Source organism: Anarhichas minor, unplaced genomic scaffold, assembly GCF_050575085.1.
Source record: "Anarhichas minor isolate MPS153535 unplaced genomic scaffold, ASM5057508v1 ptg000040l, whole genome shotgun sequence".
Classification (NCBI taxonomy): domain Eukaryota; kingdom Metazoa; phylum Chordata; class Actinopteri; order Perciformes; family Anarhichadidae; genus Anarhichas; species Anarhichas minor.
Genome location: NW_027466486.1, coordinates 14,533,738 through 14,677,916, shown reverse-complemented (window position 1 = coordinate 14,677,916; position 144,179 = coordinate 14,533,738). Strand labels below are relative to the sequence as shown.

Sequence of the window (144,179 nt, the reverse complement as noted above, 5' to 3'; positions counted from 1 at the left end):
AAACTTTTTCAACAACCTTGAAGGACGCGACAATACGACCTCACTCCATTGTCTTCAGTGTTTAGTGGAATTGCAATAAAATTGTTGTAGTGTGTGTGTGTACGTATGTGTAGGTGTGTATGTGTGTGTGTGTATGTGTGTGTGTATGTGTGTGTGTACGTGTGTGTGTAAGTGTGTGTGTGCATGTGTGTGTGTGTGCGTATGTGTGTGCGTATGTGTGTATGTGCATGTGTGTGTGTGTGCGTATGTGTGTGTACGTGTGTGTGTGTGTGCGTATGTGTGTGTGTGTGTGTACGTGTGTGTGTCTGTGTGTACGTATGTGTGTGTGTACGTGTGTGTGTGCATGTGTGTGTGTGCGTATGTGTGTGCGTATGTGTATGTGTGTATGAATGTGTATGTGTGTATGTGTGTGTACGTGTGTGTGTATGTGTGCGTGTGTGTGTACGTGTGTGTGTCTGTGTGTATGTGTGTATGTGTGTGTACGTGTGTGTGTGCATGTGTGTGTGTGCGTATGTGTGTGCGTATGTGTGTATGTGCATGTGTGTGTGTGCGTATGTGTGTGTACGTGTGTGTGTGTGTGTGCGTATGTGTGTGTGTGTGTGCGCGTATGTGTGTATGTGTGTGCGTGTGTATGTGTGTGTGTGTGTGCGCGTATGTGTGTGTATGTGTGTGCGTGTGTATGTGTGTGCGTGTACGCGTATGTGTGTGTGTGTATGTGTGTGTGTGTGCGCGTATGTGTGTATGTGTGTGCGTGTGTATGTGCGCGTATGTGTGGGTATGTGTGTGCGTGTGTATGTGTGTGCGTGTACGCGTATGTGTGTGTGTGTGTGTATGTGTGTGTGTGTATGTGTGTGTGTGTTCTCTGATTTAAAGATACAACAGTAATATTGTAATAAAACACATCATCTCTAAATCAGAGTCCTACCTGAGCTCCACACCAACAGCAGCAGCATCAACAGGTGATCCATGGCGTCCAGGTAGACCGTCTCTCTGCCCATCTGTCTCTCGCCCATCTGTCTCTCTCCCGTCTGTCTCTCTCCCGTCTGTGTGTCTGTGTGCTGTCCTCGGTGTATATCTTCGTACAGGAAGAGGTGGAGCTTTACTGATGGCTTATCTGTCTTTAGTTTTACAGAGAAGAGTCTCTGTCACATGATCAGCTTCTTCTGTCCACCATGTTTCCAGTGTGACCAGTGGATCAGACACTTCTTCACTCTGGTGTCTTGGTTCTCACTTTGGTCTGACACAAATCTGTTTAGTTATTGTCCTGTATAGCATGTGGGCTCATGGAAATAGTATAGAACCATATAACCATAGATCTATAGAGCTAGAGAAATAGAAATATAGGAAAGAGTTAGATTGTCTTTATAGTTGTTTTAAATCTTCTGTGTTTTTTTGACTCTTATTATAGTAGTTTTATATTTTCTTGTTGTCGTTTTACATGTTTGTGGTTTTCTTTAACTTTCATGGTTGTTTGAGTCTCTTTGTAGTTGCATTATGTCTCTTTGTAGTCATTTTGTTATAATAAGTCCTTTATAAAGGTGCAAGATGTTTTCAGCTGTCTGTCAACAGATCAATATCTCTGTGAGCACATCCAGCACCTTCCTGTGTGTTGCTATGGTGATCCATACATCATGTGTCGTCAGTTTGTTTCTCCTTCACTGAATAGTTTCTAGTGATTTATTAGTTGTGATGATTTAGTGAACTCCTGATTCAAACTGACTCTGTTGTTGCTCTTTATCAAGTTTCTCCTGTGAGAACAGAGATGGAAGAAGCACTCACATCTTTTACTTCAGTAAAAATACTAATACGACAGTGTAGAAGTACTCTGTTACAGTAACAGCACTAATACGACAGTGTAGAAGTACTCTGTTACAGTAACAGCACTAATTGTGGACAGTGGACCATTTCAGAATAATATTATTATATTGTATTATAATGATTGAAGCATTAAAGAGGACCTATGATCTTTTCTGCTTCCTCCCTGTCCTTTAGTGTGTTCTATATACCTTTGTAGATTAAAAGGTTGTAAAGTTTCAAAGCCTGAAGTCCACGACCAAAGGGAGTTACTCTCCCCTCGGAAACACTTCTCCTGAGCTCCTCAGTTCTTTTCTTTACTTTTAAAGTAGTGATGTCACCAAGTCACACATTTGTATGATAGCTGCCTACCGGCTAGTTTAACACGCCGTCAAACAAAAAGGTGGTGAGAGCGGAGCTGTGGCTCAGTCACAAGAGTTTGGTTTGAGGTGGTCATGTCCAGACGCTGTGTTAAATGATTTAATATCAGATAATCATATTGATTTATTGGTTGTGTAATGAAGAATATGTCAGCCTAAATGAATCAACTCCTCCAAGTCATATTAATACTCACATTCCTCAGGAGGTGGAGTAGCAGCCATCTTTGACTCAAGCCTATTATTAAAACCTAAACCTAAACTAAATTATAACTCATTTGAAAGCCTGGTTCTTAGTCCTTCACACCCAACCTGGAAAACAATACAGCCAGTTATATTTGTTATAGTGTACCGGGCCTCAGATCAGAGTTCTTATCAAGTCTAGTCCTTAAAACAGATAAAGTCACTATTGTAGGTGACTTTAATATTCATGTGGATGTCGATAATGATAGCCTTAGTACTGCTTTACCTCTTTATTAGATTCGATTGGCTCCTGTCAGAGTGTACAGAAACCCACTCACTGTTTAAACCTTCAACCTTGTTCTGGCTTATGGCATGAAAATATAACATTTAATAGTCTTTCCACAGAACCCTCTTTTAATTGGACCATTATCTAATAACTTTTGAATTTCTACTAATGGAGTGTACGCCATTAGGCAAAAGTTTATACACTAGATGTCTATGTGATAGTGCTGTAGCTCAATTCAAAAAAGCGATTCCATCTGTATTTATTTCAATATCATGTCTCAGTATAACAGAGGACAAAGTAGCTGTAATTAACCTGCAAATTTGTGATTTTGGGCTTTATAAAATAAATGTAATTACAAATGTAATTGAATGAACCGGTTGGTAAAGTCTGCGGTGATGAACGTCTCACGGCTTCAACAGCAGAGCTAAACTCTCTAAACCAGAAGTCTTCAAAAGGGGGTCCGCGACCCCTAGGGGGTCCACGGAGGTACTGCAGGGGGTCCGCGAAATTTTTGGTTGATTAGACAATTAAAAAAAAATATATATATATATGTAGATTATTTCTCTGTTGTAACAATGCTTCTTGGTAATAAATGTTATACCGTTGGAAAGCCTGTTTAGTTACCTTTCAAACGGTGCCCCATTTGCAAGGAACATGCATTTCTGGGATGAGCAGCACAGCTGAGTATGTGGGTTGCGCCCATGAAAGATTTGCATAATTATCATGCAATTGACAGACAATGTTGATATTGGCATTGGTATCAGTTGACAAAGTATGTTTATAAATGGCAGTAACACGGCCACCCTACTCACTGTACCTCGCACATGTTTAAAATAACAACATGAATATATAAACCTCTGTATTATTTGAATAGCTTAGTATTGAATGCACAATAAAAAGGTATTCACGGTACTAGGCCCATTTAATATAAAACACAATTTTATACAATATATATAGTCGGGGGTCCCTGCTCCATCTCCCTATCAGTTTGGGGGTCAATGGCCTGAAAAACGTTGAAGACCCCTGAACTAAACGTTCTCCATTGATTCTCTATGGTAGTTCTCATCACTACGGGTGTAATATATATTTTGGCCACAAGCAGGATTTTCCCGGTGCTGTTTCTCACTAAACGAGACCCCGTTTTTACGTCTTTCGTTTCCTCTCTTCAAAAACATAAAAATACATTCAAAAATTGTGAAAATGCAACAAAAATAAAATAAATATTACTCCCCGTCGGGGAATCGAACCCCGGTCTTGTTGTACATATTTGTGTTGTGTATTTGTGACCTTGCACTATGGACTCTGTGTTCAATGTTTACTGTCCCCTGTTATATATATTAAATATATTTTTTTCACTAATATCTACATGTCTCATTAATAAGTGAATCCTTATAGTGAACAGTAAATACATATTTAATTAAAGTAATTAAGTGATTGCAATTTAAATGTTCATAATTAGGAAAACTGCAATATAATAGGTTAATAGCCATAAATAAGTCAAGTACTTGATAATCTATCTGCCACTACAATCTAGTAATAATCAGTAAACAGCAAAGTTGGATACACATTTCTTGATTTATAAATAGCTCTTTATCATTGATGAGTGGCTTTGCCACAACTGAGACTCGAACCTGCGTCCAGGAGCTGAAAACAGCGCTATGAAAGTGGATTTTGAGCACCTTGGACAGCGTTAATAATGCTGCAACTTCATTGGCTGTCAGCGAATGCCACCGACTGGCCTCCGCCATGGTGAGGGTTATTTTGATCTTTGAACTATTTATAGACTAGTTTATTTGTTTCTCCTTTTGTCACGTGTCTTATTAATTTGGGAAGGTGGTCCCCTGAATGGTTTTAACAATGAAGTGGGCCTACAAGTTAACAGACCTATGTCATCAGAGCAGGCTGTTTCCTTTTTATGCAGGTTACCTAGATTCTAGGCACTCGCCACACCTTTTACAGAAACATAATGCAGGTTCTAACTCGGAGTCTTCACCTTGTGGGAAAACGACGTGAGACATCAGGCAACCACCAATGTCCCGACCGAGGAAAAGACGACAGAAGTCGTGTGTTTTGAAAAATAAAGACTCGACATAACTTTGATCATCATTGTGGATTTTTCATTGGTCTTTACTTGCAGCCTGCTAATCCTGCTCATGAGTCCTCAGAAGTGTGTTATAGTATCATACACTCTTCTACAGGGCTGTCACAAAGGCATACATAGCATGTTGTTGATGTGTATAAGACATGACTAGAGTTTATAAGCTGTTATAATACGTTAGAGCACTTTGTTTCTTTATAACTGGCTCAAGTGATAGTAGTCATAATGTGCAGTGTAACCCAGGACTCACATTGTTATATTCATAATCCGCATGAACCTATAATGCTGCACTTATAATACATTATGTCCTCCACTTATAACACTTAGTAAACCTTGTTAGAAGTTGTTACGCATGATTATATACGAGTTATACAAAGCTTTACATGATGTCATATAAACATGACCTTCATAAGTGTTACTGATTTCTTCGCAACCACAAACGAACAATGCGCTCTAGTTTCAGCTTTTAATATATAAATGATAGAAACATTGAATATCGGGTCGGGTTAGGGTGTCTCATGGACGGTACTGCATTGTCCTAATGTTATGCTGTTCATATAAACATGAACACAAAGTCTTTGTGACGGCGAGATGTGATAATTTAGTAGAAATGATGTAGTGTACATGTAATAATAACAATAATAATAACAGTGCACATGATCCAGTTCCAACTAACAGTTCTCTCTTAAGCATCGGCAAAATATATTTATAATTAGTGTTCAGGTAAACTATGATGTACTATATGTAACATGCTAATACTGAACACATGGCGCTACAAAAATTGAAAAAGGTATTGGGGAAAAAAGTAATTTGTAAAAAAGTATCCTTAATAATTAAAAAACACACTGCAATGATTGCAAAATGTAGTTTATTCTTACTCTATAATTCCACATACACCGTCCTGCTGCCATACATATCAATTGACATCAGTATTTAAATAAGACAACAATAAGACCTGTTTAAATAGGAACCAATGGTGCTGGAGCTGAAAGCCACAGACAGCTTAGGGAAGTCAGAAAGGCCTGAGAGACACACTGGCACATTGTTGGTTTTGGTCTTACACAATCATGCTCGCAATATCCTGTAAGTAGATGTTCATGCTAAACATACAGGAACACACATCTTCTGGTTAAGAAAAGCAGAAAGTAACACCCTCGTGAGAAGTGAAGCATCTTTCCTGAAGCGGAGTGGAATCACACTTCAGTAGTTAGTCAGTGTCCCAGTGTTATCCACGCTCCTCTTTACTCTCCACGTGTGAACGCTGCTCTTCTGTATTCTTCATCCAGCCGATGTGACGTCTTCTTTTAACTTGAGGATTCTTTCCATCAGCAGTCATCGGCCTTTGAGTGTCTGCGACTGGAAATAAAGAGTCTCACTGCCGGCTGCCAAGAACACACGTTTACGTACACTTAAAGAATAAACTGATGCTTTCAATAATGTAATTTGATAGTTTTAAGAAGTTGTCTTCTTCGCCGACTTTGAGTTGAATACATGTCCCACTGAGCTTTACATTAGTTTATGAATACATTTCCCAGCATGCATATTTGGGTTGACTCTCCAGAAACCTTTCTTCTAGTCTCATGTGACATTAAGATGTCTTTTAATGAAAAAATGAAACGTAGATAACACATGTTCTCCTCACTGCGTATGCAGCTGACTGAGACTTCACTGGCGTGGTCGGATCCATACCGTCGACTTGGAAGGTTTTCACGTTGCTCACCTTCTAGGCCACATCAGTGCAGAGCTGACAGAAGTCAAGTCATCCATGCTTTCCTTTCACTCATATTTAGGTGTAGGCTCCACTAAGCTGATTACTCATGAAATGTGTCGTATGTATCGTGACAGTATCATAAATGACAAGTGGAGACGATCACAACATTCAAATTCTGTGGTACCGACACACACGCAAAGTCTAACTATGGAAGCAAACTGCAGCAGTGAGTCTCAGCAGCACAGGGGTAGTATCCACAGGCTCATGATTAGTAATGACAGTTCTGTCTGACTCTGGATGGATCAGTCTCTTCTGTATTCATCAGCATACAGAGCGTTTTGCTCTGAACAGCAGGTACAGTATCACCAGCAACAGGCCACACAGATCCAATGCGTTTTAAACAGCAGCAGGATCAGTGGGGGAAGAAACTAACTAACTGACTAACTAACAGAATAAAGGAAGTGACATATGACACATGCTACATGACATATTGCTCACTTTCTGTTTACTCAATGAAAGTTTTTTTTTTACCCCCTTTGCTACACTGTGATATGGAGCGAAGCGTGCTGCCAGCAGTTTGAGTTACTGGTAAAAATATCCCACTTCCTGCTCGCACTGAGTAAAACATGCAGTCTGAAGAAACTCACCAGTTTCCACCTCAGGATCTTGATCCACTCGTCTGCCTCCACACCCGTCTTTGCACAGAGAAAGAATGTCCTCTCAGGAAACACCAGGCTGTGGACACAAGGAGAGCAGAGGTGTGCATCACTCTATAGGATCTAGTTTCTACACATCAAAGTCTTGGGTTCCCGCACTACTGGAATCTATGGGTAGAGTTCTCCTCCAATCACAAACAGGCATTTGCCCACTGAAACTTTGCTTATGACGATCTAGTGACTGGTGGATCCATTGTATATTTAAAAGAAACCCTTTTTGTTGGGAGTAAAGGGGACAGGCGTAGTATGCCAAGTGATAAAAAATCTCTGACCTGACTTCACAAAAACATTGTATGCAACATACACAACAAACACATACACAACAAACACTGCTGCCTGTTGCCAGACGAGCAGCGCCCGTCCTCAGGCCATCCGTCAAATAAAGAGTAACCGCCCATTGGATTGATATGTACTGTAGTACTGCAGCATTGGACATCCAGTTAAAGGGGGACAGTGGGTGTAACCTCTGTAAAGCCACAGCTGTCTTTCACTTCATGTGCACTTCTCCTTCCTTCCTCTTGTTTTCTTCTGCTATTTCACTACTCACACTTCCTTTTACAAACAACACAAAGGGTCCAGTTTAGAAAGCACAACTCTGCTGTGGCCTCAGACTGCAGTGCTGTGATTTAAGACATATTTTATTTGCTTTTTCTATATAATGTTGGTGTCATCTGATACATATTGCATATATTTAGGGCCCGAACACCGGCAAAGTCGGGCAAAGGACATATTGTTCTTCTAATGTTCATTATTATTATTGTTAGGGCCAGAGCACCGATGAAGTCGGAGCGTAGGACATGGTGTACTTCTAATGTTCATTATTATTATTATTATTATTATTAATAATAATCCCGGCTCCGCTAGTCCCTGCCGGTGTGTCCTTGGGCAAGACACTCAACCCCAAATCGCCCCCGAAGGCTGTGCCATCAGTGTGTGAATGGATGAATGATGACTTGTAGTGTTAAAACTTTGAGTGGCCAGAAGACTAAAGACTATACAAGTACAGTCCATGTACCATTTAACAGAACAAAATGTCATAAATTGTCGCTGTGGATGTATCAACGCTCACAAGCTAGCCAGTAGGTCACTTCTTAGCATACATTGTGTAAATAGGCAACATAGTAATCTGATGTCAGACAGAACTGCCAACTCGTTAATAATGTTGTACTGAGAAGACATGCCATACATGTCAAATATATTTGTTAACCAAGGAGGTCATATCCATAGTGAAGGATTCAGAGATGTCGGTTAAAAGTACGACTCCTACATGTGTGGTTGGGTTTTAATTTCCACATTCCTTTACGGTGCATCCCCTCAGGGCTGATCACTGACTGACATCACTTACCAGAAACAGTTGACTCTGTCCTGAGAGTAGTCAAACTGGACTGCAGAGCAGGCTCTCAGATCCAGGGTTCGGATGGGCTCTTCACCCTGCAACAGAGACACTCTGCAGCTTACACGTCCACACTACGAGCGGCTTCATACAATTGCTCCATCCGCATACTGTCATCACATATCCAAAGTGAAGCTGTGAAATAGCACATCTAACACACCGTGTACTTGAGCCGAAGAGAGCCTCACCATTTTGTCTTTGAAGTATTTGAGTTCGTATCTGTTCAGCGTGAACCACCTCTGTTTCCAGTTCTGCAAAAAGAGGAAGTATCGCCTCAGTAACTGGTCTGTGTTCAGACTCTGAGTCCTGCTCCACTACATCTCCAGATGTCTGATAACAGCTGATTTGTGTGCAGACATATCTTACCTTCACAATCGCTCCTTGTTTCACCAGATAGCCTTCCTTTGTGCCCAGCTGAAAAGACAAGCTTTGTGTTAGTAGAAAAATGATTCTACTATATCCTACTATACTATAACGATAATTCTGTTTTATTGCAACTTGGATCTGGGGGGGAAAAAAATCACCTAATTTTATTTTTGAACTTTTAACCACATGTCACGGCTCTTCATCGGTGAACAGAGTTGTTTGGCTCATTAGTCATGGGGTTGGTTCAGTCAGTTCAGTTCAGTTAGCCCAACTATGGGTCTCCTATCACATGATGACAGGTGGTTGTATATGGTTGGAGCTGGTAACGCCTGTCTCTGATCAAAGATGGTCTCTGGTGGGGTCTGTAGATCTTGAGATCTTAAGGTGTTGAATGGTTTGTGAGAGAGGCCCACTGGAGTGGTTCTGAAGGTCACCATTGAGTTACATGTGACAGAGTTTGTGAGTTCAGATTGAGTGGGGTTCCTGTACACTGAGTGTCTTTATGAACCCGTCAGCCTTCAAATGAACACAGGTGCCTAAACACAGCTCCTGTAGTTTGATGACAAAAGGTCATGTGATGACAACTGAACCAACGACACCATTTGCTGACACCATAACTGTCGGTCAAAACAATAAATGTAATATCCATGTTGTAATAATCCAGAATTACCTTTCAAATCAGATTTAAAGAGAGCTGAATGGACCCCCCCCCTTAAGGTTACTTTGGTCACATGACATCACAGAGGGACATCTGACACACTTTGGGATCAGCTGCTCACAGATGTGAGCGTGCAGAAAGGGGCATACCGATGGTGCGTTCGGTACCAGATCATTTTCTGTGCGGCCCGTCTGTATGGCTGTGTGAACTCGCACCGACTCGTAGATGGACGGCTCCTCCACGCGCCACGGGTACGGACACTTCAGCACAATCAGGGTTCCTGGTTCAGAGGCAGAGGGCGGGTCACAGGCCTGACTACCTCACAATAACACACAGAAGCAATACAACGTCCAACAACTCAACAGATGAGCCTGGGGCTATTCTCTTGTTGTTGGATTGGAAAAATGTGGAGTGGATCATTTTTAACAATGGAAAACACTGGAAAATCAACAGCTTTAAATGAACGTAGGGTAACAGCGGAGGGTTAGGCATAAAACCTTGGTGTGCTGGTAGTCCTTGGACCGCTATAACTACTTTGGTCTAGTCAATCTCTCTCCTCCAGCTCATTCTGTATGCTGCCACTCGGCTTTAATAATGTTATGGTAATCCTTGGTGAGATCTTTGGGACTCCCTGTCTGAGTATATCAGGCTAGCCGCCTTGGTAGCATCTTGTACGTCACTATAATTCTTTTAGCTTTTCTACTCATAAACACTTTGGAGCTCTACTTTTGTATTTGATCCCGTCACCCATTTGTGCACAAACCTGAGCTGGAACGAGGGATTTCTAGTATAGCTTCACCTTCGCTATGAAAGCCATTCACCAGAACGATAGCCAATAGATCAAATGTGGCGTTTCACTGTATGAGCTGGTCATATGCAGTAAGCTTTGTTAGTTAGAAGAGCTGAAGGTCTGCATACCTGTGTCACTGCCCAGCAGAGGCTGGTTGGCAAAGTGGTTGACGAAGTCGTGAAGGGTTGTAAACTCGTTGAAGCCGAACAGGTAACCATTGTCTTTGCGTGTCACATGAAAATGCTTCACAGAATCCTTCGCCCTACGTGTGGACAAACAAACATTTAACAATGCACTGTTAAAGTCATTCATGTGCACAAATACAGTCTTGTCAGTATTATATAAGTATTTGTTAGATTGTTTCCCATCTTGGTAATGGCCTCCGGTTGAAGACATGCTTGGTTTTAACAGCACGTACATGAAGTGGCTGCGAGAGTGGCGTGTTCATCAAGCATACTTCCTGTGTAGCCTGTGCGTTAAAAAGTATACCCACTAGCGTGAAGATCACGGCCAATCCATCCCTGACTGACATCAGATGATCTATTTTAACAGCTTCAGATTATGCTCGATTAGTTTCTCTCAAAAAACTGACAAGGTTTATTTATTGTCATTGTACAACATGTTTCGCAAAGGAAATGCAGTCTGTTGCCCGGTTCTGCTACATAAGAAAAATACAAGCAAAAAAGAAGTGTGGTGGTCTGATATCTGGTACTTGTGTTTCATTTAGAATGTACGTTTTAGACGGACTGACCTGACGGACAGGGCGAAGCAGCCTGGTCCCTCGTTACTGTTCCTCAGGAGATAACTTCCATCAGTCCCATTGGACAAGAGAAGGGCCTCTGTGGCATGACGGGACAGGTCATAGTGGTACCACCTTCAACAAAATCGACAAGATTAACCTGGAACTCTACTGGGATGAACTGACAGTCAGACAGTCGATCTTGATCTATTCTATTTCCATGGGAATAAAAGAGATCGTCTAAACTGCCACAATCTTTAAAGGCAGGATCGGTAATCTTCAAAAACTCTTCTGATATTTTTGTTGAAATTACATCCAGACAGCAATCAATGAATCAAATTGATTCAATCTGTTATCTGTGACTGTCGCAGGACTGTAATAAGCCCGACCAATCACTTCATTCGAGTGAGGGAGGCCTGAAGGGACGTGCTGTCAGGGTTGCCGACTCTGCGACTTTCTTGCTCGAACTAGCAACTCTTGGAGCTATTGGTAAATGGACTGTACTTCTCTAAAAAGGCAGAGTCAAGCAGTAGCTCTGGGCCTTCTCTCTTCTTTCTGCTCTGTGTGGAATACACACTGGTCCACATCAGACACTCTGACACTGAGATGAGAAACAGCAACGTCCACATTCACTGCATTAAGGTGCGCTGCGAGCATTTGTATCCTGAATAGAGCACAGATCTGTGGGCGACTGTGGCGTCGTCCTTCATTTAGAGGATCGGGGGTTCGATGTCCGGGCAAGACTATTACTATTACTATTGCCGATACCATTGCTGCTTTTGTTATCATTATTATTCTACTATATCCACTGATGCTGTTATTATTAGTTGATATAATTTTTCCATCATTATTATGCTCACTACTCTCATTATATGAATCATTTCTGTCATATGCATCGAATGTGTTGTTACTCTGTTGTTATTCATTCTGTACACACATCTGTCACACTTCTATCCATCCTGATAGAGGGATCCCTCCTCTGTTGCTCTCTTTAAAGTTTCTTCCTTTTTTTCTCTCCCCATTAAAGTGTGTTTTGGGGGAGTTTTTTCTGTACCGATGTGAGGGTCAAAGGTCAGAGGATGCTGTTTGTGTACAGATTGTAAAGCCCTCTGAGGACAATTTGTGATTTTGGGTTATACAAAAGAAATTGAATTAAATTATAAACTATTCCACTAAAGAGGCATGGTTTGCAGATAAATACGAGACAAGAGTTGATGAAAAATATTCCTTTTGATTAAACAGTTGGTTTTCAAATGAAATGGAGACGACTGTTGCTGGTAAACAAGCCACAGACTGTAAGACAGCTGCAGAGGAAACTAGTAAAGGGATGTGAAAGTGCAGTATTTGCATAGAGAGCTGCTGAGGGATTATAAAAAATGAAAGTAGTAGAATGCATTGTTTAACTATTGTATTGGATAGCATTGGATTGTACAGGTGTACATGGTATGTCAGAGAGTTTAAGGTTAAAGTTTAATTTTGTACTTCACAAGTCATGTTTTAGAACCAGCTTTAGGTTTATTGCTGCCCTGCTCTGAGCTCCATGTAACATCCTACTTCCATTGTCTCTAGTTCATTACATGAGAGTCCATACAAACTGTAACCAGTCAAACGGTTTGAATAATGCCTACTATGCAAAACTACTCTACGAAGAAGCCAAGTCGTGCTATGAACAGTTGAGAAGTGGCAGGAATTTATGACACTGTCGACTGTCTGGGTCAAATGAATTCCCAGATATTACATTTTGTGATTACTCTCAACATATTTTCTGTTTGTGAGTAGGTCAGAATACTTTGAATGACGTCATTGTGATACGGATTCTGGTTCAGTCAAGTGGGGCTCATGACTGGCATCGTTTTCTATCAGAGAAGATGTTAGTCATATTTTTTTGTTTAGATTACAAATCATATTTTCTAAATTTGCTAATAGATTTGCGTGATCTAAATACATTCCTTTGACTTATGAATGGATGTTAAATGTTGTATTCTGAAAAACTATTTTTTTCTTTGGGAACTATTGTTATTAATCTAATGAGAGATCAGCTGTGATAAGAGGAAGGGGTGGGACTTCGTGCAGAACGCGGTATCGGCGCAGTCTATTGTTATTATTATGCGTTTGTTAAGTTTGTTGAAAGTGAAAATAAATCGACCAACTCACGGCAATGGAATCAGCGTCTGTAGAGTCCATCATCTGGACTGTTTAACCCGTAAGGTGGCACAGTGTATAAGAACAACAAATAACAGCGTCCCACGCGCTCTACATCTGCAGTAAGTCCCACGCGCTCTTACCCCAAAGTCTCCAACTCGTCTCCAGACGCATCGCTGTAGTAACTCATGTCAGGAGGTCGGGGTCGGTGCGCACGAGGAGCAGCAGCAGTCACACAGAAGTGAGAGCTGTGAGCTCGAGGCAGACACGCCTAAAGAGGAAATGAAGACTACTGCAATGCATCCAGAGTCACGAGCGGCCTCAGAGGGTTACCTCAGCATTCCAGTCATTTATCCAAAGCAACTCACAACCAGTGCATTCAACTACACAAGCCCAACGTTAAAAAAAAATGGTAGAACGTATAGCCCTCCATCAGCTCCATCAGACGCTGAACTGCTTCAAGTGCTGCATTTAGAGTCAGTCTGAACAAATGAGCTTCCAGTCAGCCTGCTGTCAGTCATTGTGAAGTATCCAATATGTCACATGTGGATGTGTGAAACCAGCCCGGTCACTCTCTACTCATCAGACACCAGTGTTCACCTCCACAGTGTGATGCTGATGACGCACCATGCTGTGAAGACCAACTGATGTAGTGTTCGGAGTATTTGAGTACATTTTCTGTTTCACAGCTGAGAACACCACAATAGAATGAATTTCATTTGGGTATTAAAAAACAAAGTCAGCCTGCCATTCATTGTCTATAGAGCAGCTCCAGACTTTACACTTGATTACATCACAACTTTCTGGCTTTGAGAGAGAGAGTAGCTCATGTTCACAAATGTTGATGGAATGTTTCCAGGCCAGGGAAATAACATATTGGAGTTCTTTGTTTAGGTGGTGTTCCCCTTGCAGGTTTGCATTGCATCAAAGTGGAAAGGATAGTTCTGGTGTTTTGAAGTGGGGTTGAGGTACACATCCATAGTCAGAGTGTATTACTCACCATCCTTTAGGTGGCTGGAACAGGCTTTGCTGCTGCCCGTGTCCAGAGCAGTACATTGGGGGGGGGGGGGGGGGGGTACAGCTGCCTACTATACATAATACATAAACTAGATGGACCGGGTCTGGATGGATCCCATACAACCCCACTTCTAAACACCGGGGCCCATTTCCTAACCCTGAGCAGGGATGGGTGTCACAAACAGCTGGAAATGAAAGGCAGAGCCTCCGTTGTAATCCAGTTGAAGTAAAGATATGAATGCATGTGAGCTATATATGGACTGTGCACATTTATATTTAACACAGTTAAGTTGTATTCAGTGCTGTCCTTTCATTCATCATTTACCGGACTATGAGAAAGCAGAGACACCTGACTGCATTAGGCTGAATCCCACAATAGATTTGAGATATATCTGCTTTAATCTGAAGAGGATGAAATACAGGGGGAGTTCCCTCTCTTTATTGAACTGAAGTTTCCCTCGTCTCAGAGTTACTAACTACTCCCAAGGTTTCACTTTAGCTGCCTTCTGGAACAGGGCCCTGAGCGATCCCTTTATCACCTGGTTCACATAGAGGCAGCAGGGCCACTTCACTCTGATCTCGTTGCCGTGATGGAATTCTGACTTGCTGGACTGGTTTGATCAGGATTTCTATCACAGATGGAAAAACCAGCATTCCTCTGCTGGGCTCAGCAACAACATGAACAAATGATCATCAGCAGTCTGTTGCTTTTCTTGAATTAGTTGACGGTTAATCATTTGAAGATTGGTTATTTTTGATAAAGTATTTATTTCAAAATGAGTCATTACAGCAAAGTCCACAACAAACCTGTCACATCTAACATGGCGGTCTTTCGTTTAGGATCTACAGAATCATATTCATAATCACATGTTTGCCAGCTTAATAGTGTCCAGGATGTGTTGTGAATAGTAACATTAGTGCACCTTCAGGTGAAGCTCTATCTGCTAAAGGTAGAGCACATAAAGTGCTTTACAACCAGTCGTACACATCTGTGGTGCGATCCGTCACAGTGAACCTGAAGTCTGACTTCAATCAGTTCAGATCGATCAGTAACGTAGCCTCATGCAAACCTGATCTCACTGTGACGGACCCGACCATTCATTTTCATACTACACACAAACTGCCCGTAACAATCACGAATAGGAAAAATAATACCTCCAAAAATGAAAAGTTGAACAATTTGCATTTAAAATGTTTCTGTATTAATGTCAAGTAAACATGATTTGTCGTTGTACAGGTAAAACATGCCCTTTAATTATTACTCACTGGATATTTGAGTGAATTTGTTGCAACTTTGAAAAATGCAAACAACCGGTATAGATGAGAATAAACCAGTCATGGGTTCAAATATAAATAATATTAAGACAGTGAGTTGACAATGTTACAAATTGGGGGGGTTCTGGGAACAAAATCCCACTTTTGATTTGATGGGAGTTTACCTGAGAAACAGCACCAGTGTTTGCTCCATGCTCTAGTATTAGTCATGTTCTTCATGTAAAGAGAGAACTTTAGGAAAAAGCCTTTGTTGAATGTTGATTACAGCAAATCAATTAAACACAATCTCTTTGGCTACATCCGATTGGATGCATTTGGATTGTCCAGCGCTCTCTTTAGCCACATGCTACCCGCCAAAGAGCTCACGTGAACAAAGAGTAACAGGAAATAGTCTCATATCCAGATCTCTTTCTCAGGAGTTGGTGGAGACCAAACCACAGCTATGTATGCGACTAAGTATTGGGACACAAACACCACTCCAATGGGGTGCTAACGTTGTGTACGTTCTCTTACATTCGGATTTATGCTCATCTGAAAGTAAGCCAATAAAACTGACATTTGACAAATGTCATGGAACATGCATGTCGAGAGGTCTGCAACTTCTGTGTCATTATACAGCGGAGGATGATGAGGAGTATGAAACAGTAAAAAATTAAAAATCTTTGATCATATCTGTGATCTATGGACTATGATCTGACTTGGTCTCTTTCCTCATCAGTCTGCTGGCTCACAGTGATAACAGTAGTACAAAGTGAAGGCCAGCTCGTTCCTTTACGATCACTGTTAATCATGAGATTAATAAACTCATGATTTGTTGACGTGCAAATGACGTGCAAATTCAAGAAATCGTCTCCACTTTTTCCACACGGTGGTCATGTTTCACAGACAAATGCTCGCTATTGTGATTCAATCACTGAGTAGAACATCCATCTTTCTTCATAATTAGGTTCTTGAAACTTCTTTGGGTGTTGACATGTCGCAAAACGAGCATCTCTCAGCAGAACGGATAGGTAGCTGTGGAACGTCCATACAATCTATTCTGCCCCAGCATGTCAATATCAACTTTTAGGTCTTTCTTGTTACATTGTCTGCCTGTGTGTGTGTGTGTGTGTGTGTGTGTGTGTGTGTGTGTGTGTAAAGGGATGTCAGGACACCACTGAGGCTGTGCTGGGCTCCAGGCCCGGGTTGTCGGCACACAGTCACAGCCTGTTGTCTCTGGACCGGCTCAGGTTTCGAGCCGGTCCAGAGACCGAATTCACTTTGTCCATCCGAGCTGGTTCCAGAACAGCAGACGGGTGCAAGGTGTTGTACAGAGCTCGAAACAACAGCCTGCAGAGGAGAAGACGCAGGGCAGATGTGAGTCAGTCCTCCAGGACTGTGTCTTCACACGGATCAGTACATGATGAACTCAACACCCAACAGAGAAGCAACTTCAGTCCTTTCACTCGACTAACAACTGGACCACTTGTTAGGCTCGGCTCCCTGCGAGGAATCAAAGAACTTAACTGACAATAAATGCCGTGAATGACATCTGAATATTGGTAAGAATCATTCATTAATCTAACACAGTACACACTCCACTTTAAAGGCACTAGCAGCTGTACTAAGGTGCATTTAAATCTGAACTAGGATTAAAATGAATGAGTGAAAGAGTCAACATGACTTAAAGGACTTTCCAAACTGAGACCAGGAAAATGGATTTGAGTGAAGAGTTGCTGAAGAGGAAGTGACTTCATCCATTGACAACATGGAGGCTGCTTTGCATAATACAGTCTGAATGTATCGCTGCTTTTTTCACATTTGTTATTTCATTCATTTGATTTCCATGGCTTATGGTAGTATCAATATACGTCACGCATATAGTACCGTTATATGTCTCACTGACACTTACAAACAACACACACCTCAACATCATTTAGTTGAGCAAAGATCCGCAATACAGACACATACTGTATCTCACCATATTAGGTCATTTTAGTTCCACACGTACGTACACGCACATACACACAATCGCAAAAAAGGTTATAAAAGGGACGATGGACACCAGAGCTGTAGCTCTTTCTTTGCAAATACTCAAGTGTACAAGTCTCGTCTCGATCTCATCTCTTATCTTCTCTCAGATTTGCATCAACATCTATTTCTGGCCGTACAGCAGCCCAGTGCTCCTACAGATGCCTGTGTTTCCCGTGCTAGCAGCTAGCAGCTAGCAGCTAGCTCTGACTGTATGGCTTCAATAATAGAACAAGAGAGCAGCTGTATGAAGTCAGCTTTTGTAAAGGAAAGCCTTTATGACTTCAAAGTAGGCTGCACTGAAGTTGGACCCAGCTTGTGCACATTTCCAGTAGTGTGTGTGTGTGTGTGTGTGTGTGTGTGTGTACGTGTACCTGGGTAACAGAGCCGTCACAGTAGTGAGAGCACATACGATGTAGAAAAGAGGCTGGGACATCTCGAGGGTTTCCACCCCCACAGGGTTGGTGGGGGGGCTGCAGGTCACACAGAACAAACTGAAGAGCAGCACGAAGCCGAAGTAGGACCCACCACTGAGCACCAACACCAGCACATGAATCCACGTCTGCAAAACAACACAGATGTTTTGGTTAAGCCACAACACAACTGGACTCTGATCACAAACAACCACTCCTACTGTACAGCAGTGTGTCTGACCAGAGTGTGACTCTCGATGACTTGGTGCAGCAGGACGATGAGGAGGGCCGAGGCGTTGATGGGAGAGCCGAAGGACAGCTCACTAACGCTGGATCCCCTGAAAGCCTGAGACAAACATCACAACTGTATGAGCAGTGTTCACAGCTACGTGATAGGACAATCGGTTATTACTGAAGGATTTGACACGGTGTACTTACAAAGTAAGGCACAAAGAAGCAGATGAGGCTTTGGTAAAACGCATCCAGGACTGTGATCCAGAACATGTAGGGAGCATAGACCTGCAGAGACAAAGGACTCACTTAGTCCTTCTAAACACAGGTCCATGTTTCATTTCCTGTCCACACATGAAGAAAAAAGAAAAAGGTCCCGAGCTGGATATGTTGAGGATCTTATAGGAAGTCTTTATCTAGTCCAGTCAGTAGACTATGGCATGTTGGACTCGATTTTGTGCCAACATGCTGTCCTAGGCCCTTTTGACATGCTAGCCTTTTGCCTGATGAAGACCTGGTGCTCAGTATTTTAGACTGTTATAGTACAATCTATTGCAACAAACTACTGCAACCTTTAGCAATGCAACAGTCCTGCAAGAAAGCCTACATCCTCTCTACATCCAACGGATCAGTCACGAGGTCCAATAGTGTGAGCAGCACACATTCAGTATCTTAAAGGCATCCTCATGAAGTGCAGTCAGGTGAACTCCTGTATGGAGGAAGTGTAATGAGACTGGTCTTTGATTTACAGAGACTAACAACTCATTGTCATCTGCCTTAGATATGATATGATGACTGTTTTGATGATTGATAATCCTAATTATGACACATACGGTAATGAAGTGTTCTTTATTAAACTAGGTTGTTTCTGAGAAGCCGATAACCTGGTGGGATCCTGATGATATCATTAGTATTGATAGGATCCTGGGTCTCAGAGTAGAGCTTTGGCTCCCTGTGGTCCCATTTCAAAAGCTTCTCCATTCCTTATAAATAGGAAATGTTTGACATGATGATGAAAAAAAAGGAATAAACAATAGAGCGAAACGCTGAACAACAGCCGCTGTGATTGCAGGTTTGCGTGTGCATGAAGTCACCTCAGAGGTCTGCACCTCCCGGTAGAGCTCGGGCAGCTCCATCAGAGTGTGTGCAGGCGTGTCCTGGTCCAGGACGCCGTAGATGAGCGGAGGAACGGATGTGAAGATCAGGTTGAAGAGGATGAGCACCCAGGCGTTGGTCATGACGCTCCCAGAGAAGCCACAGAAGAACTGATACCAGAACAGCAGATTCACATACATCTGCAGACAGACAGACAGCAGAGAGGATCGTCTCAACATCTCCATCGGTGGCTTTTTTATCTGCATTGTATTCTGTAGTGCTTGTAGCCGGTAGCTAAATCAGTCACAAAGCTTTGCTTGAAGTGAATCTATTTTGTGTATGAATATATTGTTATTGGGTTATTATTGTTACTTGGCCTTGTCTTCTCCGTATTAAGTATTTTTGAGGATTAGATGAGAGTTGTTTTGGGGAATCTTTAGGGGTGTTTTCCTAATGAGAGAGTCAAAGCCCCCGGAGTACCAGACACTTAAATGAAGCCATTTCAGAAACATTGATACACACAGAACTCTCACCACATTCTTGTAGATGAAATAGAGGATCATGTTTGCCAGACGAGAGTAGCACCAGTGGCCGTGGACAAGCAGCAGCTTCCTGAGGTGTTTAAACCTGGAGACGGCAAAGTCACTGGACATCACAGCCTGGGGAAGGAAAAGCAAGATTGAGTAAGAACAGTGAGAGAGCTTGGAGTTCAATCAAATAGAGTTGAGTAGAACAGCTAAAGAAAGCTGCATGTCTACAGGCCGCTGTGGGTCTGGTAGTGTTCTGTCAGGATGGATGGAGGGGTCATTACCTGCATGCCCTCCTGACCACATATCCCCACGCCCACATCAGCCACCTGAATCATGCTCACATCGTTGGCCCCATCACCTGAATGAACAGAAACAAGTCCACGTTTAAGTACATGTAAGCGTTTCGTAAGGTTTTATCTGCATTGCCCACCCCCCCACAGCCACTATTATATTATAACAGTTATTAGCAGGTCGAACAATAACCGCTCCCTCTCTGCTATCCAACTCAGGCGTAGACTTGACGTTTAGTTTCAGGAAATGAAATGAGAAAACTTGTTAGCGGGAAAAAGTAATTATTACAGACAATGAGAGGGAACTCATCAGGCCAAGTCCTTACCCACAGCCAGGGTCATAACACCAAGCTGGTCCCGGATCAGCCGGACCACCTTGCTCTTCTGCAGCGGAGTGGACCTGCAACAGATGACTGCCTTGCATCTCCGGCTCAGCTCCAGGAAGTCGCTCCTCGGCTCCTCCTGCAGTGCCCAGTCCAGGGTCCGTCCGTCCAGAACCAGGACGAAGTCTCCCACACTGCCTGAGGAGCACTCTCCAGGATCCCCCGCTGCAGTCACTTCCGTCAAACCGTCTACACCACGCTGCACTTCCAGTTTGAGCTCCTCGAGTAAAGCCGCACATGCATCCTGATGTGTGGAAGAACTCCAGCATTACTGTTGCGTACGTTTGGCATCGTATAATATACATCCAGATATTGAGGAACTGGTCCAATCTTCCCAAGATAAAGCAGACTTCCCAAAGTGATCCAAAAGATACGCATGCTATATCTTAGAAATATCTTGATAACAGCACAATTTATAAGATTCATTGTTCTGTGAATATGAAAAACGTGACAGAAGACATGACTGAAGGGATATTGGAAACTTGGGGAGTTGCTGGTGACGCAATTTGGAGAACAGCCAGATGGTCAAAACACCTGAAATTCCCTAAATGATTGACTGTCATCAGGCAGCTTGTTTTTGTATTTGTACAACACACAGGGACAAATATTACAGTAGATAACATGTAAAAAAAGACTAAACACTGGTGCCATAGGTTTGAGAATCCTTTTTGTGCAGAGCAATTACCTTAACATTACCATTCAAAATTCAAAGGAAATGTAATGTTGGCAGTAGTCACACAATGCAGTGAAATGAACATTACATTTGGCCGGTAGTAGTGTAGTAGTAGTAGTAGTACTGACCTTGCTTCCACAGCTGGCTGTCAGCAGTTGGTCGTTGGGACAAAGGAGCTTGCAGGCGTAGGCGATGTTGATGGCCGTCTCTTTCTTGTCTCCAGTGAGGATCCACACTTTGATCCCAGCCCTCTGAAGAGCGTCGATGGTGTCTGGGACCTCCTCCTGCAGTCTGTCCACGATCCCTGTGGTGCCTGTACACACACACACACACACACAGACACACACAGATATAGAGACACAACATACTTTAAGTACTGCTGCTCCAAGCTCTGATGTGCACACGGTCATGTCTGCGCTGAGCGCCTCTCCTACCCAGCAGGGTGAGGTTGGTCTCCAGTCTCTGAGCCGCCTCCAGCAGCAGCTCCTCTCTGTGCTCGATGCTGCTCTCTGCCAGCAGCTGTCCCTTCAACCACACCTCATACTCCTCCTCTTCCAGGACCTGCTCCAGACACAGAACACGCAGAAAAACCAGACTGGAAATGATCTTTTGACTGTATGTTGTCATCATACCAGCAACATGTATGATGACAACATACAGTTTTCAATTGTTTCAAAAATAAAAGCCCCTCTAGCGTATCTCTGGAGATACGTCCGAGCCACAACACTGTCCACAGCCGTGTGGTTTCCCCGTCCTGAAGCGGTACCTTTTTAGCGATGCAGAGCGTGCGGAGGCCTTCTCTGGCATAGCCGTCTAAATGATTTTGAGTTTGTTCTCTGATGCGACTGTAGATCTCCTGAGCCTGCTCTGAACCTGAACAAAACAGAATGACAGTGACACAGACAGACAGTGCTGTTAATATTATTATTATGTTTCAAACACAGCATTCTTCAGTCACATTCCTTCTGTTAATTACCTTTCGGCGTCTCAAGCAGGTCCATGATGACAGAGTCGGCTCCCTTGGTATAAACCACCACCTGTCCTGTGAGCGGGTGGCGGACCACCACCGACATCTTCTTCCTGTTGGAGTCAAAGGGAAGGATGTGGAGTAGCTGGACAGCCAATGATCCGATTCCTGGAAGATCCACCAGCAGGCTCTCTGCAGAACGTCCCCTCAGGGTGCAGCGGTACGCATGGGCTGCATGGACCAGAGCCGCCTCGTCTGGACTCTCCGCCTCATATAGCAGTTCATCATCAGTGGCTCTCTCACAATCCACGTCTCTGGTCAGGTCCTCGACTTCCTGCCTGGCCCCCTCAGGGTTTGCCCTTGCACCCTCCATATTATCGTCTGTCTCTCTGTTCTCCATCTGTTCAGCATCCCCTCCACTCTCCACTCTGGAGGATGAGTGGACTTCACGCCTCAGGTTGGAGGTTTCCTGGTTGCTTTCTTGGCCTGGTTCTGACCCGTCTGTGGTGCTGTTAGTGGGTGTGGAGAAGGTGAAGGAGTCGGTCTTACCCCGGGTAAACAGCCTGCTGGTGAAGCGGCGGGGGCTTCCTTTGACCTGGGGAGGGGACAGGCTGGAGAGCGCTGAGAGAGGAGAGAAGCTGAGGCGCTGGAACATCAGCTTGATTTCCTCCAGGGACTTGAGAGGCGTTCGTGTCTCAGGCACCTGCAGTGAAGAGAAATACGAAGAGAACATGGGATCAGCTTTGGCAAGGGAACTCCTGAGCTGAACTGCTCAGTAAGTTTTGAGTTCAAATGTTTTTCGAATACACCTAGACTGTACTGAACCATCACAGAAGGGGGTCATAGTTTACACACAGCCGCACACACAGTATACACTATATGTAGTTTGGCGTACGTATTGTGGAATATGCTGTCAGCAACATTTTGTGATCTTCTCACCACGTGTCGAGGCTGGCTGGGCGAGGACACCACCACGCTATTACAGAAGGCCAGAGCGAGGAAGAAGTCCGTGATGTAGGTGAGCTCCAGGCTGGACGGAGTCCCAGAGGAGCCGTCACTCAGAGCCAGCATGGGAGAGCAGAACCAGTTCAACTTCCTCACCAGCTCGGGGTCTGGTACCACCTCCTTGGTCTGAACAGACAGAGAAGCAGCAGGCGCTTATCCATCACGAAGGACAGCAGAGCTCACGAGTGTGTTAATGCACTTAGATTAGGGTTATGGGAGAAATGGTCTGCTGCATTCATCTTATATCGACAGGTTACCAGAGTGCATGTAAACAAACTGTTCAAAAATCTCTCCGCAGCTAATCTCGCATCATGCTGCAGCGATTATATGTTTGATGCCCGGTTCTGGCTGCATGCTGAAGGACTTCTCATGGTTGCGGTGAGTCGCATTATCTCGAACGCTTGTATTGCCTGCTTTAAACTGCCATTGAGTGCCTGCTGACTCACTACTTTTAACCACCCGCAGCCGGTAGGGGTCGCGAGTGAGAACACAGCCGAGTGCGTCTCCATCTGCTACTCTGCGGCCACAGTGGGAGGATAACAGTTTGCGATGCGTTTGGTTAACAGCTAACAGTTCTTTCAGGCCATTGGTGTCTTGACAGGGCGTTAACAGGACATAACTCTCTGAGATCTGCACACTGCTGAGCGCAGATCTCAGATTTGTTAAAGTTACATTACATGTTTACGAGGCTTGAATTTACAAGTCAAGGTGGAAGATTGTATTATTTGTAAAGAAAGTTTATAAGACAGTTTATATGTTGACTGTATCCAATGTTGTGTTGGTCTATTATATACAGAATAACGTATTGCTTGTGTCTAGTTAATATACAGAAAATAGGGAACTCGTCGAATACTGAATTGTAATCGCAATATTGGTCTAAAACAAATCTAAATCTAATTATTTTCTTATTCTACTCCAGTGATGGTGTGTGAGTGAGTGTGTGTCTGTGAGAGTGTGTGTGAGAGTCTGACCACGCGACTGCAGAAGGCGCTGGTCCTGTGCTGGATGTGATTGGACGGTTGGTCCTCCTCCTCCTCCTCACCAGTGAGTGTGTGCAGAGACACAGAGCTGTGTTTGCAGCTGAGAGAGCGACGGCTCAGAGATCTACCACTGCAGCCCGACTTCAGAGTCACAGAGCGACCGGCCTCCTCCATCTTCTCCGCCTCGTACACCTCCAGCCTCCGAGCTGACACACAGCAACACAAACGGAGACCATTTACATCACAGGGCCAAACCATGGAGAGATATATATATATATATATATATATATATATATACACGCACACACAACTACAAAGTTCAGAGATACGAGCAGTCAGACCATCAGACATGTTCATTATCCACATTATCTGAGCCAGTTTACTTAGTCAGTAAACTCTTATGGATTTGTGCGTAGTAACTACTATATTAATAATAATTTCCTTTGTTCTCTCTTTCAAATAAGTTTGACAAACCTCGGGGGTTATTAACCACATAGTCTAATCATCTGACTGCTCGTGTTTTTAGACCTTGAATACTTTTCATAGAGTTTAAAAATAGCACAACACACATAACATCCAACAAAAAACACCGAAAAATAACCCAGTAATATTGAACAACAATAAAACAAAAAAAATAAACAAAAGTCACAGATTTAAAACTAAATAGATATCAAACAGTGAGCTAGGATCACACCAACTTCTAATTTGTTTGTATTAAAACAACTGCTCTGATGAAAATAAGTCCAACGGAGGTAAATGAAGGTCATGTTATCAGTTCTCACCATTTTCCTCGTGAGGGTATTCAACCCCATAGATACTGCAGCGGCGGAACACCATCTTGTTCTCGGTCAGAGTTCCGGTCTTATCAGAGAAGAGGTACTGGATCTGACCCAGGTCCTCGGTGATGTTGAGGGCCCGACACTGAATCCTGCAGTCCAGCTGCTTGTTGTACAAGGCCAAGTCATTGTGGATGAAGTAGATCTGGCCCAGTTTCACGATCTCAATGGACACGTACAGAGAAATGGGGATCAGCACCTGATGGACAGAAATGGATTATTATATGCATGATGCATTTATGGATACGACGAGTACAAACTCGACCAACCTTGATTGAAAATGTTCAATGTAAGCACGCGAGTTTTAGCCTTTCCTATTGAATAAGACACACCGTGAATTCCGCAAAGCAGTCATTTAAGAAAATACAATAGTTTTACAAATGTTTTCCCTTTCTCAAAGAAGTGTGCCTTTCAGGGATCAAATTATTTCCATTACTGTTCAAATTGTGTGGAAGTATTGAAGGTTGTGTGGTGTCATTACAAAAGTGTCACAACCGACCCCGCTTTCCCCTACATGCATTTCAAAAGTTCCTGTTTCCTCCCGTGCACACTACAACGCAAACCCCAGTGTTTACAAACTAACACGACGTCGGTAACATTTTCAAAACTTCTCCTTTTTTGTGGTTCTAAAAACTCTGGAGTAGTGTGGACGCTAGGCGTAAACGTAGCAAAGGATATGCGTTTTGAAAGGGAAACGTAGTCATGTGGATGTAGGCTAAGAAACACGACTACGTCGCCAACTGCAGGAGCAACAGGAAGCTCTCACAGTGGCAAACGGCGGTGTGTTCACCAAAAACATTGACACAGAGACGGAAGTGGAGGAATATGACACACAATACTGCTGCACTTGTATGTAAGCATTGGTTTGACCTCATTAGCTCCAGAACGGTTGTCGGCAGATTTACAAAACGCGTGGCAGGTCAGTATGAAGCTTCACGTGGCTTCAATACGGCCTGAGGTGCACGTGTGACCGTTCCCTGAAGGAGACGAGGAGGGCCCTGTTCTACAAGGGTGCAAAAAGCATGCATCGCACCCTCATGTCTAGATGTGCACCTTCTATTTTAGTGTATGTGTGTGTGCAGCAGCGCAAAGATCAATCAGCAGGTGTGGTGATTGTTAAATACTCTCTCAGCCAGTCACATTGCCGGTCTCACAGTTGGAAAAAGAGGCTATCATGTAGCCTGGTGACCGGATGTTTTCTTCATAAACGAGCAGAATATGGACTCATAAGCAGTCTGATGTGTGGAGATGTCTGCATGTGTATGCTAGCAGCCTGGTGGCCCTTGTTTTCATGCTGCTATGGGGATCCAAGCAACATGTGTGCATCAAGTTGAAGTTCTTTTGCCACTCAGTCCTGATATGAGAGAGGAGGATGTTAGAATGTCTGATTGCTTCTCAAAGTGGTGGCATGTTAAATATTGGTAGTAATCCTGCTGGACAGTCGAGGTGTTGACCCCTAACCTCTGTGAAGTCACAAAGGACCGCTGTAAGAGTTACTTCATTTTTTTTGCTTCTCTTCATCAGTTTTGGCTTCTGTCCATTTCTGCTCATGAAGTTGTTGTAAGCCCATAGTTGCCATCACTTCTTTTTTAGTTAGGTTACTCTTATGAGATGTCAAATATGAAACCTTCAGATGTTTAATAAATGCATGACCCTCAATCCTACGTCTATATAATCCATTGAAGCAATCCAAAGATGTTCAAATGTCTTTGGTTAGCCCGCAAAAGAAAAAGTGTTGGATCTATAATTGCAGCTAATAAGAGACTTGAACAAGACTGCAACAATGCAATTGTTAACCTTGGACTGAAATGGTTAACCGTGTACCTGCAGCACAATGATCATGGTCCAGAAGACATAGAATCCAGCCAGGGCAGGAGACGTGTCCGTATCAACCTGAAAGATCGGGTCTTTGAGGTTCTTCAGCCAGAGGCCGTGACCTGAAACACACCAAGACACCAGAGCAGCTCAAGATTAAAGCTGGAAATGGTTCACACAGGACGTGTGGAAATCTGGCAAGAAAACGCTCCGATAATAGACTACAAACAAGTGGTTATAGTGTGAACCCGGCATCAGCCACTGGAGCGTTTACTGGCCCTCCGTCAGTGTCTTTTCGGTGACTGGTTTTCATGGCAATACTGGCTCTCAAGTGGTCTACATGTGCTTTCACACGCTCAGCCATACCCTGCAGTAATACTGCTGCTACTCTTGCTGCTAGTACTCACCTATGGCAGCAGTCAGACACATGATGATGAGCAGGAGCACACACCACAGGACGTCTGTGTTCAGACGCTTCTCCAGCTGGCTGCGCTTATACCTCGGCCCACTGTTGTTCATCATGGCTTTAGTCTCATGACCTAAGTCACACAGGAAGAGAAAAACAGTATACGTCCATGTTCACTTATGTAGACCGTTAGACAGGAAGTATATCGGCAAACAAATCCCCACGTATGATGAAAGACAATGAAGACTAAAGTCCACACTAGACCAGCATGGAGATCAGTGGACAGTAAAAACAGGAAGTGGAAAACTCTCTGGCTTGACATCCACTCAAGAAGATGAGGAACTGAAACAGAGAAGACAAAGGGTGAGAGTGGACTGGAAAGTCCATCGAACAGATCAAACTACACAGAGGGAAGAGAATAACAAGCTCAGAGCTGCTGTTGAGGAGCTGATTAAAAAGTCAGGAAAAGATCAGATCAGCTGAGGCCGCTGGAAGTTAAGATGAATAAAAAAAGTCCTTCAATCAGAGGATCGACGGTTCGATCCCTGATCAGAGTGCACAAACAGTCCAGGTGGACATCTGTGGAGTAAAGTGAGTTCACATTCCCTCTGTGTTCTATCTTAAAGCTCGTTGAGAGGACACGTGCAGGCTTTCTGATATAGAAAACAAAGCACACGTTTCCAACATGTGATGTATTCCTCAAAGTGAAAAGTCACACAGTGACAGATGTTCTGCTCTTACCGGCGTAGACCACCATGCCCACCACAGTCTCAGTGTTGCGGATGGTGCAGCTCCTCAACAGGAGGTTGCCGTTATGGAGGCCGACTCGAACCCCACCGGGGTGCTCCCTGTGGAACAACGTGCACGCACACACACACACACACACACACACACACACACACACACACACACACACACACACACACACAACAGGCCGGAGCTCAGACTCAGCTTCATAACATAATCCAGTTCTAGCCGCTGACAGGTCTATCTAGGAGACAGAGGTGGCCCTGCTGCATTGCTTTGTGGGAGACAAAGACAAAAGCAGGTGCTATTGACATCGTTTTCCTTCCATCAGCTTGTGATCACATCTTAATTGTCTCACTGTCTTCATGTATAAATAAGTCTTAATCCATATATCGAGGTCCCGGCAGTGTGCACTGACTACATGTGTTGGATGTTAGAATGGAAAGAGACTCACATGTAACCTCTAAACCTGCCGAGGTCGTTGTTGGGCTTCTCACACTCGACACGACAGTGGAAGCTCTCAGCGGTGAACTCCTCTCCCTGGAAAACACCCACAGATATCAGACAGGGACGGCAGAGCAGAGATGTGGAAGTATAACAGATAATCATGCTGCCAGTCGACACCACACTTTATTCTACGGCTGTTTTCTGAGGAATATGACAACTAGCTTTTCATTAGTTCTTTAATATGGAATACATCTTTTTCTACTCAACTCTACTTTAAGAAAATAACGTATCTACTGCATGAAATCATTATTAATATATTATAGAACTCACTTCCTGAAATACAGACTAAATGAACATCTCCACCATAACAATACATCTGGTAAATACTTTAAAAAATCTAAATAAAACAGAATCAAAAATGAACAATCTCAATCATTAAGGACTTTGCAAGAAGGCCCACACATTCACTAAGAGACCAAATCTGCACAAGTTGTATGTATATCACTCAAATCCAAACTAAGTAGTACAGGAGGCCACCTGTGCTGGTTCTGGTCCTACAGAGGCTCGGGTGGAATCCTTCATAGCATTCTAAGAGCACACATTACACACATTACACACAATCTACAGAATTCCTCCAGAAGGAGCTGCATCAGAGATGAGCTCCTGAACACCTCAAAACCAGAAGAGGTCCCGTCCTAAGGGGGACAGCAGCAGCCTGTCCTCCTCGGACCCCTCAACCATGTTCTTGCCTGTCCTGCAGGTTTCGCTGTTGAGGCCTTTTAATCAGAACTTCAATAATGGATTTTTTCCAATAAAGTGAGAATATTATTTTTATTAAAGACAGTGAGATTTGGTCATGGTTTATTTCAACCAATCACTCTTTGTGGTATATCACGTGCATAGTGCTGTGGGTGTTTTCAGAGCTGATAAATTACATTTGTTGTAGAACATGAGATCTTTCCTTTCACCATTACTATTAATAGGCTGGTTAAATAGATTGCTCTTTGTTGTAAAATGACATTGGAAACGAGAATTGCATTTGAAGAAACACTTTCTAATTGTAATGAAGTAAAATGAACAATATATAAGAAATCCACATGTATTATTACCTGCAATGGGAGGTCTGACACCACCTGCCTCTGTTTCAGGTTGGTTTCTCCATCCAGGTTGGCGGTGTCAATGTAACAAACCCCCCGTGGGTCAGAGGAGTACAGCAGCAGCATGTCAGCTGGGATGATGTCATTACAGGACAGACGGACAAAGTCTCCGACTCGCACATCCTTCCAGCACTGGTCAACGTAGGCTTTCTGCCCGCTGTGGACAGACACCGACGAGAACATGACTCAGCGGAATATCGCACTCTATGGAAACAGCCCAATCATGGCTAGATTTAGAGAGAATATAAATATTTATTTTGTGCAGAATGACACAGTTATGCCATAAATCAATGGGGGAAAAAGGAAATACGCAAGTTGAATTTCTTTGATAATTTAAATGTCATGTGACTGTTGGTATTCAACTAGTGATCACACAGAGCAGCATACTTTTGTCCTAGGACTATGAAAGTGTGCATGAAGATGAGTGAGTATGAATGACCATTCCTATTATTTTACACTGTAGAACTTTTATTGGCTTTTGACCATGGAAGCCGTGTCAGCTGATAACACTATAATGTACTGTATATGTCAACTGATAACTCCTGGTGGTTTTTGCCATCAGGGAGTCCGAGTAAGAGAGAGCAAACACAGCCCTTTGTTGACAGGCATTATCGTCACATGCACTGATTACAATGCCTGGTTAATTATTACCCTCACAGTCAAACACCCTTTACAGGCAGGGCAGGAGAATTACTGGAACTCTACCATTATGCACAATGTGAGGTTATGAGGTGATCCAAGATAAGCGTTTTGATTGCAATCTAAATATAGTTTATTGATATAATGTTGTGCAAAAATGTTGTGTGTTTATTTCTGTATAGACTGTTATTGTGCTTAATTGCACTTACAATTGATGTTTGAATGCCTAAATTAATACATTTTCAAAAATGTCCAATAATTCATTTTGGCTTTCTCCTTGACATCATAACTATTTGTGACAGTGTTGAGGTCGAGAACACCTAAACCCAGACCAAGTCATGACCAAGGCTTGGAGGGGTTGAGGCCAAGTCAAAACCAAGGCAGGGTGAGACAGAGTCAAGACCAAGACCAGACCAGTGTGAGTCTCAAACTGCATGACGAAATGTGGAATATGCAAATCAGACACTTCTCAAATTAAGCTGAAAGATACACATTCCCAAAGTACCCACAGAATATATATATATATATATATATATATTTTTTTTTATTACACTTACACACACACACACACACACACACACACACACACACACACACACACACACACACACACACACACACACACACACACACACACACACACACACACACACACACACACACACACACACACACACACACACACACACACACACACGGCTTTTGACCATGGAAGCCGTGTCAGCTGATAACACTATAATGTACTGAATATGTCAACTGATAACTCCTGGTGGTTTTTGCCATCAGGGAGTCCGAGTAAGAGAGAGCAAACACAGCCCTTTGTTGACAGGCATTATCGTCACATGCACTGATTACAATGCCTGGTTAATTATTACCCTCACAGTCAAACACCCTTTACAGGCAGGGCAGGAGAATTACTGGAACTCTACCATTATGCACAATGTGAGGTTATGAGGTGATCCAAGATAAGCGTTTTGATTGCAATCTAAATATAGTTTATTGATATAATGTTGTGCAAAAATGTTGTGTGTTTATTTCTATATAGACTGTTATTGTGCTTAATTGCACTTACAATTGATGTTTGAATGCCTAAATTAATACATTTTCAAAAATGTCCAATAATTCATTTTGGCTTTCTCCTTGACATCATAACTATTTGTGACAGTGTTGAGGTCGAGAACACCTAAACCCAGACCAAGTCATGACCAAGACTTGGAGGGGTTGAGGCCAAGTCAAAACCAAGGCAGGGTGAGACAGAGTCAAGACCAAGACCAGACCAGTGTGAGTCTCAAACTGCATGACGAAATGTGGAATATGCAAATCAGACACTTCTCAAATTAAGCTGAAAGATACACATTCCCAAAGTACCCACAGAATATATATATATATATATATATATATATATATTTTTTTTTTTTTATTACACTTACACACACACACACACACACACACACACACACACACACACACACACACACACACACACACACACACACACACACACACACACACACACACACACACACACACACACACACACACACACACACACACACACACACACACACACACACACACACACACACACACACACAGGGTAAGTTTGAAAGGCCTGGACCGTTGTAACTAGAGCAAAGAGCAGTAACTAAGTCTGAAAAATAAAACTTCTAAAACTTTCCACAAAATGTGTCTGTTTGAGTTTAAAGAGGAAGCACAACCTTTCATTATTAAATGCTACTATAATACTTCGTCTAATTTTCTGTAACCAAGCAACCAATCTACTTCCTGTTTACACCGGCACCCGCATGCCCAGTGTACGTGAATAGTGACGTGATATTCGTTTTCAGGCTTCTTAAGTCTGGACGGAAATCATTTCGCAAACGATGCTGAAACGCCGTGTGGACGGAGATCGTTTTTGTTTTAAAACTTGTTTTAAATGAAAAGGTATTAGTGTGGATGGAGCCTAAACAGTGTATGCAGCAGAATACATTTGTTCAAAAGATAGCGACGATGATATGAAAACAGAGCGAATAACCTGTTGCCTATTTTGGTACCATTCTTTCTTTGTGCCAGTCTGGTTTGCTGCCCCTTTGGCACCTGGCACCCTACGCACAGAATGCGTTTTGCATGTGCATAGCAGCGCTCTGGCCAGAAGTGACCTACAATCCTTTATAAAGGTCCATTGACTGATTGGTTGTTGAACTTCTGCTATGGTGTCGAAGAGCAGCCATGAAGTCTTGATTTGACCACTTAAGGTTTAGCAACATAAATGACTGTTAAAGTATTTTAACAGTTACTTTTGTAATTGTAGGTTTCATACTAGTTTATGGCCGCTTTTTATAACCAACGTTTTGCTTTCAGAGATGTTTTGTAACTTGCGCTTGAAGGTTCATTCAAGGTCATTGACCTTGACCTTTTTAAAAGGGCAGAAATCTCCAATCTCATGCACTGGTAAATTATGAGATTTTGGGCTATTTTGCCTCCATTACACATCTTTTTCAGAGTAGTGGAAAGAAAACATCCAAAACACACATTTTGGTGATCATTCTACCACACGTTCTCTATTTGTGTCTGTAGATTTCTCACAAACTCACCATGTCTATTTGCATATTTGAACACAACATTTCAGACGACTTGTCTTTATCAACTGAGAAAGTTTCATGGGGATATCCTTCAAGTCATTTTTATTTACCCTATTCACATGTAGTGCCTTGCAAAATGTATGAAATTGTACAATCAATAACTTTAAAGGCCGTTTTCTCAAAATCATTTCTTTCTCGTACTATGAGCCAGAAATATCCACTTGAGTAGCACATGCACCAAACGTTTCAGTTTCATTCCTATCTATATACTGAAGGTTTTTACAGAGGGGTTTGTTCATATATCGATCATAGCCTGATTTATTCCATTATCCAAACCGCTTATCCTATTCAGGGTCGCTGGAGCCGATCCCAGCTGACATTGGGCGAAGGCATGGTACACCCTGGACAGGTCGCCAGTTTATCGCAGGGCACATGTATAGAGACAGAGAAACATTCACACCTCGGGGCAATTTCGAGTCTCCAAATAACCTAAGCTGCATATCTTTGGACTGTGGGAGGAAGCCGGAGAACCCGGAGGGAACCCACGCTGCCACAGGGAGAACGTACAAACTCAACACAGAAGCACCGCCAGGGATCGGGATCAAAGCCGGGCCCCTCTTGCTGTGAGGCGACAGTGCTACCCACTACACCACCGTGCAGCCCCCTAGCCTGATTTATATAAAATTGTATTCCTAAAAACATGGAGAAAGTTTTTTTTTTTTTTTAAATGGCTGTTCACAGTATTTTGTAAGTCATGGAGTGATACGAAGGGATCTCCAAATTCCCTCTGTAAAACCCTTTAACTCTTAAGAAAATAAGATGCACACAACTGAGTCACAACTATCCTTCTTGGATAACGCTAAGGGGAATATACAGTCCCAAGAAGAAGATAGCTTAGATGTTGGTTGTTGACACATCAAACTGACTGAAAGCAACATGTAACTTACCTGCTGTAAATGTGGCACAGAAGCCTATTGATAGAACGATCCGATTTAAACCTGCGGAAATCTTCCCAGATATCCTTGACAGCCGTCAGTGACAGCACCAGTATGATAGGAGCCAGAGCGATCTCTGGCTGGAAGGCCTCCACTACGGGAACAAAGTTCAGAGCAGCCAGGAAGATGAAGTAGATATTGGCAAAGCGATGGAGCTGCTCGAACAGATTCTTGGGCAGGAAGGAGAAGAGAGAATACTTTGTGGTACGGATCTTGTTGCTTTTATACAACTTCAGGAGTTGGCTCAGTTCCTCATTCTCTGTGGAGGAAGGTACTACCGTCCTCTTCTTCCAGACCCGCTCCAGGGAAGAGTGAAGACGGGACGGACGATCCAAGCTATACATGAGACCACCGCTCACGTGGATTATCCCCCCTGCTGGTCTATGTCTCCACTAAGAAGCCTTACCTTCCTGCAACCGTTCTCCAGGTGTAACTTTTCTTCTACATTCATGGAGATCATTCTCAATGTGGAATATTTTCCCCTGTCCCTCTGAAGTAAAGACACGGACGTGGCAGGCGAGGTGGGAATGGGGGAGGGGGATGAATGGATAGTTACTACCTCCTCTAAAAGCCACTCACGCTATAAACAAACTCAAGGTGCAAGCTTTACAGCTGTCTCAAGAGACGGATTGTGAAACCAGATAAAGGAGAGAAAAGGGGGTGCGGTCATTGGCTCCCTGCCAATCCTTTCAGATCTGAGCCGTGGACAGATGGATACATCCACGAGCAACATTGAACAGCATGGTTTGACGAATCTTCCTTATGATATAATATTACTGTACATTCTAACATAATGAAATGATGGCTCCTCCAACTGATACAACGACTGACGTAAACACACCAAACAGTTATGCCGAGGTTACACTCAACACTGGGGTTTGCAGCTTATATCCCGCCCCTGGTTAGAGTGGGAGGTCCAGATGTCTGTACGGCAGCTGTGCAGGTCATCTGTTTTCGTGTGGATCACCAGGTACTGAGGGCTCCTGAGGGTCTCCTTATTTAACAGCTTCGTTGAGTGGCCTGTGAGGCTGCAGCGTTTAGACGGCACTTTTTTTCCCAGGAGAACGCTCGTTTGTGTCCAGGACTTTGCCATCAAGAGTCATCCAGAAGGACCCCTTGTAGGGCTCGTTCTTCAGGCTGACTGGAGGCTAGCTGGGATGGGCAGAGCTGGCTGTTGGCAGCTGGCTGTGTGGATGTATCAGAAGGCACCAGGGTGTTGTTGGGCTGGGTGCAGGGTGTAGCAGAGACAATGCAGGAGAACATTTCTTATCATCTAAAAAGGCAGATAAGTAGACTCACCCACAGAACACTTGCACCACATTGTTGTTGATCTTCCTGTCGAACAAGTAGCGCCTGTAGTCTTCCAGGGCATCTTTGATGGCAATAACAGTGAGGACCACCACCAGAGGAATCATGGTAATTTCTTTCTGAAAGGCTTCAACAACCGGGACCCAGTTCAGTAACACCAGGAACAGGAAGTAGAGGTTGGCAGCCCTATAAAAGGAAGGCCAGAGCAGCAAGTTAGTATGTAGAAACTACAAAGAAACAACAGAAGCAGTGGAAGTACAACCATGTGCTACCACCATTTACATTGGTATATAACACATTGATCCCACAGATAGCGTGATGACACACTGATCTGGCTTTGTGACGCAGACCCTGTTCAACAAAGCCAGGCAGCGTGTTCAACCCACGAGTACAAATCTGACCTGTGGAACTGCTGGAACAGGTTCATGGGGATGAAAGTCAACAAGCTGTACTTGGTAGTGCAGATGGCATTGCCCTCGTAGCTTGTGGAGACCGCTTCGAACCCCTGTTGGGGGGGGCCATGGCGAGCGAACACAGTTCTCTGCTTCCCACTCGCCCTCCGTGGAGAGCTGTGGGTGTCCAGGGAGGTTTTGCCGGGCAGGCCATCAGGGGTAGAGTACCAGCCTCTCCCAGAGCCTCCTGCCAGCAGCCGCCGACAGCGATGTCGCACCCAGTGGAGCCGCTCCATCTGCAGAGACTCTAGCTGAGCTGTGAGAGTGGATGGGCCCCCTCCTCTGTGCTCCACACTGGACTTTCACAATGTCCTCATCCTGCAAAGAGAGAATACAATAATGTGTTTCTCTAGTTTGTTCTTACAGGCAAGTGAAAGGATCAGTCAGGTGTTCTTCTATATATTTAAAATTCACACCACTAAATCTTACACTGGACCCTTAAACGTGGTTTTGCAGAAGCGCAAGTCGATTTCTTATGAGCCGCTCTGAAAGTTTGATCATGTAAATTGAAAACGACCGACGCTTTGTTCTGCAGTTCTTAAATTATCTTGGATTTCTACAAGCCATCAGGATGATCCGCTGTCTGGGGATGGGACATGTGATGGTAGGACAGTGCTGAGGAAATGCAATCGAGTCTAATAGGAATCTATCTGAAACTTGGTTACTCTGGAACTGAACTGCAGCTGAACCCGAGTAAATAATATGCTGACAGTTAAACCATGCACCGTACAATGAGAGGCTGTGTCACTCCCCTTCCAATGGACCACCATCAGACCTTTTTGGGATAAAAAATATGTACGGTGGTCAAAGGCGAAGACAAATGATTATTTGATCCAGTTTGAGGTTGTGCATTGAATTACACATCTGGTGTTTGTCAAATTTTGCACTTCAACAATGTTGCATTTTGTTTTTAAAAAACTGTTGAAGTATAAGACAATAGAAAAGACTAAACACCGCTACGAGACAAGGAACACATCTTTTGAGCAAACGTACCCACTCAATATGATCAGAATCCTAACATGTTAATTCATGTCCAGCAATGATGTTAACAGAGAGGAATAAAGCTGAAATATGTGGTTTATTTTAAGATGCACATTTTTATAAAAGCTTTCCGTTATGTATTGTATTTTTTTAATCCAGCCCTTATTTTACTTGAAATGAGAGAAGATAATTTATATATTCTTACGAGTATGTATATGTATGCGTGTCTGTATTATAATTCATCCCGTTCAATTTGAAAACTGACAATACATATTGTTGAGGTATTATTAAATTGAACATTCTATATTTTAAATGACAGTCAGTTGTTAACTACATACAGACGTTAATACAACTGTTACATCAATATATATATGGAACTAAATCATAGAGCAAGTAAGACATTATTGTGATGTTCTGGACCTTTGCATGAGGACATTCTCTCTAAACGGACCTCAGTGAATTTTAATTGAATACCTGGGATAGACATTCCATAAATGAACCCTTCCTTCATGACTCATCCACAAATCATATCAAAGTTGTTGTGACATGTCCACAGCAGCCTCCATTGATGTTCGCCTTTATGCTCATTGTTCACCATTATCGACATGACTACACACACACATACAGGTCTCTTCCTGAAAGAGAGCTGTTTTAGGCTCATGGAAAAAGTTTGCCCTTCGGACGGCTGAAGCGGGTTCGTCGTCTCAACTCGAGGAGTAAACTTCACATGTGTGGCCATCTCAGTCCACGGCAGAAATAGTGAAAGACAGTACTTGCCCCCGCTGTTAGTTCCTGCCCCCGCTGTTAGTTCCCGTCTTCAAGTGGACCTTCAACCGTGTGTCATCGGTCGCATCCCTGTTTTTACACCGAGAGGCAGCCTGCGGCACAAAGCACCACGGGTAATACCAGCAACACTCATCAACAACATCCTCTAGAAGAACCTCAGCGACAGATACACACATACGTATACATATATACATGTATACATATACCGACTGTTATGCACAGCACAGTATTCCATCTACTGACGTTCTATGCGCGGTCGAAGAAGCCGCCGGAGAAGCAGAAGTGCATTTTTCCCAGGCATTATGAACGCAGCTCACTTCACCACGTGACTGACTGTCAGCTGATCGGCAGGGACGGATCAGCTGACAGTCGAGCGGACGGAAACATGGTGGCCTTCTTGAACAGGTTGCCTGTCAGCGAGTGTCTAAAAGTAAGTAGCAGGCGTTGCATTCACGAACCGTGTCACCGCTGTAGTTGTTTCCTCTCCGGACATGAAGAGAGAACACGTTGCTATGTTTCACGTCCTCTCACATGTCCGAGCACACAGTGGACGTGGCGTGTGTTACGCAGCAGGTTGGTCCCACTGCTGGTTGTGTATCGTCGGTATCCTCCAACTAAATGTGAGGGGTCATTAGATTATTTATTCTTTAGTAGTCTTTTTCAAATCTGGCTAATGCTACCAAAAATAATTGCATTTGTCAATGTCTGATTACAGTCAATCAATACGTTTTAAAAAGCAACCATACATTGCTTTCATTGTAATTATGCATTAAAACTAAATATAAATATCCATTAAACATGCTTGGTAATGCATCTGTTATCCTATTATGTCTTTAAATGCTGAGTTCGGCGAATTATTTTGTTTTAAAATCACTAAAATATTGGACAAAATATTGTATTTAATTTTGTTAATTCACACCAATGTGTCTGTCTTTATTTAGACAAAAGTTGATATAGTAATTGCACAAAATTGATCAAACTAAAACACCCAAGGACTAGCTTTGTCCTCTCTGCCAAACACCAAAGTGTGCCCCTCACCGTGTTGTCTGGTGTGCAGCTCTGCCACAGGGTGGTGGATGGACTGTGTGGGCGGGAGCCTCCTCACAGGGGGGATCACGGAGCCTCCTGGAGCCTGGAGGAATGGCTGGAGCTGCTCGACTCCCTGTCGGCCCTCTTCCGCCGGGCAGTGGGGAGCAACAGCTCTGATGAAGAGGTGAGAGAGCAACAGGGAAGATGATGGAGTCAAATGGATGGTGGTCCAGTTCTGTTGAATGTCGCAGCTATTCCAGCGGTTCAGCATGCGCAACACAACGGGGCCCCGGCCCACCTTCATGATTTGATCAATTACACCTGTGTTTATCCTGCAGCAGGCTCGTTTGAGGTGAGCCAGGCCTGATCAGAATCGATCGGCGCGCAATGGCGCAACTGGGTAGATTTGTGTCCGACTTGATCCCGACTTGCTCTGACGTTATGGACACGTGGTCAACGATGACCTCACGAGAGCGAGGCGGCTGCAGATTTTAGAGCCAGGAGCCGCAGTTGCTCTCCACCTACTGCATGATGGGAAACGCCTGGCTGTCGCCTGGTCCGGATTCTGATTGGCTCTTTGATTTGACAACAAACGCCACGTTTTGTAGAAAATCCAAATTTTCTGTTTAATTGTAATATTTAATGCTAGATTGTTGGCTTTTAGTCTCATGTTGTGGAGCAAAGGTTTAATCTAAAAACATATCTTGTGTGATTGATAATAATAAAGCTTATTTATACAACACATATCAAAACGAACAGGCGGACATAAAAGGATAGGATAATACAGATGCACGCATATTTCCACATAAATATCTATTTATAAATCTGAACGAGGTCTGTAAACTACAAGTAGCCTACAGATCGGATCTAACAGGAAGTAACTGTTTCTTTGACTTCCTGTGTTTTTTGTCACCGCCCCCTGCTGCTGTCGCCTGCTCTCGTCCACTCTCCAGGCTCAGCGCAGCTCATCTCAAACGAGCCTGACGACATGTAAAAATGGCTGCTGTGAGTAGGGCCTAAAGCGGGTGGTGTTCTGTGTGGCTGTGGACAGGTGCTGGCCGGGCTGGCAGATGTGGACAGCAGCCACGCCGAGTCTGTGCTGAGCGTGCTGAGAGCTCGACGGGAAGAGATCCGAGACGCTCTGCTGGACAGAACCAACTCCATCTCCTCGGCTACTCTGCAGGACTTTGACTGGCAACTTAAGGTGACTCAATGCTTCACTCATCATGTCTCATGTGTTCCTGCAAAAGTCCCCAGTTAAAGCTTGTGGTGAAAGCTTGTGGTGCTCTCGGGGAAACGATGCAGGAAGTCAGCACACCTGAGCTGATGGCATGCAACTAAGACTATTACGAAGCACTACATGAGGATGAGCTTACTGTTTCTTTCTTTAAATCTTTTTATATGTTCATGTTTGACAGGGACAGAGAGGCCTGACATAGACTTAACACACATTCCTTATACAATCACAAATACAAAACGAGCCCAAATAATGACTCAGCCACATATAGGCACAGAACAGTTATCTTTGGTACATATTTTGAATATCAATAATGCCTGCTCATCGACCTGAAGATAGCAATAGATGTGAGATCAGTGGGTTATTCACATGAATGTCAATTTATTATGACCACATTCAGTTTGAGACACTGGCCTTTTTTTCAAAAGTGAATAAGTTAGGTATTCAAATAGCCGAGTGCTGACATCACACCATATTATGACAGCAGCCTTGGGAAGTTCAGTAAACACACAGTCTGTATTAACGCCGCCTCTTCTCTCTCCTGTCCGGTCTCCAGTTGGCTCTGTCCAGCGATAAGATCTCCTCTCTCCACACTCCTCTGCTCAGTCTCAGCCTGGACGTGAGAGAGAACAGAGCCCTCCGGTCTGTCACCATGGAGATGAACAGAGAGGAGTTAAACACACTCATCAGTTCACTAGAGGCTGCTAATAAGGTACACACACACACACACACACACACACACACACACACACACTAAACACATCATTAGTTTTGGTTAGTTAACGGTGCTGAATATGAAATTCAGAGCATGCATGTGTGTCTCTCTGCACACTTCCATGTGTAGCTCAATGTGGTGAGGGGAAACCAAACATCCGTCTACGATAAACTATGGTCAATGTAGAACATGAATGAATGAACTACGCTGTTCTAATGCAACAGAAGAAACACGGCCACCTGCTGAATGTTCCACATCGATGGAGGATGAACACTAGGTGGTGTCAGTGTTGCGGCATACAGCCGCAGCTCAACATGATGAGAGAAGTGGAATGTGTGATCTTGTTAGCTTCATCATGACAGTCAGGGTGCACTAAAATAACTACAGTATACTTTATATGAAATCATTATTAAAAAAACTGTTCAGGAAATCACCTTTTTACTTGAGAAAATACATCTTTGAGGTGTTTTTAAGAAGTCTTCAGTAGGAACCGGTCAGAGTATTGACAGCACTGGTCTTCACCAACTCCCGGGGAAACTATAACAAATGATAGTACAGGCGCTAACAACACAGGTCAACTTTCGCAGCATTTAACCAAACTGTAAACCATCTGCAGAATATTTAGCTATATGCTGTTTTATGCACGTAGTAAATATCTGCACTTGGTCCGTCAAATGAATGCTGATGATTGATATGTGTTTGTGTCTTGCAGGTGGTGCTGCAGTTGAAATGATGGAAAGATTTTTGGACCATTCAAACCCGTGATTACAGGAGTGGATGGATGTCATGTCTTCTAAAAGGTGTAGAGGAGATTCACCGCCATGATTTAGTGTTGGAGACACAATGTTTTTTCAGATATAATGATGACTTCTGTCCTTTGCACTTCAGTCGTGTATATGAGCACTTGAACATTCTACGAGTAGTTTGGCAGCTTTCAGTGCGAACTTTTGTTTTTTATTAAAACTATACTTCCTTTGTTGGTTTTCTCACTTCCTTTTAAATACAAGGAACCTATCAAAATGGGTTATTACACCACTATAACTAACAAACCATCAGACTGTTCTGTATCGTAAAGGCTGCATGCGTTCAAGCACAAGCATGTCTTTGTTTGTGACAGGGGAAAACGTGGCAGCTCCCACTGTGCAGAAACGTACACACCTGGAAGGCACGACAAGATTTATGAAAAATCTGTCGGAAAGGGCAGATGCTTAAATGGTCAGACAAATTCAAGGGATGGCAAGAGACTCTGTTGTTTATGACCAAATTACAAATGTGCGCTCTGCCCAGGCACCAGCGCTTGCCTAAACCCAACAGTGTTTCCAGAAGGTGAGAATGGGTCTGACACGGACAATCTTCTGGTTCTACACGTGTGAATGTGCGACTCTGGACAATGTGAGAAAAGAGCTATAGTGACATGAAATGATGCCTAGCGCTGTCGTCGTCACAGCAAGAGGGACCAGGGTTTGATTCCCAGGCTGCCCATTTGTGTGGAGTTTGCATGTTTTTCCCTGTGTCAGTGTGGGTTCCCACCTGGTTCTCCAGGTTCCTCCCACAGTGATTCTAAATTGCCTGTAGGTGTGGACCTATGAGCTTGTTTATAGGTTAGTCAATTAATACAACTGTCCCTGCAGCAAGCAAATACATACAAGTGTAACTGTAAGTTGATTTCCCTACTGCAGTGAAATTAACTGACTGCAATGGAACAATTCAATTTATTTTGTATAGCCCAAAATCACAAATTTGCCTCAGAGGGCTTTACAATCTGTACACATACGACATCCTCTGTCCAGCACAGCAGGAGGCTGGACCAGGGTCCAGATATAACCACGATCCATGGAAACCTGTGAGGAGAGAAAGCACAAAGACTCTGGGGAAGAAGCAAAGTTATTAATGAGCATTAATGAGACATGAATTCATACAGAAGGAGAAATAGAAGAGAGGAGCTCAGTGTATCCTAGGAAGTCCTCCAGCAGTCTAGGCCTATAGCACTAACTATAAACCCGAACCAGTCCTAACTATAAACCCAACCCAGCCCTAACTATAAACCCGAACCAGTCCTAACTATAAACCCGAGCCAGCCCGAACTATAAACCCGAACCAGTCCTAACTATAAACCCGACCCAGCCCTAACTATAAACCCGAACCAGTCCTAACTATAAACCCGAGGCAGCCCTAACTATAAACCCGAGGCAGCCCTAACTATAAACCCGAACCAGTCCCAACTATAAACCCGAGCCAGCCATAACTATAAACCTGAGCCAGCCCTAACTATAAACCTGAACCAGTCCTAACTATAAACCCGAGCCAGCCCTAACTATAAACCCGAACCAGTCCTAACTATAAACCTGAGCCAGCCCTAACTATAAACCCGAACCAGTCCTAACTATAAACCCGAGCCAGCCCTAACTATAAACCCGAACCAGTCCTAACTATAAACCTGAGCCAGCCCTAACTATAAACCCGAACCAGTCCTAACTATAAACCCGAGGCAGCCCTAACTATAAACCCGAGCCAGCCCTAACTATAAACCTGAGCCAGCCCTAACTATAAACCTGAGCCAGCCCTAACTATAAACCCGAACCAGCCCTAACTATAAACCTGAGCCAGCCCTAACTATAAACCTGAGCCAGTCCTAACTATAAACCTGAGCCAGCCCTAACTATAAACCTGAGCCAGTCCTAACTATAAACCTGAGCCAGCCCTAACTATAAACCTGAGCCAGCCAGCTGAAACTGGAAGCTGGTTCCACAGAAGAAGCTTGATAACTGAAGGCTCTGACTCCCATCCTACTTTTTAAGACTCTAGGAACCACAAGTAACCTTGAATTTAGGGAGCGCAGCTCTAGTGGGGTAATATGGTACTATAAGCTCCTTAATATACGATGGTGTCTGACCAATCAGGGCTTTATAGATGAGAAGGATTTTAAATTCTATTCTAGATTTTACAGGGAGAGTGCAGAGAAGCTAGTACAGGAGTAATATGATCTCTTTTCTTAGTTTTTGTTAGTACACGTGCTGCAGCATTCTGAATCAGCTGGAGAGATTTAAGAGACTTATTAGAGCAGCCTGATAATAAGGAATTGCAGTAATCTAGTCTAGAGGTAACAAATGCATGAACAAATTTTTCTGCATCCTTTTGAGGCAGGATGTGTCTGATTTTTGAAATGTTATGTAGGTAAAAAAAAGGCAGTCCTTGAAGTTTGTTTTATCTGTGAGTTAAAGGACATAACATGATCAAAGATAACTCAGAGATTCTTTACAGTGCTGCTGGATGCCAGAGCAATGCCAATAAGTGAAACTATCTCATTAGATCATTGATTTCGGAGGTGTGGGCCTCATAGAATAACTTCTTGTCTGAGTTTAACATCAGGAAGTTGCAGGTCATCCAGGTTTTTATGTCCTTAAGGCTGCTTGAAGTTTAGCGAACTGGTTGGTTTCGTCTTGATCGATACATATAATTGTGTATCATCTGCATAACAACTGGAAAGTAGTGAAGTCCTCACTAACCTACAGCACAAGCTTTGGAATAGTCTGAAGAAAGGTATCGGGGAAATAAGGTGCATGTTACATTTTTTTCACATCAGATGAAATAAACGACATATGTGCCACACACAGTTCTTTTTGAGATTTTGTTCATTTTCTGCAATTTTTATCAGTTTGAAAAAAATCATTCAATCATCAAATTCACAATGCCCAGCTAACGAGACTCCTACAAGTGCTCGCTTCAACTATTATCTCAACAGTCGCCTTCAAGATCCGCCATCACATCTGAACTCGTGCAGCAGTCAACTGTGCACATGGATAAATATAGCCTCATTGGGTTAAACTGTTTGGAATGCTTCAAAATTGCTGGGCCGGGGGAATGGACTGAGAGTGTACCTTCTGTTTGGGTAAACTGATTCAGCACATATGGACATGCTAAAGTTTAAATCCAATGATAGACAAAAACACTTGCAGACAAATATATAGGCCAGCAAAAATACACTTAACATGTAGTTGGTAGAGATGTCAGCAGTTTTATTTAAATTGTATCTGTAAGTTGATACAGAGAATTTGTATTTAGTGTTTTCTCCCTCTCACACTCCATATGCTTATACTCTCACACACACACACACACACACACACACTCACACTCACACGGACAATGACAAAACCATTCCTGCACAGTGTCCCGTATTTGCCTGTAAACAAGCAGAAAGACGCACACAAGCAAACACACCCACCCCCTATTCCACGTGTGAGCACATATAGAGCATGAGAGAAACATTGAACAGGAATATTACACAATAAGAGTCCAGCACATGTCCTCCCTCTCCACAGCCTGAAGGCAAACCATTTGTTCAGGTCTTCCATTAGCTCGCCCGATCACAGAAAAACGTGTCCGTCTGCTCAGAGTCCTTTGTGGTGAAGAAAGACAAGTTTTCTTTCACTTCTGTCCGTCCAGTCGGCTTAGTCTAAAAACAGCAGCGCTGGCAGCATGGAGACCAGCCTCGCACAAGATTCTTTTTCAGCATTGAATTCAAAAGATTGTTTCGTAATGCTGGAATGTCTTAATCCTACAGTCTACACTTAGATAATGGTACCGTACTTTACCTCAGAAAAGATCTTAAAACTCCTGTTTTTGCTTCTCTTTCTTCTTAATCCCAAAAAAAGTAAATGATTTGTTTTGAATTCTACTCACTAGATAGAAGTTAAACCCTGTGGAATATTAAGATTCTTGGTAAAGGCACAATATTCAGCCATCAGGAAAGAGCACACTGCGTCCTGTAGAAGTCTATCTGCTTATCGGGGCTTTTTTTGTTTATTAAAGCCCTGATAAGACCAGCAATCCACCATTCTCCTCACCATCAAGTTGTGGTTGCAGCTGCAACAGTTTGTCCTCAACTGGGGAAATTTTGAGGAAGAAAAAAACATTTTACCTAACACCACTTCAATTTTGTATCTCATTATGTCTTCTTCTTCTCTATTTTTATAGTTAAGGCCGTATTTGATGTCAGTAATACTAGATGGAAAAGTGGGAACACAGCTAAAGACAGGTTTGAAGGATAGATTTCCAAAGACTAACTTTGGGAAATACCGCTTGATTTTTTTTCATCATCACTTATTGCCAATATTTCGGGTGCACTCACTTTTATATTTACCTCCAAATATGTAGTTCAGACCATCTGGATAACAGGTAATTGTTTACAACCTGTCTGACTGTCTGACTTCTCATGTTTCTTGACCCCTCTGAGTTTGTTGCTGCGATCTCCGCAGGTAAGTTTGTGAGCAAAATGTTTGCATTACTGACAGAAAAGATGGCCAAAGCTATGAAAATAAGGCCCAAGTTGTCCCTTAAGAAAACGCAGCTGTTGATCAATCCCACAGTGGACTAACTCACTCAGTGACCAGAAAAATAGAAACCCTGCTTGAGCCAAAAAAAGTGAAAAGTTACCATTTACATAATGTCTCTACGAAAGCCAACAACTCCAATTCCCTGTTTGCTTTGCAAGTGGGCAGATGAGAGAGAAAGTCAACACAATTGTGTTTCACTAGGACTGTAGAGTTTATGGGCTCTAAAAGGCAGCTTCTTCAAAGTAAAACAATGAAAGGACTAGAATAAAGAAATATGAATGTTTGGTCGACCAAGATTGTAAATGCGGGAGATAGCAGGTGACTCTGGCCAGAATAAGGGATTACACAAACACACAATGTGTCTCATTCTACCTGCACGGGGGTGTAACAGCAGACACCTACACAGGGTGCCTCTCCTGTCCATGGCACGCTGTTGAAAGTGTTTCGTGGTTAACAGCTCAGCATCCCAAGAAATTATGCCAATTTTGGACAAATTTCTGCACCGCAATCTAAATCTAATACCAACGTTCAGTACCAATACGAGCAGTATGGTTTAAGGTGTAGAAGTAGAAAACTGGATTCATCACGATGGACACTTTCAATAATGCTTCATGTCTGCGTTCATGTCAAAGAATGTCCAGGAACTGTTCAAGGAACATTCAGATGGAATGACCTGGCCACAGCTGGTCAAGTCGTGCAATAAATCCTGCTAAGACCTTTGGAATGAACACAAACGCAGCATCCATAGAACGCAGGTCCATCCATCAATCTTGGTAATGTAGAGTTGGCCAGGTCGGCTGTATCAGCAGCACACTACAGGGCCATGGATAAGACGGGTTGTGGTGGCTGTTATCAGTGCCAACATCGTACTCACAGTGGTTTCTAATTTTCTGGTCACTGAGTGCATAAGTCCCACCCAGACACTCTGTGCTTATAACCCTGCTTCAGCTTATACAATAAAAGCTTGTGCCCAACAGATGTATTAAAGCAAAAACCTGAATAAAAGAGTGGGCAAACATCAAGAATGTAATGTCTCCATTCAGATCATGATGGCTCGTTGAAAACTTCCAATATAATGTATGTGAATCATGTCCGATGGCCTTGACAGTCACACGATCTATAACCAGGTAAACACCTTTAGGAGATCCACCAACCATCACCAAAACACCAACCGAGGGAACAGACTTTGGAGGAACGCTGTTCACACTGTGTGTGTAGATGTTTCTTCTCATTTGTTACCCATGTGTAGATGTTAGCTCCTTAGGTGAAAGCAATGTCCACGTCATATATCATTAGGACATTCTGTCCGGCACGGGGGAAGTGTTTCTGTAAAGAATGCTTATACCATTGTGAAGTCAACAGCCATTATATATAACCTTTATTTAATCAGGTAATCTCATTATCTCTGTTGCAAGAGAGACCTGAGTACAGCAGAGAAAAAAGAAAGGTCCACATCTGCTTTCTCTTCTTTTACAGTTTTCAGCACATACGATCTGCCTCAGCAGGGGACACAGCACAGAGGTTTGCTTCACTTTGGTTTCCTGTGATTGTAACACTCGTCCCATCTTTCATGTGACACCATATTGGACATGATGGACAATTCTGCAAAAACCCTTGATTACGTTCAATGATAATGTTTTAGTTTACATTCAATGCCAATGTATTTTCTGTGTATGGCAACCATGTTAAGGTTAGGGCAAGATATTGGTTATGACAAAATTGTGAAGGCGTGGTTACCAACACTCACATACTGACGCTTTGTCTGTAGCCCTAGGGTTACTGTTGGGCAACTAAAACACTTTTGGGGAAAGATTATTTGAAAGAAAAAAAGACAAATCTTAATTGCAGGTCTGCAACAGAACACAAACTCCAGTCTCCTGCATGAAACTCAGCCTTGCTATAAAGCATGTCCCTGACCTATACGCCCTACCTTCATACTGTAGAGCAGACGCTCCTTCCTGCATTGGCACTGAGCAGGATTTGTGAGGTGATAAATTATCTATATCATTATCTATATAATTTCTATGCTTGTAACTACACTTACTACATGTACCTACAGTGCGATGCTAATTGGTCACACCTATACTCTTGCTGTCCTCACCACTAGTTTGTCTTGAACAATGTTTTTGAACCCGACTGTAGGACTGGAGCAAACAACTGATCCCTGGCCCTGACCACATACGCGTCGATAATAACCTGAAAGGTAATCCGCTGACAAATAAAAGCAACTTTGACCTCGTACTTGCTGTTTAAATTATCGAACGCATTGAGGTGGATGAACCTCTATGTAATTCAAACAATTACGGACAGTATAATTTGAGGTTTCGGACGAAAATGTTCAATGAAATTCAGTAATGCTACGTATTTCAAAAACCAGCAGCGAGTTTTATCAGGGCTTGAAATTTTGAATGTGATTTTGAGCCTATGGCGACATCATTGCTTATTCTTAACCTGATTTCCTTTAAAGAAAGTGACATTGCACATGCCCCCTAGATGGTGTGAGGATATAGTAGGTACAAATTTGACAACATTGTTTTTTGAGAAATCAGTGGAGTCCGAATTATCATCTGTCCTGAACTTACCTTAAATGCAATGATTGTTCGAAAGCATACAGTAGAATGATTATAATACAATACTGAGCCGGAGTGGATCAGTAGAGCCACGTGAAGCTTTTTTTTTTTTTTTTTTTACAGAAATAAAAAGAAACTTTTCAGAAAAAAACACGTCATTCATGAAAAGCAATCTGACATGTTTTGTAAGCTCAAGCATGACTGTGTGAGAAGGATTTCAACACAATGATACATATCCAACTCCTCAAAAATGTACCTCAGTCACAGCACTGGGTTTAAACCAAATAAGGACGAACTCATTACAATGTCATTTGTTACTACTACTTGTTTTGCTCTGGTTTTCCTTTTCTCTTTTTTTTTTTTTTTTTACCTAAGCTAACACAAAGTTGTGTTCCATTCACATGCAAAAAAGTGAGATAACAGAAGGTAAGAAAAAGAGATCGAGCAAATTGAAAGATCATTGCCCGTAATGTTGGAGTCACCAAAGTCTTTTCGGCATGTTTGACCTTAGAAATACCATACCTTTACTGTCTTAAATTCCATTATTCTTATCTATCTATTTTCTATAGATGAGTACAGGAAAAGTGAAAGGATTTTTAATAAATTATAACTCTGTTTTATATATATATATATATATATATATATGTATATATTTATATATTCAATTTTATTTACATTGTAAAGACATCCAGTACTACTCATTCCAAAACAGGATTTGTACAAATGGACTGAGCGCTCCTTAATTTCCATTGCTGTACAAGACCTAGGTAGCTTTTCTATCAAATCTTTAGCAGTGGCGCTGCCACACAGGCTCACTAACTGCCACCCTAATGGACATAGTAAAGCCAGTAGACCAGGTTGAAGAAGGTAAATGCGATTGGGAAGATGACACGAGACCACTTGTCTATGGCGTTGACATCCGTGAGGTCGGGGATCTTGACTTTGAGCTGCGAGGCCCTCCTCCGCAAGCGGCTCTTCTTGTTGCTCACTGGCCGGTCCATGGGCGGTCGCCCATATAGGTCTCGGCTTGTCATGGGCTTGCGGTACTGTATGCTGGCACTGTCATACGAGAACATGGTAGCCCGAGGGTCGTTGAGAACGCCCATCATGTCTGCTCCACTCATGTCGCTGGTTAGGTTGGTCAGGAGGATGTTCCCATGAGCATCAACCTGAGGAAGAAGGTTATCAGATTTCATTAAATTCATTTTGTAACCAAAACAATATATTGCAAAGTCAATTGGCAGCATCATATTTAGGAGAAATGCATGGGAATTTGAACATTGCGTTCCAGACTGCCCCATATAGGTAAATCCTTTTTTAGGCAATATTGTTTTTCAAACGATTTTAAAGGAAGCATATAGTGTTTTTTTTTAGTTTTAGGAGCTGGAAATAGGTGGAAGTAGAACAAAACTCCAGGTTAATAGCATCAGCATTTGAAACACTTGCATCCAACCATTTTTGAAACTTTCTGAAACCGACAGTCCAACTATCACGTCCACGTTATGCAGCGATGGGCCAGGCATACGGAGGTGTTACAGTGGGCCGGGTTTGTACCTCACTATTTGATTCTCGACACAACTACTTCTGTCAAATTTGGAGAGGTAAAACCTCCAGCAACACTTGTAGTATGCAGAAGAACATTATTGTTAGACCAACGCATTTGACTGCCATACATTTCTGCTCTTCTTTTCCATTGGGAGGCAGCCTTTTAATCCCACTTTTGGCTGGGAACCAAACACTTTTGCCTATTTACATGGTCAGACAACAGGCTCTATGATGTCATTAATCAAACAGTTAAGCCCCTTTCCCACCTGCACTTTGTTGCTCTCCATTCTATTCTTATGCTCGTTGTTGGACTTGGCAGCCTTTTCTGCCACCTTCTTCTGCAGGTGGGGACCTCGACCGAAGAAGATGTAGTTGACAAAGGCATACTCCAGCAAGGCCAGAAAGACAAACACAAAACATCCCATGAGGAAAATGTCAATGGCCTTGACGTAGGGGATCTTGGGAAGAGTCTCCCTAAGGTGGGTATTGATGGTGGTCATTGTCAGCACCGTGGTTATACCTGCAGACAAGCAGATGGGGAGGGAGGGGACGGTTAGAAGGAGGTCTTTCAGCAAGGCTGCATGCTGAGGGAACACCATAGCTGCAGAAGAAGAAGGCTTCCATAAGCTCGTATTACAAAACAACCATCATAAACATTCTGTGGCTGTTAAAAAGGATTTGGGATCATATCCAGTGACTCCGCGTTTATGACACATTTGTGCTTTCAAAACATTCCCAATCACCATGACATTCACCAGCATTCTCTTTTCTCTTTAAGTAGTCGTGTGGCTCGGGGGTATGCTGGTCAATTGGTTGTTCAGTCCACCACTTTAGTCTAGACTGAAATATGACACACAAATTGGCATAGAATTTTGTAGAGACATTCAAGGTCAATGTATCTTAATGACTTTGGTGATGCCCTGACTTTTCATCTAGTTCCACCACCAGGTTGAATTTCTTTTTGGCTCAGATTGAAATTAGGGATGCACCGATACATGTACAAACATTGGGTATCAGTTTTTTTAATTTTAAATATTTCTTTTAACTGTCAATACCCCAACAGCAAAGCACTATGCTCTGTTTCAATCAGGAAAACACAATATTGAATGTTAATATTGAATGTCAGCAACAGCATCATGTTGCATATTCCATTTGTTACAGTCAGAATGTGAGAACATCCGACGACAATAAAACGTTATTTAATGTTTTTCAAGTCATTGTTTAGAACTGTAATGGTATTATCAACTTCTCATATCAGTACTCGGTATCGGTAAAAGTGGTATTGGTGCATTCCTTTGAGATTACAACTATTGGACGGATTTTCATGAAAGAGAGTAGAGACACTCATTTCTACCTGAGGAGAATTGTACTACTTCGATAATCAACCAACTTTTCATAAAGCGGCATCATCAAAAAAATACGTTGGTTTATGGTCCAAATACCTGCAAAACTAGTCATCTTCCCATCAGCCGCCGACAAAACACAAACAAACGCAGGACTTTCATCCATGAGACCACTGTTTTTGCCTCGTGCGAAACTAAAAGTAGCCGTTGACTTTCTGTCATTTCAGTCCTGAGTCGTTAGTCACTTGGTAGATGGGGTCCCTAGAGCGTTTTAGTTTGAAGGTAAGGCCACTGACCAGATGTCGGTGTTTGACGAGTTGGTAGTGAGAATGTGTTGGAAACAACAAGAGGAAGCTGACACTTCTGTTTGAGGTCATCTTTGCTCAAAACAACCATGGATGACCAGTTTGACGAAGCTCAAGCTGAACATGTTGACAAGTGTTGGTATATTTATGAGACTTCGTCACCTCATCATTCAGACAGGAATGCAATTGAAATGCTTGGAATGAAATTTCAACTGCTCTCCCCGCAGATTAAAAAATGTCAAAAGAAAGTTACTTTACTGATGTACATACAGTATGTCCTCAACACTAACTCCACCGAACAAAGCCATCGACACTACCACACTGCATGGAGAGTAGGAATGGGTATCGTTATAATTTCATCATTACTAGTACAATACTGCTTAGCGGTTTGGTTCCTTATCGATACTCTTATTGGTTCCTGTTGATTATATTGTGAGAAAAAAAGACAATTAATTAAAAAAACAATCAACATTGCTTTATCATTCTTGTATGTCAGCAAATAGTCTTTCTTGAGCAGCAATACAAAAAGTTCCAAAATATTTAAAACACCCTCTCAGCTAAACAATTAGCTAAGTGATTAGCTTTCATTAATTAAGTTTAGGGTTATCGGTGTGTGTGTCAGGGTAAAGCACAAAGACAGGCAAAGAGACATCCACACCACTACGCAGCTTGGAGACGGGTCTAAAATAATTTAAAACTGAAGGATCTAAAGAGGGCTTCTTTGAAAGTGGATAAACAGTAGCATGTTTAGATTCAGAAGGGGAAATACCAGTTGACAGAGAGCAGTTAATAATGGCAAAAATGTCTCGACCAACCATCTGAAATACAGCTTTTAAAACCAAGTGGCAAAGAAGTCTGAAGGGCAAGTGGATGATTTTAAAAGTGCAACAGTGCGTTCCAAGGTTGACAGAGAGATTTGGCTAAAATGGGTTAGTGGTGAAGGTGGGCAGGAGTCAACATCAAGTTCAGTATTAAACTGCTCAGGAAACTCCTCACATCTCTCTGGGGTTGAATCAACCGACTGTCTAGGCCTGGGAAGAGATTATTCCATTCCAGTTTCGTTCTGCCTTGTCTCTTTAAGTTCCTCACATCTTCATTGTACCATGGCAGAAAATAAGGTTTCAACTTCTTACACCTGAGTGGATCTATGGAATCTAAAATGTTTGTGCAGGAACTGTTAAAAGCACAGAGAAGCTGCTCTACAGTGAGGCCAAACTCTTCACGGATATTGAAAGGTGTGTGTGATTCAGTAAAAGCGTGGCAGAAGCAAGGAACAGAGAGTGAATTTAGGGGGCGAGGGCGGATCACTGTGGGGAGTTTGTGATCGGGAGAGAAGAGTGGAACGTTGAAAAGCACTGCCTTCGTCATGGCTCGGTTGCTTTCACAAATTGGGTCAAATTAAAAGAATGTAAAAGTTTAATAAAATCAGAAGTAAAGGAGGAGGAAGAGATGCATATTAAAGTCACCAAGAACAAGAACTGTACCATAATGTGACATAATGAATATTTCCTACAAACCTTTATTTTCCTAGTTAGCTAAGACAAGCACTTCCTGCCAGCTTTTATTCTATAAGTGCCTTTTTATGTTTCGGGTCCGTTATTTTGAGCCCCTTCTGGCGAAACCGGAAGCGGATACAAATCTAGTCTGAGAGTAGTAACTTCACTTCATGACTTTGCATGAAAAAAGTACGATAATTGATAATTCTTTCAAGATATTCCTCTGCAATAAGGGTTGCTTCATTAACGGTTAAGCACCTAGCTGGAACGGGAACAAGGTATTGTGTTTTATGACTATGTTTAGTGACCTTCTATCTTAATTAACCTGTGAAAGGGTGATGAAATGTGTTACTGTTTCAACTAGATGCTAATGTTAACTTAATAGATATGGCTAAATTGCTATGCTGTAATTTTAAGCTAATGCTAAATTTCAGTCTTTACATGTGCTTTTGAGAAGTATATATGTGAGAAAATGTTCTGATTAATGCCCACATGTATAGTTGAACGTAATTTAATGAATGTTTGTACTCGTAAGAGCTCATCTATGTTTTATCTTTTCCGTAGCTCCTATGGTTATTTCCCTTAAGAGAAAAGTAAATTTATGTTCATCAAAATAAGGATGACGGTTGAACAACAATAAAGGCCTCTGGAAACATCAGCAGGCTTAACCATTGTCTGGCTGGGACCTAACATCAAGTAGACAGAATTGAGCAGTTTCAACCGAGGGGATGAGGTTGTTTCTGTGTGGACTGTGTGAATATTTTGTTTTGGGATTGCGCATTACCTTTTAGTGATCTAACAGGAATGAGGGAACCTTTCTGTATCCTTAAAGTCACAGCTATCACATTTGGTCCCCTGTGGGGACAATAAAGTCAGTCCATCCATCCATCCATCCATCTAAATAAAGTCTCAAGAGTACTAACTCAAGTGTTTACAATCCTGCAAACAATTTCTGCATGAATCTGGTGATCATGTTGAAAGAATTTTTGTGAAACTGGAGAGAGCCAGGAATCAAACCTGACACTGAGACTATGTGGAACAACGGACCTGATCTACTTTGCTACTACTGTTAAGTCTTTTTTTGTTTGTTAAACACATACAGTAAAGTTACTGAGCATACTGAATGACTAGCAGATCTGGTATAAAAAGTGTAGATGGATATTTAGCAGTTAATATTGAACACTGTTGTGGTGACTAATCCCTATTAATAGAGGCCACATTTCTATCGGACATTTTGATCTGATAACGGAACGAGATGAAAAGTCACCAAAGTTATTTGGATTTATCGCCTGGGGACCATGAATGTCTGTAAAACAAATGTCGTGGCATTCCATGTGATAGTAGTTGTGACACAGTCTGGACCAATGTAGTGGACTAACAAGACTCAGTGCCTACAAGAGTCATGCCACTAACATGACTAAAACTCATACCAGCAAACATAATTGCTCAAGTAAAGAATTGAAAAGTCACAGACCTAAGGCTACTCTGGCAGCCGACGCATCATAGTTGATCCAGAAGGAGACCCAGGACAGGATGGTGATCAGGGTGGAGGGCATATAGGTTTGCAGGATGAAATAGCCAATGTTCCTCTTCAGCTTAAAGCTCAGGGACAGACGTGGATAAGAGCCTGTTACACACAGGGTTACAGATATGTATTCAGATTCATAAGAACGTTGTTAATATAGTGCAACAAATCAATGAAATATAAACTATGATGTACAGTCAGAAAGACAACAGTCTCCGGGATCAATCACTTCAAATAAAACACAGCTGTTGATATTAACCTGCACTTAAGTTGATTTTGGAGCAGACAGACGGGCCAGTGCGGCAGCTTGGGGATGATTGCTGGTAACATGCATTTTTATGAGCCATGAACAATCACTATTTCATCACAGAAACAGCTAAATCTACGTAAATGAAAACTGTGTGAATTCGATGAATGAAAACACGGGATGACAAAGAACAGGAGGAGACTAAAGAGAGGTTTAGGGGGCTGGAGTCCACAGAGTAACTGGCTTTGTCTTGACACAATGTCTCAGCCATCAACATATAAACCTGGATCTCTGTAAAAATACACAGTGGAGACAAAGTTGTAACGATTCTTTCAATGCATTGGACTTAATTAGTAAATGAAAACAGTATTAGGTCAAAAAGAAAGAAAAGAAAGTGGAATGACTCTGTCTCTGAATGTACCATACAATATCCCACCAATTATTGTACAACAAATTTCATTCTTTTTTTACTAAAAAGCACCGGTGAAAAGAGTTGAGCTGATACCATATGACTCTGTTACCTGTGGCAAACACAGCTTTCTTGGACTGGGTTTGGTAGTCCATGATGGAGAACTGGGGCAGTTCAATGTTCTCCACCCCAGTGACCGAGCCTGCGTTGCTTCCTCCCTGCCAGTAGAATTCAATGTCGTCAGTGGTGTATCCATCTAAGAGAGGCAAGGGAATACAACAAGTTAAACCTCAACTGAAACACGGGGACAAGCACATTGGGATTCAGGCACAATGCAGTGAACGGAATGCCATCATGAGTGGACACTGACAGCGAAAGACGCTTTCACACCAGCCGTGTTTAGTTTGGAATTCAGAAGCGTTGTCTCACTTTGGTACCCGGACAGGTGAGAATGCTGTTATCACAGCTGTTTACATATCTGGTCTACCTGACAGAGTTCGTGTTGGAGAAATTGGTTGGGTTTCTCTTTACAAACAAACTGCGAAACCTACGGGTGAAAGATTCCGATGTTGTTGCTGATGGCAGTGACAGAGCTGTAAATAAGCAGGTCAAATAAGTGGATGAAAGCAAGCGTGGAGTTATGACGACGTTGGGGGCCTATGAATACAAAGTATGACTTTATGAAATATTTCTTGGATTGTCACAAACAAAAAAACTCAAATTTACAGCAAGAGAAACCTTCTCAAAATCTACACTGTAAAAACTCTTTTACTTTTAGATTTGACAGCTTTTCCTGTTTTGTAAAAATATATGAAAATATCCCAAGAATACAAAAGTAGAGAATGAATTTAGATGTCAAATGTATAACATGTTTTGTCACGGTTACAGATTTGTCACAACATTATTATTTTCTTAAAGTAAATTTAGTGTTTAGCATAAAAAGATTGTTAAAACTGTAAAAAATATTCATGCAAACAGAAAAGTCTTTTTTAGATTTCTTTGTTAGTTGACAGACATTGTGTTTAATTATGGAACAAAAATGTTGAATAAATGTATTTTATTAGTGTATACTAGCTTCAAGCATTGATAAACTGTTAAAATACAGTTTTTATCATTGAAAAGATACATAATTCCTGTAATTTCACAGATGGTGACTTATTCTTTCAGATCTATATCTTAAAAAATTTTGATTAACATAGTAAATAATTGACAAAAACTGGTAAAAATACAGAAAGGAAATGAAATTTGAAATAGTTATTCTGTTTTTTTGTATGGATGTATTGTTAACTGACTGGTATTTAAGACTTAAACAAGGTTGAAGAAGGAAAATTGCCTGCCAAATTATAGGTTTATATGATGATATAATGTAGGACCACATCAGGTAGTCCTGTCCACAGGAGCAACGGTGGGCAACCACATGAAAGCCGGAAAAGACAAGGATTAATGAGACTGCCAGCAACGCCATTTCCCACACAGGACACAACGGAATCAAGAAAATTGGGCGGATGTACGAAAAACATTTCCCGTATAAGTATCATTTGTCCTGCCAAAATGTTATCTTGACCCAGACGAGGACAAGAGAGCATGACATAATGAGGAGACCAGATGTGCTTTGTTAGTGGCTCAATCGATGGGATTTGATTGGTGGAAAGTGACATAAGGGGCTAAATTTAAACTATAAGAGTAAGACGTAAGAACTAACACATCGGATTTGTGGTACTACCACTACTACGTCTCTTCTCGTCATTTCTGCCACGACAGAACCCACACACAAAAAAACCCCGCCATACAATCGAGGCAAAGCCAGAGGACAGAATACCACTTATAGACCAGCTTGGCAGGATCTTCATTCCAAAGGAACCAGTGGTATAAACAGCTGTCATTTATACCAGGTAAGAAGGGGCAATGCAAGCTGTATCTGGTCAGAGTACCCATCCCTCTGGCTGGGGAGGATGTAGGACACAGCCCTTGCACCCTTGTCAGGGCAGTTGCTACAGCTGCCATCGTGATAATGGAAGGAGATAATGTATCCGGCCCAGGAAATGCAACTGGAGGAAGCCATATGGTTCCAACACCATCAGATTGCTGGTGGCTTACCACTGCCATGAGTCGAAGAGCGGCCACAACCCAAGAAGGTCAGATCTCTGGAACACCAGTCATGCCGTGACCACTACAGTGGCGCAGAAGTGAAAATAGCTTGGCGAGTGTCCAAATGCCCTCTATCAAATTTTAGGAGCTTAATTACAGTTATACAGATAAAGTACTGGGCTTTATGTTCGTGAGGCTTAAGCAACAGTAATGACAGATGTAATATTTGACCAAAATCTCCGTGCACGCTACGTTTTGTTGAATTCTGTCTCGAAAATACATTCAAATCTTCAACAAGAAATGATAGTAACAGTGAAATGTTCCTGGTCCAAAAAAAAACAAATCAGTGAGACTGATGAAGCAGGAACTAGGCCTCTCCTCTTTCTGTTCAGCTGCTGAACATATTCAAGTTTCCCATAGGCTGAACTGAAACAACAATAAAGTCTCTCTCCAGGCTGTGTTTACAGCCAGAAGCAGAGTGAAACAGAACCCCGCTGCCCTCTCAGTAATTAGAGCAATTTAATTGGGCTAGCTAGTCTCTCTCTTATGATTCTCCATCTGATCTAAAGGCAGCAGAAGGTTTTTTTGGGAATTAGCTACATCTCATTACTGGAAGGGCCTCATTATGATTTTATCCTCTGTTTTTTTTCCGTCTCATCCACTTAATGTAGGCTATGTGAGAAGATTATTTTAAAATGTCGGTATACTTGTAATGGACAAAAATCATTAGACCTAGGTATGGTTTAGCTGCAGACATGTTTCATTATTATCAATGCATTACTTTTATTCAAATGCCTACACATCGGCAAGATTTAAATAGTCAGTTCAGTTCTGCGATAATGTCGGTTTGTGTTTTAAAATCCGCTATACAATAACTATTCTCACAGAAACATCCCAGAGAGAGCAGTTTGTGTTCATGTTTTGTTTTTTGCGCATAGTGAACGGAAAGGTAATATTTATGAATAACTTTAAAGGACAGTTTCATAACCTTATTCACCATTAAGTATTCATGAGGAAGTGCACAGAGTTTCTTTTAATAGCCTATATATTATTTACAAACAGATTCCAATATGCCATGACATGTTGGATAGTGATGACATTCATTTTAAACAGGGCATGTATGGCCCTATTATTATTTTGGGTACGTAGTGAGAAACACATTCCTCCTACTGTGGAGTTGGCTGGGTTGAGGTTCTGTATCCTATTGGCTTTGCCCTCTAAAAGGTGTCACTATTGGATCCATCACCACACGCATGCACAGCTGTGCAGATTCATTTTGCGCCCCAGTTGCATCTGCACTTGCAACATATAACAGCTGTGCGATCGTAGTTCTTCTACCAATTTTTCATCAGCGTCAAGCGGTCAAAGACTAAAGACGATGGAGAGGTCTAGCGGTGTCTGTTGGTGTACTGGCAGACGGATATGCTACATGCAGCTTTCAAGTTCTGTGCTCGCTGGCTTACGGAGGAGCTGTGGCTAAGAGAGGAGGACTTTACGGTGCTTTGTGTTGAAGGTGGCGGACAGCAGCTTGGAAGACAATCAGGATACTTTGCACCCACACAGTGGTGATGGTGCTATCAGCGGCGCTACAATGTCTGCAAGCCATGTCTTTGTCCCCCTGGGACTCCTCCACAAAGAGAACAATCCAGAGGTGGTTTTGAGGCCTCTGTCTCAATCCAGTTTGGCACAAATGCTGACCATCCTTCCCTAACTGCAGTCAGACCTGACATTCTGGAAACAAAAACCCTGTGTCTTCCATCGTCAGGAGAGCGAGTTACACATATCGGCGTTCACGGACGCATCCCCCTCTGGATGGAATGGGAGATGCCAGTTTTAAGTTGTGAGGGAATTGGGGAATCCTCCATCCCACCACAAAGGCTGTCTGGAGTCAGTCATGGCACTAAAAGTACTGCAACATCGGATAACAAACATGTCACGCGAGGACAAGCAGAAAGGTGTGCACTCAGCCCTGCTGCTTAAAATAGCCTGGAGCCTGCTGCTGTGGTCACAGAGACACTTCCTCTACCATGAGAGTGGTGGAAATCCCTGGACTACAGTACCTCGCTGCAGACGTATTGTCTCGCGGAGGTCCATCCCTCAACAACCCTCCATTAGGAGTGGATGACTTCTCTCACAGACTGTGGCCCAGAGTTGTTTTTACTTTATTTGTATATAGATAAATAAACAACGGGGGATGAATTTGATCAAATAGGGGTGCTATGGAGATTGACTCGCTATTGTTCTGTAAATCAACAGAGGAGATTTTAAATGAATTAATGAATAAATGACAGTACCCTCGTTCCCACCATTCCTCCTCGTCTGGACCGGGCACTCTGCACATTGCTTTTATGTCCATACGGCTTATGAGCTGCTGCGTCGTTATGAATCATCAATATGAATCAACCAGATAACCGGATAAGTAGAGGGCAGAGGAGGGTAAGGGCAAGAAAAAGTCACGGTACGCCAAAGAGTAACAATCAGAAGTGTCGGTACTACGTACTGGTGAGTACCGGCCCACTTTGAGCCTCGGGTTGTCATGTTTGAGCTCTGTTCTAACTGAAACAAAGTCAGGGGAATCTTCGATGCATTGGTGGTGAACTTGCTTGACAACATATAACAAAGACAACCTTGACGTTACTCGATGTTGCAGTGACCATAAACCTTAAACCTGGTGCAGGCTGTGTGTTCACGTCTGTACAATTCCAACATTTAGGTGCTTTCATACCAAACCTGTTTAATGCAGTTCAAAATCTTACTTAAGTAAAATTAAAACAATATTAGCATTAAAATATACCTAAAGTACAAAAAGTAAGTAGTAGTTATTTCATTATGGACAATGGCCCATTTCATATGATTGCATTATTTAATTATAGTTATTGATGCATTTATGTGTTTATCACTTACATGTTGCATCTGGTAAAGGTTAGATAACTACTTTATACAGTATACTGCTGGGTGGCTTAACCTATAATAATATAGTATATATTCATACAAAATATAAATAAACGAAGTAACTCGTAACTAAAGCTTTGTAATATGTAATATGTTATATGTATTGTTATTTGTAGTGGAAAAAAATTACATTATTTGGTGGAGCAGAAGTATAAAGTAGCATAAAATGGAGATACTACTGAGTACAGTACTAGGACGTCAAAATTGTACTCAGGTACAGTATTGTGTAAATGCACTTAGTTACATTACACCACTGAAAATCAGGGTTTATTCTAGTAAACATATTAAAGGTATAACAATTGATAAACTAAAGGGAGACAAACTAAATGTACGTTCCAGTAACTACTGTAAGTCTAAGAAACATACAGTGAAAACCATGGCCTCAAACAAAGAAGTAAACTCCTTTGTGTACTTCAGTTGGTTTATGTATTTTGTGAAAGAAGCATCATCTCATGGTGACACACTGCAACTTAATAAATGGGCATGTTTATCGTGAAATCTATACACAAAACTGTAAGTTGGCTAGGAACTGCCTGGGAGAGGAACATCTAGGTGGCTGCATCTCTATGACCATTCATACACACACACACACACACACACACACACACACACACACATAAAACAAACTTGCCACTTACAGCTCTCAATCTCCAAGGTGCAGTTCTGCTCATCTAGTGGGTATCTGCGCAGGTCCATCATGCAGGCAGCTGTCGTGGTGATCCTGAAAGAAACAAAAGAAGATTTCCAGTCATATACTGATATCTGAAGAAAAAGCCATCATGAGCAATAACACACTGTGCCTTTACACTACATTACCTCCACAACTAGAAATCCTCACTTAGTAGAAGCACAAATGGGCAATTCAGTCCACACATTACACATCCAGCATTCAAGTTTCATGAGAGAATAAACTTGAATTTCCTAATGCCTGGGGAAAACCCTCGACTCCATAAGAGAACGAGTCCATTGCCTGCTCACTCCTATAAATTAATCAGGGGGGTTAATGTTTGGTTTACTTAAAATACATGCCTTCGTTAAGTTAAAAAGTCTACCTAATTTTGTCTCTTGTTTTCTGTACAAAATATTTATGTGTCTAAACATAAAACATTCCCTTTAAGTGAATTAGGATTGAGATTGATTGAGATACTTCTTACATCCAGATGGTGGCAGTAATGCAACACCAGCTGCCGGAATACCCCAAAGAAGAAGAAGATCAAGATGCTTTAGATTCCCTCCATAACTTGAGTTCATTTTGGCCAACAAGTTGCTGTTGGTCTTCGTTTTAAGACTTTTAAGAGGTAAGTGGACATTTATAGTCTATGGCAGGGGTGGGCAATTATTTCCCCCCCGGGGCCCCATGGGTAACGGGGACTGTTGTGGAGGGCCGGACCGATGGACTGAACTCAGTCCTGCTCTATATTATTCCACCTCTTTATAAAAAGCAGTACATTGTATAGTTTTGATGAGCTGTGAGTGGTAAGAGTAAATATTATGATCAGTGGTGGAATATAACAAACAAATAAGTATATTTGCTTAAGTACTGTACTTATGTACAAATTCAAGGTACTTTACTTGAGTATTTCCATTTTATTTTTGTACTTCCACTCCACTACATCTCAGAGGGGAATATTGTACTTTTAACTCCACTACATATGTCTGGCAGCTTTAGTTACTAGTTACATTACAATTTTTCAAACCCTTGCGACTACCCAAACTGAACAACAGTGTATTTATACAGGAACAATGATCAAAAATATATACATATGTAATATCTATATGTAATAGTGAAACACTGACAGGGATCATGTTTCTGATCAATTTGTACTTTTATTACTATTGTTTGTTGTCCAATGACCTCATTTTCTGTTTGTCAGTTCAGTGTGAGAACTGTAGTCCGTGTTGGGCTTAAACGAGTGCACTGAAGTCAGGTTGAATGTGTGAGGTGAGATGTGAAGGACAGCTGACAGCTGATCGTCAGTGAGAGAGGATCTGTATCTGGATTTGTTAAACTTCATCACGGAGAATGTTTGTTCACAGATGTAGGTCGATCCAAAGAGAACCAACATCTTCTGAGCATGTTGCTTTTGCAGCTTAGCTAGCAAAGCCTCAGAGGTCCGTGTCCGCTCTCCTCCAGCCGACGATGGGATAGCGATCAAGACTGTACAAGTTATGCATGATTTGGGAGACATTGCCTCTGCATGTGCACTCTTAATGGGTGTAGTATATGCTCTGAAGTTATCGTCAGGAAACTGGAAATCCTTCAGACGCTCTTCCTTCAACTGGATGCTTGTAGACTCTCAACGAAGGTACAGATGCTCATTGATTGGTTACAGAATGTTCTGTGGAATAGGCACATTTGGGCTGGAACTAAACAATATGTTAATCTGTTTGATAATTGTTGACAGTTGAATGGATATTTTTGCTGACTTTTAACACCAAAAACTGCAAGGAAGATGGATTTTCAAAAATCGATTCTTAGATGCATCGCGATTCTCTCAACGATTATGACTCGATGCAGAAAACTCAATCGTAAATTTCAAACTCAAATCTTTTAAGAGTTAAGAGAAGATTAATTCCAAGATCAAGAATGTACTTCAACAGCCACAGTTAAAGTATTTAATTACTGCAGCACACAGAGAGGTAACGTACTACACATCCAACCCAGAGGCATACAACCACTGTGACACCCGATCAGCAGGACTCTCTAGAATGAGTGGATGTTTTTTTTTTTACAACACGGTTCAGTGGATGGTTATATTTGTACTTGACGTAGACAGGTCGTAAATGAACTTGACATGTATCTGTATTATGTGCATCTCTGATAAAGAGTCCGTCCAGTTGCTGAATGTGGCAGTGGTTTGGATTTCTGCTCATCATGGCTGTGCAGAGCTCAGTGCTGCAGACATTTTGTACATGAACATATTTTGAGCACTTATTGGAAACTATGCTGTGAAGTAAGTGTGCACAAGCAAACCTTTACTGGAGAGAGAAAAGAGACGACACGCGTGACTTCTGAAGCCCAGAAACTGGTTATGCTCTTCCTTGATCATCTCTCTTCACTCTGTGACTGTCCAGCTACACGCATATTTTAGCTATTAATATTTCAAGACGTAAAAAGCCCCTCAAGACATGAATATTTATTATTTTCTTACCTGGAAATGCATTAGGGAGATGAATTATAAAGCAGGTGCAGAGAGTGTGGACGGCCAGTAAAAATAGCGTTTCAGGTCAGGAAGGACTGACGTTGCAGTTCAGCTGTTCCATAATGGCAAACATTCAGTCGGCACTGAACCTACTTTGCTACGTGTTTGAATCAACCAAAAAATCAGTCAGTCACAAAGTCACACACAAATTGCTTGTGTGTCCACATAAGTACCTGAATCATTCTCTGAAAGCTTCATTCAAAACGCCCTTCACTTTAACGAACAACTCCCACAGATGTCATGACATCAACACCAAATTCAGTCAGTGCTATCTCAAGAGCTTGATCATGAAAAATTATCAAAAACCTCAGTTTTTATAACGATGGAATTTGGAAAGCAAATGTATCACATGTAGACTTAAAAAAGGTCTCTTGGAGCATGCTCTAAACCCAACAGGAAGTGGGCCATTTGCCATTTTGAGGCGCTGTACTTCAACAGACTAAATAATTGTAAATAGTCCAGATAAATAATTCATCAGATAAACCCTCAATCTTTGGTCTGTACAATCTAAAGACCTTTGACCGATGAAAAGTTATTAAAGGATTGAGGTTTCAAGAAACGGTGTTGCCTTGGGGTGGCGGCCATTTTACATGACTCGCCATTAAACAACAAGATGTTGTAGCTCAACTGTACAAACTTGAAATGCTAGCATTTATTTTAAAGTTAATTCACACTATTTACTGCCTCTCACGTTCTCTGTGACTCCTCGTTCTCCTGACAATTTACTTACAATAAATACACCCTCTTCAATTGATCTCTGTGTTGAGTTTACGTCATTGTGTATTTGAATTATAGAAATATGTCTCAAACAGAACAAAAATGTAAGCAAAGTGTTTCTTTTCAATAATATATGTATAGAATAATGCTCTGTTTTTACACTACAATTAATGATAGAACATATTGAGCCTACAGGTTCCACTGTATAAATCAAAGAACTATGTATCTCTGCGGTAATAACAGTTTAAATTGGATCAGGAGAGATTTTGGTTGTGTTGAACAGCATCATGCTAATCCTATACTGGGCACAGTATCGATTATCTGCTGTTCCTCTCTCATCTCGATCACCTTCTCTCTCACGATTTTGTAGTAACAACAAGATCCTCCACTTCACCACGTCAACACCTATACGCACATGAACACGCACTCAAGCAATGACGACGAACAGATGAGCAGGTCGGTTGTCTTAGCGTTGCACGATATCTTTTACACACCAAATTCAAGTTAAACACAGAGGTCTGCACCTCTGTGACCACAATGGTGGATACGACCAAATCAGCGTTATGTGAGAAACATCATCCGATTTATCTTAAATTCATATTGTGGGGTCTACAATTAGTATTAATATACATAATGCATGTTTAGCGCATGTTCTCAAGCACCACACAATGGACACAGGAAGTGGTGAAAAATGTGCAATATGTCAATTCAAGTGCCACAGACTCCACAGTGGAAACAATGTCTTATTATGTAGTGTCCAATGGTCATGGAAATGCACGGCTGAGCCAATCGGCTTCCATCCAGTACACCTGACGTGCGCAAAGGTGCAAAGGGCCCGATCGTTGCTGCTTGCAGCTTTAATATCTTATTATTTTTCACAATGGCCACCAAAGCATGAGAAGTAAAATTAGCAACTGCTAATATTTATGAAGACATAAAAAACATCAAACGAGAAGAAAACGATGTGCTATATCCTGTTTTAAACAAATATTTCAGCCATTCCGTGTCTGAAGCAAGATCTAATAAATGAATGCTTGTTAACAATATTACTTATATGGTAATGTTATCATGCTATATATAATTCTTATTTATATACATCTTATGTATATGTGATGCTATTTCTATTTCTGTCTATAATGTCACAATTATATACATTCATATCGTTATAGGAAAGAAAAGATTATGAATGAGATCACATGTCATATGAAGGTTTCTTTAATATGAAAATCAAAGAATCACATTTTTTACATAAATGGCTGCATTATTTAAAAAGCCATTTTACTTAAAAGTTGTTGCATCTTTTTTCAGAATACGATGACTACACAAATAGATTCAACATTTTCCAAAAAACCTAGAACTGTACAGTAGAGCACTGTCTGCAGATTGCTCTCAGACTGGCTACGGCTACAACAAGCTCCACCATCAATCAGAGAGGAAGGCCACCTGTATGAAGGCAGAGAAGCAAACAATGTAAAGTGTTGCCAGGTTCTGTTACTGTTGCTGGTCAACAACACGAGCCAAAGCCGTTGTTGTGAACCAAACATAAATGAATAAAAAAAACGACCTGGGGGAGAGGGACCTGGTGGTCTGGAGCTTGTGGACGGGGGTCATGGGGTCAGGACTGTCCCACTGTCTTTCAAAGCGACAGTAACATTTGTTCAGCTCGTTTGCTAGGTGGAGGTCATTCATGGAGTGGGGGGGGGGGCTTTAGGCTTGTAGTTGGTGATCTGTCTGAGGCCTCTCCAGACAGAAGCAGAGTCACCTGCTGAGAGCTGGTGTTGCAGTTTCTCAGAGTACATTCGTTTAGCGTTCCTCACCGCCTTGCTAAACCTGTATTTTGACTCTTTAAACATGTCCTTGTCCCCACTCCTAAATGCCCGATCCTTTTGCAACCGTAGCTGTCTGAGTTTAGCTGTGAACCAGGGTTCGTCGTTGTTATAACTCACCCTGGTGCTTGTTGGAACACAGCTGTCTTCACAGAAGCTGATGTATGACGTCACAGCCTCTGTTTACTCATCCAAACTGCAGAGCTTTATTTTCTGCCTGTATGCAGCAATCAGATGGACCACAACAATGGTCAGAGTGTCCCAGTGCAGCACGAGGGGCGGCGTGATAGGCCCCGCTTATTGTGGTGTCACAGTGATCTCTGGTTGAGCATTTAATAAACTGTCTTGATTATTTCTCTCTCTCTGAAACACAGGATGCCTTTGAACTCAGAGGACTGAATTATTGACGGCGCCCGGCCCAGCGTTCCCTCAGTTACCTCCACACAGCTCACTTCATTGTAACTATGCTCTGCTGCAGAGGGCACGGCCCTGTGTACACTGCACCAGAAGAGGCTTCATAAATGATTTACCCGCTGTTTCTCCCTCAAAGACACTCCGGAGACGCAGACAGAGCAAAACACCAATGGAAGGTATTTGAGGTTTTCCATGCTAATAAGCTGCTACTAACTGAAAAGTTGTATTCTAATTAAGAATGGCTCTATTGTCGCCACTCTTTGTAAAAGCCAATCAGCTTTAAAAGATGAAGTTATGTAATCATTAATCATAAAAAAAGTTGTTGGACTTATTGCTTGAAAGAAACACTTTTTTTTCCTTATTTACCGATCATTACACAACACTTAGTTCCAACTTTGCAGTGTGACTTGCTGACAGGCACTATAATCAGTGACAGGACTCTCTTCTGCAGTGGTAACCAAACAGCGTGCTCTGAGGATGGGCAAAGGTTGCCGCAAGATGTGCTTATTATTCGCTATGGCAACGGCGGCGCATGAACATAGCAAAGGTGAAAGCTGATTCACAGAGGGTCCTGTTTTTAGTTTGCCCGATCGTAGACACTCAGTATCTGTGGTCCCCGTAGCGTTACAAAGCTTAAAGCTGAAAACAAGCCGGTAGTAGCCCCGGCAGGCTGTCCGGTCTCGGGAACGTTAAACTTAAGAGGTCTAGTACGTGTTGGCTGACATCATACTCCTAGTTTAAACGATTAAAACAGCTAAAAAGTTTAGCGTAAAATGTGGATAAAACTGGATAAAAATTGTCAATTTGTGAAAAAAGGGGAGCGGAGAAACAGACACGATGCCACACAATGCTAGTGCACATAACCTCTGAAATTGAATATGGAGTTCCTTTGGAATATTGCAAGGAGGAACATACGTTGCAGAATACAACAAAGGGTTAAACAATAAAAGGAAAAAAACATAAAAAGATGAAAAAAGATTATGGGAAAATCAAAAAGTCAAGCAGTGGAGCAAAGCCAAAAGTAGTGTGACGCGCTGAACACTATTTTGGGCCACCAACAGACTTTTGCAGGCCCTAGCAGGGACCTGGATACTAAAAGCAATAGCATCAATGCCACTACTTGCACTGTTGTCCGTTAACAACTGCTTACTCCTCTCATCCACCAAATAACTCATTAAGGACGTAGTCCAACAACTAAGTGAAGAGTAGAAACAGCTCTCACCTGAGACCGTAGAGCACAGTTCCATCAGGGTGCAGGCGAATCATCCGGTTCTTGACTGTCACCCCATGTACGAAGGACTTCTTGTCATTAATGAAGTAGGTGTCAGGGACCCAGAGCTGGTCTGCCACCCGGTTATCCAGAGTGAGATTGAGAGGAATGCCTGTGTAGGAGAGGCGCTTGTCTCTCCAGGACTGCTGGAAGTACATGGTGATGGTGTAGTCCTGTGGGAAAAAGAAAGGGAGATGTTAGCACATCAACATGAATGGGCCAATGGCTCATGGATCTCTCCTGCCCTGTGCAATTTCCTTTATTGTTTGATTTCTTCTACTGCTGTTCTCACTGCGTCAGATATCGCAGTTTGATCAGTACTCCTCGGCATCCGACACTGACGCACGGAGGAACCCTTTAGTGTGTGTTTGCGACGCATCAGGCTTTCGTCTAACTCCAACACCTGCGTCCTTTTTAGACAATCAAAGCACGAGATAGTCCGCACAGGTCGGTTGAAAGGCTGGTGGATGGGTGAAACAATCCCAGGACTTTCACCCAGGAGACCACTGTTTGTGTCCCGTGCAAAAAAACAAAAAGTAAACAAGGATATTTCGTAACGTCAGTTGTGAATCGTTAGTATTGTTCGTGACATGACTCACTTGAAAAGCTGGTCACGTGATTTGATGTACAGTGGCCCTGAGAGTCAAAACTCAATAACACGACAACATTTCAGAAAACAACACATTTCAGAAATAAATAACTCAAAAAACATAACCTTTCACAAAACACAAGAGCAAAAGAGAAAATACAAGACATTCATTCGTAATGGACGATTATTCCTTTTTGCTTATTGGACGTACTGTGTTTCAGTACAGGGCCAAAAGAAGTTCTTCTTCTTTAACATTACTGGCAGACTTGATGCCTTTTGGCACCTTCCTGGGATAAGATACAATAAAACTTTATTTTTCCTGATAAAACTTGCTGTGCAGCACTTAGGCTATGTGGGAAGACTGCAAATATAAACCTGTTATATTGCCGTTTAGAGTATAAATCAAACACAGAAGAAGTTGCTTTCGCAGTGTTTTCACTGCTTTATTATTTTTGCTACAGAGGTTTTGTGGCAGATCCTTTTTATTGAAGTGAAGTGAGCGTGAGAGTAGTATATTAAAGACAAGGGGGGGGCACCATGTACATGGGGCAGTCCAGCGTAGGCTGACAGCTCTCAGGTCTGCTTGGCGTACACGTTGGAAGATGATGAGCAGGTGGTGCCGTCACAGAATATGCAAAAACTTGTTATCGTCTGTTATTGTCACTTTATTCAATAACCATTACTGCTGTTATCCAGTGTTACATAATTACGGCCATCTCTTGCCACTTACACTTTGTAACCGTCAGATTTACAACAACTAAACTGTCATTTTTCCAGATACAAGAACATCCTCTCCTCCAGGGGTATGGATTGTGACGGCCTGTTTCTCTTTGGATTACAAGGCGTCCAGTTAGCCCACAATGTGCTGCAGTTTGCAAGAACTCTAATGTGCAACTTTGTTTACTGTAACAATGTAGCAATCAAACAATCCAAGCGGACAAAGGGTAATGTGGAGGAGAGCATGTAGTTTACATTCACAGGCAGGGAGATTGACATGCTGCTGGATTGCAGATGATATGAGCACTGCACTTAAAACTCACCTATTCAAATCTGCTTTTAACCTCTAAAGTCAGTCATGTATGTTTTCTTTCTTTATTTATTTTTCTTTTTTTTTTCTTAGTTATGTCGTATACTTTGTTCTTATTATAAATGCTTCTATTGTTTCTGTTTTTAACATGTAAAGTGTCTTTGAGTGCCTTTTAAAGCGCTATATAAATAAAATGTATTATTATTATTTTATTATGAGTATAGGAGTATGTTTTTGCTGACACCAGCACACACAGACACACACACACACACACACACGCACACACACACATATATATATATATATATATGGGGAAGTAATTACAAAATGTAATAATGTCAGAAAAATGCCTGGCATAGATAGTATGAAAAGTGTAGATTGATAGAATGTAGATCTAAAGGAATATATACTTAAATGAGTCTCTCAAGCTGGCAGTGACAGCTTAAATGCCAAGGCAGCAACAACATCTGCTGTTCACTGGAGGTGTAATGGACCAGTTGATCCGTGAACTACGCATGTGAACCACACAGTTTAACCATCTTAGAGTTAAATACATTTTTACTGCTGATTGTTATCGGCCCATGTTCAGTAAGAATATGCGATCGGGAGATTGCCATCAGTGCTTTGTAGTTGCTAGTCTCTGATAATCCTACAGAGGGAACTACACATCTGTGTTGAAATGAGCACAGGGAAACATTGGCTACGGACAGAGGGTCCATTCAGTAACATTATGATGCTTCATGCTCTGATCAGCAAACGTTAGTCATCATCATGACGTGTGCAGTAGTAATCTTGTGAAATGTAGTTTTTGGAACACCAGTTGATTAAATACAGTTGTTTGAAGGAGATGTTTTCACAGCAATATAAAATAGATATTAGAGAGGAAATTATGACCCGTTTAACTTCCTACCAAAAGCTCTAAGCAACTTATAAAACATAGTTAAAACTGCTAATTTCAAGATTTTATGCTTATCAATAAAAAGACAAACTTATAAAAAGGGATAACAATTAGAAGTTTTGACGGATTTGAAGAGGATTTAGTTTTTTTTGAGGATGTTAATTCATTCTGAGGTTGAGGGAGGAAGATCTAGGTTGGTGGTTATATGTTACATTTTTATTGAACGTATGATTAAAGTTGAAGATTTGGTTTGCTCCTGATGCCGCACTTCTGGATGTGTGATGCCTTTATTGTTCTATGTGCGGCAATTCAGTGGTTTCTCTCGGCATTAAAAGAATCCGGATTGTTCCTGATGGGCGTAAAATAAGATGTTGCAAAAAGTGGTGTTTGTTATTTTGTAGAACTTCCACCAGGCTGCCAGACTTCATGCTATTGTTAATGTTTTGAAATGTGGACGGTGTTCGATAACCATGTGTTATCTCATTGCTTTTGGTGGATCCGTTTGAAAGTGTATTGAAGTTGATTTGCCTTAAAATGGGATCATTGTGAACATTGTATAAAGTAATAATCTAATGTGTGCAGTTGTAAAACTGGTTTACATGTGTTCAAATTGGTATTTGTGTGTAATTTAGGGTGTTCACAAATTTGTGTTACAATCTACACACAAATACCAATGACTATGTGATCAATTCCACATAATATTGCCCGTGTTCATCCAATTCATGCCAATTCAGCATATTGAATTGAAATTGAGAGAAAGACACAGAGACACAGCAACAACGATAGCAACGACATCAGCAACACTATAAAAGTAATATAACTCTTAATAATTATAGTAGCAGTGGGTGCAAGCAGAACCACGGCAACAAGAGCAGCCACGATCCAAACGGACCGTGATCCACGGCAACCTGCAAGACGAGAAAGCACAACATCTCCACGGTCTTGAGCCCACTCCTACATGTGGAGAGGGTGTATAATGCCTCTGGTACCCAAACTCCTACCTGGTTCCACAGGAGAGAAGCATGACGAGCTGAAGGCTCTGGCTCCCATTTTGGAGACTTTAGAAATCACAAACCCGGCATTCTGGTAGAACGTTGGTCTAGTGGGGTAATAGGGTACTCAAGGGAGCCACTGCAGAGAAGCATCAGTGATATGGGAGAAATAGGATCTCTTTTCCTAGTCAGTACACGTGCCGCAGCGTTCTGTGGCTCAGCGGTAGAGCAGGATCAGAGGATCGGCGGTTCGCTCGCTAGTCCATGTCGATGTGTCCTTGGGCAAGACACCTAGCCCCAATTAGCTCCAGCAGGCTGCTCCTGTGGTGTATGAATATTATATAACCATGCTCCTGTCATCAGTGTATGAATGGGTGAATGATGACATGTAGTGTTAAAGCACTTTGAGTGGGTCGGAAGACTAGAAAAGAGATATACAAGTACAGTCCATTTACCATTTATCATTGTGGATCAGCTGACGAGTCTGAGAGACTTATTGGGGTAGCTTGATCATATGGAATTACATTTCCCAGCCTAGAAGTAACAAATGCGTGGACTAGTTCTCGACATTGTTTTGGATGTGTCTGATTTTTGTAATGTTACGTATTTAATAGAAGGCAGTCCTTGAAGTGTGTTTTATGTGGGAGCTAAAGGACACATCCTGTTTAAAGATAACTCCAGGATTGCGTACGGTGGTACCGGAGGCCATGGCAATGTGTAAGTATATCTAACGATACCGTTGTTTGGTTGTTTATTGTAAGGTTTATTAATAGACTCGAGTCGAAGATGGCTGCTACTCCACCTCCTCTGCCGGTGCATCGAGGAATGTGAGCATTAATACGACCCGGGGGGGGGGGGAGAGGAATCATTCAGGCTGACATATTCTTCATGACAAATGCAGGTTTAAGTAAGACAAAATAAAATCTATATGGTTATCTGGTATCAAATGATTTACTAGTACAGCTTTAGATGAGTCCACATTTAACTCTATTTTGTGGTGGCTGTTGAGCAGACACCGTCTCTACAGGGTTTCAGGTACATAGTAAGAAAAACAAAGCTGATCATTGGCTAACAGGGTGGCTGCTGGTCGTCAAAATATCAAGGTCACTGAGGAAATACATGACAGAGGTAGTGATGAAGCAATCAGAGACAAGCAAATCAACGGCTTCATTCATGTAATTGTATCTAAGCTGCTAAAAGCCTCGACCGCTTCAGTTGACTGTAGTTTACTTGGGGGCAGCTGGCAGGAGAACGTTGCATCACTCCTCTTCTATCAAGCTAATCGGAGGTGCAGAGCTGCAGTTAAGATTCCACTCACAGCTCTCTGGCTTTCCAGCATTCGTTGCATTTTGCAAAGATGCTTAGGCATGCATTTCCCAACAAGCTGGAAGGAAATGCTAACTTTCTGAAAAAAAGGCAAGGCGCGCTTCTTACAAGGACCTTAAAATGAAAGAAATACAGTTTATTTTTATTTTTATTATGACTGCCCCTACAACATAGGCTAAACTTCCTTGCAGGGTTAAAGACTGCATGATGTACTCCAATATTCCAGGTTCTGCTGCAAAAAGTCCATTTTTTTTGTCATCAAACTGTTTTCCAGATATGAATAAACTCATCTTATATTGTTCTGTAATCTTAGTAAATACCCAACAAATGAAACATTGCAGTGACCCTGACAGTAATTTGCAATATGCATTGTAAATATCCACCAAGTCTTTCTTAATTCACCTGGGAATCTCTATAATATTGAGAATTGAGACTTCCTTTCACAAAAGCAGTGTCAGGCCTCAATATCCAATATCTGTGTACGGTAACAGAGGAAAAGAAACAAGCGTCATGCTCTGTGTTGCACAGCAGCAAAGCTACTGAGGAATAAATACAGACGGATTAGTAATTTAGCCCGCCGATGGAACTGTTAGTAGCAAATAATAAACTGGAGATGACATCACTGCTCATGAGGCAGCAGTGAGAAACTGCTACCTCATGGAGTTGGGAGGCGGAGCTCCACCACTGCTGCAGCATCGCACTGCACCGCACCGCACTGAGCTCCAGGCGGACAGGAGAACAGGGCCAGCAAATGCCCTTGGTTTCTTTTCTTTTTTTTCCCTCTCTCTAATGCTCTGCGCTGAGGTACGAAAGGCGATCTCTTCTGTTCTGCTGTATTTTCCTTGTGCTCTTTCTTTCTCTACATGTGTCTACATATATAAATCTACCTCTCTGTCCATATTTTTTTTTCTGCAGCACAAAAACAAGCAGAGCAGCAGAACATGGGCTCCTATGGCACGCAAACCACTGCAGTATGCTCCTGTCTGACCTACTTCTTCTTCTACCCACAGCCGGCTCTCGGTGCAGCCCGCAGACATCATAAGAAAGGGGGGTGGGTCCGGCGCTGGGGTGGCATGTGGATCAAATGACTGTGTGTAATGGGAAAGGCCTCACTCATGACAAACCCACCAACTCTGCAGTTCCCCTCAGCTCCAGAGAGCTTTTGAGCCCCTTTTAGCTATTTGTTTTGGTTTTATGGTGCATAGCGTCAACCTCATTTCCAGCGGCAGCAGGCAGCTGTTTTCATTAAGAAAGCTCCAATAAATCCATCGCACACTTCCTGCCTAGCATCAAACTGCAGGCAGACATTGAGACGGAATAGTTTTTTTTCCAGGAGTTGGTGGAGACCAACCCAGAGCTAAAAGAACAGTGAATATTGGAATTCCATTCGTCGGGTAGACGCAGACACGACTCCAGATGAATGCTAACGTTGCTCTGTGTCTGCTGGATGTGATGAGGTGTTACTATTGTATTTTACAGCTTGTTGTGCTGTCCCCAAGTGGCCAAAAACACTCTCAATATACTTTCACACAATTTCACATGAATATTCAAATAGACACAGCATACATATAGTACTTTTATGTACACACATATAATTGGAAAAATAGATTTGTATATGTAAATATATATAAAATCTAACAACGACCAACAATATTGCTAAACAATTGCTAAATACAAGTTAAGTGTTTCTGTAAATTGCTAAGAGCACAAATAGTGCAAAGGAACAAATATTGAATGTGTAATGTAAAAGATACTACTTATTATATTATATCCCCACACGCCTGACAGCTGTCAATGGACTGTACTTGTATAGTTCATCCACTCAAAGCTCTTTAACACTACATGTCATCATTCACCCATTCACACCCATTCATACACTGATGGCACTGGCTACCATGCAAGGTGCCACCTGCCCATCAGGACTCTTATCTAACATTCACACCCAATCACACAACGATGGCACAGCCTTCGGGAGCAATTCATAGGGTGGAGCAAGCCTTTTGGTTGGAGCACAGTACATTTCACAAACCCAAAATAATCATTAGAATAAAGATCCCTGTTGATAATGTGCGGTGGGCCAACGGGCTCCTAGTGAAGATGCCCAGCGAAGTCTTAGTATCTGATTTGTTCATCATTTTCAACCTTGTGATAAAGCTTCATGGCATTGGTATGACCACCAAAGAGACCCTAAGGTCGAGGCTATCCATTGTTTTGTAACTGGCCCACAAGATTTGATATTGTTAATGGTGTCCATTCACACTCCCACAACACTACAACCTGACGCCCATGTTGTGTTTCCAAGGCGTCTATTTCTTTATTGAACACACAATATAGCTTCCCGTAAGAGACTTTGGTGTCAGGATTAAATAAGACTGCACATGGCATTTGACACTTAACGCAGGTGTTTGTAGCTGCATCATACCCGCCCACATAGTGTGCTGTGAACAGCTGTTCCCCATGATGACTGAATACATGTTTGATCTCAATGTTTTCTGTATGAGCTACATGTTAAAAGCTACTCTATAGACGCATCTGAATATTTCCTGTGTGGTGTATGTGCCTTCACGCGTGAGAGCCACAGTGTCTTTTAGGTAAAAAATAGTGTTTTGAATAGCCCCATAAAGCTAGATGTCAGAATGGTGAATGCAACCTGATCTCGCTGTGTGCGCTCAAGAAAAGTCTCGCGATAAATCAATCAAGCCATGCGCAACACTTCCACATCATTACGCAGAGGATTTTCCTCGGACTGTATCATAAAACTTCATGAAAGCCTTTTTCTTGCCGTCACTCATCTCGTCATACTCGTAGTCGGAAGGATTTGGGCAATTGCCTGTGTAGTACTCATTCTCTCTAGTGTTGAACTTGATGGGAAAATAACCTTTCTCCATATCCTCAAACCCTGAGGCAGCAGGTGTTTTTGACAGACGCATGGGTAGCAAACTGGATGAATCCATCCAGCACTGTCAGATGCTTTGTCATACATTAGAATGAGCCCGCTACCCTCTCATCGTCACCAGCGTTGTGATCCCATCTATCACAAATTATTTCAACACTATGGAGTTGTCAAATCTGGGTGCATTATGTGCTTTTTTTAACTGAGGTAGTTTGGCAGTCTGTAGCATTTCACAAAAGCGTCCACACATTTTTGATTTATTGAAGCGCACGCAAATTTTGCCTCATGCTCTTCATTATGATGCAGAGTCTCCAATTGAAACATTATGTACTTTCTCCGCGTTTTTTTTCTCTTTTCCCTTGACGGAATCAAATATTCATGCGGCACTTTTGTTTTCCAATCTTTGCTCTCCGCAGTGCGAGTGGGTGCACACTTATGCAGATGTTTCTTCACATGCCTCGTAGTATTTCAGTGTGTTACAAGGTATGACGCCTTGTGGTTTGGGTTGCTTAAAACAGAATTTAGCTTTGCGAATGTGTTTACATTCGATGCATTTTAGACTTTTGCTTAAGGTGGCTATGGCACACTGTGAAACAAAACGTTGCATTGTCGCTTAAAATTGTGGTATAACAGAGTTTCACAAGCGTGGTAGAAATTATAACAGAGATATTTTGCACTTTTTGGTTTTCAATCAAATAATAGTGCTCAATTTATTTTATAGTGTCAAATCATAACAGAAGTGATCACAGGACACTTTCTATATAGAGCAGGTCTAAACCAATCCCTGCAGTTTACAGAGACCCAACATTCCTGGGCAGGACCTGGCTCTGGGTGGGTGGCCATCGGCCTCAACCGGTTGGGTTGAAAAGAGAGAGAGAGACATAGAGAGAGAGAGAGAGAGAGAGACAGCAACAACAATAATAGCACAACAGCTTGACTTCTACTACTGCTAATAGCAGCAGAGGATATGCTGCTGTGGGGCATCATGTCTTTGGAAACACTGCAGGCGTTTACGATTGATGAAAGACTGTACATTTTGCATCCAAGTATTTCTCAAATATAGTGAATACTTCATGCATGTGTTTGAAACTAACCGCTCTGGGCAATTGTTTTGCATATTGCATATTTTCACGTTGCAATTTTTCAATAAACTGCTGCCACATTGCAAGCTTCTCAACACGACATTCAAAACACTACCCGATGGTGAATCCTCTAAAGCGTTGCTCAATTACACCAGACGGCCTATCACTGATAGGTGCCGGAGATTAAAAGATTATTTTCTGTAAAATCAAGATGCTCACACAGCTCAGAAAGCATTAAAACCTGGCAGGTCTCTTACATGTCGAGGATGAATCAGAGCCCCTTTACGGATTCACTCGCCACACTGACCGTGGCCGGGATTATTGTCTACCGTGGCATTCTGATTGCAGGTCAATACATCATCCCCAACAGCTCCGGACTCAACAGCACACAGCAGGGATAACCAGGATTAGCTATGTTCACTACAGCAGACAGCCTGTTCAAGATTATCAAGATTGTTGTCTCGTTAAATCAAGACACTAAGAGAAGCATCAAGAGCTGGCATGTCTCTGATATGTATATGCCTTATATCACCTCTGCCAAAGGAGGAATCTGGCCCCTATTGATTTAAGCGCCCCATCTCGTCCACGGCCGACATTATTGTCTACCGCAGCGATCTTATCGCAGGTCGATTTATCATCATCAACACCTCAAGATTCTACTCCACATGCAGCTTCAGCAGGAGCAGCATGGTTAGCTAATCACGTCACCTTCCTTTCCAGTGAACCGAGTAATGTATAGTTGTTCAGTGCACCGCCTCATGTTAATAGAATCATATTTTATATTAGACCCATACGGCATATTGTCTTACAACACACCAACCTTCAACAGGGTTAGGAGTATCATTATCATTATCATCATTATCACTAGCATCACTGGACTGTATGATGATTCCAGTAGGCGACATGTTACCAACTGATAGATGTTCACCATCAAAGACCAATTATGACAACCAGATCAATGCCAAAGTTATTATATGATAATCACCCCTTTCTTTTGACAATGACACTCTTACAAGCTGGGTAAGAGCACTGATATCAACATCTTGGCCCCTGTTCAGATCCTCTGTTTTTTTGTGTGCAATTTTTGAGAGTCGGTAGCCTGAACACATTTATACCTAGCAGCACATTTATTGGTGCATCCTTTATGTTAGATAACACTTTTTTTTTTACATCGCTGTAATTTAGCAATTTGTTTTCACTCAGACAACTCACCAACTGTTACTATGCGATGAACAGATCCAATCTGCTCTTTATCAAGTTACACAGACCATCTATAGTCTCCCAACCTCATTACTTACAACAAATCAGCCCTCTACTTTGCACACATAGTATCTGCACTGTCTCGTCCTCTTCTCTGCAGTGCACCTCAATCTCCCAGACTAACTCGTCTTCCTCTCCCGCCAATGCATCGGGTAACTCTAGTTGCAGGTGTATTGTCTGTAACTTGGTATTCACAGGCTTGTATTAAATTAGAAAAACAGAAATACAGATAGACTACATGGATTTAATACAAATCCTGTACCCTGTTTGGATTTTTGGTAATGGATGGTAAATGGATTTGTGTTTATAAAGCTCCTTTATAGTCTTCCGACTACTCAAAACGCTGTTCACTACATGTCAACATTCTCCCATTCACAGACACATGACAGAGGCTGCCATACAAGGTGCCATCTTGATCTAAACATTCACGCACATTCACACACTGAGGGCACAGCCTTCAGAAGCAATTTGGATACAGTATCTTGCCCAAGGACACTTCCACATATGGGCTGGAGGAGGAGCTAGGGATCGAGCCGCCAATCTTCTGATTAGAGGACGACACGCTCTATCTCTACCGTTCTGTCCTCGCACTTTTTTTCCGCTTAGTTACTTCACATTCTGTGAAAGAGAAACCGATTTGTTATGCTGCTGCTGTGGGCCTTCTAGACCTAAATAGACACACACACAAAGTTTTGGAGAATTATTATGAACTGAAAACTCACTGTTTAAATGGTTAAAGTTCTGAGATAGAAACACGGACAACTCCCAGACCGAAAATAACACTGTGGTAGCTACCTGTCAATCACCGTGTAGCCCCGCCCTAAAGCATACCCTGCTCTATGGTCTATTTGACTCTAAATGGATCATAATTTACGAAATCAACATCATGCTGTATTGAAGAAGACTTGAAACTAGAGATTGAGACCATAAACCCATGTTTACAATGTTTACTGAGGTAATAAATCAAGTGAGAAGTAGAGTCATTTTCTCATAGACTTCTATACAATCTGACTTCTTTTTGCACCCAGAAGAGTTTCCCCCTGCTGCCCATTAGAAAGAGTGCAAGTTTAAGGCTCTTCCGCATTGGCTTCACTCTTCAGACCCCAGAGGTTGCTGCCTGGGTTGATAAACACGCCCTCAAGTCAGGCCATGAGTGAGTGACGGGATGTCTGCACAGGTAGACTGTGATGGGAACATCCAGTTGTCTGAAAACATCTCCCAGAAGAGCAGACACAACCCCAAACTTCATTCTACCAAGGCCATGAGAATAAACAAAGAGCGAAAATTTACACATCCCCATACTTTATTCAACCAAGATCATCTGCTTTCAAATGAGAGGAACAGTCAATTTCGCACACATTTCCACATGAACACGCAAGATCATGGATTATTTGGACAGTGAAACTTCAAACTACATCTACTGTCATTGTTAGCTTTCTCTGCCACGTTTTCTTTTTCTGTGGTCTCACTGTCGACAAAGCTGCTGGTTCCTGCTGCGGCTCACTGTGGCGTTTCTTCTACCCTGTGACCTAAATGTTCCTGAAGCTGCCGGGCTCTATTGGAGGGCTCGGAGCGGCTTTTCTTCTGCCTCGTGGCTGTCATCGGTGCTATCGTGCTTGCCCTCCTTGCGCTGTTCTGTCTGCCTACCATCCATGAACATGATGTAAATAGAAAATGAATGGCTGCAGCATGTCTTTGCACACAGTGCATCTGTTGTTCCCAACAGAGGGGACCGGTGCTGCTTTCATGGGTACCAGGTATCTTGTGTGTGCCTTACCTCACAACTTTAACCTGAACATCTTCCAAACCTTCTCCTCCGATTGTTTTGTTACATCTGAGCACTCTTAGCATGTTTTCATTTAAGTAACTGACTCTAAGAGAAGCACAAATCGTTCTCATTACACACACTGAAGTGTATCATTACACACGTTATTTTGATCTCTCTCTCTCCCTGTGATTACTCTATCAGCTGATTGTGGGCGTTCACTTTAAGTTAACCAACCCGATTCTGCACAGTTTCCCTGAAGCCAATCACATCGTTGCTGTCAAACTTTAAAAAGTCTTCTCCTCTCTGCTGCTGTCAGTTGTCATTTCAGCTCTAAGCAGATGCGACCCTCCTCCACCCCAGTCACCTCCAGTCAGCATCACAGTCATGCTCCTCCTCATCATCTTCATCACCACCACCACCAGTGTCTGGACTCCAGGGGGGGGATTAGGCCTTATTGGACCACAGTATCCCTACCCCTGGGTTATATTACTTCAGGATGGAGTCCAATAGCCAAAGACTTTGCACTATTCATATTTTATGCATGTATAATAAATCATTATTCAATTCTAATCAAGTCTCTCCTGATTGAACTAAGGTTGTGATATTTTAAGGCTAGGATAATCACAGTGTTGGGATCTGGCAGTGTTTGGTTATTAGCAAGTATAAAAAATAATTATTAATATTAATAAAAGTATTAACATCAATATGATTATTAACATAGATTAATAATAACAGGGCACTACCCTGGGATCAGGGACCAATAACAAAAGTGATGTCTCAAAAGTGATGTTCACTAAAAATGTCAATAGTTGGAGTACTAGTCCACATTAATAGAGTGAACAGTGAAGGTTTGAATCCGAGCACTGACTATAACAACCAGCTATTAACAACACACATGCACAAATTAATCACAGAAACTGCTCTTGAAACTATAAGATAGTTTATTTATCTTAACAATACTGATGGTAAATGTACTTATACTAGTCTCGACCACTCAGAGAGCTTTAACACTACATGCCATCATTCATCCATTCACACCCAAGGACATATCGACATGGACTAGCAGAGCTGGGGATCGGACCGTCTATCATCTGATTGAAGAACAAACTGCTCTACTACTGAGCCAAAGTCAACTGCCCAGAGGGAAGTGTAGGGAGGGCAACCAGCCTGGCAACTGGCGGATGAAGACTTTCACCTTTGCTTTCACGTCAGCAGACCTGATCTGCCCATCAGGGCTGGGACGAGTCTTGACCACCCTTCCAAGGATCCATAGGGCCCTGGAAAGATGTGGATCAGTGATCATCACCGCACAGTTCTCTGTCATGTTATCTGGTGTGGCCTGCCACTTCATGTGAGCTTGCAGACTCGGCACGTAGAGCCGGATGAAACGAGCCAGGAATGTGATCAAAATGGGAGTGCTTCCAACGGCGGCGACTGATGAGCTCGTTCTCAGGGTAAACTACCTGAGGTAGCAAACCATCAGGCCACCCCATCAGAAGAACACTGTGAGTCACTGGATCTGGAGGTCTCACAGAATTCGCACTCTTCTCCTTTAAAATTTGTCCCCTGGTCGGTGAACAGCTCTGCAGGCGGATGTCTGCGGGCAATAAACCGACGAAGGGCCATTAGGAAAAACATCTGTATTGATAGCAATAAAGCAGTTCAAGTATATTGCCTGGTGGTGAGGCACTTCAATATGATCCCCTATCTCTTTTCCAGGTGCCGGCCCACCTTGACCTTGAATAGCCTGAAGCAGTCCATCCCCGTGGAATGAAAAGTAGGTTTGAATAGGCGCAGATGGGCTGCTGGTAGGTCTGCCATCTTTGGTCTGGCCCCCTATCGACAACAGTCAGCCCAGCTGTACTGGTAGCGCCGAACGGCATCATGCACTCTCAGGATCCAGAAGGAGCGTCGAAGCACAGTGAACACTCACTCCGGGCCTGGGTGGTGGAGGTAGCTGTCGAAGCCTAGTCACTCTAGGTCTAGGATGACTGGATGAAGAGCTGTCAATTCTAGGTCTTCTGCTCGACGAAGTCTTCCTCCACCACGGATGAGATCTCCACTCTCATCTAGCTCTGGAGACAGACTGAGAAGTCGACTGCTTCTAGAAACTGGCTTACCAGCTTTTAGTAGGCTGTAGACCAGCAGGAAACCATCCATCTGAGCCCTTTGGAGTTAGATTTAACCCTGGGAAACAGGATTCCCGGGAATACACATCCAAACTAAGATAAACCGGAAAAAACTAATTACGTTCAAGGCATGAACCAAAAAAGGCAGATACAAACAAAATATAGGTATTACTACAAAAATAGGCAACATCCATACTTATTAGTACGTGACCGCGATCAGCTGTGGTGGTAGTGTGGTTTAGCTGTGCCTGGTGGAATGCAGTTAGGCACGTACAAGCAGTGTTGCCAACTCCTCAGTAAGGAAAGTAGCTATTGGCTGTCCTAAAAGTCGCTAAATGACGTCATCGCCTAATTTGCATAATTGTAATGAGCGCTGTAGGAGAGAGGCGGGAACAGCGGCGGCTTTGCGCATGCGCGATTCATTTGCAGTCTGGACACGGAGAGTGTGGGCCTTCTCTTTCTGCAGCTGGGACTGCTGCGCGAGGGGCTACTGTCAGACTAATTGCCTTTGAGTGCTTTGAGGCGGCGGAGGGGCTCACGGCAGCTCCCGCGTGCCGAACGGTACGTGTTTTCACGTCAGAGTCAAAACACCAGAAAAGTCTCCAACAACACCAGAAAAAGTAGCTAGATTTTGTCGCCAGTAGCTTTTGACAAAAAAAGTCGCCATAAGGGTTTGGAAAGTCGCCAGATTTAGTGAGAAAGTCGCCAAGTTGGCAACACTGCGTACAAGCAGCCTCTGAACAGAATATAGAATTTAAAATAGAATGACTTTGTGTACGTTTGTGTGTACATTAGAAAATAGTCATATATCACTTCCATGAGGCTGTTCTCAGCAGACAGGTCACGGGGGAATTTCAGGTTCCTTCTTTATATATTTGGCTCAACAAGCTCCTTCAGCTTTTTCCTACGTCTCACGTCATCAGCAGGGTTTGTCGTATCTCCAGGCATGCCTGTCGGTCAGCTTCTAATCTGAGAAAGGTGCTGATGAAGACCTTAAATCGGCAGGATTCAGATGTGAGCCATTTAAGCAATTTTGGAATTAGACCACAGGATTGTCTGATCAATATTGATGGTAAGCTCTTGCACTTAAGATAGCTGTGCACAAGTAGGTGTTCCAGTCAGGGCATTGAGTGAAATCTCTTGAAAGGGACTGTGGAGCAGGCCATCAGGAATAACATATGGAATGGATATTCTCCACCATGTCTCTCAGTGGTCCGGCAGTACGCCACAGAGCAGTAAGCTTCTTCGGAGGCTTTGCAAAATACATGCACCTCTCTGTGAAGACTGGAAATGTCAGAATGATCTGAGATAGGACTTGTAGTTCTTTCTGTCAGACTTTCCATTGCTGCAGAAGCTCCTGTGTTAGAAGTGGGTCATCCCCAAACATACATTAACTCTGGCTTGCCGATATGAAAAGAAGGTGGGCTGTCAAGGTTCACAACAGCATCCACTAACGGTCTCATGTCCGTTCCCAGTGCTCTAAGCTCAACTAGATCTGATGGCATGCGCCGCTGTGCCTGGTGAATAAAAATCTCTTGAAGAATAGCATCCTGCCTGTTTGGGTGCCTTGGTGGGGGAGGGAAGTCATCCTGGCATGATTGTGCTGGTGAGTAGTCTTTACTTCCTCACTTTCTCTTAATTATGTTGCCTGATTGATCTACCTCATAATCTGCCTTGCGCTTTGGGGGCGAATATGCTTTCTCGGGCTTGCACCACAAGCCTCATACGCTGGTAATGGTTCCATCTCTATGGTAAACCCATGAGACATCCGGTTCAAAGGACCATCCATGATGTGGAGCTTTGGAGGGATAAGCTCAGTCTGGGCACTACCTCTGTCTTTGTCATTAGGTTCACACCGGTGTGTCGGCCAAAACACCAGTTAAGGCCAAATCTCCAGAGTATGAAATAAAGAGCTGAGCGATGATGGATATGATGTTTAATTCCCTTTGCAGTAACTCATACAGGTATAGTAGTCATACAACAACAGCTTGGCATTTATGTCTGGCAGTGATTTCTATAAAAATAAAGAATTAAAAACAGAATTAAGTAAAACATATGTATTCATTCATTTCAACCTATTTGCATTATAAAATGAATATCATTTCCAAACCTAATGTAAAAAAAATGTATATGATGGATATGGACTCTCTTAAACTCCAATAATTGTAGACAGAGAAAGTATTCAAATACATACAATTGCATTTCTCCTCGCTTTACATTAGCACATTTTGAAACACTACTACATGAGCAGTACAGGTAACAGTTTGACACTAGCCACATTGTATTACAGCTCAACAATGACCATTTACCAATAATCAATTTCATTGTTTTTACTGTATTGAACTCATCATTACATACATTGTTCTGAGGTGCTGAGTCAAGTGAGGCCGTAAACTAGTGCATGACCGGATATAATTAGAGTAGAAATCACATTGTGAGCATCTGAGATCAGTATTGTCAGCCATATTGGCTCAGAGAAGTTATCTTTAGTTGAATCAACACAAAGAAATACAATATATCAAGTAATGCAGTGGATAGATAGATTGATTTCATTTTATTGAGGTTTTTCAAATGCTGCTTCATCAACCTAAAAATTGTTTTTATTTGAATGTTGTGAAAATGTGTTCTTTGAAAGGCTAAACATCATCTAAATATTTCTTCCCATTAGCTTATTACCTTATTATCTCATTGCGTAGCTACTGTCTTCCTCAGTTGCGCTGCTTCCAGCGCAGCTTGTTTTAAGTAGAGCTTTTATCCAATCAGATTTCACCCCTATGCTGTCTCTAAGTAAAAAAATCTGCCCAGAGGCCATCGGAATTGCAAGTGAATCCCTTTGCAGTTTAAGTGAATGGGGACGATATTGTTGATTGTCATAGTCTTCAACCAATCAGATTTTTAGTTTGACATGTTGGGCGTATTCTTTGACATGTCAGAGCCTTCTAGCTGGCCTACAAGTACATCATCATTAACGTACGGCTTTATTGGTCAGTGGGCTAGCGTGACATGTTGGGCGGTGACAATCCCAATATCTACTGCCTCTGTCGAGCGGACATATTCGGCCCTCAAACGCATTAAAACGTATTCCAGAAATACAACTGGGGAGGTTCGACTGTCATCACTGGCGTCTATGGCAATCGAGAAGGACCTTTTGCTGGAACAGAACCGTACCGATGTTCTCTACAACCGCATCATTAAACTCTTTGTAATCAAAGAAAGGAGGATGGACTTTGTCTTTAATTAGTGAACAGCAGCTTTGGTAAGTGAACTGCTTTTGTTTTTACATCTGCAGTAGCCTTACTACTGTGTTCATTTGTCTATGGTGTCATTTTTATGATATGGTTAATATTGTTCCCTCTGATGTGAATAATATTTGAATGGTGGTCTTGAGTGTGTGGCGGAATGCGTGCTTTAGCGCCGCAGTGTTGCTGGAATGTGCAGAGGCCTGTTGAATCGTGTTATTTGGGTTTTATGTTATTCTACCTGCTTTGTTGTCATATAAATATATATTTGTATATATACTTTTCAGTTTATTCTTGTCATTGTGTTAATTACATTGATTTTGACTATATGCATTGCCCGTCAATGACGAAGCATCCCGTCATGCTGCGTCATAGTGATAGACCTGCATCTTTTATAGTTTTGTGCGTATTCATGTATCTGCACTCTGCAGTTAATGTATTTGTAGCCCTCATAGGTGTTGAGCTTCATATAACATCTTATTTAATTTGTCAAATGTTGCAATGTTGCAAATAATAAACTGTAGCTGTGGCGTCATAATGAGGTTATTAGGAGGTAGATCAACTGTAGTAGGACAGCACTGAAGGCCCAGGTATAAAATACATGGCTCGCCACTGCATTATATCAATGCACATTTAAATCAAACATCTATGGGCAACCATGAATCTTACAACCATAGCTTCGAAGCTTCGAACTATTTGGTACAGCCCTATTAAACTCATCCGCCTAACCTGACCTCCTCCCTATATGTACGGAGTGAATGGACGGCCGGTAGTTTCTCTGACCAGGGAATGAGACCAGGCTCGAGTAGGAAAGCTGACTAGAGCTAAACAGTATAGAGTATAGAGGTTTACAAATTGCACTTACATTAGTAAACTGCACTGTAACACATTCAGCCCAGAATCCCCAGAGACGTAACATGTGTTTTGACAGCTCCAAATCAAAGCAAGATCTTATTCTCATTCTTCTGCGGCTTTTGGCAGGCTACTAAGGCTCGACACTACTCTTACTGCCTCTGAGATTTATACTGAATTGCATCTATAAACAAAGGTTTGGTTTAATTGTCAGACAGACAAACCCTTAAACCAAGTCCCGCCTTAGGCTGGGCAGATATCCAATCATAATGGGGTGGTCATAATGACCAATGAAATTCAAGGGGTGGTACCTGCCACCCCAGGCCACTGGACACACCCTGAGGACACACAGAGACAACACAATGCTCTCTAAAACAATCAGTCCTGTGGGAGGGTCAGCAATCACGTCAGCAGAATCTCTAAATTAGGTTATCATATATGTTGCTTAAACCTGCAAGTATACTGCAGGATTATATGTTTTCAGTCTTGGTCACATATCAGCCAGTATGAAATAAATCTGAATTAGAGAGCACTAATACCAGGTTGTTTGAGTTAAAAACACTCCAAATCATTCACTGGCTAGACACTGGCTGGTATTAAGATGGATTAAATGACTACTAATAGACAAAACTATCAGATCCATTACTACTATGTAATCTTATTAGTTGGATGTCAGTTTAATGTAGATAGATGTTGATGGGACTGAAGGCAAGCATTTTCATTAACGGCCGATAAGCTGCTTATTGCTTGTGTGCTGATGCTATTGATTGATTTTGGCAGCAGCATGCTTTCTACAGCCTCTGGGCAGTGTTCTCTATCAGAAGAGTTGTCATTAAAACACGCAACACTTATAGAGTTCATGCAAAGACATGCTTAAACATCTCAACAAAGTACATTGTGACACTTAGTCAGACCAATTTATTGTGGTTATGGTAACAAATCTACTTTTCCTCATCAGAAACAAAACAAACTGTTCTGCTAGAGTTCAGCTACAAACCGTCCAAAGTCTGGATGTGAGCTATGTGGAGCTGCAGAAAGCAAGAGACTAATATCCAGTACACTGAGATCATTCTGTTGCGGAGAATGCCAAAGTCACAAGGGTGGAGTGACATTTTTCTCTCTAGCACCATGCAAACTAAAGAATAAAATAGGGTTCCTGAATTCTCCTTCATGTTGAAGTGTCAAATAAATGTCATGTCTTAGTTTAGTACGGTTAGTTAGTTTGCACATATATGTCATATCTAAAATCATTCAAAATCATTGGAAAACATATGTTCTGCTATTGCTAAAATATGTACAGCTTAACCATCATAAAAAAACTAGTGTACTTGACCTGTGTTTTGTGTTTTTATTCAAAAGGAGTCCTAATTGTTAGGATTAGGGGTTAGTGTGTAGGATTTGGCAGCATCTAGAGGCGAGGTTGCAGATTGCCACAATCGGAAACTTCTCCTGTGTGCCAAGTGTGAAGGAGGTAGTTCTCCTACACACTTGGCACATGGTTGGCATAAAGCCCGTTTTTGGTTTATCCATTCTGGTCTACTGGAGAAACAAGGTGGCTGTTTTACACGAAGTGGACCAGCTTATGTAAAAATATTGGCTCATTCTAAAGTAACACAGCTATTCTTATTTTAAGGTTATTATACACGAAGAAAACATTGTAATTAATACTATATTCCAATGCTGCCAATAGATCCTCCTAAATCTTACACACTGTACCTTTAATGTATTCAATTAGGACAGCTACTTAAAGTGAGATAGACAAGATTTAGTCAGCTCTGTGCAGCTGATGAACCACAAATTGCAACAGGAAATAAAACCCAAACTTTACTGGTCAAAAACATGGATACCATAGAATACTATTCAAAGCAAGCAATTTGCAATAATCCACTGTGAAATATGTCTATCTCCAGATGTTACAATAACCTAATCTTCCTGCATGCACATATTCTTTGTACTTTATACTTCACACCATGAACTTTTGCACATCCCCAGGTCAATATTTGGCACCTTCCTTCAAAAACAAAGTTTACGTTATTGTAACCTCATAATTGAACACAGGTAGAGCCCTAAACTGGAACATATGAGTAATACACTCCTCAAATCATGAGCTTGCTTTTCACTGAAAAGTTGTACATAAGCGTGGCATAGAAAAGCTGCCGAACCCCACAGTATATAAGGTAGCACACACCTATGTCTGCCATCCCTCCCCCTTTGGTGGAGGGCTCTGCCTGTGCTTATAGAACTAGGGTTGCAATACCGTAACCTTTGTTCAAACTCACACAGGCTCTGCCCTCTTCTGGACTCTATGGGTTCAGTGGGTGAAGCTCAATGAATGCCCATGCCGCGATATAACATCGACCCGACCACAGTAATCCTAACCAACTATACGTTAGTCACTGCAGCCCACCTACTTCTTTCAAACCTAGGCCGCCAAAGCAGAGAAGTAGGGGGCCCAGCAAACCGAGGTAGTACCTAACAGAACTGGGTAGAGCCATGCTTGCAGGGGTCAAAAGACAAGTAGTAGTTACCCTGCACACCACATTGCCCAGTTCAACAAGGAACACAAAATGCCCAGAGGGGGGTCAAGTGCAATACAACCGACTCACACCCTGCCTTTTCACCAGTCCTGTCTCTTTTCAGTGAGCACAGACCCTGAAAAAGAGCCCAACATGTCTATGAAATAGAACCGTATAACTGGACAAGGCATTGATCACGATGCCGCCATACACGTCCTCCGCGCTTACCCCACCGAACAGGGACGCATACACTGTTATGCTGCAGGTAGAGTGTGAGCAGACCACAGTGGGAGGAGCTTTTCCTGCCTGCCAATTGGCTTGGGAGATGCACTCACAACGCAACCCTGCCAAGTGTTTCTTGGAAAGTGCTTTAAGGACCATGTCATCCTAGAGGCACAACAGCTCTACAGTGTGCCTGTTGGGGGTTGGCGTTAAATAGAACATGTCAACGATGAACTTGGCAAAGCAGATGTAAATTTCGATAGCGGACACTGATGCAGGAATGTATCGCTTGTGCTTCATGGCATCCAAGTGGAGGCTGGCAGACCACCTGTACAGTAACCACATATGCAGCTGCCATGAACCTCAGCATGGCGGTCAACACTGTCACCGTCACACCCCACGGCAGTTTGCCAACTGAGTTCTAACTGAGTGGCCAGCATCCTGCAGATACTCCACTTGTTGGTGTGGTAGGGGGCTGCTCTTCTACTGGAGGTGCAGGGGGCCAGGGAATAGCCGAATGACAACTTGTACTTGTAGATACTCCCCCTGGAAGACGACACACATGTATTTTCTGTGTTTTAGAGCCCCCCTAGAGCACCCGATGGTAGTGAACCGATCAACTGGCTGAACCAGCTCCAGTAACTGCCTGATGGTCAGCATACATATCGACTTGCGGGCAATGCACGGAGATCCAAAATGGGTCTGAAGTCTCCCGTCTTCTTGGGAACTAGTAAGTACACATAGCAAAACCATCTCTTTCTGTCGTGAGTGGGGACAACAGACATAGTTGACACAGCAGTTACAGTTTCCATAACAGGTCCCGGAGCTCTGCTGCTCTCTCCTCCTGAGAAAAATGTATCCACCTCCTCGACCCCATGAACGGGGGAGGGATGCTGCATAACTGGAGAGGATCCAGACTTAGTGTCATGTTCACCCTTTCTGTTAATGCGCAGATGCATCACCACTTCCTGTAAAACTGTTCTATGGCACAGCAGCTATCAAACCATGATATCCTGTCTCGGCCCTCTCTGCAGCCAGACCCTCTGTAAACTGGAGGCTGGACAGGCCAACGTGGAAAGGACAGAGCCAGCTATGAGGTCTGTGATGGCACCACTGGCTAGCCTGTAAATGCAGCAGTGGACGTTAAACAGGTCATAATTCCCTCTCTAATATATATTTTACATTGCCGTGAAAACATCTCCTCCAAACAACTGTATTAAAAAGTTATTAACTTTCTCACATCTCTTACATTTGAACACATCATGATAACATTATAATGTATCTTCCATCAATACTAACTTTTACTGAATCACATCAGAAGTACCATGAATGCTCGTGGGTAAAACGGTTCACAAAAGTCGAAGTTCGGATTGTGCACGGTTTTCAGTCACAGGTTGGGGAGACTGCGGCTCAGTGGTAGACCAGGGTCGTCCTTCAATCAGATGATCGGCATTTCAATCCCCGGCTCCACTAGTCCATGTCGATGCATCCTTGGGCAAGACACTTAACCCCAAATTGCTTGTATATGAATGGGTATGAATGTTAGTTAGTTCTGATGAGCAGGTGTTACCTTGCATGGTAGCCTCTGCCATCAGAGTATGAATGGGTGTGAATGATGACATGTAGCTGTCATGCTTTGAGTGGTCTGAAGACTAGAAATGCACTATACTATAAGGACAAGTCCATTCACCATTTACCATCCATTGGATCAGCAGAAAATACAGGGCAACAAATATAATCAGAAATGTCTCCATCACGTTTTTTTTCCACCAATTGCCAATTGTCGCTAAGCCATATTGGCGTCCAGTAGAGGGCGGAGCCGTTATGCTGTATATTTTGTTCTGCACCAGAGCAATTGTATAGTATGTGCAAATTTACTTGGCAATAAAACTCTCTTTCATTCTGTTGCGAAGCCCTGTGACGCTGGGATAACCAGTGTTTGACATCCACAAGACAAATATCATGTTTATCGAGACATGAATGCATGCTGTGTCCTGTGTCCTTTGCATAGAGAGCTGTGCGTCACTTGGGCAGAAACGGTGCCACAGCCAATCAGTCGACATGCTGAGAGAAGGACCCGGACCTCGGCAACGTACAGCAAAACCTTGTGTCACATCACCGTCGCATTAACTCACCAGCTGCCCTTGCATCTGACAGCACAGCATGCCTGATGACTAAGGCTGGATGGTTAAGTAGGTCCATCCTTTGATGTAACGCTTTGGTCCAGAACAAGAAAGATAAACTACTGGACAGGTGGCCATGAAAACTGGTATGAATACTTGTGGTCCCCAGAGAATGAATCCTAATCCTTCTAATGGTCCCTCGAGCTTTGATCTAGTGCTACTGCCAACTATTTCCCCCCCATTGAATAACATGAAATGAATGGCTGCATTTGAATGAAATTCTTTCAGTGATCCTTCGCTTTTCCCGTTAAGCCACTATAAAACTAGTGCTACAATTTCTACTTGGAATCAATAAGTATCAGTGTGGCTTGCCATGAAACAGACCCACAAGTTAGCATTCCCCCAGTTCCCTCAACAAAAAGACAAATATTTGTGGCTTAGAGGTAGAGTGGTTGTCTTTCAATCGGAATAACAAGATACGTTGTTCATAAACGAACACCACTGCCATAGGTCAAAAGCTATCGTTATGGGCTACGAACAACCTGTAGTCTCATTTCGCCATTTTCTAGCAACCGCCTTTTTTAAAAGGCATTTATTATTTACTGTCGTAGAACAAAACATGCAAATCTCTTTAGCTTGTGTTAACCGCAGCCTTTTTTTCAGGCATCTATCTAAAGCTATCTACAGCTTTTACTTTTCATAATACTTTATAACATGTTTAAGTGATGTCTTAAGATTTCTTTTTTAGTGTTCATATTGTGTTCAGCGGTATCCCAGGTGGTGCTAAAGCAAAGTTAAAACATGAAACCTGACATTTCTCCAATTCCGTTGTCTTAAAAAGATAGATTTTTAAAAACTTACATCACCTTACTTATTATGAACTGACATATCTTTTTGTATCACTATTAATAATATAATATTCCATGGTAACCAAATCCAGCAAAGTTGTACACATGCCAATGCTGAACAAGTCTGAAGCACTCTCACCTAGGTGACACAAAAATAATTGAAAAATGTCCACTTGTGCTTCTGAATTATCACTGCTTCTAAGTAACATTTCAAACAAATCACTTTTTCCTCAATCAAATGTGACTTTGTTGTCTGTCTTCCAGGGACCCCCTGCTGGCTTTGGGGTTACGTCCTGGTAACGTTCATCTCTCCTTGTTAGATTACATGGTTCAGCGTTTGATATTGGCTCATGGCAATGTTCCTCAGAACACGGCTCCTATAGACAAAGTTAATCTAGATGTTTCTCATGCGCCATCATTCAATGCAACTCCAGCGCTCTCTAATATAATAGCCCGTATTTGCAATGCAGTTAAAAGTCTTTCTTGCTGATCACATCATGACATGCTGGCTCAGTGCATAGCAGGGCTGTCTCATAATCATGCCGGGTGCTGTTTCAGTTTCACTTTATTTTTCTTGGTAGATTCTCAATTCTGTTGAGCTAGCAGGTGGCGCCAAAGCGACATCAAAACCGGATGTTTTTCCCAATTCTGTTTTCTTTTAGTTAAAAAAGACTTGCCTTACTTATTATTAACTTCCATATGTCTTTAATGTAATATTCCATGGTAACCAAATTCAGCAAAGTTGTACACGTGGGGATGCTCATCTAGTCTGTAGCAGTTGATACAATTTCACCTGTAGGTGGCACTAAAATATTTGAGAAACTGTTGTTGTAGATATATAGAGATATAGAGATAGATAGATAGCTACTTTATCAATCCCGCAAGGGGACATTTTTTTCACTACAGCAGCATTTATGGTACAGGTAAAGCCATAAAAATATGGCACATTGCAGTTTCGGGCTTTGAAAGAAGATTGAATGACTCCAACATCATAAGAGTTATTCAAAAGCTGAATGTGAATGCATTTTAACCTTGAATGTGAGTTGTAAGAAAGCAAATACACCCCGCAAGTCAATGACCTGTAACCTAACATGTAAGCTGCGTACTAACACAGGACTTTGAAGATGAGTCCCTGCACTTCATTTGGGCACTTCCCAGGACCTGTTTCTGAATGGAAGTTCCACATACTTTCAGGAACTGAAAAATTGTTCATCGTGATTGGTCTTGCAGATGCGACACCACATTTGACATGGACGACAACAACAAATACTACTACAGTGACCACCGTTGTACTGCGTCTGTATGGGACAACTGACTTTTAAGTCCCGGTGAAACGGAAGTTAGAGCGTCTCTCAGCTTGTGTACTTTGAAATGCAATAACTGAACGGTGTACAGTTGGAAGAGGGATTTAAAATAAGTTCCTTGGCCTTTGATTGGATTGCTATATTGGCGGGCTTAGAATGTTGCCCATACGGATCTACCTATTGTTATACATGCACAATATGGCAGAGGACCTAATCTAAAAGGGTGAAAATGCCTTTTTTTTTAATTGAATGTAGATATTTAGAAGAAAAATGGGGAGAATGTTCAACCAAAACCTTTCAAACTTTGCAAAACTAGACTTGGTGGCTGCCCAGCTGTTTTAGTAAAACAATGAGAATTTTTTCAAAAGTAAGTAGGCTATATTATCAGTATGCGAAGTGTCAATGTCTTAATCCCTGCAGCACACACATGGACCTCTCACTTGGTTCTGCTGTATAACACTGGGCGCTGCAGTGTACCCTGTATTAAGGGGTCAAATCATATTTTGCCGACACTGCTTTTCTGTGCCTCCTGTTGACTCACTGACAGCCGTTATATAATCACTGCACTGAGGCCAAGCAACGGACCGAATGTGCACACAGACGGCTGACTTGTTTCAAGTTTAACGCCTCGTGTCCGTTTCCCCGCCGACAGGAGGTCTCCTCACCGGACTGTCATGGATGTGTCTGAAGCCACTGACCAGCCTCTCTCTCTGTCTCTCACCCTCTCTCTCTGTCTCTCTCTTTCTTTGTCTCGCTGTCTCTCTCTCTCTCTCTCTCTCCCGCTCTGTCTCCCTCTCTCTCTATCTGTCTCTCTCTCTCTCTATCTCTGTCTCTCTCTCTCTCCCGCTCTGTCTCTGTCTCCCTCTCTCTCTCTGTCTCCCTCTCTCTCCCTCTCTATCTCTGTCTCTCTCCGTCTCTCCCTCTCTCTCGGTTGTGACACCGCGGGGAAGTACTTGATGCATATGAATTGGCTTTGACACATTGCGGAAAAGTGTGTGTGTGTGTGTGTGTGTGTGTGTGTGTGTGTGTGTGTGTGTGTGTGTGTGTGTGTGTGTGTGTGTGTGTGTGTGTGTGTGTGTGCTGCTGCACTGAGTAGCCTATAGAGGCGAACCGGACTCGAGCGTCTCTGTCTCTATCTGTTTGCGGCAGATAGAAAGCCGGCCGACATGTGTCACGCGGGTGCCGGTCTCATACTGCGGGGAGAACGTGGAGGGGAACTCACCATGTTGACTTCGGACACCATGTCGATGCTGGCGATGTCTATCCTCATGCCAACATCCACAGGGGCGCCTATTGGGAACATGACAGCAGAGTGTAAGCACGGGGCTCCACAGCTGAACGTTAGTCACATGAACGCAGAGGACAACGGGGGAGGGAGGGGGGCTGTTACCTCCAAAATCAGGCCGCAGACGGATGTCATAGCCCTTCAGCAGCTTGTCCACCGTGGCTTTCACAAATGACATGTTGCTAGGCTCGTTGGCTCTGGTGACAGAAATAAGGCAATGTTACGGGGGCCCGCCTGACATAATAAGCCTACACATGACAGTATGATCAGATCTCACCTTTGCGCCCCACGGACTACGGACGCCCACAGGGACAGGCAGAAGAGCCCCCAGCATCCGCGCTCCAGAGTAGTCCACATCACTAACTCTGATCCTTGCCGACGACTTTGACACAAGGTCTCCGGGAAGCAACTTAGGCTGCAGAATTATTCCAAGTGCAAACGCATGCGCGTCGTTTTTTAATAAACGTCCAAGCGTCACTGGCAAAGGTGAGACAAAATGAAAAGTGGATGAAAATGTAGCGCTGCGGTGAAAAAAAAAAAAAGAAGCAGCCTATAGGTGCGGGGAGCTCACTGTGTCTGTGAGAGGGGATGCTGGTGTGTGCGGCGGCACATACATCCTGAGAGCGTGCTAGACGTCGATACACAGACCAGCCTCCTCCAGAAGACGCGGAAGGGTCCGGAGCAGATCTGCGGCAAAGCTTTCCATCCGCCTCCCGCTGCCGCGCAATGTGAACACATTAAATAATGAGCAGTGAGCGCGCGGCTCCCCGGTCACCTTTAGCACGCCGGTAGCGAGGGAGGGAGGGAGAGGGGGGGAGAGAGAGAGAGGGAGAGGGAGAGGGGGAGAGAGAGAGAGAGGGAGAGGGGGAGAGAGAGAGAGAGAGAGAGAGAGAGAGAGAGAGAGAGAGCCGTCATGCAACACCAGCACGTCTGAGGAGCTGCGCATTTTCGGGGCTCCACCGGTCATTTCGCGTCAAGAGCTGCACAGCAACTTCATTATTATTTTTATTTTTTTTAAATCCCAAGCGATGCATATAAAAAAAAAATGCAACGCACGACTAACTGTGAAGAGACGAGATAAGATATGCTGCATGGGACCCAAGATGGCTTCTCTCTGGACCGCAGGGCGTGATGGGAATGGATAACTACTCTGCATTTAACCTGTCACACATTGGCAGCAGAATTAGAGAACCGGTCAGGATTATCATTATATTTTCATTTTTTTACATTGTCACAATTACAAATACAATGCAATGCTTCCTCACAGCCTTCTGCCACTCCTGGAAACATATTGTTTAAAGAGCTAAGGAGACATGTGAAGGACACTGCAGCTTCTACCCAGACCCTGACAATAAACACGCCTGCACCACCAGAGCTTCATAAGGAACTCTTCCAGTCGGCTAAACCTGTCTAGGCTCTATGTTTATAATCATAATGATCAATTTGGTGAATGAAACACTTCTCAGTGAGCACAAAGTGCTTTGCAGAGGAACAAAAACAAAGCAGTGACAGGATGATACTTTATTGTATAGAAAATCATTGGATGGCTGTAATCTAAGGAATTGCAGTTGACACAGTAGTCTGACTGCTTCTGCCTCACACTGACACCATCATGTTATGACTTTACTTTATGTTGCACAAGTCTTTCTGAAAAAAATAATTAATTATATACCGAAACTACTATACACACATAAAGTATGTGCAGTATGTGTAATGTAAGTGTATTATGAGTTGTATAGTTAAGAGATTTCAATCATTTGGAGTGAACAAATATTTTAATTGACATGTTTACAACAGGATGAGAAATGTGAATAGCTTTTGACCAGTCCCCATCATAACACCAACTACTTTAAAGGGCTGATGAAGCCATAAGAGGCCATCTGGTGGTATGGCAGCACGGTGGGTATTGTGTCTTAGTATGGTGAGGGCTCAGTGCAGCACCGCATCTCATCACTGAGGCTCGGTAGACGGGTACCAACGATGTTTATTAATCCTCCACTGTAGAGCCCTCCTGTCCTGGCCAACGCACACACAACGTACAAGTTTGTAATGTTTCCTTTGCTCCTCTGTAAACGTTTTCAAGGACTTGGCACAGGAATTATGCCTTCTATAAAGGTGCCTTAGGAAACACAGTTGTGTCTGAGCTTTTTTTTTAACCATTCATGTCATGTTTACAGTAGTCCCTGCAGCTTAAGTTATCTCTGTCACAGGACTATTATCATAGACATCAAACTCAATCCACGGTTCTTAATTCTTAGTTTTCATGTAGTATATACACAATATGAATGTTTTTCATTCATATTGTGTACACTATTTAACTGTTCTGTATACTGTGAGTACTGTTAGAGGCACACACAATTCCATATCATCTTATCTTACAAGAACTATAAACAATTTAAAAACTTAAAATGTTACATAATATATGAATGGTGTCCTCAGATCTGATTGACTAGAGTGCAGGAGGATGAATAATCTTACGCTTTAATAATCATACAAGTGTCAGGTGATACAAACTGCAAAAACTCTTTGCAAAAGCCATTATTGTCACCTTTTGTTTTTTTATTTAAACTGTAATCTACACAGCATTAACTGTTTCCTATCCGAAGTGAAGAAACTGGCAACATTAACAATCACACAGTGCCACCTAGTGGCCGTGTGGAGTAGCATCCCATAAACACTCCTCCCCTGCTGGAAGTCTTTTAAGTAACTGAGCAACTTACTTTCCCTCTTTGACTGTCTCCTCACTGGACTTGTATTTGCCACTGCTCCTTGACCTGTCTCTGATATTTCCTACTTGTCACCAGCATCAGAGACTCAAGGCCCAGCCATGCCTCAGCCTTTGTGGAGGCCTGACTCCAAACTACTCTCCCATCACCGTACATCACTTTGTATGACACGGGTCCTGTCACCGGCTCCATGATTCCCAGGATCCACTTGGGACCAAGACTAAAGTTCAGGGTCAGTACCGAGTCTCCTGGTTTGAACCCTTTGCCGTTTTGTCATGATCTCTCATTTGTCTTCCTTGTTTTTCCTGAACCTTCATGTTTAGGTACGGGTGGATCAAATCCACTTCCTCCCGAGAAGCAGCTCTGCTGGGGATAGAGCTGTTGTCCATCATTCTTTTAAAGGTTTGTAGCATTCTCTCTGCTTGCTGGAGGCATGGGAGGGTGCAGAGGTTTCCATTCTGGATACCGAGTTATGTTTCCTCACTACATAGGGGGCATATTCCACCCCTGTTAGTTCTGATAACCAGCCTGTGTACCAATTACCTTACCTGAGAAAGTACTGGGTCCTTGTCTGTCCGTACTTGATCGAGGGTTAGGTTGGGTTGGAGACGTGGCTTTCTTGGTAAAGTCACGAGGGGCTCGGGCACACGGGGAGCATTCGTCTAAAAAGAACTCGGAGTTTCTTTCTTGGAAAGCAGAGCTTGTTGAATTCCCCCCATGAAAGTACAACAAAACCCGGGAAAATAAAGTTTTGAAAGTTTAAAAGTTTAAACCAATGGGGTGAAAAAAAAATGATAGAAATAAAAATATTATAAAATAATAAAAAGGGTTTAAAAAGAACATCGGAGCAAGCCAGGCAGCGGGAGTAGCCGTTAGATTAAATAAAAGTGCCATCAAATGTGCCATAGTATGCTCTGGCTGCCATCTCTCACAGTCCTCCGTTGATTTTAGAAGGGCAGCTGTAAAATAATTCCAAAATAGCTAAAATAGACAATCCTAAACATTATAAAATGTTCCCCGTCTGCATGCGGTGATTAAAAGATGTTGTTTAACTAACAATGATTAGTTAAATATGTGGCCCCTATACTGTGTGGATCTGAAGTAATTATAGAAGAAAACAATTAGTTAAAAACATGCAAATGTGTATATAGAAAAAACAATGTCAAAGTATATAAACACACAAGGTTAGTAAAACACAATAGAACATAGTTAGTAAAATAATTTCATAAATAATTGAGAACAAATATTAATATTAAACATTTGATATGATTCCACAGTAGAGGGCTGCCTAAAAAGTGGGAGGGAAAAAGAGACACATAAAAGACAAAGGGTGATGGTTTAGGTGGTTTAGGTGTGGGGATAAAGGTGAGTCTTTTTTCCAATATCTCCAGCTGTGCGGGTGTGAGGGAGAAGGTGGAGCAGAGGTTGGTTATGTTGGAGGTGTGGGGAGCTGTATGATTACATTCCTCCCAGTTACATGTTTAGTTGTTGTTTCCAGTACCTGAACAACATCCCGTGGTCCAGTGGATAGAGTCTTTGGGGTTGACCTGAAAGAGAGGCGGGTTAATCTCTGGTTAGAAGTTATATTTGGCAGAAATAGTGGTGTCGAGTAAGCAATATTTGTTTCCTCTGATCCAATGTATTTGAGAAGTTTATGATTGGGATGTAAATGGTGGAGTTAGGAAAGGTGATTTGGCTGATGCGTGGTGGGTGTATGTTCTGAGTTGTTGAGACCTACTGAAAGTATGATGTGTAGTGGTTCTAGACTGAGAGGGGCTTTCTTAAGTATTGCAGTGATGTGATGAAAGGTGGCTCCGGGGTAGCTGTCTATCTGAATGTGGGGGTGTCTGAATGTTGGGATACGGGAGAGGTTCCAATTGTCTGAATGTGCGAGGGTGGGCGTGTGGTTCCGGGCGTCCTGGGGAGCCAGGTGGTCCCGCCGAGCCCCTGTTGGAGTTTGAGGTGGATAACTCAGGTGTTGGGGGTGAAGTCAGCATATGGCTTTTCATTTCTCCCTTCATCATCATCATGGTTTCATTATCCACCTCAGCGATCGTTTTTGTGTCAGCGGGCTCGACGGCACACAGCTCTGGCTCCCTCTGCTGCTGGTTTGATGTAACTGTAGATGGAGAGTTACTACATGGGAGAGCAACATTACTGAGTGTGAGTGTGTGCTCTGTATGTGCTCCATCTGTGTGTGAGGAGGGGGGGCACGGGGGAGCCGACGGAGGAACCACCACGTGCAGCCAGCAGACGGTCCACTTGTTTCTGTGGGAGTGCATGAATTTCCACTTTTACCCTCCATCTGGTGTCTCACTTGGGTAGCTGGGCCGGAGGCAGAGTCACCACGTCGGGCTCCCCCACGTCATTTACGGAGGTACAGAGTTCTCGGTGCGTAGGTTGTGTGGTAGGGGTAGAGGGGGCACGAGGGGAAAGTAGGAGGGGGGGCGGGGTTCGGGGGAAGGAGGAGGGGAAGTAACAGGTGGAGGAGAGGAGGGAGTGTGAGGTGAGGTGGTGGGAGGGGAGGGGTAAGATCGAGGAGGGTGAGATTGTTGGAAGGATGGGTCGGCTGGTTCTGGGAGTGGGGGACAGTCCAGGGGAGAGAGCGGACAAAGGGAAGCAGCCTCCTCCATTTGCGGGACCTTGGATGTGATGTCCCGCACTGTGTTGGTGGAGGTGAGCTTCCTCAAAAAGCAGGGATGGTCTCCAGTCCCACAGCAATCACTGTGTCGTAATCTTCTCTTAGTCTGACCATGTTTGTGTGCATGCAAGTGGCTGTGTTTGGTTGAACCTTTAACTGTGTTTCATTGGGTGATGAGGGCTTGATGAAGAAAGTGAGTCTGTTTACCTTTCTCATCATGCCCCGTGGATATGTGTTGTTGTTAAATGTGTTATTGAGAAGTTATGAGTGATGGATAGCTTGGAGAATGTCTTGTTTGTGAGTGAGTGTCTGAAGGTGTATTGTGCGGGTTTGAAGGCTGTCGATTCTGCCCCGTGGCATTTCCTCCCCAGGGGGAGAAGTCAGTGGTGAGAATCTGTTTTTGAGGGTTATCGTCATGTTGGGATTGCTGTGGAACTGGAGAAGCTATAACGAAGAATGAAAATAGTAGTAGGAGTGTTAGTCCCGGCTGAATTATAGATGCTTTCCACAGAGAAGTTTGAATCTTTTCCGCCTCCAACACGGAGCCGGGGTGAAACATCCAGCAACAAAATTAAAAAGGCATGTTGAGCCACTGGAGAGATAAAAAATAAAACGATTAAAACAATTTAAGAAACTTAAGATCTGTAGAGGAAGAAAAAAAGGTTTAGAGGGGATACAAGGGTTAAAAGAGAGAAAGAGAGCACGTTTTCTTGTGCAATTCTTTGTTGTACAAGAGTAAAACAAGTGAAGGCAAAAGATAGAGAAGAAAGGTGCAGGAAAGGAGAGGGGCTCTTATTAATAGCAGAGTACAAACAACTGAATGGTTGTAAACGGGTAAAATGGGGCGTTTTAAAAGCTAAAAGGTTAGGAAGAGGTTTGGGAAAGCTTCCTCTACAAAGTAAAAGAAAAAGAAAAATTAAAACTGGAATGAGAAAAATACCTGTTGGGTTTAGGTTCAAAACAAGGGGGGTGGGGGTTGAGGTTACGGTTAGGATATCCGAGAGAGATATACAGTATAAATCAAAAAAATAAAAGCAATAATTAAAACAATTTTTGATAATGAAATGAAATGAATATAACCTGGTTTACTATTAAAATGAGTGGTTGAGGTCAGGGTTCGGTTAGGGTTTAGGCACAAGCGTCCAAATACACAAATAAGGTAAAAGAAATAAGAAAAGATAAAAAAGATTTAAAAAATTATAAATGAATTAAGGTAAATATTTTTAAATGAAAAAAAGGACCATAAAATAATCCAAAGGATTGAAAAAGTAAAATTATCAAGATAAAAATATAAGCACATACAATTTCTAAGAGATAAATAATAGGAGAGTGAATAAAGGAAACTAAGAGATAAGAAAAGTAAAACTACACATTATTTTCATGTAATCAAATATATGCAGATTTTAGATTTAGGACCGCCACGTCATTGTCTGGAAGACCTCCTTCGTGTACCGATTACTAAACCAGTTGCGGTGTTGAAAATATTCACCCTGTCCTCTGAATTTAGGGTTGGTTAGGGGTTGTAATTTAGCTCTCACCAGGAGATCTACATTTCTATTTCTCCTGTACGCTGCAATGATACTATGGTCCTGTAGTACGATTGGGGAGGTCAGAGGTCACCACTATTGGTTAGGTCTGTTGAAATGTTCTCTGGCGTTTTCTAAGGAAGGTCCTAGAGTACCCTCTGCTGGCCAAAGCTAGGAATAGCATCTTAACAGCAGAATTAAAATCATCCCGTTTGGTGCAGTTGTGACTTGACTAAGCCTGCACACGTGTGATTCGGATGGAAGCTCATCTTTTAGAGCAGAGCGTGAGTGTCTGTCTCTTTAAAGAACACGTTTACATCCAGTGTGGGACTTTGATGGAAGTGGTGGTGTCCAGAAAGTCCACAGAGGTCAGACTGCTGGTGGATTTGAGTTAAGTGAGGTATTGTGATTGTTCAGCATGCTTAGAGACATCCTCTCTCGAGTGTGGCCACACCCCCCAGATGTCATCTAGAAACCTGTAATAATATAAAGGATTTCCTTGGACATGATGATAGGGCTGAGGTTTCCCATTCAGCCATGAAGATATTAGCATATGCAGGAGCAAATTCTTTTTGTTTGGATGTTTCTGAAACATATTTTGTACGGCTTGTATGCCCTCTTTGATGTCAATAGTAGTGTGGCGACTGTCTATATCAATAGTGAATAGGATTGAGAAGTTCTTTCACTATGTCGGCAAAATGATAGGTGTATAGCTGGGGTGTGTGGTCGAGAGAGGATTGAGTAAGAAGTCCAGGTATTCAGCAGCGTAACATGTTTCACTGCTGCAGTCAGACACAACGGCTCTACCTGGAGGGATTTCGTGTGGTTTGCTCCACTTAATAGGGTCCTCGTGGATTTTTAGGGAGCATATCAAATAGTCTGGCTCTGGGTTCTGAGCTGCTCAATAAATAACATTTTTGTTTTGTATTCATGAATTTTTTTGGATAATTTTATTCACAATTGGAATTGTTTCCGGGTAAATAGGTTTAGTCAAGTTGGAGTAATATTTGGGATTGTTGAGTCTGTAACCATCCCATAAATATTGTTCTCTGTCCACAATGACACCTAATTAGGTTCGGGGAGAAGTTGACTTCAGGTATGAAGATTTCAGCCAGGGCGAACTTGTATTTAGCTATTTTCAAAGTTCTCTGTAGCTGTTTAATGTCTCTTTTGGACCCGGTTGTTTATGCCAAAGAACAAGATGATTTTTTTCCACTGTCACCGTGGATGTGGCTTTTTCCAGCAGGATTTCAGTGTACCTGAAGTTGGCCCCCGGAAAAACATCAATCTGTAGGTCTGGGATGGTGCATGGAGGGATTCTGGTTATGTTAGAATCTCCTATAATCAACCATTTTCTGCCCACACTCAGGCTCCAATCTTGTGATTTTCGGGAGGTGGTGAGTTGTTTGGTGGGTCGGCGTATCGTAGGTGTCTGGCTGTAGCTGCCAGAGTTGGATTCAGACGGGTCTGGAGAGCTGTTTGTTGGCTGCTGGTCCTGATGGGAGCCAGTCTGATTGACCGCACGTAGTCGGGAGTCCAAGCGTGTGTCACTGTGTTGGCTTCCTCATCATGTGACACATCCATAGCTGTGTGGGGGGGCCGAGGTGAGGGGATCGTAGGTGGATCAGCCGGCTCCCTGGTGAAGCGTCTTTGTGGTTGGGGGTGGGGTTGTTGAGGAGTGGGTGTGTCTGCGGCCTAAATTTCTTTTGGCCCAAGCTGAGGCCACTTCAATGGGGCCGCGCCAGTCATGTGATAAGTTTATAGAGTTTTTCTATTTCAACCTGGATGACATTTTCATAGTCACAATTTCAAATTTTTTTTGCATTCCCTTCAATCAACATCTATGGAGCAACATTCGGAACCATCTTGTTGATGGTGAGGGGAGGCTCCGCTGTGCTGACGTTTTCAAAGTGATGTAGTTTTGATGACTCGGTGAAGATTTGAGGCCGAAGTCTGGGTCATCAGATCTGGGTCTATTCTGGTTGTCATTGTTGTGTTGAGGTCGTTGGCGGGGGGGAAGGAGGCCGGGTTGGTGACTGTGGATGGCGGTCCACTCTTCATCGCGGTCACGGTTATACATTATGGAGCTAGCAAGCCACATTAGCACGGGGCCTTAAAGGGACAGTTTCACAGAGTATTTTTGCGTATTCCTGTCTATAGGCGTACATGCAAGCGTTGGTTGGAACAAGCTGATGGAATCGCGACGTTTCGGTTCTTAAAAGAACCTTATTCAGGCTGCTTGTTCTTGTAGGGCGAAACATTAAAGTTGGGTGAGAGTGTCGAAAGGGTGGCAAGTGTTGAAAGGTATGGACATTAGCGGGAAAGGGGGGTTGACTTGTGTAGAACGTCCGGGGGTCGGGGTCATGAGCCAGAGTCCACTTTGTCCCGTAGTTGGTCCACACCACCATCTAGTGTCAAGGGGTACAAACGTGCATTATTCATTGATAGATACACACACACTGTTTGTTTTGGGCCTCTTTTGTTCCAAATTAACTTTGTACTACTTACTGAAACAATATTTCATTTTATTTTGTTTGTTTCAAGTCTGTTGTTTTAAATGTATGTAATATCCATTTTTAGCTACAATCCGAATTTGAAGTTTTAAATCATGTAACTTTGATTTTTATCAGGATGAATTCAGTTCAATTGTGTTGTTTTTCAGTGTACATCTTGTCCTATTTTTTATAAATCCAATCATGTAATTAAATATTCAACTGTGTTTTTCTATGTGTAACGGATGTCTATTGAGGCCTGGTAAATCATGCTACATTAACTGTTTAAAACATTCACATGTGACTTCAGTGTAGTCACTTAAGGGCAGTGGCGGACCTGCATTTTATAGCTGGGCCTTCAGTGCTGTCCTACTACAGTTGAACCACCTCCTAATAACCTCATTATGACGCCACAGCTACGGTTACTATTTGTTTCTAGGGGTGTAACAATACACGTATTCATATTAAACCGTTCAGTACGAGGCTTACGAACCGAACAATACTAGTGCATTTGGAAAATGCAGAAGCTTAAATTGTGGGAAATATAATGTTCTCGGTGGACTGCGCTCACATAGGAGACAACGGGCTGTGTGACCTCCGAACCCAGAAACAAAAAAAGCCAAAACAAACCACAGCTGATGCACCACACGTGTGTTCTGGGAGGCTACGCTAAACTAGCTTAGCAGGAAAACAGCAGGACACAAGCTACAAACTCTCCCCGCAGCGTTTAGCTGTTCCCTACTGATTCTAACAGGGCTAAAGCAATCGCCACACAATCCCCATTTCTCCAGACCATAATTCTTGCTTTGTAAAATAAAACAGATACACAAATACGCGCATGACGGGATGCTTCGTCATTAACGGACAATGCATATAGTCAAAATCAACGTAATTAACACAATGACAAGAACAAACTCACAAGAACCAGTCACATACATTTATATGACAACAAAGCATGAAAAATCGATTCAGCAACACTGTGGCGCTAAAACACGTATTCATCCACACACTAAAGAGCACGGCCCATTCAAATATGATTCACATCAGAGGGAACAATATTAACCGTATCATAAAAATAACACGATAGACAAATTAACACAGTAGTAACGCTACTGCAGAAGTATATATATATATATATAAAAAAAAAAAAAAAAAAAGCAGTTCACTTACCAAAGCTGCTGTTCACTATTTAAAGACAAAGTCCATCCTCCTTTCTTTGATTACAGAACATCGGTGCGGTTCAGTTCCAGCCAGAGGTCCTCCTGCGAACGTGTTCGTTGAGTTGTAGATTCACTCGGGTCTCCCCAAAAGTTTTCAAAAGCACCGTAGCTTGTAAGTGTCCGGTCGTGCTATGGTGTCTTGTTGCTGCCTTGGTTAGCCCACTAGGGTTAGCGTAGCTCCAAACACCAAGACGCTCAGTCGCAAATAAAACGCATTCTTAGCCATAAAATGTGCAACGCTTCTCCGATGCTGTCAGCCACAAATCCTTTTCCTGGCTGAGTCAGGGGGTGGTGTGGGGTTGTCCGACCCTTTCTTACTTTTTTGGACATATCCGTCTCCAGAAAGGCGTTGCCAGTAACTCCCAAATCTGTTTCTCCTCCTCCTTCAGCCATTGAGTGTTGAAAAAAACAAAGCTACACCAAGCAAAACGCTAAAAATGTCATGGCAATGTCATAACTTCTTACATATCTTTCAACTTGAACTCTTACTACTACTACTAAGTTCTGCTAGCTAGCTTCAGCTTCACAACAGTGACGCTAGCCCACTGACCAATCACGCCGCACGTTAATGCAGACGTACTTGTAGGCCACCTAGACAGCTCTGGCATGTCAAAGAATACGTCCAACATGTCAAACTAAAAATCTGATTGGTTGAAGACTATGACAATCAACAATATCGTCCCCATATACTTAAACTGCAAAGGCTTCCTAGCCTAGCCTTCCGGGCCTCTCTTCTTACCTAGAGAAATAGGGGCTGAATCTGATTGGATAAAAGCTCTCCTTAAAACAAGCTGCACTGGAAGCAGCACTGCAGGCTGGAAGCAGAGCAACTGAGGAAGACAGGAGCTGTGCAATGAGAAAATTAGCTAATGGGAAAAATAAGTGTATTTATGAAAAATTATGAAATAGCTATAACTTTGTGATTCTGTTTAGGCCAGCAGAGAAGGCTTTGCCAACCACTGATGCTGGTAGTGGACTGACTAGGCTCCCCTGATGGTCTTTGAGCCCACCCACACTATGATTTCTCGCCACTACTAGAGGGAAGTTGTTACCACATTAATCAGCGGAACATATTCCAATTACTACTAAGTTGTATCCCACGAAACTGATCACTGGGCGCAATTTTTACGTTCTCAAGCCCAAGTGTAGTAAATGTTTTGGTAGTATCCGCCAGAAAAACAAAGAGCTTTTGACCTCCTAACATTCAGCTGCCTGGCCAACTTGCTCGTCATTGAAGCCGGCTTTGAGCGAGCTCTCTTGGATGTGTGTGCAGATCTGAGAGTGCAGCTGTCAAAGACTTGCTAGTCATGCCAGCTGTGCTATGCGAGTGCCATGTTGGACAGTCCCCTGCTGTGCTTCAATGCCTCTCCTGCATCAATCAGTGCGTCTACGTGCCAAAACTTGTGTCTGTAACAGACAGTCTGTACACGTCTCTCCAGGCAGTTGAACTCAATATAAAGCAAAAGAGGATATTGGTACAAAGCTCTCAGGAAAAAAAAGGACCTTACGACAAGCAAATCAGATCTTTTCGACATATGTACAAACAAGGTAATATCGAGATATTTCATTTAAAAAAAAAAAAAAAACAAGGTTAGGGCATATGCCAGACTTTCAACAAAGACTAGAAAAAGAGAACCTACTACTCCTCCTCCTGATGCTGGTATTTTCAGGTGTTTTAAGTAGCTAAAATGAATGCTTTTAGCTACTAAACACATCAATAGACCTACTTATTCAGACAGGTAGATAAAGTAGTAGCCAAAGTGTTCATCTTTTTCCACTAACATTTTTACTAGTTTTATTTCTCTGCCTTTTTATTGGATAGTTTATTCTATTCTTCTGAACTTATTTATTCTTTGTTTTATTTCAGTTTTTTTTTAAATCCAATACTGTAAAGCACTTTGAGCTGCATTTGATATATTAAAGGTGCTCTACAAATAAAGTTATTATTAATAAGTTGAATTATTTTAGGAAAATTGCTTGATTGATACCACTATGCTAAATATAAGGCTGGAGCCAGTTTACCATAGTTAGGGAAACTGCTAGCTTGTCTCATTCCAAAGATGTGCACCACTAAAACATTCGTTTGTTTGATCTGTGCATGAATATAAATGTAAAAACGTCAAGTTGTGGTTTAATGAGGAGTTTCGTACTTTCAACAGACATGGAAGGAAGTCACTGCGCATAGCTTAGTAACAGCTCCTAAATAGCTGCTTTCTGTAGCTTTGTATTTAATGTACAGACATGAGAGTGACATCAATCTTCTCATCTAACTCTCGGCAAGAAAGTGAATACGCATTCTTCTGAAAATGTTGAATCCGAGGGTAAGCTAAAAATATATATATATATATATTAAAGGAGGCATAACAATTTATGTTTTCCAGTAAAGACTGAATCTAATTATGGAAAATGATTAACGCCTGAAAACTCTGAACTAACACACACACAAAATACTTATATTTAATTCGTTTTTAAAGATCATTTTGACTGCGTTTGGCAAGATGAGTTTTATTTCACAGTTCGTATATAGTAAAATTTACAACCCAATAAAATCAATCTATATGAGAAGCGGTTGTGGGAAAGAATTGGCACTAAAATAACAGATGTTTTCACTCAACGGAGAAAAGACGTGTGTGTATGTGTGTGGGGGGTTTCCTTCACAAGGGCAGCTTCTCGTCAGTTAACGTTAACGTTAACACAAATTAATTAGTGCTGGCCATGCAGTCCATGAGCCATGAGAAGGTCAGGTAACCTTGTGTTGCTGTGACAGTACATATAATGTACATGGCATTGCAACCTGACACCAGTGGCGAGCCGTGCATTTTATACCTGGGCCTTCTGCGCTGTCCTACTACAGTTGAGTAGGACAGAGAGAATCTATGGGGTATTGTCAAGAGGAAGATGAGAGACACCAGACCCAACAATGCAGATGAGCTGAAGGCCGCTATCAAAGCAACCTGGGCTTCCATAACACCTCAGCAGAGTCACAGTCTCATCGCCTCCATGCCACGCTGCATTGATGCAGTAATTCATGCTAAAGGAGCCCCTACCAAGTATTGAGTGCATACTGTATACTGTACATGGACATACTTTTCAGTAGGCCAACATTTCTGTATTAAAAATGGTTCTATGTAATATTCCAATTTTCTGAGATACTGAATTTTGGGTTTTCATTAGCTGTAAGCCATAATCATCAAAATTAAAAGAAAGAAACGCTTGAAATATATCACCTTGTGTGTAATGAATCTATATAATATTTGAGTCTCACTTTTTGAATTGAATTACTGAAATAAATTAACTTTTCGATGATATTCTAATTCATTGAGATGCACCTGTATGCTCCTTTTGACTGATCGTATGTTTCTTGTGTGAAATCTTAATCTAAAAAGTAACTCCTAATAACACCAGTCAAAGAAATGTAGTTGAATAAAAAGTGCAATATTTGCTTCTGAATCGAGTAGAAGTATCATAAAATCGAGTAGAAGTATCATAAAATGGAAATACACAAAAAATACAGGTACCTTAAAATTATACTTACAGTACTTCAGTAAATGTACTTACTTTTAACTCGTGACATTGGTGTGACATGTTCCCTCATTTTGACTTCCAGGCTCTGTTCTTGCATGTCATTCCATCACCACTCCTGTCTGCCTCGTTGCTTCAGGATGTCAGCAAATTGTCATATGAGTCCTTTTTGTAACAGTCACTTGGAAACCATTGACAAATGATGTTGTCCTCAGAAAATGCTCATATGGGTTTTAGAAGACTAATGGCGTATTTCGAAATTTCGTATTTTTTATCGGAATACTTGTACATTACACTAAACACAGTACGGTGTTAATGTGGGTTGGCTGTCCTTTCTCAAAGGCACATGGAGTGACATCAACAGTGGACCCACCCTGTCAACCATGATCCACTGTGCGTGTAAGCGATGTAAATATGCCCTTAAGATAAGTATACCTTGTAAAAACACATGTAAAAAAAGTTATTGAATCTAATATAGCACCATACAATCTCTCTTGCTTCTAATAAGATCCACACTTTGTAGATAATTAGGTTATTACTTGTGTTTCCACACTGAACCTCCTGTACTCGTGATATTTTATGCTACCATGGGAAATCCAGACGCAGTATAATGATAGATTACATGGCAACGAACAACAGCCCGCATCTCACACATCAAATAGAATATAGGAAGAGAGCACGAGGCGGGTAAAAAAAACGGAGAAAAAGTACTCCAGTACTTTCGACCTGTGAGCAGTGTTCCATGCGAACATCACAACTGAGCGCAGAACAAATGAACCAGTGGGTCCGCAAGGGAACAAGTTCAGCACCACTGCATACAACTCCAAAAACATGTTTTAAATAAGCCACCAGATTAATTTAACATTCAAAAACAAGATCATTAAGTGACTTCCAGTGATCAGTCCAGGGCAGAAACCTAATAAAGCATGGACGATGCACTTAACACAGAGGCAGGATGACAAAATGACACTTTAACTCACCAATGCTGAAGGTTAGCTGAAGAGGAAATAGACAACTGTTCTTCCTGTTCTTCCTGTGGGCAAACCTCACTTTTTGGCAGCCCAGCAGATGCTGAATCAGCTGTTTTGCGGTGGAGAGCAGGCCCAGTGCATTCAATCAGTGTTGAAGTTTTGATCCTCTTTAAGGTGGAATTTCTCTGCTGCCGCCAGTACAGGATTTGTGATGATTTTCAGCAGACTGTGTGAGTGTCAGCTAAAGTCTTGTCTAAGAGGCTCTTGAGGATGAATGATAACACCCTGAGGCCCAGAGTGGAGGCACAGAGCACCCTACTCAGACCTCAACTTTCTCCTGATTCCCCAAAATGGCTGTGGTTTCACATCAGACTCTGGGGAAGGACAACAAAAAGTGAAGAAAAAAACCCGTAAAGTGTGTGAAAACTGCTATTCTACCTGAGAGATGATGGTGTTGCAACTCTTCTTCATCACCAGTGCCGGAGTAGGTGACTCATCTGCTCTGTCGTGAGTACAACCGAAGGCTGAGTAAGACACTTTTAGGCGACCGAAATTATCCATCATGAGCTGAAACACTGTGACTTAAAGACAAAAAACATGGACAATTCCCAAACCGGACAACGTCGTGGTAGCGACCTGTCAATCACACGGTAGCCGCGCCCTAAAGCATACTCTGCTTTATGGTCTATTTGACTCGAAATGGACCATAATTTAATAAATGAACATCATGATGTTTTGAAGAAGACTTGAAACTAGAGATTGAGACCATAAACTCATGTTTACAATGTTTACTGAGGGAATAAATCAAGTGACTTCGATACAATCAGGCTTCTTTTTGCAACCAGAAGAGTGGCCCTCTGATGGCCATTAGTTAGAATGCAAGTTTAAGGCACTTCCACATTGGCTTCACTTTTCAGACCCAGAGGTTGCCGCCAGAACAGGTCAGCCTTTGACAGGACATGCAGTATGCTCAACTGATGCAATCTTCATCTGTCCTCATGTTCTCAATACAATAGATCAGATTAACATTTCACTGCACATTCCGCAAATGTTTTTGTACAGTTTAATATTTCTGTACATATAACAACAGAAAGTTTATTCTTGACCTTGAAGTCGTTGACACTCTATGCTCAATGCAGCACCTGTTCTGGAGCTTTTGTTTGTGCCACCTCAGCTGATTAGGGAATAGACATTCAAATTAAATCTGTTATGGGCACTTTAGGGACTTCTCACTCATGCTGGCCTACAAGTTAAGAATGAAAAGCTATAGTTGGAAGCAGTAGTTGGAAAACTAACAAATCAATCTAACTATAAGATCAAATGTGGCAACCCCATCTGCTGAAGAAAGCTGCAATTGTCTTTTTGTCCAGGGAACCAGGGAGACGTTAACTTCCAGGGTTGGCCTACAAAAAGAACTCGTCTCTGTAGCCCTGTATTTAGCACTTAAAAAGAGTATACAGAATGAGAAAGTGACAGAAATTAGTGATTGAATTCAATAAAAAATAAACAATTGGAAATAGAAAATCCCTGCGTGGATCGGGGAGCGTGGGTAGACAAGCAAGTAAACGACAACACCTCATCCCATGATAACTGAATGTGTTGACATAAAAGGTTGGTTGATAGATTACGATGTACGGACATATCATTTATTTTTTTCAAGACAATATTAACACCTTTGTAAAAAGAAGTAAAAATGAAAAACACAAACATTGATTTGGTTGCTTTGAACAAATTCTGCCTTTGATTTAGCTAATCTGCTTTGAATTCACTATAACTCAGTGATCTGGATCAGTACTGTTTCCCTTAAGCACATTGCTATGAACCAGGAAATTGACTTCTGCGTACTCCAGGAGAGCTGAAAATCTGAGCTGATTCATTTGTGTTTTATTTTCTAATGACCCAATTTCCCGTGCGTTTAATAAATGAATTAGATAATCAGCTGGCTTGGCTTTGTATTATTGCTCCCGGGTGCTACAATGGTTTTTGCAAATTCAAAACAAAGCATTACTACATTAAAAGCCTGGTTGTCCCCAGGCATGAAGCGGAGAGACACCAGGGAAACTCTTGTTTGCAATGATGACTCTGCAAATCCTTTTAACAATATGATAATTCTAAACTGTTCCAATGTGCGTGTGTGTGAAACTGATGCGATGCAGCAGAACAAACCTGCCTGATTTTCCTTGTTTCACACCAATGAGGTCAAAGTATATTTCTATATCCAATCCCTAAAGTTTCAATACAGCTTTTTACGTATTCATGGATACAAGCCAGGGCACTGATTTCCAAACACGGTGCAAGCAGATGAGTTCAATAGGCAACAGGACATTTACTATGGCTGAAAGAAATAATATGATTTGGGAGAAAAAGCAGAATTTTAGAAGCTTTTTAAGTGATTTCTGCTGCAATTGACTGATGGCAGGCAGCACTAACACAAGGCATCTGACATATCTAGTGTCTGGTATGTTTTGGTGGTAGCCAGCAGAAGGTTCATACATGAGGATGTTACTGCTGTCCAGGGGGTTTCAGTCCTCAACAAAAACAACATGTATGTGTACCCGTCAGTGCGTTTGGTTCATCATAATGTGAACAGCATGCTGTGACACTGAGTCACTCTCACTCTTCTTTTGAGGATCTAAGTTTCATCGCTTTGATCCAGTCCAAAAGTGTAACATCTATCCCTCCCTGCATCCCCCCATCCATCTGTCCATCACAACTATTCCATCGAAAATTGTTTATAAAAATGGGTTTCCCAGCAGTTGCCAACCCCTGATGGACCCCAGCATTTCAGCTGGAGGCCCACAGAGTCAAGCCCTCCCTCTCCAGAGATCTGTTTCTGGCCTTCTCTCGTCTCTCTCTCTCTCCCCCTCCATCTGTTTCTTTTTTTTGTCCTCTGTGTGTTTCGCTCTGCCATTTTCCTTGTTGTGAGGTGGAGCAAAGGTTACAAATACCTGGAGAATGGTTGGAGAGCAATAATGACTCTGTGTGTGTGTGTGTGTGTGTGTGTGTGTGTGTGTGTGTGTGTGTGTGTGTTCCTGTTCTCCAGAGACAAACTGAAGAAACATATTAGAAACAGCTGCAACTACCCTCTGCTCCCCATGGAACACACACACACACACACACACACACATATTTTCTCTCCTTGTAAGGATACTACACATGCCTAACTTTTAATCACCACGACCTTTGATATTGAAAATTGTTTGCAATATTTCATTTGACACTCTTAATCTTAGCTGGAACAGAGGTTGTGAGGAAATATGACGCAATAAATCACGTTCTAAAGATCAGCGTCTGATTGCTGTGATATTTCTTAGTTGGAGGAAAGTGGACAAAATGACTTTCATCACTTGTTGGGTAAAGCAGTTCCCAAAGGTTAACTATTGACTTCAATTCTATCAAGTCTGATCTGAATTCAGCTGATGGACTAGGGAGGCAATAAGGAAAAGGACTCTACTGTATTTAATGTGTATAATATGATATACATGGCCTATACGAGCAGCTTGAGTCCCTTACCTTTTAAGGTACAGGACACGTATACACAGCTAACAGAACATTAGTTTTCTGCGAAGGAATATGAAAGCAAACGAAGAGTAGTGAGCTAAGAAGTGAGCCCTGTGGGACACCACAGATCATCGTTGCAGGAATCAAATATTTTTCCATGATTATGCTGGTGTGGATAATATTACATTTTGATTGAGAGTAATCCATAGAACACTAAACATTTATTTTGAAATAAACTTGTTACAACAAAGGAACTCCGTCATTGTCGGTGGGGTCTCCACACTCCTTTATGCAGCCCCCATTTTTCAGTGTGCAGTGAATCATGGGAGATCCAAGCTCCGGTAACGAGATCCTCGTCTGATTTGAGGGTCGCGCTTTAAGGAACCTTCGTTAACGTTTCCGATATGTCTTTCTTATGATCGTCATCTTTGACAAAACACGAAGGAATATAGAAAGCGATTGTTTAGATGACATCTGTTGCAGTTCTAAATAAGCTGACGCTGTAATTTAAAACTGACTAATTCCTCTTTTTCTTTAGATTTTAAAGATGATTGTTTCATACTTGTCCGTCTTTTCAATTCAAAATTTCACATTTTCCTTTTAAAGAACTTAGGTCTAACGAAAAAAATCCCTGCAAAACAACTTTTGGTAAAAGCTCAATATACCTGCAGTCCACAGAACCTGCAGCAGACCTTCCTTAGCCCATGCTACACCCTTCCACCAAGTTTCAAAAAAATCGGGTCAGTAGTTTTCCACAAATCCTGACAAAACAGACAGACAAACAAACAGACCAATAAACCGCCCCGAAAAATACCCGTGGCGGAGGTATTGATAAAGAGCTGTATGTAGCGGCAGTACGGGAAGTCCACTGCAATTGTGTTGCGTCATTTAGCTGCAGGGACCTGGAATATAAACGTATCAATATTGACTCAGTTAAGTGCCTCCTGCAGTGACAATGTAACTGTCCACCAAGTTCAATCAGTAACTTGCCTCGAGTCTCAGAAAGTAGATCGATATAATTGTCCAGTCAAATAAATGTCGAGGCTCATAACAATTAAAGCCAAAGCGATTCATACATAATTAAGTATCCCATTTGTGAGCTTAGCTAACAACTTTGAGACACTATTGCCTCACATGATAGCTGCTAAGAGAAAAACGTACTTGGGCATGGCACACTAGAAATCTCTATTCTATTCTGTGGAATGAGACAAAAGAAACATGGTTCATCTAATGTGATTATTTTCTCTGCCCCACTTTTAAACAAGATACAATGCTAAATAAGTACAATGCTTTTCATACAAATTGAATCTTCTTTTCCTGTCAGTGGAAAATGAAATCCCTTGTCCTCTTTTTAAGTCAGGGAGCAGCACTGTCAGGTCTGGTGTTGTTTATTAAGGCAAAATGACATTATTGTAGCGGTTCTTTGGACTCGGTAAACTCCTGGAAACAATGAGAGAACAATGCGTTGATTTGGGCTGCACTGATTTATACAATTTGTATCTGCTTTTCCACTCACTTTATAACTGTTTCCTTTATAAGTAGCAGCTTATAATGAAAAATCATTAAAGTTTAGCTGAAAAATATAGTTTCTAAGGCAAAAAAAAACCCTGTATGTGTTTGATGACACATGATCGCGATCTCAGACTGCGCCACTAGCTCTGTCCATCACATAGTCACGTGGATGCCTTAATAATAATAATAATAATAAGTTGTGTGCCCACCAAAAAAAGGATCCTAATTGACTTTCCATTTGCATCGTTTTCGTGCTGACGACATGTCGTTTCAACAAATTTCGTGCCCGCCAAAACATAATGCGTTGTCAGCAGGTCGGGGCCATTTCGAGTATAGTTATTCATAGTGACTCAAAATAAGTGCAGCAGCTGAATAATGTTAAATTTAAACCTGACTTTGGCAAAATATATGATCGACTTCTACTGTGGTGATGTGATATTTATGGACAAAGAAGCAGCGTAAGCAACTCATAGTACATCATTTGTTACTGTCAGGTAATACATTTGACTATTGACCCGAGAACAGTGCTGAAAAAATAGAGCTAAAACGTTGGAAGCTGCTTCAGTGCGCGGGGTGAAAATTGATTAATTGCTTGGTTTGTGCGAATCAATAGGGTGTATATAATTAGAACACCGTGATACACTTGTGTACAACATGCAAAGGACTCATTTCAAGCTTGCAATGTTGCCTCAGGAAAACCTTGAAGTGTGTTAATTATCCTGCATTAGTGTCAAAGCCTATCACTGTGCTCTGTAATAGCTTTGTACGTGGCTTATTGATTTGTTCCAACCAAGCACTCAATTTTCACCACTTCCATTGAAGTGATTCTCAACCTTTTCATTAGAAACAAAATGAATGAACAAAATCTATGATGTGATGCAGATTTTCTCCTCCATGTTCTGCAGCAAAGAGCACAAAGTAGCTCTTTGATACTTGATCATTCTCTCAGTAATTCTGAACAAAAGTACTTTATTGTGAGACAAAAAGTAAGTAACTTGTGGTTTGTTTCACAGTACAAGTAGCATGATGTCTATATATTTCCTGCAGAACTGAGAGAACAGGAAAAGGGATTTTTAGGTTCCGAGTTTACTTGTGTTCCCTGCGGACATGAGTTTGTTTCAGCAGCAGTAGTTTCATAAACTCAGATCTAACAAGCTGTCTGCAGCCATTCAAGAAGCACCCTAGTCCCTACGGGTTTCATTTCAAACACATCGCCATCTAAAAAACATTGCTCAGACAACAGCGTGTTTGTGTTGGCAATGGCGTTGGTCGTGTATGTCTAATCAGCTGACACCAAACAATACAAAGCAGTACAGTCAAACTACGACTCATGCAAAAACGTTGTGCACTTAGTAAACCAGATTTATAAACTAAAACCAAGGCTTGATAGATAGTCATCACTTTAGATCAAAAAAGCATTCAAAAATGTACAGAATTAAGCAAAACAGGCAGACTGCTACAACTAAAAGAATGAAGCAAAAACTGAACTGCTGCAAGCAATAAACAATTTAGTGATACAGACTTTGTTTTCTCGCTAGACTTCCCTTACAAAGCCTGTACCTCACGCTGGGTTCTAAATTGTCTGTAATTTACCAAGTTAAATTAGGAAGCTAACAGCGCATCTAGACAGGAGGCGTAGTGTGTGTGTGAGCAGCACGCTAGTAGAGCAGCAGCTCCAGGATGTATTCAGGTACAGTGCTGAGTGTGAGAAATGCTGGGGGAAATCTGCAATACTATCTGAATCGTATAATCACAATAACATACATTTTGAAAAGGAGGACGACTCAAGTTGCCGGTGTTTTTTGTTTTGTTTTGGTAGCCTAAATGCTGCATATGTATTGTCATGTTAGTGAAGATGTTGTATTTATTTTCTTTTGTTTTGTCTATTTGCATGTGTTTTCTTGATATTCAGAAATATTGATCTCTAAAAGAGATTGTGAAACTGTAATTTGTCTGATATTAGCAGACAGAAGTTGAAATAATTCCAGTAAATGGTACGCAGACTGTTACTTTCCTCTTGCCTTGTTGCACCTGTAACCACACCCAGCAGTGATGTCACGGTGCACTGACACACCTTTGAGTACACTTCTACATCACTACAGCAAGGAGAGAGGTTAAACCACTTTAGGTCAGTCAAAACAAGATTTTATTAAATTGCTCTATATAGTGTAATATCTGTTTACAATCGTGTATTTGGTTAAATCCCAAGAATACACGTTGAGGTTTCACCGACATTTCGAGGTTGAGGTTTTCACCGACGGCCAACATTTCTGAAACGTCTTTCAGTGCTTCAAACATTACAGTCAAACCCAGAGGGACTCATTTCACTACATGAAAACTCACACATTAACTGCTCCCTCGTCTTTCTCCTCTTCCCACTTTCTCACTTGTAAAGGTCACAACAGTTTCAACACTCTCTCATTAACAAATCACTGCGTCTCTTTGTAAGACGGGTTTGGTTTAACCACCACACACACACACACACACACACACACACGCACAACTCACTGAGTGAAGAGTGACTCAGGGGCAGTTATCCATAGAAATGTTGCCATAAAATATTCACACCATTAGTCTCACTTCACTGATGGATTTAACTATAGACTGACCTCTGCATTGACCGAAGCCGCTAGGTTTGGGGATGAGGATACATTTAGAGCTTGGATGGAGGGTTTGGATTAGGGCTTTGGTAATTAATTTAGTCCAAATACAAGAACACTATGAAGACGGTGTGTGTGTGTGTGTGTGTGTGTGTGATTGTGTGAGAGAGTGAGTTCCACAGGATGGAGACTTACAGTATATCAGTCATGGATTAACTGCTAAATAAGCTAAATTGACTTTACACACACACACAAGAAGGTCAATGCACTATTAAATTTGAATTCATCCGAGGTGTAAAGCCAATCATGTGAATATTTAATGGTGCCATTTCTCTGAGAGACAGCATCTCTTATGACTCATATATATCTGTGTGTGTATAAGTGCGCTACAGTCGTACAGATGCAGCTCATGTCCTGCGTCAATCTCTTTGTTTTAGCCCCTTGAGCAGGCGACATGTAGTGTTCTAGTGGCATTAAAAGTCTGGGCTCAGCTGCAGTTGAACTTCCCATAGGGAGGTGTCCAGGAGGCATTCTGCTCAGAAGCTCAAACTACCTCAACCGGCACCCTTCCAAGAACAAGCACCTTACTATGGTGTCGGCTTTATGTCCATTTAAAGGGGACATATCATGAGAAACGTTTTCAGTGCTTGTGCACAGACATTTGGGTAACTGGAGTGCCTAACAAGCCCCCAAACTGTGAAATAAGACGACCCAGTCAGTTTATTTTGTGGGCTGCAGAGAACATGTGATTCAACAAGCCATTCACATTTGTCTCCCCATGCAGGCTCATGAAGATATAACCCTGGAATATGAATTAGCTGCGTTGTCTGGAGCACAAGCTGCTGCCGGGGCATGACAGATTGGTGCCAGGTGAAGGGTCAGATGAAGTGAGGTTTGAAGTCAAAGGTAGAGTCCTGGAAGAACCCAACAGCTGACAGGACTGATATTAATCCCGATACAACCAGAGTAATGGTTCAAAGGGAATGTGTTTGTGTCCACGTAAGTTCACTATCTATCCATAACAATGCAAAGTGAAAAGCACTCCCTGTTCCCCTCACACTCTTTCTTCGCATTCTTCGCCGGTGTCTCTTGGGTGCTGCTGCTGGGGTTCAAATGTGATATCAAACTCCCCTCAGAGGACAGACTGATGTCTTCATCAGTGTGGTGATGAAACTCGTCTCCCCGTGTGTCTCCGCTTGCATTCGTTCCCTTCGCTCCCCCTGCACACGTCCCGTGGGGCTGCTGAGTGCTGTTACAAACAGTTAACGACAGCTTCATTAGCAGGCAGACTTTAGAATATCAACCAGAACAATAGATAGATATAGTGTCGGAATATTTTTTGTAAGAGAAGATACAATTCTGTGATTTACACACAGGGGGCACTGTTGTTCTGCACAAAGCCATTTGTGTGTGTGTGTGTGTGTGTAACCCTCTCTCTCTCTCTCTCTCTCTCTCTCTCTCTCTCTCTCTCTCTCTCTCTCTCTCTCTCTCTCTCTCTCTCTCTCTCTCTCTCTCTCTCTCTCTCTCTCTCTCTCTCTCTCTCTCTCTCTTCACACTGGCCAAGCTTCCCTTCTTCAATGGCAGGAATTCATGATTTCACCCTCTCTACCTCTTCTCACACAAAAACACACTCTGCCCCTCTCTTTCTTTCTGACACACACACACACACACACACACAGTCTCTCACTCTCTCTTATTCTCCTCCCCACTCGCACACTGAAATGAGAGTGCCTCCAGTGACGATGTCTTTTTCACCCAGTTGATAACGCTGTCTGGCGACTGGAGAAAGAGAGGAGTGTGTGTGTGTAGTCGCCATCAGCTTTGTGTCGGCTCTCGTGGCATCAGTCAAGTTCTTACCTACGTCATACGGCGTCAACATTTTCAAGGTGCACCCTAAAATATGACCTGTTGCTTCTGAGCGATCATGTCCTTTAAATGTCAGCCAGAAATGGGATTTCATCCAGTAACTGTATACCTCCCCGATTCGTGTTCGTAAAGGTTAGTTGATATCACGCTGCTTATGTTTAATACAGACAATAAACGACTGGAGCACAGCTATTGTTTACCCGGCCGGTCACATAAGGCGGCAGAGCTTCCTCCCAGGTTGCGTGCATTGCTGGCAATAAGCTCTATGGACCAGTTCCAATGTCCCCGCTGGGCCATGAGCACTGAACCCACACAGACGGTATTCGATCACCTGTGACATCACCGTGAAGTGTGCAGGAGGGCTGTCTGATAAATGCCACAGCACTTTGTGACATCACGCTCCCTGGAGAAAAAAACATTTCTGTGCACAGGAAGGTCTGAGGCTGTTATATCAGATATTCTGTCTGATTGCAGTAGTTTAATGACCTGGAGTGTTTCTTCAGACAAATAACAGCGACTTATACATTTAAAATTAAAGGTCCCGTGATAATGTCTGTTATGAAGCAGGTCTAGCTGCTGTACAAATACTGTGAAAGTATCAAAACGCTCAGTCGACGGTGAAATGCACACCGGTTGTATCCGGATACTGGAGCTTTTTTGGTGTTTTTTGAACATTAAATGATGTGGACATGTTCTGGTAGAAACCCCAAATACACGTATGAACCTGAAAATGATGCCCCCTCTAATTTTCCATTTTGGTGGTGAAATGAAAGACTGTAGTGTGCTGTGAGATGAATCACTGCTGCCAGATAACTTTACAAATTACTACCTGTGGAAGTAGCAGATAGTGCTTTAACAAAACCACTTGAATAAAACAAGTCTAAAGCTCGCAAGGGGCTGTTGGGTGACAGGGCGCTTTCCCAAGACATAAAATAGCATGTAATCTTCCAGTTCTCTCCCTCTGTCTTGCCAAAGAAAATGCCAACACTGACATTTTTTGGATTGAAGCCGGTAATTCGTTTGGCACTCACACTCAGTCGTTTTTGAATTTGACAAAACATGAGCTTTTAGAGCACACACCGGCCACATTAAGTGGCTGACAAGCTGAATTTCAAATGAATGTTTACCTTCACAATCCCCCTTAAAATCCAGTTTCATACGGGCTTTTTGATTGCAGCGCATTTCCCACTGTACTACGGGTCGATTGATCTGCAGTTAGAGCACATTTACAGCGATTGCCTTTCCGCTGTCTTCATCAGTAGATGCATCAGTGTCTGTGTGGAGGGAAAGATGAGAGTTTGAGAGCTTCTGCCAATGTCCGTTTGTTCTTTGGTTCTATTTTGGGCAGCACAGTTATACCTGTGTTAGATACAGTGAGACAGATGGAGCACTTAGTCAAAGCACTTTAGCGCCGTAGTCCAGGTCCATTACAATCCCAACGCTACTGTGCTTTTCAGCACCGGCTCCGAAATAGCAGATCTTTTGTTTTAATAATGATTCAAGCCTTTACTACTCAAGACGACCATTTCTCCATAGGTTACGGACAGGGACCAAACAGTAACAACAACAATAGCATAAAGTCATGCAGGGTTCTCAACAACAGTAACAATAACTCATTAATACAAAATACTGGACATATTGATCAGACTCACACGTGGCAATGAGTATTTAAACAAAAATGAAACATGATCAGAAGTTAACCCTCATGGGAAAAGTGAGAAGATGTCAATTTTATTACAACGTGGATGCTTTCATTGTGGCTGAAATGAATAGTCGAACATGTATTGCCAAGAGTTACATGAGAATATTGACACCACTCTTGGCTCTGGATATGGTGAGCCAGTTAGCATCCTGGTATTTAGCACCAACTGGAAAGGGGTAGAAACAGCTAGCCCGACTAAATCCCAAGTTACCAAAATTCACCTCTAAATCTTACTAATAAACATTTTATGACCTGTTTGTTGAACCCGTGGGCGCAGTAACCTTCTGGAGTCTCTGCTGGTTGCCTGGCAAAATCGCGGTGACGACAAAACCCCCAGACTAACCGGCTGCTCATACGCTATACTTACCATACAGACAGGTGAGTGGTTTTGATCTGATCATCTAAATCTCAGCTAATCATTTTGTACTGTACCTTTAAGAACATTCAACTGATCAAATATGTTCCTTCCCCTGATTTAAAGTCAAGAATTAACAGTCAAGCTCAATTTTGAAATCAACATGGATAAGATGTCCTGATAATGAAACGTTTGATGAAGCCCATGTGGTATGGTGGCTAGCTGCAGGACATGAGATGAATAGCTCCTTGAGGGGAGACAGGTTTTTTTGTGTCTAAACTTTCTGAGCCAGAAACACATGTAGCTATTTTCTACCATGCCTTTCACATTCGCAATCTGCAGGAAAACGTACAGACAGTGGCTGATTGCAAATTATTTGGGGCGGTAATTTCTCCTAAAATGAGTGTGGTAGGAGTCATTAATCAACCTCTGAGGAAATGAAGGACGCCAGGCCAGCACAGCAGGAGGAGCAACTGGTCCAGCAGATGCTCGTATACCAGAGGAGGTGAGGGGTGGAGGTCTGCATCTTTAGAGGCAAAGAGATGTAATGCGATACTTGACCTACTCTGATCACGTGAACTCAACATAATGAATCGCTCTCACAAAATCTTTGCTCGTGACTTTCTTTATTTCATTCGTAAAAAAAAAAGGAGAAAAGCGCACTTCGCCGATGACACAGTAAAGCGCTGTTTGATGGATAACACGCATGCCTCCAGGCTCAAAATGTGTCCCGCAAACAAAGAGCGAAAGTCCCAGTGATTGTGACCTCTATGTGGAGGCCATGTGTCATAGCCAATCCCAGCCACTCTGTGATGGACAGGCAGGAAGTGGGCAGCGGGGAGACAGGAAACAGACCCGAGAGACGCAAACTCAAACATCGCCTGAGGCCTCGGCTCATTCTGTGTGTCTGCTCCACCGCCCTATACTCTGCTGGTTCTCCATCTTCCCAGTGACAGCAGTACACACTCTGACCAAGTGTACTGTATTGATTTTCACAGCAGGTGCAAAGTCGGGGCCACCGGACAACATTACTGGCAACCAAAGTAGAAACCAAATAAAGAATCCATAGAGCAGCATTGAAAAACCCAATAACATGAATACATTTAGACAAAATAAATTATTTAATACTAAAGCACAAATAGACAAAAAATAACAGACTTTTGAATAATTCAATACACCACAGATGTCCTCATGAGATGGAACTCATACATACACCGGGGTTTTGTTGCTGTCCAAACAAAACTGTCTGAAGGGTGTCCTCTCTTGCTTTTTCACTTGTTGTAACTCTTCCATTGGTTTTAGTGATTTCTAATTCAAATCTCCAGCATCATGTTATAGATTCCACATGACTAAAGCCTGTGTATCGCATGGAAGATTCAGTTTCATTGCTGCAAGTGTAGGAAATTTGGGTTTAGAACTATGTTTTAAGAAATTATAATAGAAGTGTTTAATGATTCATAAATAAGAAATCATAATTGTAGAAGTGTTTTAGAATTTGTAGTTTGAAGTGTATCTTAGTAGCACCTTTATATTTGCTTGTGAAACTTGTGAAGGTTTTTGCCAAAAGTTGCAAATCCTTATCTTTATATAGAATGTTTACCATAGAAGTGTTAAGCCATAAAAGACAGTCATTGAATGTTTTAAACTGTAAAGAATAGTATGTTGGGAGTAAGGGACAGATAGATTTCTAGACAGGCAATTACAGGTCATACCCGTGCGAGGGTCCTGCGAGGAGGAGGAGCCAGCTGGATTTAGCCAATAGGAACTACGGACATTATGGGATGTTTTTTGAACTATGTAAGGCGGGAGAGAAAGAAATTCCGGCCTCTTGCTCCTGTACCACTGGGTGGGTGGAAACGTTTTTTGGGGTGAGCAGGTCATATTCGGTGTAACTGTAAATAATGTACTCCACTATGCAATTGTTTTAGCATGAGAGGTATTAAATGCTTTGTTTATAATTGAAACCGGCTCTCTTTGTGTAAGAGGCTGGATTACATGCGGTTTCCCCACAGTCTAGAGGTTCCTTGAACCTAACACAAGCCTAAGTCTCCATTAGAAAGCATGCACATGTATACAGTAGATGCACAGAATCACTTACATGCAAGTATCTGCACCACCCAACATATGTGTGTAAATTGAAATCTGGCCTCTATAAATGAAACACACACAACAAATATGATATAATCAGACAGGAACACATTTGATTACATCTCTCCTCTCACTGTAAATGTGTAGCCCTCTAATTATGTTGACCTCAATGATGTCTCACTTGGATTGAGGTTATTTGAGCTTCAGTGAAGACATTTATTAAATTAGAGGGCACAAATATGTCATTCGCTGCACACCAGATGTTAATGTTAATAGGCCTAGTGTATGCTTTGCATAGAAGACACTGGTTATGCTCCCACACACAGATGCATTATGCCATTCTGCATGTTGATACTGAAAAATCATTCTTTCAGGTTTTATGGATTTAGAAAATGATGCACTGGAGAACAATTTGTACAACCTAGGGCGGCCCCCTGAAAGTCGATCAGTCAAACTAACCGTCGGAGAGACCCTCAAGTTGAGCCGTTGTCAGTTAATGTGCATTCGATTATCGTTTCACTGCCCCGAAAAAAGAAGACAACTTCCGTGCGTGTACATCACACCAATAGACAATAAGTATTTTTCGACGTAGTATGTAGTAGTGTATGTATGACGGGCATACTCATAGTAAGAAGCTGAGTGAGGAAATACACTTTCGGGGGCCTTTAACATCACATCCGAACCCGAAAACAGCATTGCAGCAAAACAAATCTCCTCATGTCATTGTGTGTTGGTGCAGCACTGCAGAGGGCTCTGGCAACAAAAAATAAATAAAAATGCAGGTTCATCCTGCAAAAAAAAAAAGTTGAACTTGCCTCAGATTTCGCTGTAGTGTAGTCATCGTTCCTGGCAGTGAACTACACTGCACAATCGAATGTGTGTAAGAACCGGTACCTTGTGGCGTTGTGCTAATCTTCTTCTTACCACTTGATATGGAGGAGAAGGTTATTGCTGATGATATTCACCAACATGTGTCCTCCTTTGATTTGTGTTGCGTGCCCATATTTGACGTCCAGCAGCTTCCTTGTGTTCCTGTCCATTGTTTCAAGTAAGTTATGGATTCGGGTCGACCCTGGCTCACTCTTCAGTCACACGGTTGGGCCACACCAACACAGCCCTTGGTATAGATCTTCTTTTTTTTTTTTTGCTAGAGTGCTGCAGCACCTTGTTTGACCTTACATGCAACCACAATTAGACCGCCAACGTTTACAGGATTATGATGCTGGTACATGTGTGTCTGTGAGTGTGTGTGTGTGTGTGTGTGTGTGTGCGCAGGAGGCCTATTTTCCTTAGGTTATCACATCAGCTCATTGCGCCCATTTGATTTATTCACAAGTAAAATCCGACAGGGAGCAAATACAGTTAACCTACATTTAGAGAGTGTGTGTATTCCGATGCATTAATACACGCAGACACCGTATGCAAGAGCTACATCGTTACACTCACAGCTCCGTAGCTCAGCGGTATGCAGCTTGACATTTGATTCCCGGTGCACTGGGCTGTTTGTACAGAAAGCATACAGCACAAACTACACACACACACACACACACACGGCTTATAAACATGAGGTTTTACAATGTGGGACGGTGAGTAGGACACTTAACTGATTTAGTTTGGTCTCTTGACTGGCAAAATGCAGAACACACATCTCTAGTCTCTTTCACAGTACAGTTGAGCTGAGACACTTTGAGATTGCTGTGTGTGAGATTGGTGTTGACATTGCCTCTAATACGGTCCTCAGCATCAACAACATCAATATCAACAGTGGGACAGTGGGGAGAAGAACAGAGAAAAGGGAGATAGATGATAACATAGCTGATACAATATTGAGGCGCTCGGCAGAGAACTCTACTCTATTTTTTATTGCTGCGGAGAAGTCGAGTCACACACACACACACACACACACACACACGCTTAAAGTTTAATACCAGTGTGGCTGAGACCGAGTACAGCTCTATATTACAGCTATAGCTGTTTGTAGAAGGCACTGCAAGGACAGGAAATAGACACTAACTCTATCTTTATGTCTTTCTTACTCTAAAAACTCTCCTCCCGCACCGGCGGACTCCAGATCAGCCAGTGTTCATTCGGGTCATCAGACAGTGACACATGGCCTCGTCCAAGCATGCAGGCTGCTGCACCCAGGTCACGATAGATGTAATCTGTTGAGCAGAGCATCAGTTATGTGACCTGGGATTGTCTCCTCCAGCGGTAAAACGCGGCAGATCAGCTCAGATAGCCCCGGGCATTAGGCTGCCAGCAATCTACACACCATCTCCAAGATACTACCCGGAGCAACATAAAACGGGTCTAATCGACAATCTGCCGGCATACTGAACCACGGAACAATACAGATTCACTTGTGTGTGTGTGTGTTATCTGGTTTCCTTAGTGCTCAGAGATAAAGAATGGGACATGTGGAGATATCAATAGCGAGGGTATTTACGTGACATTAAACGGCACTTACATCAGAGACTTGGTTTTACAGTTGCAGGTGTTCATACACTCCGTTTATTCTACTGACCCCAGTTTGTATGCATCGTTGCAGACATCTGCTGATTAAAACCATAGTGTATCTGTTGTGTGAGACGACGTGCTAACGTTGTGGTCTAGATGGGGTTTCGACAATTCGAACATTACAGCAGTGGTCGCTGCAGACACACCATAGTGTAGCTGTCATGAACCATACACCCCTGTAACTGGCTGGTTACGATAGATAGATAGATAGATAGATAGGTACTTTATTCATCCCCAGGGGGAAATTTGTATGTTACAGCAGCAAGACACACCAAGAAGCAAAGTAGCAGAGTAACCAAAAATATTAAGTATTAAAAAATGCACAATAGAATAACAGAGAAGGACAAATTAAATATCAGAATATAGAATATATAAGATAAAACAAAAATGCACAGTATATACAATGCAATAGAATAGTGTTAAATTAACTAACTAGGTGAAAAACAGTAGTGCAAAGATCAACCCCAGCAAACAACAGTGTAGCAGTGTGTAATTATGTGGAGGATGATTTGGCCATAGGTGATCTATTGTAAAGTGTTATTGCAGAGGGAAGGAATGTTCTCCTGTATCTTTCCTTGTGACAGCGGAGCTGGATCAGTCTGTTGGAGAAAGTGCTCCGCTGTCCCTGCAGTAGGTGGTGGAGAGGGTGGTCCGGGTTATCCAATATGGATAATAATTTCTTCAGTGTCCTCTCCACCACCTCTTCCAGATTGTCTTGTTTGCAGCCAATGATGGAGCCGGCCTTCTTAACCAGTTTGTTAAGTCTGTTGGTGTCTCCGGCTCCAATGCTGGCATTTTGTGTTGAGTTGTGTGGATGATTGATGGATGGGAGGCTTGCTTCTATTTCTGTGCTGCCATTCATTGTCTGGATAGGAACAGAATATATATAATGGTCAGTCATACAGTTGGCTCGCCATGCTCAGCCCCAGCACACATATAAAATATTAACAAGACACACTAGCTTGCTCTCCAAGTGCACCATTCCCTGCTTTATAAACATACGGCAATATCCAGTTCTGAAAAGTGAAGCCAATAGTTAATGGCCATCGGGGGGGGGGGGGGAGACTCCTCTGGTTGCAAAAAGAAGTCTGATTGAATAACAGTCTATGAGAAAATAACCCTACTTCTCAATTGCTAGTCTCAAGTCTTCAATACAGCATGATGTTCATTTAGTAAATTATTATCCATTTAGAGTAAATCAGGGTATGCTTCAGTGCGCGGCTACCTTGTGATTGATAGGTTGCTGCCATGGCTTGGTCCAGTCTGGGAGTTGTCTGTGTTTTCGTCTTAGAACTAGAAATATTGTATTCAGTGTTCGGGTTAGAACTTAACTAGCTTAGTAGCAAAAAGCCAAGATGGCCACGGACAAAATGACGAACTCAAGGCTTCCAAGCGTTACATGTGCACACGCCCCCTTACAATATCAACCACTACCTGGATATGTAATGAACTGCAATGAACTTGATGTTAACTTGTCCTGCTTGGTTGGAAAGCCCAGAGGACACACCATTGGTTTGGTCTCCAGGACCCGAGTCGATGGCGCTCAGGAGTCCACGTCCCTCCACTCAGCTGCCGGAAAACAAGACACGGGAAAACCTCTGTTGGTCTGGAGGAGCTGCAGCATTTATTTCTGCCCAAACTGCAACTTCAGCCGTACATTGACTTGAAATGCTTACCGCCAAACGTACTCTACGCCTGGCCGTACTTCTTTGGTTATTTTAGTCAAAGAAACGGACAAGATGTGTAATCAGATACACGTTAATCTACGCATACAGTGACAAAGCGAAGTAACTGTCAAATGAATGTAACTAGTAATTTGTAACATCTTGCCTTTCGAAAGTAGCTTGGCAGAAACGGTTCCTTGTTATTGCGCGAGGGATCCCATCCTGTGCACAGCGTCTAGATAGGCCTTGAGAGAGAAAGGATTGGCCCCGACCTCGCATGAACCATCTAAGAAATTCCCTGTTATCAGACACGCTTCTGTAAATTTCAAGCGTCCCGAATGCCCCCCCCCCCCCCCATAGTAAATTCACCATCAAGCCCAAAGAGGCACAGCACAGCTTGTGTGTCCCTTTCTTTGTGTGCAGCTCTGTGTTTCCTCCTCCGTCGTTCTCCCTCTCCTCTCGCCTTCTCCACTCTTTCCTCTCCTCCTCCTTTTTCTAACACACACCCCCACTCCTCCGTCTGGGTCACTAAATCCCTCTCCTGCCACTCCCATCCTCCATCTCTCTCTCTGGTGAATGCCTCTGTAATTCCTATTCTTATCTACTCGTCGGCGCAAGGATAAGAGCTCCTTTACTTACTTATGTGCTCTTGCTCTCCACAGGGAAGAGGAGACAGAGAAAACATTTAAAAAAACTAAAATGACATGCAGGAAAGCAGGACAGAGGGTTGGGTGGGAGGGGGAGGCGGGATGAGAGAAGGAGAGGAAAACATTTTAGACGAGAGCTGCATGATAAGCAGAGGAGTGGGAAGAGAGGGAAGAAGTCACATTGTAATTATTCTGGGCTTGTTCGCTTGAAGTTCAGCTAATCCTGTCTCGGGCGTGTTGCGTTCTCCCGGCACTGACTTCCAGGTCTCGGTGACAGTTTTAGAAAAAACTGGATGCCCATATAACGATACACACACACACACATACACACTCAGAGGCACATATATGCACACATATGCTCTCAGCTGCCCATAACTTCAGTGCTTGCAGCATGCCCAAACAAGCATGTTGGCAGTTATACACACACACAGAGTTCAGAGTCGCCCTCCAGAGGGTGCTCATTAAAAGATTTCATTTCAATCAGGCCATAAGTAGGCCAGCTTCACGATTACAGAGTGAACATTTGACTGAAACGTGACTGCGGGATACGTGATATAATCAATGAATCAGCGCGCGTGCGAATGATTCAAATGAAATAGGACCGAGAGAGCGAGCAGCACAACATTAAATTGAATCGCTGGTGAAGTGTGCTCTCCCCTCCGTTGAAGGTTTAATGCCGGGTTTGTCCTCAGTGGCTCTTTCTCAGCAGCTGCAGAGATAACATCAGGGCCACCCACAACTGGGAATAACGTGATCGCGAGCTGGAACCGCTGGAGAGGCAATCACGGGATCCGCCAGCGGAGCTTGGAAGATGACGACAAGTGGGCGGCGAACATAGGCCGCAGGCAGATGAATAATCCGGAGTGGGAATTGGGCTGCTGGCGGATGTGAAATGGGGAGACGGCGGTAAATGATTGATTTTGATCAAATTTGTTGAAAAGGGAGAAGTCGGATGCTCTTCTGGGGAGGGCCGGAGCCGCAAATAGTTCTTTCTTCGTTTCGTTGTCATCCTCTCTCAGGGATGCGACATCATTATCCATCTTGCCCCTCCTGCCTTTGGAATCCCTACGCTCGTTTTGCACATGGTTGTGTTGTATATGCCATGAAACATTACACGTTTCCAAACATAACAAAAAAGAGTTGGGGCTTGACACTAAATAAACTTAGCTCCGAAACTTCAAAATGTCCTCACATACAGACGAAGAAAAATGATCGATGTCAACGCCAGATATCAATGAATACAAACACTAATTTCTCCACCGAGCAAAATCACAAAGCCCAGCTTTACAGATGCCAAACCCCACAAATAAAACGACATCATGTTGCGGAGCGATAAGAGAATTACCATACACGCTCCCACACACTGACACAAGTATAATCAAAATCGATGAGACACTGTGAGGAAAAGAGAACAGGACTTTATTTCAAACCGTCTCGCTTCTCTGGCATCAAGAGTAAAGTCTAGGAATCTCATTTCTCATTTGCATTGCCCCCATAGCCAAACTTCTTATGTCAGTGTTTTTGGCCTCATCATTTTTGCCGTGTCTGCTCTGGTGTTTTTAAGATTCAAATATAGCCATTCAGTCGCCGAGCAGGAGTGAAGAAACTACCGGTTTGTTCCAGGAGAGGCCACGAAGAAGCTTACAGATCAAACAAAAGCAGCTTTTTTTTAACTTTTAGCTCAACTCTCGACAGAGCCATTGTGCATTTCTGCAAGCGTGATGCAAGGCTGAAATGAAACGCGTTCATATGAAATGTATTTTTGGGTCAGAAACGTTGACATTCGGCGTATCCTGTGGTTTGCAGAAAAGTAAACATGTTTCTGGGTTGGTGATGGTGAACTCCAGAGTAGATCGGTGCACGGTGACATCGCTGTTGAAGGTGGTTACAGGTGCAACGGAGCACACCGATCTCCAAGCCGAACCACGGCCGTGAGTGACGCGGGGTGAGGTCAAACGCGTGCCAGCATTATTTGGTCCTTATTTTGGCTGAAATGTGTTTCACAAGTCGTCACTTTACCACATGGTTGGCGGTTCGATCCCCGGCACCTCCTGTCCGTATGTCAAAGCATCCTAGAGCAAGAAAGTTGCTCCCGGGCGCTTTACCCTAGTGCTAAGGATGGGTTAGTGCACACGTCAGATTTCATGTATGTACATGACAGTTATAAGTGTCTGTGAACTAAAAAAAAAAGCCTGAGTCATGCTCATTGGCTTTCATTGTAGGTGTTTCAGACTTTCTGAGTCTTCACTCCCACTCGACACTGGATCATCTGATATCAAATATAGCTACAAACCGTCGTCATATCAGAGGTGGGTGACACTGAGTGGGTAATATGTGTCTGAAAAGTCCAGTATCCATCCACAGGACCACACATAACTGCATAATGACAGCAAAAATCAACAACACAAACCCAAGTTGTGTAAAACATAAGAGCATACATAAACACAGGGCCGGAAAGGCTAGTGAAGCAGCAGCAACTGCCTACAAGAGAGGCTATATTTGCTATCGCCTGTTATTTGATTATACAAGGGCCAGAGGGCAGGATGCCAGATGAGCAATGGCCCAAACAAAGAGAAGAGAGCATAATATCCCACCAATATCTGGACTTAAAAAAACGCCTCGGGGCGTAAATATTACCGCTGGATGAATTTCTGTTCAATCCCATCACCGAAAGAATAAACAAATACAGATAGAAAAGAAATTTTAAAAACAATACTCTACCAAATATCTCCGGCACCAAATGGCCGGAGGGCCCGAATATTAATGCCCGAGCCCTTTGCTGCTACTTGAGCATGTGGTGGCATGAGGAAAGAGCAAACACATATAGAGACGAGTGCACATAAATAACCCACAGGGACGCCCGGTAGAAACTCTGAGGTAAATGCGAGGTGACAGGATGTGGAATGGGAAAAACTCCGGGTAAATGCTGATATACCGAGAAGAGAGGAGGAAGAGAGGAGGAGAGGACGAGGGAAACAAAAGGATATGGTGCGGGGAGAGGAAGATGATAATTACAAGGAGGACAAAGAAGGGGGCGAAAGAAGATGAGTAGAAGTGGAGGATAAGGAAATGAGAAGAGGGAGGAAGAAAAGAAGACGAGAGAAAAGGAGGGCGACCCCGAAGAGTTAATAAGATGATAAAGAAGAAAGCGGGAGTCGGAGATTAAAGAAGATGACACGAGAGATGAAAGGGAATGACAATGAATGAGGTAGAAGGAGAGGAGGAAAGGCGATAACCTTTATATATGAATTATCACCCATCTGTTGCCATGGCAACCGGGAGACACCTATTGTCTCTGGGTGATAACGTGATAGAGATGGGACGGCTGTGTGCGTGTATCGGACCGGTGAGGGTCTAATCAGCAGTTTAAGCTGTGGTTTTTTATCAACCAGATCAATCTACAGGTGAACCTGTGTGTGTGTGTGTGTGTGTGTGTGTGTGTGCGTGTGTGTGTGTGTGTGTGTGTGTGTGTGTGTGTGTGTGTGTGTGTGTGTGTGTGTGAACATGTGGATTAGCATGGAAATCAGTGAGACTTTATCGATGGATACGTCAAGAAACCAATCAACACGGAGAGATTAGCACCAGACATTCCATAAATGCTTCAATACAAGTCCCCCCCCCCACCCACACACACACACACACACACACACACACACACGCACACAAATACATACGTTTAACATCCCGTGTTCGGTGGCATTTACAGCCACTGTAAGCGACGGAAGGCCTTCTTACCTCAGGTGACTGCTGCATTTTGATGCGGCACGTCTGAACCGCTCCGTCTCAGATGTGACAAGAAACATCGAGTCAGACGTCAAGCGCCGTGGTAACACTTGTCAGTCCGATGTCGTCCGAGCATTCAGAGCTCTCTGATGTGATGGGAAAGCAGACTGCAGGGCCCCGGCGGTCCTCGGTGTAAAGGATTATTCACACTCGCTTACTATGATCCGCGGATCAAGAGGCCACGTGGATTCAGCTGCAGCGTCTTCGGGCCGCTGAAAGGTCCAACGTGTAGTATTTCAACATCAACATCAAAATTAAGGACTTTTCTTGTTCAGTGACGCAATATTCTTCAAAGGGCTACAGTAAGGAGGGAAGGAACCGACCAAGAGGAAAAGCATGGCTGAGCAGAGCGTGTTGCTGGCAGTAGATGGCGTGGAAATGTGACATTGACATAAAGACACACATGTACCTCAGTTATACTTGTGTTCCACCTCTTTTGCTCTCCACACAGACAACCAAAGCCCGCTCAAACGTGATTGGTTAATACTTCCAATACCAAAATCTTGTCTTGTTGCCTATAGATTCTGCATTCCAACGCACATAACTCTTTATAGAGCTTATCAGCCATGCCAACACAGGAACCCAACGATGTAGAGAGGCTGTGAGGTCAGTGCTGATTTCTAAGAAGGTCTTGAGGGATGTAAGAAAAAGTATGATGTGATCAAAGTCAACACTGATGTATGATGTAGTTATTTGAAATATCATAACCTTTTCAGAAGTGCTTATGTCTATGACAGGGATAGCAGCAAGTGTATGACTCAGTTACTTGTGTGGGAAGGTGCAATTATTCTCCTGTAAGTCTTTTACAGGTCTACTTGCCCCTCAGTGGGTCATATCTGATGCAACTGAACAATGCTCTAATAAAGCCATAAGTAAACTGGTATCTATCCTCATTCCCACTGCTTGTCAGTCTGCCACCAATGCTACCTGAGTGTTGGACTTCTAAGTTTGCCTATGAGCTAAATATCTCATTGCATTTGCTCATAATGGTACGTATCTACATGGATCCACCATTTCTATGCTTCCAATTCATTGTCTATGTAAGCAGCCAGTGCAATGCATTCTGGTAGCTCTGCGTGGCGTCTTGAGATTGTTGGCCGCACCTCATTCGCGTAAAGTTGAGAGCTATGGCTGCTTTATGCAAAACAGGGGCGTCCAGCGTGACTCTGGAGAAAAAAAATGTTTTCAACAAAACCGTTGTCGAACTAAAATGAAGACAGATTCGTCAACTGCATGGCACCTCAAATGTTTTCAGAAACACATTTCGGGGAACTATTTACGGGATATAAGAGAAAAAAAGCTTCCAAACGAACCGCCATGTCCCTGTAGACAGGTACCGTAAGTCATTTTACTGTGACATAAGGCAAGAGAGGAGCGTTTAGACTTTTGGAAAAGCTTAAATCCTAAATGTCACCAGATTGACTGTAAATGCCATAAAGGATATACGTGGAACTGTACAGCTCCACAGAATGTCACTATGTGAGTTATGGGTTCATCAAATAAGTCCAGAGCAGCTTCTTTTTTTTTTTTCCTGAGAGGGACAATTGACATTTTTCATTTCACTCTGCTTGGTTTCTTCATCGGCTACTCGTCACATTGTTTGGGAAAAAAGGGTTTCTACGCTGGCTGGTTTGCAATGGTTAGCATTTCCTCACTCAAAACAATGGGGGCTGATAGCCACATGTTCTATGATTAATGAGACGTTGAAATGATCATAAAGTAACATTCCCCTAAAGGGGTACCTTGACATTTGGAGTTTATTCTATTATTTTTCTTCTTCACACACTTCAAGTTGCTGTATTTGTCCTCCGCTCACCAGCGTCTCGTGTTTTATCACCCGTGGTGTTTGTGAACACTTCTTGACATTTTAGCATATGCTCTTACTTGCTTTCTTGGCAAGTGTTAGATGAAAAATATCGACACCACTCTCATGTCTGGTGTGAGGGATGCAATATACAGTACTAGCATTTGACTATGAATTCGCAAACATAGACAGCTTAACAATGTTAAAAGGATAATTTGTGGAGTTATTTGCAACAGCTTCAACTTTTGTTGTGACTTGTTGCGTGTATGATTTAAAATATCTGCAATCTGCAAAGCAAGAGACAACAATATTTTTTTTGTAATATGCAGTGTTGTATCATTACTGCTAATGGGTCATAATGGGTGGAGTTTTGTGAAAACTTTGCCATGGAAAACATAGTGAACACTGGACTAGCAAAGAGTGAATTCATAAAAGGAGACATTATCTGCCCTTGAGAATAGAACAGAATAGCATAGAATAGAACAGAATAGAATAGAATGCTGGATGGAACTGGAACACAGCAGAGTTCTCGAATAAATTAGAATGTTGAGGTGTGATCTTGTGGTGCTCCACAGAGGACAGCTGGACAGCTCTGAGGTAGGCCACAGGCAAAACCACTCATCAAAATTTCTAGTATTTTATTTTATTTTATTGGTATAAAAGTATTTTATTTTATTTTATTGGTCAGGCTTCCTGGGGGGCTCCCTGTTGACGTGAAGGTCTATCATCTGGCAAATTGGCAGATGAACTTGCAAGCTTTTCAACCTCACTTCAGACTTCCGGTGTCCAATGTACGATGATGGGGTAAGATACTGGCACCAAACTCCTGTCGTGTAAACCAGCAGCATATCTGACCTGTAACTTTGGATTCAGAATAGACTTTGACTGCTACCACTTTTCATAATTTGGCTCAGGATGTTTGGTGCCACCATGATGATTTTAGGATTACCAAATCCCTCCTTGAATATCAAAATGTTAACTCTCAATAAATAATCAATGTTAAGTACAGTAAAACTTAGAGTGCTTTGCTTATAGAAGGGATATTTTGAAATATAGTATTTATAATCATACAGTTGTAAATGAATTATCTATGTAAAGTTTGAGGATTTACTCTAACCTCCTACATTAGGACAGTGTCTTTATGCTCTCATTCTCTCACTCTTTGTACTTCAAATCATGTGCCAACATGCGTTAGGGTACTTCCGGTGTCCGATGTAGGATGATGGGGTAATATACTCTCACCAAACTCCTGTCGTGTAACCAGTAGCATATCTGACCTGTAACATTGGATTCAGAATAGATTCTGTCCGTTAGCACTTTTCGTAATTTGGCTTAGTATGTTTGGTGCCACTATAATGATTTAAGGATTACCAAATCCCTCCTTGAATGTCAAATTGTTAACTCTCAGTAAATAATCAATGTTAAGTACAGTAAAACTTAGAGTTTTGCTTATAGGAGGGATATTTTGAAATAAAGTAGTTGTAAAATAATTAACTATGTCAAATGTTGGGAGTCACTCTAACCTCCTACATTAGGACAGTGTCTTTATGCTATCATTCACGAACAGGTTATGGATCATATTTATATCTGGCACTGGTCATTGGCCACTGCCACAGTTGTGGCATTTGCATAATGAGATTCCATGGCTGCTTGTTCTGATGCTGACAGTGAGCGTTTGAACTGTCGGGGAGAGGCAGTTCTTACATCCTGCATAGTTCGCTGTGTTGGTCAACAGTCTTACTGTCAGTTTTAATAGTGGGCGGTCAGTCTTCATCCTCGAGTATGTCATATGTTAGCCTGTGTGAGGGTACTACCAGTGTCCGATGTAGAATGATGGGGTAATATACTCTCACCAAACTCCTGTCGTGTAACCAGTAGCATATCTGACCTGTAACTTTGGATTCAGAATAGATTCTGTCCGTTAGCACTTTTCATAATTTGGCTTAGTATGTTTGGTGCCACTATAATGATCTAAGGATTACCAAATCCCTCCTTGAATGTCAAATTGTTAGCATTGATTATTTACTGAGAGTTAAGTACAGTAAAACTTAGAGAGATTTGCTTAGAGGAGTGATATTTTGAAATATAGTATTTATAATCATACAGTTGTAAATTAATTATCTATGTAAAGTTTGAGGATTTACTCTAACCTCCTACATTAGGACAGTCTTGTTATGCTCTCATTCTCTCACTCATCTCTCTGGCTCTCGCTCTCTGGCTCCTACTCTATCAGCTGACAGTGGGCGATTTCGCCACGGCCTCCCTCAGCCAATCATATATTTCCCGTCAAACTTTAAAGACCTGTTCTCTTCTGTGCAGTCAGCTGTCATTTCAGTACAAACCGATGTGACCCTACTCCCCATTCATCATCGCATCCGGTGCTCAAGGTTTCTTCCACTGAGGGCAGTCCCACTCCACATGCCATCATCTAGATCTTCAGCCTGCCCCTACTGTCTTCAACAACTCCACCAGTGTCGACTCTCCAAAATTTTTACTTTACTTTGCACAATTTAATAAATGTATTTGTTCACTGTAAATTAAGTTTCTCCTGATTTAACAACCTGTGTCTCTCTGTATAAGTGTGTCAATTATCTCCCGGTGGCTTCAGTTCTCCTATTTATTATGTTTTTTGTGATGTATGCCATGTTATTTCAAACTAATTTGCAATCATAAGAAGTGTGGTCTTTGTTGGTGAAATGTTTCTTATATATAAAAGAACAATTACTTATCGTAAAACTCCAAAAATATAGTAGAGTAAAATCTTTTAGGTGTGTTTTTGAGAAACTACAGGTCTGATGAGGAAAGTAGGAACAGGTGTGTAGGTGGGAGGGGATGTCATGTGACCAGGACTGGCAGGTCTGGGGAGTGAGCAGGGGCTGGAGAGAAGGACAGAGAGCCAGGACGGGCAAAACCACCAACCCACTACAAAGTCTCTGCCCTCCCTCGAACTTCTCAGACAGTTTGACGCGCACTTGTTTGAAGGAAGCTTTTCTCAAATCAGTCTAAGCAACAAAACAAGCTTGCTTCCACTTGAGGATGAAGAAGTGTAAGTCTACATGTTGTTCCACAAGATAATATCAACACTTGTATTTCATTTTCTTAAAATGTAACCTGTGGGGTGTGGAATTTTTGGAACTTTTATAATACATTTAATTTTACGTAAAAACCTGTATATGAGTTAATTTCCAAATTTCTCTGATCACGTCAGCTTTAATAATCAAAACCCTGTTTAAATATCTAAGCCCATCTGTAAAGCCTTGCTGCCCAAATGAAGAGTTCACTCTTCTCTTGTTCTAGTGCTAGAAAACACGTTACTAAACTTTCTGCACGTCGTCATGGTAGCAGGAGGATTGCCCGTTTACGTCCTCGGTGTGCAAAATCCCCTTTTTTATATTGAATACATTTATTATTTGAATGGTGTACAGTCGGCCTCTAAACACAACCGCAACATTTTGTCAATGCAAAAATACAATATAATGACTTTATTTTATAATTTCTCCAATTCCTAAAAAGAGCTTTGGTATTTTCCCCAAAATGAAACAATTTACGAAACATGCAATGAAGTTCTCGGACCATAAAAGAGATCAACTAAACCAATCTTAACTCAGTCTATGTTCACTTAACATGAACTGAGTAGATCTGATCCCAGAGGGACACAGGCCATTATAACGGCTCATCAGACCATTTTTGAAACAAAGGGGTAACACTACCACCTGCAGATCTACAAATACAACAAAACTGGACAGTTATTCTATCGTTATGTTCATCAATTAACTCAAGCAACAGCACCAACAAACTATTATTGTCTGAAGAAATATGCAATATCTCTGAAGTAGCAAACCCAATCACCCCCATGATGTGACTTGGACTTGGTACATTCTGATTGGCCACTTCCTGATTTACAGAGCTCTGCTTAGGGGCTCCATCTTTTGCTCAGGTCTGCCAAGATGTCCCTCCAGCAGCAGCAACCAGCGGCGGCCCCCTCCTCAGCCCTGGTAACTCAACTAAAATGACTTAAGGAGAACTAAAATGTGACAGTAGAGAAGTTAACTTCATGTGTGCTCCAAGAATGGAAACCAATGTATGGCCAACAATACTGAGACTATGAGGTGATGTGAGGCATGAAACAAAAGCTGTGTGTGACATTCATCTGTTTTCTGATGGAACGATAGAAAACTAAGGTGTGTGCAGGAGGGTTAGAGACAGTGGCGGCTGGCCAATAGAGGGCCATGTGGCCTGGCCCCACCATGAGCAACACAAAAAAAAAAAAATTATAATAATCATAAATTATACAAATTGTCAATATTTGTGTTTTTGAACTATGGAATGTACCCAGTAATATGTGTAAAATATGATATCTGCACAAAATATATGCTTTTCCTGCTCGTCCTCTCCGCCTGTGTGCACGACACGTCTCAGAACGCGCAGCTAGGGGGGCCAAATTGTTTTGGCCCAAAAGAGGCGGGTCTATTAAGCAGTTTAGCCAATTGCTGATTAAAACCTCATCTCACTCTGACGTGGTAAGTGTAGATTTGTGTTATGTACACAACTGCTCTGTAACGATGAGTATTAATGTGATATCTCATTAGAAAGCTACGGTTCTTGTAATTCGATTTATGCAAACCATTTCAAGATACAATAACAACAGCAGGTACAGTTAACGTCTCTGTCAAACAAGCACTCCAAAAATAGCCGATAAAATATCGCCGTGACTCACCGATTATGATTCATAACGTTTCCCTTGTGCATGCTAGTCCAGCAAAAACGGTCTTGCTAGGTGGCTAAGGGTCCACTCTATCGAATCCAGTAAAAGATTTAGTCCAAAACACATTAGTACGTACATAAAGACCCACGGGGGGCTGTTGCATCATTTCAAATTAGCCAGCAGATATGATAACTCCATACCAGTGTATTTTCCAGCTGATAAGTGCCAGCCATAGATAACTGCTGCCATCTGTTGGCCAAAACAAATCCAGGCGGAAATAAAAACCTTCTTTTTCAATGTGTTGTAAACTCCATAGCTCAATGCCAGTAGCACTTACAGTGATTCTGACTGTTTGTGAAGAAACTTCAGAGTGTTACTGTTCAATAGAGACTAAAACCGTACATGTACTCCCAATGGTTCAATAAGAGATGTCGGTTTACTTTGGGTACGCTTTGGATAGGCGTTTTAGGCAAATTTTACAGGAGTGATAAGAGGTTTTTAACTACGGAGCTAGAGCCAGCGGGCGTTTAGCTTAGCTTAGCATAAAGACTAGAAGCAAGGGAAAGCAGCTAGCCTGGCTGTTTCACAAAGCTCAAGTATCTCCATACCAGCACCTTCTAAACGCTCACTAAATAACATGCTTTTCCTTGTTAATTATTAAGAAACTATGGGGCTCATGCAAGAACAACTCGTACTGACACATTGGTTCTTAAGTGGCTTGTACGAGGGATTTGGGAGAATGTGTCGCATTCATCAACTTCCTCGGATTTTGAATTTTCTCTTCGGTACAAACACTATTTACGAGTGATCCAGACTTGTTCTAGGAGAAGTTTGCTATTATTCAATTCAATTTTGAGTTTGAAAAACCAATATCAATTTCACTTCATAATTATGCTATTCGAATCATAATACAATTCAAAATGTATTCATATAGCCTGGATATAATATTATCACCATTCATTTAAATTGACTATTGATGTTATTGTATAACACTACAATATTAATATGAACATTTCAAACTGCAAAACGACTTGTATTATTTAACCCCCATTCTGTAGTGGCCATCAACTGCCTTGATGCGGCGAGATGTTTTTCATATCGAACCATTTCTTCTTTATTTCAGTTACATTATGGAATATTATGACATTATTATTTCCCCCCATTCCACCGGCTTGAGATTAATTCTGTATGTACATGTATTTGCTATAAGTTGAGCGTGTGTATTATGTATATGTACTATGTGTGTTTATGTTGCATGAATGCACAACTTCCCTTCGTAGCAAACTGTCGCTGTGACTGTTTTGTTTGTTGCTTTCGACTGTCGATGCACAACTTCTACCCTTTTTGTTTGTGACATTATTCAATGCAAAAGAAAAACAAACAAACATGGGCGGTCGATTAAAGACTGGAAGTGAATTCATCTCCCCCTGTTCCTCCGTTTAACAAACGGGGAGCCGTGACTGCAGCTTCGGAGGGAGGTCCAATCAGCCGAAGTAATTAAAATCACCTGTGCGGGTTTATCATGTGGGAGCAGGGGCATTTCCCACAGACTCCTTTTCCACTTGGCACATTTGGAAAAGCTCAGGTGTGAATAATACAATCAATGACGGTTGAACACCGTGAAAAAAGGCCTTTTCGGTTAAGGATTACAGAGTCAAGGAAGTGGACACATGCAATGAGGATGCTCACAAAACCACTGTTGTAAACACAGATAACACAAGGATTGTCTGGAATTCTAACAAGGTGATGAAAACAGTGCACACATTCTAATACTTACCAGCCTCTGCTGATAAATGACGACTTTTTGTGTTCATTATGTCACGGAGACCACAGTGGAGCTGCTCATGTAATGTCATTATTCTCATTCATTTTTCATGGGGCAATTTCTCTAATACGCTCGAGCAAGACAGAGGTTTGCAAATGGGCCTGTAATCACGGAAAATATAATTAAGAGCACCTGCTGTTAACATAATGTGCAGCGGCACAAGGGGACGTCGGGGATTAGAGTTTAGCCGTGCACAGGAGAACACACAAACTCTCTGAATATGCGCGGGTGTGAACAGACACGCTGCACACTGCTGGGTGGCATTATAGTCAGGAGTTTACCTCAGCTGTGGAGGTCAGGGAGGGATTACAGGGCCTCACCTTACTTGAACGAAACCACACCGGAAAATGGCCCAGTTTAGAAAGAGAAATCCTATTTGGACTTTTTTTTGTTTTTTCTTAAGAGGCACCAAGCAAACACACTTCCACGCACATGTTGTAAATGCCCCAAAATATACAACCTTCACACACGTGAATTTTAGGTGGAAGCAAATGCGGACAACCCTCTGAGATTTTGGGGGATCCACACTTTCGGGTTCATTCGATTTTGGCCGTGCGTCGTGCTGTTTAGTCCAAAGTGGTAATCCGCCTTCAGAGGGATTAAGAAAGGGCAGACGACACCCGAGGTGACAAACTCGAGGGGTTTAGCAGGAAGCCCGGGGGGGGGGGGGGGGGGTTACAAAGCTACTTGGGATGAAGTTGTGCCATATCGCCCCACATTTCAGTATCTTCGGAAAAAAAAAATGGATGCATTATATCCCTGCTTAGTAGTTTGATGGAAGCTCTTTTGGAACTCCAGTAATTTGAGACACCGTTTTGTACATTGTTTTAGAAACACCTAAAGAAAAGCTTATTCATCATTAACTCTTCATCTTTAGTGGCTCTTCTTCACTTGTACGCTGACTGATCTAAGTGTCCCTCCCTCTCTTTATCTGCCCCGCTCCATCCCTCCACCCATCATCCATTCATCCGCTCCCCTCTTTGTAGCCGCTCCCTCTGTGGATACTCTGACCTTTCAAACAGCTGCTCAAACTCTTAAACACACAAACACAAACACACACACACACACACACACACGCTCAGCCTGTGGCTTTGCACCATCTCGCTGGCATTAGAGAAACAGCTTTCAGTGTCTGCGCCCTCATGCCATGCTTTTGACATTTTGAGCTCTGCACGTGCTCTCTCTCACACTCACACACACACACACTGTCCGTCTCTTTCTCTTTTGCACTTACCAGACACAATGTCACAGGGATGACTTTCTACTTTTTGCCTAAAACTAATCCTTATCGTAACCTTACCTTTAACCTAATTAATGTTACTTAACTTACGTTGTGGGGACTTGCATCTTGTCCCCTAAAAGAAGGGGAGTCCCCACAACGTGACATCTTTTAAAGATTTATGTGCTCACAATATCTGCAATACACGCCCATGCACACACAGATTTACGCATGGATGCCATCAACCCAGTCTCACATTAAAATGTGTATTAGCTACGTTGTTCCACAGACCAAAACGTATTCGTTTCACAATATCGGCTCTAAGATTGTGAGTTGATGCCTGCATTTCTTTTCATTCTTCTCTGTGGCGGTGGCAAGAAATACGTCTTCCCTAGTGTCCTTTAAAATCAGTTTTTTATTAAAAGAACATCGTCGAACAGTTCCATGAAATAAAACAAATGACACAACAGCTCATATGACTGCTACGTGGTTTCAGCGATAGCAACACCCATAGCAATGACGTTTGGTGCTGTGCCATGCTGATATTCGTCTTGCTTTTTTTCTCTTGCTCTTTTCTTCCCCATCCTTCTTTTCCACCTTTTAATCTCCTTTTTTCTCTGCTTCAGTCTCAACATTAAACCCTCTTTGGATCCATCCGCAAACCTTTAGTGTAACACTCGGGTTGCACTCTGAGCTGATTAAGGAAATGCTGCTGTTCGCTGTAATTAACTAGCAGCGACTACCTGAACTCAATTAACACACAACTCTCAAAGTGCTAACACTAATAAGCAGAATTATTTGCAAGCCACACAGGATGAATAAAAAGAGCTCCGGTTGAGTTAATACTTTGAAATAATGGACCAACATGAAGCGAGAAGAGCTACAGGAAGTACATCTCAGAGGAAGAGAAAGTTGTGGAGCAAGGAGAACATGTGCATCTAATGACGCCCGTGTTTCTGTTGTTGACCAAGGGTACATCCCAAGTCCCATATTTGTTCCTTTCCTCGCTCCTCGCTTGAGCCTGGAAGTTGTTCCGCTCTGCCATCTTGACGTCCGTCCCAAAGCTTTTATTTCTGCTCTGAGGGGCGAGGAGCGATCTCTGAGGAGCCATGAGCGAGATTACTTGAGAGCAGACTTCAAGGAAGTCGTGGAGCATAAAAAGCCGACTTAGTCCGCCGCCTCCGCCTCCAATCGACATCTGGCACACTTGAATGAGATGGTGGAGAAACAGCACAAATGTAACTGATGTCACTATATGCTTTGAAATATAACGTTACACTCTGTACAAACTGTGTTTACGTTTATTCCATCCACAACTCCAGGTGTGTGGCTGCCATGCGGACATGGCAGCCACACACCTGGAGAACACTGGGATGTTGGCTAGCTGGGAAAACGTGTGGCCAGCCTCATCCAGTGCTCCAGCGGTGGGCAGTTTGATGACCTCCAGACGAACGGCTGCAATTTTCTCCACTCCACTGTGCACTAGTCTGCAGGCTGTAGACTTGGGAACAGTAAAGGCTCGAGACACAACACTGTATGATAAGCCGTGTGCCAACCAGTAAATAGCAATCAATAAATGCTCCTCATGTGACCAGCCTTGTGTTTTATGATGGCAGAATCCTCAAAAGGGGCCTCCATGGACTGTCGCCCCAGCCTGTAGTCAGCCATGAGGTATTTCTGACCATCAAAGAACACAGCAAGACACTGAAATAGGCCTGGTACCTTTTTCTTTCATTAACTTAATGAGTTACAGCTGGTAGTTTAGCAACACACCTAATTATGTCCTACATTCAGCTGCTGAATAGCAGTGAGTGAACTGTATTGAATTTGAAGGGTTAATTTGCATAAACAAATATCTCTGTTGGCAAGGATATTCCAAAAGAGTTTATTGTGTGCAATGCAAGGATTAGTAATCAATGTGGTCTCGGGTAGTTAACATAATCACTTTTGTTTCTGAAATCATGTTTTTTTTAATTGCTGACTTACGTCGATATGAATCAAACTCTGGTTGGTTTATTCATTTTAAGGATGGCTTTGTTTGTGAACTCTTCATCGATAGACTTCATTTCGGTCTGCAATAAATCATGGAAATGTAATTACTAGTAGCTATGTCGGCAGGCTATTGTTTGTGTGTGAATGTAGCGGTGGGCTATTCAGGCTTTTTTGCTTGAAATCTCCTTGGGTTAAGGCAACGAACCTACTTGGTTAGGTTAAGAAAAAGAGAAACTGTGGTGTGCCGTCATCAGAAGCAAACGGCGCACTTCACGTGGCACTTCAGAGGAAAGGACGTCTCATTTCTCTTAAAACATATTTCCTCGTTTCCTCTCTCCTTGCATGGTTTCCTTTCCAAGGGAAACGGGGATGCAATTAAGAGGCTTGGGATGAACCCCACGTCTTTGTTATTTACTAGTAGTACCGTCAAATACTGTATAAAGACAGGAGAAGACAAACTTTACCTCACTTAACTGAACCACATGCTCATTCTATTTTTGCAAAAGCTAATGGAAGCAATTGTCCCCATGACCATAACCAACTAAATTAATCTTCTCTGAGGAATTCAGACTAGATTAATTCAAGATGAGGATATAGATCAAAATAAATGTTTTTTGCCTTTGGGTCCATGCTTACTTCCTGTCAGCTGATGTCATTCACACACACTGGAACAGGAAATAAACTGGGACCCATGTTTAATTTACAACTGTGAAAAAGAAGTGGACTGTGCAGATTTAACCAGGATGATACAAATAATGCACGGAAAATCAGGCTGTATTCATGTCTTTTGTGAATGTCGGGAAAAACATGTTGGATGATCAAGCAAAGTTATAATTTTGCTTCAGTAAAGAGTTCAAAAGTCAATAGCCAGCTCAAGTTTTGGGTAAGCTAGTGCCCCACTATAGAGTACAACAATACCAGAACACTTTCTATAATATGCATCAGTGATTTGTAGTATCTTAACATCAAGAGGGTTACACCAGTGGTCCATTAAATTGCGGTCCAGAGTATGGGTGAAGCTTCAAAAGGACGTATGGGTGAAGCTTCAAAAGGACTGGATCCTACATTTGCCATTATGCAAAATTATTGCATCATTTCTTAGACCTTCCATGTCTAATATGCATGCAACAGGTTAATTAGTAATTACCAGTATTTCTCATGACGAGTGAACTTTGACTTTATTGTGTAAATTTGGAGGAATGCGTCTTTCATTCACAGAATGAACGGACATCTTTTTAAAGGGAAACATTTGAACTTAAACCCGTGGTCCCTCGCCAGCATGGAAGGAATGTTGAAATGTGCTACCATCAGCCACCATGAACTCTTCTCCCGCTATGCCACCCTTAGCCTCTCTAATGCCGCACATCTGCTGGCTTTCCCCTGTGTTCTTCTACATCATATATTCCAACAACGCCAGAGGGAGCATGACTGCTACATTGTTATGTGGGTCA

At 42.3% G+C, this 144,179-nt stretch overlaps 5 protein-coding genes across 11 annotated transcripts in view; 1 reads left to right on the top strand and 4 right to left on the bottom strand.

Moving 5' to 3' along the window:
- The window catches only part of LOC142968316 (scavenger receptor cysteine-rich type 1 protein M130-like), an 11,149-nt gene extending 10,136 nt beyond the window's left edge, over positions 1-1,013 (bottom strand). Inside the window, exon 1 of the mRNA XM_076108132.1 lies at positions 926-1,013. Within this exon, the coding sequence (XP_075964247.1) occupies positions 926-1,013 (88 nt within the window). The remainder of the gene's footprint in view (positions 1-925) is intronic.
- Positions 1,014-5,589: 4,576 nt separating this feature from the next.
- On the bottom strand, positions 5,590-13,603 carry dapp1 (dual adaptor of phosphotyrosine and 3-phosphoinositides). Of its 2 annotated transcripts, none has more exons than XM_076108376.1 (9): positions 13,397-13,603; positions 11,124-11,246; positions 10,501-10,634; positions 9,732-9,862; positions 8,925-8,972; positions 8,747-8,809; positions 8,511-8,596; positions 7,097-7,184; positions 5,590-6,120 (listed from the first exon to the last, which is right to left on the bottom strand). In XM_076108376.1, exons 1-9 carry the CDS (start codon positions 13,441-13,443, stop codon positions 6,064-6,066), a joined length of 777 nt encoding a protein of 258 aa, XP_075964491.1. In that variant the 5' UTR covers positions 13,444-13,603; the 3' UTR covers positions 5,590-6,063. The 2 variants fall into 2 exon arrangements, with proteins under 2 accessions (XP_075964491.1, XP_075964492.1); XM_076108377.1 differs by having other exon boundaries at positions 5,590-6,094; positions 13,397-13,571.
- Positions 13,604-15,018: 1,415 nt separating this feature from the next.
- atp10d (ATPase phospholipid transporting 10D) lies at positions 15,019-37,561 on the bottom strand. Of its 4 annotated transcripts, none has more exons than XM_076108374.1 (23): positions 36,962-37,561; positions 35,456-35,824; positions 35,046-35,240; positions 29,483-29,687; positions 28,381-28,466; positions 27,921-28,027; positions 27,181-27,312; positions 26,783-26,895; positions 24,905-25,157; positions 24,114-24,328; positions 23,077-23,268; positions 22,147-22,840; positions 21,937-22,043; positions 21,605-21,731; positions 21,299-21,483; positions 20,441-20,741; positions 20,106-20,182; positions 19,828-19,953; positions 19,294-19,494; positions 18,407-18,487; positions 18,210-18,314; positions 17,930-18,117; positions 15,019-16,874 (listed from the first exon to the last, which is right to left on the bottom strand). In XM_076108374.1, the coding sequence occupies exons 2-23, from the start codon at positions 35,740-35,742 to the stop codon at positions 16,745-16,747; spliced, it is 4,107 nt and encodes a 1,368-aa protein (XP_075964489.1). In that variant the 5' UTR covers positions 35,743-35,824; positions 36,962-37,561; the 3' UTR covers positions 15,019-16,744. The 4 variants fall into 4 exon arrangements, 3 of the variants coding, with proteins under 3 accessions (XP_075964489.1, XP_075964488.1, XP_075964490.1); XM_076108373.1 differs by having other exon boundaries at positions 37,265-37,561; XM_076108375.1 differs by lacking the exons at positions 35,456-35,824; positions 36,962-37,561 and adding an exon at positions 33,699-34,931 and having other exon boundaries at positions 35,046-35,186.
- Positions 37,473-41,230, top strand: commd8 (COMM domain containing 8). Its single transcript, XM_076108378.1, has 5 exons — positions 37,473-37,703; positions 38,331-38,486; positions 39,354-39,506; positions 40,096-40,251; positions 40,967-41,230. Exons 1-5 carry the CDS (start codon positions 37,488-37,490, stop codon positions 40,985-40,987), a joined length of 702 nt encoding a protein of 233 aa, XP_075964493.1. The 5' UTR covers positions 37,473-37,487; the 3' UTR covers positions 40,988-41,230.
- A 7,754-nt stretch (positions 41,231-48,984) lies between these two features.
- On the bottom strand, positions 48,985-94,749 carry gabrb1 (gamma-aminobutyric acid type A receptor subunit beta1). 3 transcript variants are annotated; one of them, XM_076108552.1, is made up of 9 exons: positions 94,128-94,749; positions 93,956-94,047; positions 93,788-93,855; positions 67,450-67,670; positions 60,706-60,788; positions 55,140-55,283; positions 54,321-54,473; positions 49,969-50,222; positions 48,985-49,326 (listed from the first exon to the last, which is right to left on the bottom strand). In XM_076108552.1, the coding sequence occupies exons 1-9, from the start codon at positions 94,205-94,207 to the stop codon at positions 48,985-48,987; spliced, it is 1,437 nt and encodes a 478-aa protein (XP_075964667.1). In that variant the 5' UTR covers positions 94,208-94,749. The 3 variants fall into 3 exon arrangements, with proteins under 3 accessions (XP_075964667.1, XP_075964668.1, XP_075964669.1); XM_076108553.1 differs by lacking the exon at positions 94,128-94,749 and having other exon boundaries at positions 49,975-50,222; positions 93,956-94,040; XM_076108554.1 differs by lacking the exons at positions 93,788-93,855; positions 93,956-94,047; positions 94,128-94,749 and adding an exon at positions 74,533-74,551 and having other exon boundaries at positions 49,975-50,222; positions 67,450-67,672.
- Between the last annotated feature and the right edge of the window lie 49,430 nt (positions 94,750-144,179).

What these genes read in the sequence shown, in the direction of transcription:
- commd8 (XM_076108378.1), top strand. Translation starts at nt 37,488, where the DNA reads ATGCACAGCACAGTATTCCATCTACTGACGTTCTATGCGCGGTCGAAG. An exon ending in CTGTCAGCGAGTGTCTAAAA is followed by an intron (nt 37,704 to 38,330) that starts GTAAGTAGCAGG and finishes TCTGGTGTGCAG; the next exon opens with CTCTGCCACAGGGTGGTGGA. An exon ending in ACTTTGACTGGCAACTTAAG is followed by an intron (nt 39,507 to 40,095) that starts GTGACTCAATGC and finishes TCCGGTCTCCAG; the next exon opens with TTGGCTCTGTCCAGCGATAA.
- gabrb1 (XM_076108552.1), bottom strand. Translation starts at nt 94,207, where the DNA reads ATGTGGACTACTCTGGAGCGCGGATGCTGGGGGCTCTTCTGCCTGTCC. An exon ending in TCTGCGGCCTGATTTTGGAG is followed by an intron (nt 93,856 to 93,955) that starts GTAACAGCCCCC and finishes TGTTCCCAATAG; the next exon opens with GCGCCCCTGTGGATGTTGGC. An exon ending in GAAAGCTGTGTTTGCCACAG is followed by an intron (nt 54,474 to 55,139) that starts GTAACAGAGTCA and finishes TGTGTGTAACAG; the next exon opens with GCTCTTATCCACGTCTGTCC.
- dapp1 (XM_076108376.1), bottom strand. Translation starts at nt 13,443, where the DNA reads ATGAGTTACTACAGCGATGCGTCTGGAGACGAGTTGGAGACTTTGGG. An exon ending in AACAAGGAGCGATTGTGAAG is followed by an intron (nt 8,810 to 8,924) that starts GTAAGATATGTC and finishes CTCTTTTTGCAG; the next exon opens with AACTGGAAACAGAGGTGGTT. An exon ending in GACAGAGTCAACTGTTTCTG is followed by an intron (nt 7,185 to 8,510) that starts GTAAGTGATGTC and finishes TTGTGTCCACAG; the next exon opens with CCTGGTGTTTCCTGAGAGGA.
- atp10d (XM_076108374.1), bottom strand. Translation starts at nt 35,742, where the DNA reads ATGGAGCGGCTCCACTGGGTGCGACATCGCTGTCGGCGGCTGCTGGCA. An exon ending in TGTCAGACCTCCCATTGCAG is followed by an intron (nt 28,467 to 29,482) that starts GTAATAATACAT and finishes GGTGTTTTCCAG; the next exon opens with GGAGAGGAGTTCACCGCTGA. An exon ending in ATTTCATCTACAAGAATGTG is followed by an intron (nt 19,495 to 19,827) that starts GTGAGAGTTCTG and finishes GTCTGTCTGCAG; the next exon opens with ATGTATGTGAATCTGCTGTT.